Source organism: Trichosurus vulpecula, chromosome 1, assembly GCF_011100635.1.
Source record: "Trichosurus vulpecula isolate mTriVul1 chromosome 1, mTriVul1.pri, whole genome shotgun sequence".
Classification (NCBI taxonomy): domain Eukaryota; kingdom Metazoa; phylum Chordata; class Mammalia; order Diprotodontia; family Phalangeridae; genus Trichosurus; species Trichosurus vulpecula.
Genome location: NC_050573.1, coordinates 383,710,790 through 383,854,968, shown reverse-complemented (window position 1 = coordinate 383,854,968; position 144,179 = coordinate 383,710,790). Strand labels below are relative to the sequence as shown.

Below are 144,179 nucleotides of genomic sequence, written 5' to 3'. Positions count from 1 at the left end.
TCTTGTCCGTATATATATATACTCCCTGATTTTCCCTTCCAGTTTGTGATTCTTGGTCTCCAGGCTCCGCACGTGCTCCAGATAGGAGGTGAGGCAGTCGTTGAGGTCCTGCATGGTTTCCTTCTCCCCCTGGTTCCCCTTCCCCCCAATTCCAACCAGCCCCACCCCTCATCAGGCTCTGGGCCCCCCAGCCCCTGTGGAAGCTGGTGGTGGGTGCCATGGAGATTTGGGTGCCAGAGCCGCCGGTGCTGCTGGCTTGCTGGATCAGGTGGCTGGGTGCCTGGATTGAGCCCAGCGAGTGGTAGTTGGTGGAGAAGATGGTAGAGTGGGTTAGTGAAACTCATGATGTCAGTAGGGGAGAGCTAGATGCAATCGGAATAGTCCTATATTCCTCTATTGCTCTTCGAAATTCCATTGTACCCATCCTGCTTATGTAAACAAAATCTATATAATCTTAAAACTGGTGCTCAGAGCTTATTGACCTATTGGTAAGTGTTCAGTGCAGCCTGTACTTTGACCTTAATAGACTGCAGTTTTTCTCCTATTTCTACATTCTTGATTGACAAATGGCCACAGTATCTAGCCAATGAACTCCTAATTTCGTTACAAGATTTATCTTTCAAATTTTATTTTATTTTCCGTTTCAAATTTTCTCCCTCTCTCCACATCTTTACCCCTTAAGAAGGCAAGCAATATAATGCTATCTAGCCTATATATGTGTGTATGTGTGTGTATCCCTGCAAAACATATTTCTACATTAACCATGTTGCAAAAAGAAAAGAAAGAAAACTAAAGAAAGGAAAGAAAATATTATATTCTTGACTTTTTGTTCCTCCAGATGAATTTTGTTATCATTTTTTTTAAGATCTTTAAAATAATTCTGTGGTAGTTTGATGGGTATGGCACTGAATAAGTAAATTAAGGTAGTATTGTCATTTTTATTGTGCTGACTTGACCTACCAATGAACAATTAATATTTCTCCTGTACCATTGACTTTAGAATAGTGTATAAACTCTTCAGCTTGACAATTGTGGCCCTCTACTTTTCTGGCTTGGGTCCACCTTCCTAGACTTATTTTACTTTATTCCTCTTCCTGCATCTACATTTTGGCACAACTAATCTACCAGCTGCTCCCTCAATCTCAGTATTCCATCTCTGGTGTCTCTAGTCCTTTGTATGAGTGGTCCCCAATACCACAACCCTTTCTCACTTCTACCTTTTGGAGTCCTTATCTTCTCCACTAGGTTTAACTCAGGTACTACCTCCTTTCTGTTCCCTGAAGGTCTTAGTGTTTACTCCCTGCTCAAATTAGCTTTCCTTTATTTATCTGTATAAATGTTATATCCATGCCCCTCTGTAGTGGTAATCAGGGCAGGGCTTTTTGCTGTTCTTTTCTTAAGTGCCTTTAATGATTCTGGCCTTTGTTTGAATGGTGCAGGTAAAATGGGATCTTTTTGTCTTGGAATTTTTCTCAGCACTAAGACAATGTAATGGTAATCAAGGCAGGACTTTTTGTTGTCTTTGCCTTTGGAATGCTGAGGTAATTAAGTACCTTTGAAGAGTCTTGCCTTTCTAATGTAATGGCCAGCAAAATGGGATTTTTCACTGTTCTTTGTTTGAGTGCTTCTCAGCACTGTGAGGTAATCAAGTGTCCCAGGGCCCTGATCAGAGTGTTTGACTTCTGGGGCTCACTCATGGAAGGAATGTTGAAACTCTGGGGAAGCCATTGTAACTGTCCCTTGGCTTTGCTAACCCAGACCCCTTGGTGCTTCTCTTTTTGGAAACTATGTATGTGATGTCTTGATTAGGCAAAGCCTGTCTGTTGAATGTTGTTATTTGATCTGTTGATATTTTCTGTTTGTAATTTCTACTTGTATTTCCTCTGATGTTAAGAGTGCTGGCTTTTCCTCCTGAACTAAGTGAATGATATTTGTATGTTTGATTAAAGTGAGATTGTTAACCCCTTGAAGTTGCTTTCCTTAGGAAAGCAGATAAAAGAATCTGTGCTAGCAGCCCTCTTGTTGTTGGTCTTGTGTTGGTCTTTCACACCCACAACAGCTGCTAGCCAAATTGTTGTTACACCCTCCCTGCCCCGATTGAATGTAAGATTTTTTTTCTCTTGCGCAAGGTAAGGCATTTAGTAAATGATTGTTATTTTAAGTCATTGAAGGCAAACATGTTGTTAATATTATGTTTGTTTGTCCAGTATTTGGAGAGGGTAAGCCAGAAAATTTTATCCAGACAGTCTCATTAACTTTCCCATTGTCTTTGTGCCATCTGATATGTGGGAAGCAGTGTGGGGTATTTCCTGGGAAGTGGAATACTTTGACTGATTCCTTTACCAGATAACAGGGCTCTGATGGGAGACTTAAGGAAATCAAAATGCTGCAGAGCAGAGATATATTTTGGTGGAGCAGGAAGGGGTTCAGGAAAGATTGGAAGCCCAAGGCGTTGCTTGGGGAAGGGAGCTGCTCTGGTATGGAACCCTGAACAGGTTGGGACTATAAAATGGGCAATAAAAAGAGCTGTACAAAAGTGGTAGAATACCAGGTGGAATGTATGATACTCTCTCCATTGTGTTGGCTGTATCAGATAATATTACTTAAGTATTTTTTGGTGAGGGGAGGGGCTGTCATGGGTATTAGACCGTGTACTGGAAACTGTGACAAAAAACAAAAATATCAATAAAACATTAAAAAATTTTTTTTGATTATCAAGATTTTTATCTTTTCCTTCTTTCATTTGCTTCCCTCCACTTCCCAAAAAGAGAAAAACAAAAACTTTGTAACTGTCAACCTCTGAGAGTTTGGTCTAAGAAAGACCAAATCCACCCATGTTTTATTTCTCTCAAAACAGGCAGCATGCATATGCCTGGAGCTGCAATGCTGGAACTGAGCTCCTTTTGGGGTTGGGGTATACAGTTTATATACCAGGGGCTGATATCACCCCATTATCATTTTACCTCCAGACACAGGAAATACTTCTATCAGACTATCCCCCAACCATACCTGACCACTCCTAGCCTTGTGCTGTCTAGACAAAAGAATCTGTCTCCACCCAATCCTGAGCAGAAACACAGTGGAGCTTCCATACCTTTTATTAAATTACTTATGAACCTGGGCTGGGGTTTGGCCAAGATAAGGAGACCCAATGCAATCCCATTGTTAGAAATATTCTTGATGGGGCAGCTAGGTGGCACAGTGAGTAGAGCACTGGCCCTGGAGTCAGTAGGACCTTAGCTCAAATCAGGCCTCAGACACTTCACACATTTACTAGCTATGTGACCTTGGGCAAGTCACTTAACCCCAATTACCCTGCCTTCCCCCTTGCAAAAGAAAAAAAAAGAAATACACTTGACACTGAAATTCAGGTATCAAGGGCAATTTATTATTATTGAGGAATTCAAAGGAATTGGTAAATGTTCCTGGCCAGGAGCAGACTCCACCCTTCTTTAGGAAGGGGGAGTGAGGAATACAGGAGTGAGACCAACTTTATTCTGTTAGACTGACATAGATTGATGCACCATCAGCTCAGTACCTCCCTTCTAGGTCACAATCTTCCCAATATGCCCCCAACATGCAACTCCTTGGCATATTCCCCCCTCCTCAACATACGTCCCATGTTCAAAAATGGCAGAAAGCTCCTCCCTGTGGGTGTGTGAGGTAATATTCAGTTAGCCAATTAAGCATGCCTGGTAGCCATTTGACCCAGTTCTCTCTTCAATCCTGACCGTTAGCTGACCAGTTTAGACCAGTTTTGCCTATATCCTGAAACTGTGGTTTCTGCAAAACCACAAACTCTATTCCCATTGGCTGAGGACTCTTATCCTGGTTAATTTATACTCCTTCTTTGTTCAAGCTGACACTTCATTAATTATTCGGTGGAACTCAATTAACTCTTCTGTGGAAACCTAACTTTCCCTAACTTTTACCCATCTCTCACACTCATTATCAGTAATGTCCTTCTGAAGAAGAAACTAAACTTTGGAAGAAGGGTTTGGGGGAAGTTCTAAGTCTCCAAGATAATGATTACTAAGAAAAATCATTTTTCACATGACAAATAAGAATAGTTAAGGAAAGCAAATTCCCACACTGGGAATGTCCAGAAATGTGCCTCTCCACCATCTCTCTGTCAGGAGTAGACAGCATTCTTCATACTTGGTCCCTTGGAATCATTACTGATCATTGTGTTGATAAGAATACTTAAGCCTTTCAAAATTTTTTATTTTTACAGTGTTGATATTCTGTATAAATTGTTCTTCTGGTTCTTCTCATTTCACTATGTATTAGCCCGTACAAGTCTTCCTAAGTTTCTCTGAAACCAATTCTTCATTTCTTACAGCACAATAATATTCCATCACATTCACGTGCCATATTTATTCAACTTTTCCCCAATTGATGAGCATCCCCTTAGTTTCCATTTCTTTGCAACTACAAAAAGACCTGCCATAAAAATAAACCATTGTTTTAAAAAAATTAGAAATAAAGAATGGCTGAAATTTGAAGTAACAGTTGTTGGTTTGAGAGTAAAGGAAAGTTGGGAAGCTGTTAAAAATAAATTGTGCCCCCTTTATACATTTGCTGCATCCCGGCTTAGAAAGCTAGTGGTATTTGTCATGTTCCTTGACTTCGGTTGTGAAGAGACACCACCATGTATGTTTGTGTAGTATTTGGAAAGGGTAGGTCAGAAAATGCCATCCAGACACAGCACAGTCTCATTAACCTTCTCATTGTCTTTATGCCATCTGACAGCCAGGTGGGAAGCAGTCTGGGCCGTAAATGCTTTTTTGTTCTTGGTACCAAACATTTTTCCTGAACAAACTCATGTTCCATTCTAAACTCTTAGCACTGGTGAATCACAAGTCTCAATTCTTAGTGGGCAGATTAGCCATTTTGTGGATTATTGACAGTGACATTTTAATACCAGGATTCTTTCCAGCAGTCCAAGCAGAGGATGCAAATTCTCTTTAACATTAAATTTACTGTGTTTCTTCCTCTATAAAATGAGGATAATATTAAAATTGACAGGGAGGTGACATAGTACATAGAGGGATGATCTCAGAACCAAGAAGACCAAAGTTTAAGTCTCCCCACTTCCTCCTCACCCCCATACTGACTGTGTGACCCTGGGAAAGTCATTCAACATCTAAGTACCTTAGCCAAATAGCTAAGATCAGCAGTTGCTGATCTGCATTGAGAAGAGATTTCAACAATTAGATCACTGGCCTGGACCTGTCCTGAAGATAGTTAAATTCCACAAACATCTCCAAGCAGCTATTCTATTCAAGGTATTGTGCTAGGCTGGGGATACAGAGATGAAAATGAATCAATCTCTGACCTTGAGGAGCTTATATTCTACTAGAGGGGTGTGTGTGTGTGTGTGTGTGTGTGTGTGTGTGTGTGTGTGTGTGTGTAGGGGTAGTTTGTGGCTAGAGATATGACATATACACCATGAAGTAATATTTAAGTGCTTCAAGGATTCACGATTTGGTTGCAACGGGTACTTTTTCCATGCATAGAAGATCATGTAAGCTTTATAATTTGGTAGAAGGTATTGTCACTTAGAACCATGGAATTTCAGAGAAAGGAGAGGACTTGATGCAAACGTTATCCCACTCATACTTGAAAAAGAAATCTGTTCTACAAGAGTTGCTAGACCTGAATTTCTGGCACATGGTAGGCTCTCAAGAAATGTTTATTGATAGATTGATTTTGATTTTACAGGTATTAAAACTAAGCCTTCTCCTCCAAAATCAACAGGAACAACCACAAAGCTTGCTCCTCATTAAATCTCTGCTAGTTCTTGTTAGGCTCTTTCTCCTTTCAGATTCGTACTGAAGTCAGTTTTCTCTACATGCAGAAGAGGGCCCAGCCCCATTGTAAAGGCTGGTGAATCAAGTGCACGACCACCAATTGAATGGGATGGATAATTGTAAAGACTTCACAGGGTGTGTCTAAGAGAGTAGGAGAGGTTTGAGATTTGGCCTTGTGATTCTGGAAGGTCAGGGCCTGGAGCTGTGGGCATGCCCTTCCCCCTCTCTCTCAGATGTTAGAAGATAATGAACTTCCTGTGAGCTATTTGTTCTCTGCTCCAGGAAGGTCTCTCCTCCCCACCCCCACCCCATTTCTTCTCCTAGACTTTCAGACGCCACCCCGGCAGTTGAGTTCTGATAGGGAAAACTTGACTGGACCGGATCAACCTTGGTCTTCTGCCTAGTTTTCGAGCCTAGACTGTAAGCCCACCTCCCAGCCAATGGTGAGAAGGGATAGAGGTGGGTGGGGATCTTTTTCATTAAGAGTATAAATTAAGGCAGGTTCCCTTTTACCTCACCTCCTCCATTACGGAGGTGTGCCCAAATCTTGCAAGGTTTGTAAAATAAATTTACTTTGTTTCTCCTAAGGATGTCTCTCCTATTATTTAAAAATCCTGTCCCAGACACAATGTGTCTACAAATGAAGAGCTGTGCCTGGTGCCAATGGAGAAAAGGTAAATTAAAGCAAAATCTGTGACCTTTGTTCTCTGCTCTAGTAATTCCCTTCAATTCAGCTCACTTGGAAGCCTTTTTTTTTGTCAACCATTGGTAGAGTTTGTTCTAAGAAAAAAAACAATGAAATTAGGTTGTGTCCATGTTTTTAGTTTCTCTGAAACTGGGGAGATGCATTGCATGAGAGTTACAATCCAGAACTGGGACCTCGAGGGTGCCAGTCTAGAATTGGCTCAATTTTGGGGTTGGGGTGCCCTTTTTCAACAGGGGCTGATATCACCACATCATTGTTTTACCTCTGGACAGAGGAACTCCCTCTTCTATCAGGACCACATCCCAATCATACCAGACCACTCCCAGCCTTGGACTGTCTAGGTAGAAGAATCTGTCTCCATCCAAGCCTGAGGAGAACACAATGGAGCTTCCATACCTTTGATTAAATCAATTCAGACTTGGGTTGGGGTTTGACCAGAATAAGACATAACGCAATCTCATTATCAGTAATGTCCTTCTGAAGAACTTCAGAGAAGTAGGGTGGGGGGTGGGAAGTTCTGAGTCTCCAAGATACTGATTACTAAGAAAAATCATTTTTCACACTTTGCTGAAAGGGTAGAGGCAAAATGAAAGACAAGAAAAACCCCTCATCTTGAGGATGCATACATATACATACATATTTCTGGTGTTTCTAGCTCTCTATTTTCACATAGATATATCCTTTACAGACAAATCATGATAGAATTTACCAGGGAGCTTACCAGGCAGGTGTTCAGATGGTTCTGGGTAACCTCATATCATAAAGGGGCAGGCATGATATTGGGCAGTGAGGTTGTGGTGGGATGACTTTGGGGAGGATCCTGAAGGCTTTAAAAAAAAAAGAAGGCTGCTTATTATCATCTTCATTATTATTCATTATTCAGAGAGCAGTTATTATGTGTGAAATATTATGCTGGAGGTATGGGGACTGGAAAGGGACACTTTATCTACCTTTGACAAGTTTATAATGTACTGGAGGAGACAAGTACACAAACACAGTCACACAGGTAGCATGATTTAGTGAAAAGAGTTTGGAGTCAGAAGACCTGAACTCTTTAATCTCCACTTTTCTATGAACTAACTACTGTGTGATTTTGCTGGTGGTATTCCAGAGCCAGCTCCTGTTGGCTCAGAGAGGCAATTGTTAAATTTTCAGTGTAAGTGTTTATGTCTTAGAAATCAGCAAACTTCACGTCAGGAGTTGTTTGAGTTGATTGTGTAGACTTAAAGCTTTGAAGAAAATGTTAGTAAGAGGAAGAAGGGAATAAGCATTTACATAGTGTCTATTATGTGCCACACATGGTGCTAAGGCTCTTTATAAATATTATCTCATTTGATCCTCACAACAACCCCGAAAAGTAGGTGCTATTTTTATCCCCATTTTACAGTTGACGATACTGAGGCAAACAAAGATTAAGTGATTTGCCCAAGGTCATTTAGCTAGGAAATGTCTGGGGATAGATTTGAACGTGGATCTTCTTGACTACAGGCTCATAATAATGGTATATAGACACATATACATACATGCTTACTGCAGGTTAAACTTTTAAGTGTGTCCTAAGTACTTTTATTTAAGAAACAGTTGTTAAGCATTTGCCAGCACACATCTGGGCCTTTGGAAAATTATTAATCTTTTTGGTCTTCAATTTCTTCATCTCTAAAATAGGGAAATCTCCAAAGTCCTTGGTAGTTCTAAATCAAATGATTCTATGATGATCCTATATGCTAAGTGCAATATGAAAGGTGCAGACAGTGAGTGCTATAGTTCAAATGAGTTGTGGGAGATTATTAGAGGTTTCCTGCAGAAGGTAGGACATGAATTTAGCCTTACAGGAAATGTGTCTGGGGTGTATGAATGTTCAAGGAGGACTAGCACCTCTGGTGTGAGGGCTTGCTGAGCCCTTTTCAGGGCTGCTTATCCATCTTTGGTTTCTACTAGGAACTTCAACTCTCACCTGTGGCTCCAAGAAGCTGTAGCATGTGTAGCAGCCACACCCATTAACCATATTGGGAGATGGGCAAAACCAGGTTGAAAGTAACTGATGTTTGGGAAAGCATATGTCTATATATGCATGTATAACTGTATAAGTGTATGTATATATCTGTATGTGTATGTATATATCAAGAAACATTTCTAAACTGTATTGTAGCTTTCAGTGGTGGGGTGGGGAGAGGGCAAAAAAAGAACAAAGTTAAAAAGTGCACAGCAGAGAACAAAAGAAAACAGAAGGAAGCAAAGAAAAGATGGACAATTTTCAGCACAAGGTGTATTGTTTATCATACAGGCTTTCTTGAAATGAAAATTTATTGTTATATATTTTGAATCCTCTCTTATGTTCTGCTATGCACATGACAGGCTTTTTTTTCTTTCTTACTTTGTATTTAAGTTTCAATATTTAAGTTTATGATATGTTTTTATTTCTTTTCTCTATTCTGTATTTGTATTTGTGTTCTGGTAAAATAAATTAAAAACAGACACACAAAAAAAGAAAGTAACTGATGGGCCTCAAGCTTGTTGGTGAGTTAGGGGAGGTATCTACCCTAAGCATGTGAAGACTTCCCCTGGTAGAACGAGAAAATCACAACAATTTGTTTCAATGGCCATGAAGGCAGCTGAAGCAGGAACTGTGGAGTATATACAGCTTGGTCAGACACAGAAGACACCAAGACCATCCGCTACATCCTGGGCCGTTGCCAATTGTCTTGACTTTTGTCTTTTTACTGGACTTTGATGACTCTGGAAGACAGTGTGAGGCCTCACTTAAATCCCATTCAGGCAAGAGTCAAGACATCACCCTGTGATGTCACTGTTCTTCTTCAAGATAAAGGATGAACAACAAAACAATAGGAAATGTAGGAATTAACCAAGCGTGGGGTAGTAGAAAGAGCCTGACTATCCTTCATTACTTTACCCTCAAAGCTTAGAGATGCCTCCCCTATTTTCTTTCACTTCCATTAAAGACCACACATGAATCATTCCTTTAGTAACTTATCTAAATCCTTCTTGAACCAGTTTCAGTCTGGTGAAGTGAGCACCACAAAAATCCAAGAGTTGCTGGGTAAGTCTACATCTACCTTCTCTATACCCTTTTATGATATCTTAGATTTGAACCCTATTTCACAGGATTAAAAGATTTATTGTTGGAAAGGTAATGTAGCACAGTGTAGAGAATGTTGGATTTTGGAATTCTGGGTTGAAATCCAGGTCTCTCCTTAAGACTCATGGGACCTTGTACAACTCAATTAATCTCCTCTGTTTTCAGTATCATCTGTAAAAGGAGGGGGTTGGAGTAAATGGCTTCTAGGGTCCCTTCCAGTTCTGGATCTATGATTCTATCATGTGTGAACTTTCTTCCAGTTAAATCTAAAGTCCCATGAACATCAGGGAACATCTAGTCTAATCCCCTCACTTTATAGATGAGAAAATTGAGGCAAGAGAGGTTAAATGAACTGTCAAAGATTTTGTGGGTAGAAAGTAGTGAAGCCAGTGAATTGAGGCACATATCACTATCTCTCAGCCACTCTCTCTTACTAAAATGAAAAGATTGCATTAACAAATTGACACTAACAGTGGATTGGGTTAGCCCCCTGAGATGGTAAATTTTCAGATTGTTGCCAGGGCCTCCCGGCAATAATATTCTTGCCAAGGGAGTGGTTTTAATTATGGAAACGTCAGACTAATGCTGAGTAGGAATGATAGGGAAGAAGAGAGGAGGGCACATTTGCTTTGTGTGTAAGACAGATCCTATGGCTCTGTACTCCCCCTGCTTCCCTTTTCACTGCTCCAGAATACCCAGTCAGGATCTGGATATTTTTGGACACACCCAGGATAACTTGGGAAGAAGTTCAGGCATTTTGCTATGCACCCTGAACTTCCTACTGTTCCCCATCACACACATGGAGTCGGCTCCCATGTCCTCTTGGAAAACTGTTGCCCCCAAGTCAGTGTAGGAGCAACACTTTCAATGAACAGAAAGTGATTTCTTCCAAAGTAATCTATCATGACTGAAGTATGACAACTCTATAGGTAATCATGCAGATTAATAGCTAGCTTGCTAGAGACAGTTGATGAGCTCTCATTTATAATCCAACCAAGATTTAACAAGAAGGACCTTGGACTTTTCTTCATCCCAGATTGTATCTTGTTCTCTAATAATGTATACTGTATACGATGTATACTATATACCATATACTATGTACACTGTACACAATTTCTTAAAAAAATGCATGTGTGACTTCCCAAATGGGCTCTAACTTTTACTGCTAAAACAATTTATTAAGTACCTACTATAAGCCAGATGCTATTTTAAATTCTGAATATACAATCAATAGAAAGAAAGACGGTCTCTGCCTTCAAAGAACTTACAATCTAATGGGGGGAGAAAACATACAAAGGGCTGGGGTGGGGGTGGGGAGAAGAGCAGAGGATGGCTTGTTCTGTAGAGTTAAAACCAAACAGAGCAGCAGACGCTGAATGGAGTGAGCTAGAGAAACAGTTTCTGCCCTCTATAAAGGAAGGCATTGGGAGGAGTTTGGTACTCTACCCTCCAGCCAAAGGATAGAAAAGGCTGAGGGAGGTAGTGTCTGTCCATCAAGGCTTGAGTCAGCCCTATGGGGGTGAGGTTAGAGGAGATGAGCTTCACCTGGGAGGAGCATCTTATTCTGTGGATTTGAAACCAGGCAGAGCAGTAGATGCAGAGTAGAGTGACTGTAGGATCTTATAGACGAAAACTTCATTGCCACAGCCATATGTTGAATAAGACAGTAGATTGAGATACCACTTTAGAATTGCATTTAGATATTAGACTTTGGCTTAGTCCTTGCTGAGGGCTCACTGCAGGGGAAGACAGGTGGAGAGCTGATGCATCTTTGGAATGTTAGCAACAAAGCAACAATGGCTGAATAAGGGGATGATCTAAATATTAGCGGTAACGACAACTCATGCTGATAAAACAATTTATGGTTATAAATTTGCCTTATGTTTAGTCTCTCCTTTGATCTTCACACCACCCTGGGAAGGAGGTAAATTATGTATTATTCCTCCTGTTTTCCAGTTGGGTAAACTGAGGTCCAGAAAAAGGGAAATAACTTTCATGCCTAATGGTTTAGTAAGGAGATTCAATTTAATTGAGGTTAATAAGCATTCATTTAACTACCCTGAGTATGTCAATACAGGCTAGGTGCTGGGAATATCAAGACAAATTAAAAAAGCAGTGCCTGCTCTCAAGGAGCTTACTGGAGAATATGACAAATAAAGTTGTGTCTCACTTGTCGTGACCCCATTTGGGGTTTTCTTAGCAAAGATGCTGGAGTGGCTTGCCATTTCCTTCTCCAGCTCATTTTATAGATGAGGAAATTGAGGTAGGGTTAAGTGATTTGCCCAGGGTCACACAGTTAGTAAGTGTCTGAGGCTGGACTTGAACTCAGGGAGATGAGTCTTCCTGATTTCAGGCCCAGCACTCTATCCTTTGCACCACCCAGCTGCACTAGTGACATGTAAACATCTAAGTAAAAATAAGGTAGTTTAAAGAGAGAGAGAACACTAACAAAGGGGATCATGAAAGGCTTGTTTGGGAAGTAGCACCTGAACTGGATCTTGAAACATCGATTTAAATCTAGTGGTGGGTTTGGAAGCCAGACTGCAAAAAGATGAGAAGTAAATGGAGGTGAGGAAGTGCAGATAATGAGTAAGGCTTTTTTTCCCTATGAGTTTGGCTGTTAAAGAGAAAAATAAAAAGATATAGGTGTAGCAACAATTCGGCTAGCAGCTGCTGTAGGGGTGTAAGACCCAACAAGACCAGTAGCAAGAGCTGCCAGCACAGGTTCTTTGACCTGCTTTACTAAGGAAAGCAATGTTAAGGGGTTAACAATCTTACTCTAATCCAACATACAAATATCATTCACTTAGTTCAGGAGGAAAAGCCAGCACCCTGAACTTCAGAGCAAATACAAACAAATTACAAACATATATAATATAAACAGAACAAATCACAATTCATAGGTACCAAGGAAGCATCAACATCTGAGTTCATGAGCTGGGGAACTCTTAACAATGGCCGGCCCAGAGTCACGCACCACTCCTCCAGTGGCTCAGAGCCCCAAGGGAGAACATCAGCCTCTGGGTTTATATATCTTGTTCATGTGACCTAAAAGCATCATAGACTTGCATCTTAAATCCACATCGTCTAGGCTTTTCTTTGAGGCAAGGAGTTCATCAAAGACTCCTAATTTAATCAAAGAAACAAAGGCCAAACTCTTCAAAAGCACTTGATTAAATAAGTGCTAAAAGCCCCCCTTAATTACTGATACACTAGGGCAAAAGCTTGTTGGGATGACAGTCAAAAATGAAGTTTTTAAAGGATGAAGATATTTTGTAGGCAGCAGGGAATAGTAGATAAGGAAAAATTAAAGTTGATAGAGAAAGGGGAGGTTATCAGAGGCAAGCTCTCAGAGAAGATAGAAGGGCACAAGTAGAAGGACTGACCTTATGGGGGGCTATTATACAAAGGGTCACCTCTTCTAAAACATGAACTAATGAAGAGAAGAAGGGGAATGGGGAATTTATGGCATAGAGTAAGGAAAAGAAGAAACTCAGGAGGGAAGTCCTCTCTTTCCTTCTTAAAAGAGGTAACAAGGTCTCCTACTGAGAGGGAGAGGGGGCATGGTGGTGATATCCACAATAGCTTCAATACAAAATGATGCCTAAGTGCATCAGGACGTCCAAATTAAGTGCTACTTGAGCTTTAAAGGTGAAAGGATTATTCCTGACTGTGAGGGGATCAGAGACTGTTCCATAAAGGAGGTAGAATTTGAGCTAAGCCTTCAAGAAAGGGTACTTCAATAGAAAGAGATTGACCTTGATGTAGTGGTGGTGGCAGTGGTGGTGGTAGTAGTGGTGCAATTCTAGATGTAGAGCATAGCATGAGCAAAGGCAGAGAGGCCAAGAGTAGGGGAATGTTTAGAGGATGGTGGGAGGTCAGTTTGGAAGAAGCAGAGTTATCTACAGATGACATGCGGATGAAGCTTGCAGATAGGTGGTGCTAGTGTGACACCATCTTCAGTAGTGTATTCCAAAGACACTAGATACTAATAACAGGACAGAGGGGGATTAAAACATTCACAGAAGCTAGTGACCACCTACTCCAATCTCCTTCTTTTACAGAGGAGGAAACTGAGGCCCAAAGAGGGAAGTTTTATACCCAAAGCCATGAAGATAGGCTATAGGAGAACTGTGTTCTCTGGAGATACTTGGGATGTTTCTGGCAATGACTCTAGTTGAGTTCAAAAGTCAGAACTTCAGAGCTTTTTGAAGGGAATGAGAGGTGATAAAATAGAGTCACTTAGTGTAAGATGACTTTTGAAAAAGTTTCATTGATGTGTTTTGTTCTTACATTACAAACATTTATGTGTTACCCTCCCACCTTGAGAGGTCTCTTGTAACAAAACAAAACAATGAAGCAAAGCAATGTCACCTCATCTGAAAATACATGCAGCATTCCACATCTGTAGCACCCCTCAACCTCTCTATTTTTTTTTAAATTTGTCTTAACAGAAAACTATTTTATCTCCTCCTCAGCCTCCACCCCATTGGGGAAAAAAAGGAGAAAAGAAAAACAAATTCCTTGCAACTAACATGCAAACAAAACAAGTTCACTCATTGGCTGTATACAAACCATTTATGCATGCATATGTGTGTATGTATGTGTGTGTGTATACACATATACATATATATATATATATATATATATATATATATATATATATATACACATATATACATATGCTTTGTATGCAGCCAGTAAGGGAATGTGTATCTGTGTGTATGTGCATGCATGTATGAGTATGTCTTATTCTGAATCTATTGTATCTCTGACATGGATGGAATATTTCATCACCAGTCTTCTGGAATCGTGAATGGTCCTTGTATTGATCATAGTTCTTACAGCTTTCAAATTGTTTGTCCTGTAGTTATTTATCTATAGCTTTGTTATTGTATAAATTGTTCTCCCGGTTATACTTACTTCACTTCGCATCAGTTCATACAAGTCTTTCTTTGTCTCTTTGAAATAACCTATTTCCTCACTTCTCATAGCAGAATAGTATTCTATCACATTCATATACCACAATTTATTTAGCTGTTCCTCAGTTGATTATCAGTCCTTTAGTTTATGGGTTCTTTTGCTACCACAAAATGAATAACTATAAATATTTTTGTATACATAATGTATTCCAAAAGTTTTAATATTCCTTTAAAATTTAATAGCTTAAAATCACATAAAACTTTGAAATAACATGTATACAATCTTTTCCTATTTCTTTGAGATTATCAACTTTTTTTTGCTTCTATATGAATTTTGTTTGTTGGTTTTTCTGATTCTATAACATTTGGTATGACATTGAATAAGTAAATTAATTTAGGTAATATTATCTTTTTTTTTTTAAAGTATTGACTTGTCCTGGCCATGAGCAATAAATGTTTTCCCAATCATTTAGGTCTACATTTATATAGTTCTTTTGTGTATCTTGATAGATAGACTCTCAAGTATTTTACATATTCTGTAGTAATTTTAAATGGAGTTTCTCATTTTATCTGTTCCTACTGTGCATTTTTTCCCCTTACACAGAAATTCTAATGATTGGGGTGGATTTTTTTTAATATCCTGCACATTTATTGAATTTATCAATTTTTAATGAATCTTTGGAGCTCTTCAAGTGCACCATCATATCAATTGCTGAAAGTGATCATTTTGTTCTTTCTTTAGCTGTGCTTATTCCCTCAATTTATTTTTTTTATCTTATTGCTATAGCTAACAATTCTTGTACTATGTCAAATAGAAGTGGTAAGAATGGACATCTTTCTTTCACCTCTAATTTTATTGGGAAGGATTCTAGTTTATCTTCATTACACATAATGGTCTCTCTTGGTTGTAGATATGTTATTTATCATTTTAAGGACAGGTCTACTTATTCTTGATTCACTATTTCAGTGGTTTTTTTCTGCAGAAACTGGTATGATATTTTGTCAGAAGTTCCCCCCCCCCCGAATTTATTGACATAATCATGTGATTTTTGTTGATTTTCTTATTAAAATGATTAAGTTTGTAGTTTTCCTAATATTAAATAAACCCTAGATTCCTGATATAAATCCAACCTGATTATAGAATATAATATAGTGTATAATGTATTAATATCGTGATACATTATTTCAACATTTTAAAAATATTTTACTTGGAATGTTTGCATCTGTGTTCATTAGAGAAATTGATCCATAGTTTTCTTTTTCTGGTTTATGTATCAAGATCATATCTGTGTCATAAAAGGAATTTGGTAAGATCTCTCTTTTGCAATTTTTGCAAATGTTTATATGGCATTGTAATGTTCCTTGAATGTTTGAGAGAATTCACTTGTGAATCCATCCAAATTAATCCAAATCCTGGAGTTTTTTCTTTGGGAGTTAATTTGTGACTTGTTCAGCTTCTTTCTCTGAAATTGGGTTGTTTAAATTCTCTCTTTCTTGCTCTGTTAATTTGAGTATTTTATATTCTTGTAAATATTCATTCATTTTATTTAAATTATTATCTAATTGGCATGTAATTAGGAAAAAGTTTCTAATAATGTCTTTTATTTCTTCATCAGTTTCTCCTTTTTCATCTTTGATATCAGTAATTTTGCTTTCTTTTTTCTAATCAAATTAGCTAATGGTTTGTCTATTTTGTTTGGTTTTTTATACCACTTCCTAGCTTTATATTTCAATTTTGTTAATTTCTTCTTTGGTTTTTAGTATTTCAATTTGGATGTTTAATTGGGATTTTTAAATATCTTGGTTTCCTAGTATTTTAGTTGCATTCCTAATTCATTTCTTATTTTTCTTTTTTTGTGTGTGTGAATAAAAATGTTTAATGATATACATTTCCCACTAAAGGCTGCTTTTCCTTCATTCCACAATTTTTGTGATGTTATTGTTGTCATCATCTTTATGAAATTTCCTATTATTTCTTTGATTTGTTATTTGATTCACTAATTCTTTAGGATTAGGTCCTCTAGTTTCTAGTTGCTTTCTAATACGTTTTCACTGCTCTCTTATTTAATATAATTTTTAATGTATTGTGTTTAATAAAGGATATGTTTTTCTGCATTTGTTCATGAGGTTTTTATGTCCTAAGACAAGATCAGTTTTTGCAAAGATTCCATGCACAACAGAGTTTTGTGTATACTCCTTTCTATTTCCATTCAATAATTGCAAGAGGTTATAGATGACATTTTGATGAAGTGGGGCTGAGAAAGGGAGGAGAGATGTAAGCTATCCGACAATATAGATTCTTGTCACTGGAGAGAGTTCAGGTAGAATCAAAATATGTTTATGTAGGGAATCGTATTGGTTAGAGCTAGGCATGTCTGGAACTTAGCCATACAGTAGATTCTTTTGGTGGTAGATACCAACAGCTTCTGTCCTGTGCCATTCAGGAGGGTGTTAAGGATGTGCTGTTCTCTTCCTCTTGCTTACCCGGGGAGGTCTAGGACAAGGCTATCATAAAGGTGCAGGTGATTCTTGCAGAACAATGTCCATTGAATTCCAGCAGCAGGCCAGGAGGGAGCTAACATCACTGATTATCTGTAGCATATGGTGAGGGAGGTGTACGGGTGCACCGTAGCCTCTCAGATGTTCCAGATACACTGCTCCCAGACTTTCTCTGTTACTTCAGGCAATCCTATATTAGATTTTGGGCAGCTAGATGGCACAGTGGACAGAAGACTGGGCTTGGAATCAGGATGACTCATCTTCATGAGTTCAAATCCAGCCTCAGACGCTTACTAGCTGTGTGACCCTGGGCAAGTCACTTAACCCTGTTTGCGTCAATTTCCTCATCTATAAAATGAGCTGGAGAAGGAAATGGCAAACCACTTCTATATCTTTGCTAACAAATCCCTAAATGGGATCATGGAGAGTCAGACATGACTGAAAATGACTGAACAACATCTTAGGCTTCAGAATAACTTTCAGTTTGGCCTTGTTGAAGATCTGCTTTATGATTGTGCTCTGTTGGACCATACATCCCACCCAGGATAGATGTTTCATACTGCAGGAAGGAAATGGAACCATTCTGGTTTAAAGAGCAGACTCTGTTCCTGGACAAGTATCTGCTGAGGGCTGCAGCCAGATGGGATCTGAACAGACCCAGGCCTCAGCTGTTGGCTCAGTCTACCATCACTCTCCTCTTGAAAGTCCAGTCAGACTTGATAAGTATCTATTAAATGCCTACTTTGTGCCAAGCACTGTGCTAGACTCTGTGGCTACAAAGACGAAGATGAAATAATTCTTCCCCCAAGGAGCTTCCATTCTACTAGGGGAAGATGAAATGTATATAAACAATCAAATATAAAATATGGGGATAAGGCTAAGATATAGACCTTTGATTTTTTAAAAACACAAAACAAATTCAAGATAAACGTTGTGGGGTAAGGCAATTAATAGTTTTGGGCATCAGGAAAGTCTCTATGTAAAAGGTGATGCTTAAACAGAATTTTGAAGGAATCAAGGGGTCTAAGGTGAGGAGGAAATGCATCCCAGGCATAGGGGACAGATTGTACAAAGGCATGGACACAGGAAGTGATGGTGTCACGTGTGAGGAACAACAAAGCCGTCAGTTTACCTGGATGGCAGAGTGCAGTATGGAATAATACATAATAGGGTTGGAAAGGCATGTTGGAGCCAGTTTGTGAAAAACTTATTGAGTAAGGGAGTGACATGGTTGGACCTACACTTTAGGAACCCATTAAAACATGGGAACCCTAGAACACAGTGAGAAATGGGCTACACAGACAAGCTAACTTTCTGGATGAGCAATCAAAATGGTGATATAAGGCCAGTGGAATCAACCCAACCACAGGCAAAATACCATCTACTTTTTATGCCCAAGCATCTCTCAGTTAATCAAGGTCCCTTGTGGCCCATTTTATTGTCCAGCAGGTACTCATCTCACAAGTGGGCATTACTGTGACTGCTAATCCCTGACATTCATGTAGTGATTTATGGTCTTTGATATGTATTCCCATGCCTTATTTTATTCTCACAAGCATCTTAGGAGGTAGGTCAGTGGGGTGAGTACTATAATGTTCCTTTTACAGACAGGACACTAAGACCTGGAGATATGAAGTGGTTTGCCCGAGACTACACAGCAACTTAGAGGAAGAGCTGTGACATCATTAATGATAATGATGGCCAGCATTTATAGAGCACTTTAAGATTTGCAAAGTGCTTCAATCACCCTGAATGGGGGGGGTGTGCTATTGCTATCCCACCTTTGCAGATGAGGAAACCTGGCCAGCAGAGGTTAAAGTGGTCACATAGCTAACAAGTGTCTGAGGCTGGATTCGAACTCAGGTCTTCCCAACTCCAGACCCAGTGCTCTACCCACTACAGTACCTAGCTAGCTTAAACTTTATTCTTGTGTCCTTTCCTTTGTATTTTGTGTTAGCAGGTTCTGGGAAAACATTTGGAAGAGGTATTTAAGCAGGTGGCTAAAACAAAGAATTCATGTCTTCTGTGAATCATTTTTATTGATAAGTTCCTACTTTATCATCAACAAAGCCTGCCTGCTGGACACCTGTGTCTTTGACCGGTTGGGGAGCAAAGAATCACACAGAAATCATTCTGGCTTATGGTTCTGGAGACGGATACCATTGTTCTTGGAGGTTGTTCTTGCTGATCTCCATTTGGGAATGAATTTAGTTTCTACCAATGAAAGTCAATCTTCCCAGTTGGTTCGCTGAGTACTTTGTAAGACAATGTTTAGAAGGCTAAAGCTGTGGGTCAGTTACTGACCATGGGGGTCAGTTAGATTTATTTTGCTCTATGCTCACAAAATATGTCCCCACTCCCATTCACTTATTTCATATGTTTGTGTCATGAGTCATATGAAGGACTGGGATGTTTTCGAATTGTGGTGTGCCTCAGGCAACAGGAAGATCAAATCAGTCAATACTTAAAGAAATTAATTCAGATTATTCACTGGAAGGTCAAATGCTGAAGCTGAAGCTTAAATACTTTAGCTACATGGTGAGAAGATAGAACTCATTGGAAAAGACCCAGATGTTGGGAAAGACTGAAGGCAAAAAGAAGAGGGGGTGGCGGAGGCTGAGGGGGATGGACAGTGTCATAGAAACAACAAATATGAATTGGATGGACATTGAGAGACAGCGGAGGACAGAAGGGCCTTGGAAGGCTTTGGTCCACAGAGTCATGAAGAGCTGGACACGACTGAACGATTAAACAACAGGGAAATGTGGATGATTCAATGAAAATCTGTCTTTACTAACAGAAAAAAAATCCCCACATATCCATCTCAAAGTAAATTCCCTACTATTCAAATATTAAGGAAGATGTGGCCTATCTAGGCCAGTGATCTTAAGTGTCAAAGCCACAACCAGGGACTGTGGGTGACCTCTAAAAATGGCATTCAGTGCCCTTAGTCTGCTTCTAATTGAGGGGAAGCACGATTCAGTGGAAAGGGCATTGGACTTGGTGTCAAGAGACTTGGGTCCTAATACTGGCCCTGAAACTTATTAACTATGTGACTAGATGGCCATATAATGAGGGAACTGACCAAGGGGGAATTGCTGTCCCTAACATGATTCAGACGTTTCCCAGGGGTCTTTCACATACTTTACTCACTGGTTTTATGTATCCTTACTTCCTGTTCCAACCTGGCTTTTCTACAGTGTGCAAGAAGGCAATTGTGTCAAATCCAAATAGAAACTGGGCCGCTACACTGAACCCTGCAGGCTGCATATTGACTTAGTTTTAAAATGCAACGTTATCTATGTTTCATTACATATTTGTTTATTTTGGTAAATGTTTCCCAGTTACATTTGAATCTGGTTCTGGTCACACTGGGGAGTGTTGTGGGCCACAGGGGCCACATGTCTGACACCTCGGCTATATTGAGCTGGTCTTAGAATCAGGATGACCTAGGTTCAAGTTCTACCTGTGACAAATACTGATTATGTGACCCTGGGTCACTCAGGTAGATAATGATAAGCCCAGAAGAGAAGTGTCGTGGTTTAGGATAGAGAAGTGGTTGGTCCAGTCCTCACTCTCTCTGCCTTTCTGTGCTTCTCCCATCCCATCCAGGGGAAGTTTTTCTTCCAGTTGATAAGACAGGACTTTCAAGATGTTGCGAGAATAAGTTTTAGTACCTTAATAAGAAAATAAGTAATAAGTTTGTCAGGTGAGTATAACTAACTCCATTTTGTCTCAACCCTCCATTTTGTGATTGGTTTTATTTTGGGTAAGTTGTTTTTCTAAAAGTCGCTTTAAAAAAAAAGATAAGCACTTGGATGGTTTGTTGTTGTTCAGTCATTTCTGCTGTGTCTGGCTCTTCATCACCCCATTTGGAGTCTTGGGAAAAATACTGTAGTGATTTGCCATTTCCTTCTCTAGCTTATTTCATAGATAATGAAACTGAGTCAAATAGGGTTAAGTGACTTGCCCAGGGTCACATAATTAGTAAGTGTCTGAGGCCTGATTTGAACTCAGGTCTTCCTGACTCTAGGCCTGGTGTTCTATTCACTGTGCCACCTAGCTGCCTTTCACTTGGATGATATAATAAATGTGTGTGTATTCTTAAACAAGTAATTAACACATAGAGCCTCTGATTAGGCAGACTACCAATAGAAAAATATTATAAACAGCTTTACCTACTTTATTTACTACTGTTTATCTATTTATAGATAAGTATACATAGACTTATCTATTATATTATATATCTATATACTTATCTATTTATCTACTTTATTTACTACCGTTCAGGTTATTAACTACCAATAAAATGATGTGGTAAGCCACTTAACAATAACCATGGCTGAAAGTATAAAAACCCTGCTGGAGGTCCCAGCCATCAACCTGTTCCCAAACACCAACTAGAGCTGGCTTCTATGATCCCTATACTTGAGACTTGTGCAAATTGTCAAGGGCTGCGCTGATTGGTGGGCAGATAACCATGTCAGAAGGAGACAAAGGGTCTCTGGCTGGGCAGAGAGGAAACCCCGTCATTAGTCTAGCATGAAAAAAAGCTTATCCAGGGCTCTAAGAATCAAGTTGGTGATTTGTTCTTATGCAAAAGTATTGTTTGTACATTTTAATTAATAAAGCTTGATGACATACCTTAAGACACATAAGTCTAATCAGTATTTCCATCACACTACTTAGTAAAAGTAATGGTAAGTTGCCTGCATGCATGCACCATACCTTAAAGCTATCAACTCCCATTTCCTGAGCCTCTTCCATTTCCAAAAACCTGTGACATTTCTTTGGCCTAGGAGGTAAGTACAAGTCCAAAGTCCCAGAAATCTATGCAGGTCCCCATAACTTCTCCCACCATGGGGGACATGGGATGTGATTTCATTTTGGGAGAAGGGAGTATTTCTCATAGGATTCTCATCTATGAACTGCCTCCTGATCAGGCCCTAAATTATCCCTCTATTGGTTTGCTCACTTTGGTTCCTGGGCCTTTATTGCTCTCTTTGCTCCCCTTTTTTGTCTTTTGACTCATTCTTTAAAATTCAATTCAAATGCAATCTCCATCTGGAAGCCTTCCCTGATCTCACCGGTGAGGCATAACTTTCAGATCTCAAATAGCACTTTAAAAATTCAAATACATTTATTATGTGTTTTATATTACAGTGGTCTGCAGTGGTTTGTTATCCCTCCTACCCCACACTAGATTATTAGTTCTATCAGGGCAAGGACCCTATGGTGTATTAACTTCGTATCTTTCCCAGGGTCTAGGACATTGGTATGTATTTAATAGGTGCTTGTTTCTTGGTTATCTTGTTTGGTTTAGTCTGGTTCAGTCTGCTACTCCTCCTAGTGCAGAGGAAACAGGAACAATTCCTTAACTCTAAAGAATAAGTGGTGTAGTTTCAGGTTGTCATCCTGAGAGGGGAAGGCGGCTTTTTGGGGGGAGGTGCAGGGATGCATACGTGTGTATGGGGGGATTTTCCTATAGGACCAACCGTGGTCATGAAGCTTGGGGGCAGAAGAATGTCTTAAGGGCTGTAATCATGCTGGGCCATTGCCCATTGGAGGACACCTGGGCTGTAAGTGGAAGTCTTTCCTCTTGCTGCCTTCCAATTACTTCTCATGTGGAAAGGAAGCCACTGAGCAGAAGTATGAGGATTCACAGTCTTGTCTCTAGTGGAGGAGTAAATCCACTACATACTCAGATGGTTGCCCAAGACATCTTCCTTGTGTTAAGTTACCACAGTGTAGATGAAAGGAAGTATATCCAGAATCCTTTAGGATTGGCATGATAACAATGCTAAGTTGGCATCAGCCTAGTTAAAACTAATCTCTTGTGGGCCTGATGCTTGATTGACAGCTCAGTCAGTCAGACATTGTAAAGATGAACAGGGTATAATCTTCCCTACATGAAATGTTTGTAACAATTTCCAGAGCTGAAATTTGGGCAAGAAGACTGGAACTTTGCTGCAGGGTGAGAAATTTAGAGGAGGCCCTGATGGTACTTTCAGATCATCAATAGCATAGAGACAACTGGGTTTATTCCCTAGATAGCAAGAAAAATTCATTAAAATGGGAAGCTGTAGATGACTATTTTCTACCCCTGGTCTTTGGATCCCAAATGTGTTCTCTTTTCCCAACGCATTCCTATCTATATTCCACTGATGGCCTCTTCCCTGGGGGACTTCTCCAGCCTAGCAGGGGTCTTGAGGCCTTTGCCAATATTGCCTCCCTCTCAAAATGAAAATATGTTTTATGCCACTTGCCCCAGGCACAAAAATGTCTAGTTATGGATTTGACAGTTCCTGCAATCAGCCCTGACTTGAGATCAATAGTATGAAAACTCAGGAGGAATCAACTGATTTTGCTACCATCTTCCTGGCTATAGATCTCTATGGAAATTTATCACCACTTAGGTGCTGCCATCATTTGTGGCTTGTGAGTTCTATATAGTTATGGTTCAGATTGTTGGCAAACACATCTCTTCATCATGTTTAATAACATTTAATAGATTTTTTTTAACATGGGTAGTAATAACAGTTACTCTGGTACAACAGTGATATATGAACCACAGGGTCAAGAACAGCAGCTTTTTCCTTTACCAAAAAAAAATGATATCCTCCTACCCCCTTCTCCTCCACACAGGACAAGATGGCACAGCGAGGGGTGGATAGTCTTTTCTTCAACAGTTTCTATTTACACATTCTCCATTAAAAACATTTTGGTCAGCTTGAATAATTCATTTTTTTAAATATAAGCCTATAATGTGTTGTTTGTTTCCACATACAAATGATCATTAGCAGGTTAATCATTTAAGGTGCTCAGAGGTATAGGTGAACCCCAAGGCTACTTTCAAATCCTAGGGTTTAATCATCTGTTTATATGCTTTCTAGCTTTCCCCTAAAAGCTTTCACTAGTAGGGGAAGAGGCTGGAATGCTAACTGCCAGCTGGTTGGACAACAGGGCTGCCACTATAGTCTGTGGATGGGGGCAGGTTGAGGGCCAAGGTAAGGCAAGGACCTGTATCCTCATAGGGTCATAAGATCTGACACAAACCCACACATCAGTAAGGTGTGTGTATATGTGTGTGCTCTCACACATACATATGTATCTAGGTAGAAGGTATCTGGTGCACAGATACTCAAGCAAAATTGTAAAAGGAGACAAGTTTCTCTTTGGGTATCTCTATACCAGTGTCCACTGGATGCCGAGGGTCCCAGTTGTGTTGTCTCTCCTGGGCAGTGCCCCCTTGCTTCATACCTCTCCCAACCCACTATCCGGAGAGGTGCTTGTCCTACATCTTACCCCATTCAAGATCTTGGCCTCTGCTCAACTAGTCCCACGCACTAATTCAGGCTGCGGTGTTAATGGACGATAATGGCTTACTGTGTTACCTTTCTTGGTAACAAGTTTGCATTTCAAAAGGAAGTCTTCAAACCAAAGGAATAACTATTACAGTGGGTATCAGGCCCACTTTGGGCCAGAGGGAGAGAGACTTAGGGGTGGGGCAAGAGGCTTTTGACACATCTTATTGCTCATATCACATCCCATAGTTGCCTGTCTCTTCCACTTATGCATAGGAATGAGTGTGTGTGTGTGTGTGTGTGTGTGTGTGTGTGTGTGTGTGTGTAAAGACTGCAGAATCTGGCCTTAGGAACATCCATCAATGACCATACTTTAGGTTCAATAGCCACTCAAGAATAACTCAGTGGCTTCTACCTGGTTCCTTGTCTTGTGGACTATTTCACCACTAAATAAGCCACTTCTCAATGAGAGGAAATAGAGGTCAGGAGATTGTAATTTTTTTAACCCGGTGACCTCCAGGTTGCCTGGGTCTGAAGCTCAGGAGGCTTCAGTATCTGGTCCAAGAGGGCCAATGAAAACACCTGTGTATTAGAAGGACTGTAGGCTATGACTGTTCTTACTTATTAAGGAGAGACCTCCCACTTCTCATCCATGGAGGAAGAAATCTCTTGGACTTTGGCTTCCCTTAGATTCTGAAGAGAAAGCATTTCCATGACCAAGGAGATGGCATGAAGGGCAAGTCTGGGAGCCAGGCAGCCTGAGGTCTGCCACTGCTCTGCCACTAACCCTGAGTCCCTTGGAAAGTCATCTTCCCTCTGTGGACCTCAGTTTCCCCATCTGTCAAAGGAAGGGATTGGTCTAGATAATTTCAAATGTCCCTTTGGGCTCTGATATTCTTTGAGTTTGTGGACTGCATCCCTTAGGAACCAGGCAGGGTCTGCTTCTCTTTGGGAGGCTTCCTTCTTCCCATGGCTTCTCTTTTCCCCCTCCCATCTTCCTTCTCCCAAAGCCCTCACCCCCAAGAATGTGTTCATAAACTTATTAGCCCAGTGTTCTGTACAAAAGGCTTATTACCCTAGACTTATATTCAAAACAGATTCCAGAGGTTAAAAGGCGCAATCATTAAGGCAGTTTAATAGATTCAATATTTCACTTGTGTTTCCTGATTCCCTTAAGGGTCCTGTGAACCCTAAGGCATCAGAAAGGAGGCTGGGGGCTGTTTGTCTTTGATTAAAAAGTATGGGGTAGGTTATCCACCCTCTGTTGCAAAGGACTGACATGCCAAGAACAAGGGTGACCCATTGTTTCCCTTTGGCCTGGGTCTGCAATGCCACAGGGCTGTGGCCCAGCAAGCTGAGGAGAAGGGTGAAGTTCATGAATAGCAAACCCTTCAGCTTCACCACCTCTCCTTCGGATAGGGTTCAGTCTGTACGATGTCACTGGGGTGCTCTGAGATACATGCCCCATTGATCTCGCTGAGTTTGTTATCTGGCAGGTCCTCAGGCTTGGTGCAGAGTTTCAGGGCCCTGGAAATGAAGACATCCAAGTCGAATTGGGGGTCAGCCCCATGGTTCCCCTCCTTGGGGTCCTTGCGGTGCTGGGGTGAGGAGGGCAGGCTCCGTTCCTGGATCTCCGGGAGTGGGCTGGGGCACTCAAGGCCACTCTGAGTGCTCTTTACCCATTGTGCAATCTCTAGGAAGAGGTTGGATGGCTCCTCCTCTAGGGAGAGCTCAGTGGCTGGAGCGATGGCTGTCTTCTTCCAATGGGACAGGTCTAAGATGAGCTTCGGCTCAGAGTAGTGATGGGGCTTGTTGTCCCTCCACAGTAACTTATCCAGGTAGGATGGTGATCCCACCTTGTAGTCACAGGACCGCCCGCAGTCAGAGTCAAACACCCGGTCCATGGACGAGTGAGACTGCTCCAGGAATCGTTCCGAGCTACTCTGGGAGTATTTTCGTGGGTCCACCTGGACCTCTTCTACTATTGACTCGGAGCCTGCACGGGGATCACGCTGCACCTCACTTGTTTCAAGGTATCTGTCCTGCCTCCATTCCAGATCAGAGGACAGACTGACTTGATACCTAAGAGAAGACAGACAAAGAAGATGAAATGAGAAGCTGAGGGTCAGGTGGGATTGTTGCTAGAGAAAAAAACTCCATTAAGTGTCGCTGAGCTCTTCCTTCTAACCCAGTTACGGGCCATCTACACCATACCATTACATTTATTCATAAACACACAGCTTTGTATGATTCTTTGATACTGTCTTCCAAAATCAAAATTGCAGGATGTTGGGGCTGGAAGGGACCTGACCTCTTCATTTTACAGACAGGGAAACAGGCCCAGAGGGAGGAATGTTCACAGGTTCATAGATTTAGAGTTGGAAGGGACCATATAGGTCATCAAGTCCAACCCCCTCATCTTACAGATGAAGAGACTGGGGTCCAGGAGAATGTGAGTAATTTGCCAAGGGTCCTGTAAGCATCTGAGGCAGGATTTGAACTCAGATCTTTTGGAGTCTAGGTCTAACATTCAGCCTGCTACGCCCTGCTGCTTCTCAATGTGCCATACCCAAGGTCACACAAATAACTAGTGACACAACCAAGACCACAACATGAGTCTCCTGACTTCTAGTCCAGTGAATAGTCTCCTTCCCCACCTTGCATTTCTCCTGCCCCAGAAGTCAAGGTGAAGTCCAACCAAGTTGCAAACTCGTTGAAGGCAGAATTGAGGGGTTTAGGCTTCTCTTCTGTCCCCCTCCCTACTCCCCATTCCCAACATACACACACACTGTACCTAGAACATGGCTGGGCACAGAACAGGTGCTTGATACATCTTTTCTGATTGCTTACATCTTTGGGAGATGCTGAAGGACCTTAGGTCCCTAGCAGTTTTCATGGTTTCTTTAAAGTCCAGGAAAGATGGGACTGCTGAATGGGAGGAAGAACCAGGCAGACAGAACCAACTGAGTTCCTGTGTGTACACACTCCTTGGAGGAGTATGATGGAGACAGCTGGTAAGTGAACAGGAAAGGGAATGTGTCTGAAAAATATATAAGGAGTAGGTGGAACATGCTATTGTCTTTGTGAGGTGATGAGAAACACTAAGAAGGCCCCATATTTCCTCTACCTTACCATTAACCAGTGTTTCCTTTGGGTAAATTAGTGCTCCCAACCAGGGAAATGTACCAGGCAATGCATTCAATCCAAGCCCCACAGCAGGCATGAGTTTCTTAAAGACATAAAACATGGAGCAACAGGAGAGCCCAAGGAACCTAGATGGTACTGAAAGGGGAGAAAGGGTACCGGAAGGGAAGAGGGGGTCACAATTCAATAAATATTTATTTAATACTTACTATGTGAAAGGCTCATTGATAGAGATTGGGGATAAAAAAAAAAAGAATGTTTCTGCCCTCAAGGAGCTTACATGCTTTTTTTAAAAAAAGATACTATCTTTTTTTCTTTTCACATTAGTTGTATAGAAGAATTAGAACGAATGGGAGGAAGCATGAGAAAGAAAAAAAAAACCAAACAAAAAAGAAAATAGTTTGCTTCACTCCGCATTCAGCCTCTATAGTTCTTTCTCTGGAGTTTACATACTACTGGAGTGACTGGAGTACACTATGCACACAGATAAGTATAAGACAAAGTAAATTGCAGGAGCACTAAATTGGAAGATCTTCATGGAATCTTTAAAGAAATGAATACAATTCAACATACATTTATAAAGCACTTAATAATACCAGGCACTGTCGGAGGTGCTGGGATTCTGAGGGGTGGAGATGAGAAAGAGGGAGTATATTCCAGGCATGTGAGGCAATGTGGAGGGGAGAGATAGCAAGTCATAGTTGAGGAAGGGGGGCAAACTTCATGGACTTAATTGTTTTGTCTGAGGCCAGCCCTGAAGACCCACAAAAGCATGGCAGAAACAGCCTGGAGTAGGATTAGGATGTAGGGGTCTAGTCTAGGTTCTTCCATTTGCTTGGGCACTACTCTCCTGCTCTGAATTTCAGAGGATTGGACTAGATCATCTCTAATGAGCCTTCCAGATGTTGGATGGAGCTGTTGCTCCACTCTCTGCCTCTGAATGCTCGTCATGTTGTATAGAAGAGTTAGAACGAATGGGAGGAACCATGGGAAAGAAAACAAAACAAAACAAAACAAAAAAAGAAAATAGTTTGCTTCACTCTGCATTCAGACTCTATAGTTCTTTCTCTGGATGTGGATGGCATTTTCCATCATGAGTCTTTTGGAACTGTTTTAGGTCCTTGCATTGCTGAGAAGGGCTGAGTCTATCAAAGTCAGTCATCACACAGTATGGCTGTTACTGGTTCTCTAGCACCCACTTTTGGGTCACCTCCTAACTGCCGAGAGAGTTCACTGTATCTAGCCAGGCCCTCACCCACCATACTACACTCTAGCCATCTTCTCCCCCATCCCCCACCTCTTTCCATCTCTGGCTCTGGAAAGAGTAATCAAATAGATAATATGATTCCTGGAAAGGCCACCTAAATTGATTGCCCTGCGCCTCCACTCACCATCCCTATAAATTCCCTGACCAAATCATTGTTCTTCCCCTTTTGTAGGAATGTTAAGAGTATAAGTTCTTTGAGAGGAGGAACAGTCTTGCTTTTGTATTTGTATGCTTGGCACTTAGAATTGTACTTGGCACATAGTAAGTGCTTGGTAAACACCTTTTGACTTATTGATGTATGATTCTAAGAGTCTGTCTCAGAGCTATGTGTCTGTTGGTGCTGTGGAGGTCACAGACCAGAAGGTGAAGAACAGGGTGCAGCTGGAGGCAGAGTTTCTTAATTAATCTAAGCTTTCCACATGATTTATAAATCGCTCAGTCCCAGAAGAATTGCTCTGATGCACATGAAGGGGCTTCAAAAGCAACACCAAACTCTCTCTCCAAACATAATCTGTTTAACAAAGAGAGATTGTCCCAGTCTTCCCTTCGAAACCCCCCTACCCTGTACCCATAATCTATCAAATGATTCAAAAGGACAATTTAATTGTCTTTCACTTACGTAACCAGTTGTTCGTTCCCCAAATGTAGCAGGACACCCACTTAGGTCCTTTCTCCTCACTTCCTTGTGTAGTTCTATAGCTGTTAGTATGATGTCTGCTTCTATTTTTAATCCCTGAGCAGCCAGAAGTCCCTGACCCTTTCCCCTCCCAGGATTTAGCAGACAAGCACTTATAAAATCAGAAATGACAGAGACAAAAAGCACCCTAGAGATGATTAAATCCAAATCCCTCATTTTACAGAGAAGGAAACTGAGGCACAGAAAGTAACATTACTTCCTCAGGGTCATGCAGCTAGTTAGTGGCTGAGCTGGGACTAAAACCCAGGTCCCCTGACTCCCAGGCTCCACTACCCCATACTATCTCTCAAGGTTGGACAACCTCAGGCGCGTTTCCAAAGAAGGCTCGATTTCATTCTGGCATATGTCATGACTCTCATTTCCCTTCCTCATTGGAAATCACACAGGAGTTCCTATGGGAATCTTATTATCCTCAGCTCACAAGACCAAGGCCAAAATAGGACAGTTTTTCTAGCCTCGGACTTTGAAGGACAGAGCTTGGACAGACCCAGGGAACAAAAGAATGTCTAAAGAAAAAACTATCTACCTAGAGATTCAAGTTTGCTTAACCTTAGAAACAATACTGTCATAACTGATGGGATTTCTCTAGAGTACGGAGAAGTTGACAACCTAGGAGGAGAAATGTGCCAAGTAGCTGTCTCCTGTTATTCTGATGGGTGAGGGGTGTGTGTGTGTGTGTGTGTGTGTGTGTGTGTGTGTGTGTCTTTATTCAGAGCCTGCAGTAGCCAATGGGCCTAAGGAAAGTTTCTTTGCTCAAAAATCTCTTTTCTCTAATACTGGATGATTAGAGAAATGAAATGAAATGAACAGGCTTCTCTTAACACTGAAACCACTTGAGAGAAGATTAAAGCCTCATAGATTAAGACCTCATAGACGGTGATTGCAAAGATCATGTGGTCCAACTCCCTCATTTTACAGATGAAAAAACTGGGACCAAAGAATATTGTGACTTAGCTGAGTTCACCTAGGAGTAGGGTTTGAACCCAGTAGGCAAGGTTTGAACCCAGGTCCTCTGCCCCCAGAGCTCATTCCACTCCACCACACTGATTAAAGGGTATTTGCCATTTCGCCTGATGTAGCAGTATAAGATCGACAAGGCACTTTTACAAGTTCATTATTTGATTTGGTCCTCACAACAACCCTGTGAGGGAGGCAGCCCAAGCTTTATTGGCCCTATCTTATATATAAAAAAACTAAGACCCGGGGAGATGAAGCCCAGTTAATATCAGAACTGTGTGTCTGCATTCCAGATCTAGGACTCAACATCACACGGTGTCCTCTCAATCAATCATGTCCACCTCAGCGTGAGTACATTTTAATCAGATAATCAAAGTGAGATCTGTTCTGCTAAATAGAGTAGCTGCGTTCATTAGGAGAATGGGGAGAAAGACATTCTCTTCTAACAATGGACCCTTCAGGAGAGGACCTGCTTGGGGGAAGGAGAAGCAGATGTCGCAGTAAAGGGATTTGGGCATGAAGACAGGAGCATGAGGGTACAAGGCACCTCTTAAGCCAGCAAGTTAGGATGTAGGCAGTGAGTGCATAAACTGTGGTAGGAAGGTACCAAAGATGAACATTGCCTCCTTTCAAATTTTGTAGCTATTTGGTCCTGGTCACTGGCAACCTCCCCTACTGCTTTTGGCGTATGGACAATTGAGGAAAAACAACAGATGGCTAGGATTAAGGAGCACCTGGTCTTTGAAGAGATCAAAACACCCACTTTCATCATAGGGGTGGAGAAGACAGATATTATTCTTATTGCCTTTTTCATATGGAGAAACTGAGGTTCAGAGAGATTAAGTGGCTCAAGGTCACTCAGCAAGTTAGTGTCAGAGTCAGATCTAGAATTTGGGTCTTTTGCTTGCAGCCTGGGGGGTAGTGGTGTCTGTGTTGTGTCCTTTACCAGACTGACTCTTTTCATGTGGATCAAATGTCTCTAACATCTAACATCTAGGAGGAAAAGTTCAGAAACACTAATGTAAGCATTGCCATTGGTAGCTGTATAGATACCCAAAGACAAGCTACAGCATCTTTCTTTCTGAGCTCAGCTATGAGCAAGTAGCTGAACTACATCATGGCGACTAAACATGAGAGTGAATAACCCCATTTTCATTTTTCTCTCACAGCCACTAGGGAGCCAAGCCTCCAAGTCTATAGGAGTCATGAGTACCCCTGAGTGATTTTGGAAGAATTCACAATAGTAGTCCATACTTGCTAAAACTCTCTTTATTTTAATCAATAGGTTGTTCCATGGAACAATTGCTACTGGGTAAAATTTGGCACCTTCTCATCTTTTTCAAAGTTCCTTTCTTGTTTCACTGCACAGTGGGCTCTGTTCCCAGGCACACATCTTACTTTTAGCTAGCTATCATCAATCTTAGAGAAAGGTACTGAAGGCATGTTCTCCTTCCCTCTCTCAAAAGGGGACCTTGTGCAATGGTCCTCAGGTCACTAAGAATTTACTACTTTACCTGTGGGTAAAGCCAATTCTTTGAATGAGTAATAGCTTCATTCTGTCTCATTACCCACTATCAAGGATAGATTTAGCTAGAATCAGGTTAGAGGGCAGTTCTGAGAATACTCAAATCTTCGCACTGGAAGGATCCTCAAAAGTAATCTAGACAACCATACTGATAACATGAAAACTGTTCATTAAAATATGTAAAGGCAGTAGTCTAGCCTGAGAAACTCACTGCTTACTGAACTCCTCCAGGAGTAGAGATGATTCTGGCCTGAGCCACCTGCCCTCTCTCATCCAGTTTCCCTTGGGGCTGATGGTATGAATTTGTACTGTGATCGACTAGAATCGAGGTGTCAGTTGTGGTCATTGAACAGAACTTAGCTGACTGCTTCATCAGCAGATTTAATCGGCAGCCTTGGTAGCATTAGCATGGTGGTCTAGCTTATTAGGCTAACCATTGATGCATTCTGTTAGATCCTATGTCAGTTCCCTTGAAGGTAACACTTAGCAAAGCTAATCCTTAGGTCCAGTATCTCCTAATACAGGCAACTCCTGAGGTTACTCAATTAGAGGTGGAAAACCATGCATAATCAAAAGCAAAGGACTTTCCTGTGCTTAGCAGAGCTGCAAATTCAAATTAGCTCATGTTTGTATAGTGCTTCAGGTTCTACAAAACACTTTCCTTACAAGAGCCCTGCAAGGTAGGTAATAGTTTTTTTTTATCCCTATGAGCCTCTGGGACTCAGAAGGTTAGATGACTTGTTCAGGGTCATGCCAATTAGCAGCCATCTGAGCCAGGATTTAATTCAGGCCTCTTGACTTCAAGCCATGTGCAACCACCCATGCCCTCCTGAATATAAAACCAAAGGGAAAGGCCTGCCTTAGAGATCAGGTACCTCTGTGCAGATTGTCCTTCCCCTGAAAAGCTTTCCCCCCTCTCTCTCTGCCAGTTCCACTGCACGTGGGTTTCAAAACCCAAACCCAGCTCAAGTCCTGCTTTTCTGAGAAGTCTTTCCTGACCCTCTCAGCCCACTGTGTTCTCCTCCTCCTAATACCAGCACTGGTCATCTGCACACTCATGTAATACTTTTCATGTGCAACCACCAATGTGCTGGGAAATATTTAACAGCCAGATACACGTGGTAAATTTTTATATTTAATCTGCATTACTGACAATTCCTTTATCACTTTATTATGGCTAGACAATCAACAAGATAACAGATCAAACCCCAGTTTTCCAGCATTTACCAATTTCTGAGGTTCTTAGCCAGAGGCAGCTAGGTGGCACAGTGGATAGAGTGTCAGAGCCAGAAATACTCATTTTCATGAATTCAAATCTGGCCTCAGATACTATGTGACCCTGGCACAAGTCCCTTAACACTGTTTGCCTCAGTTCCTCATCTGTAAAAATGAGCTGGAGAAGGAAATGGCAATCTACTCTAATATCTTTGCTAGGAAAATTCCTTGGGAACACAGAGAGTTACACACAATTTTAAAATAACTTAACAAAATGCTCACACTGAAAATTTAACAACTGGCTTTCAGAGCTAGACCCAGCTAGATCCAGCACGCCACTGCATACAAGCTCATGACATCTACCACAAGGGAGAGCAAGGGTTGTGTCTTACTCCTATCTGTGTCCCCCGGAATGCTTAAAAGTGAATGTTAGAGGTGTTCAGGAAAGACTTGTTGGTGATTGATTTCTTATACTACTCTTCTGCATTATTATCAGCTGGATGGTGGACTTTCTAAGTAGGGGAGGGGAATGTCTCATGCCTCTTTACATCCTCCCAGTGCTTGGTACAGTGCCTTAAAAACAAGAGCTTGCATTGGTGTGGTGTTTTCATAGTTTTCATTCATCACCTCATTGGATCCTGATAAAAATTCTATGAGGTAGGCAGGGCAAATAGTATGATCCCCATTCAACACAGAAGGAACTGAAGCTCAGAGAGGTTAATCAATTCACCCAAGGTCACACAGCTAGTGCTAGAACTAGGGCTTCCACCTCCTAGTCCAGGGCATTTTTCACTCTAGATATGCTAGAGATATTGGTTCAATGTTGTTGGACAGTCCATTCACTCTAGCACAGACAGTTAGATGGAGAGGACAGTAATGAAAGTTGGTAGTGGCTACCTAGTTCAGTCTTGAGAAAGGTCACCTGTCCATTTGCTCATAGCAAGGAATCACATGCTGGGAGAGCAGGAAGAACCATGGACTTTGTCCACTTGATTGTGAGAGTCTGGTGGAAAGGCAGAGAAGATGAGCCTGGCTAAGGGTGGGGGAGGAGATGTATGTACTCTAAGGTGACCTTCCAAAGGCTACTGGAATGTGTGACCACTGAAAAGGAAGGTCTCTAGCGGCCTGGAGTTAGATTGGGAAGGTAAAGTGGATGGGTGGACAGGGCATGTAGAATCAGGTGGGACAGTTGTTCTTGATAACAGCATCAGAAGTCAACAATACTGCACCTGTCCCAGGTGGAGAGCTGGCTCTGGTTGGCTGCCATCAACAAGATGTCATCAATCTCATCCTCAATTCGGAAGGGCTGCTGGGAAGTAGGCTCATCCTCTGGGCATGAGTATGGGCTCATGTAGGGGTGCTGCAGGCCCATCTCTGCTGTTAATCGGTCCATGGGGTTGAAGGTCAGGATCTTCTCCAGAAAGTCAACAGCTATGGGAAGCAAAGCAGAGCAGGATATAGAAGTCATTGACCGCTCCCTACTAGGGTGAGCAAAGAAGATTGTGAACATATAGGGTCTATGGGACTTTCCTTTAGGAGAAGTGGCTGACAAGAATGAATCGGGAGTGAGTCTCCACTAAAGACAGACCTTGCCTGGAAATAGCAGGGATGGGGAATGGATGGAGAGATGCTGGATAGAAAGGCTGCAAAAAGTTGAGAGATCCTGAATGAAGTCAGCACTCCTAAAGTTCCATTTTCCTTCCTACCTCCAAATTATTACTATTCCCTCCCCCCTTCCATTTCTCCTTCAATTTTGGTCTTTGTATAGTAGAAAAACGACCACCCTGGTAGTCAGAAGACCAGTCATTTGGCTTTGTCATGTGCTAGCTGTGTGACCATGGGCAAATCAGCCTTCCTCCCTACTAAGCTGCCACATTTGTGGGCGCACTGATGATGATGACAGCTAGCACTTACGAGGTGCCCCGCACTGTGCTAAGCACTTTACAGTTATCTCATTTTATCTTCACAACAACCCAGTGAGGTAAATGCCATTATTAACCCTATTTTACAGATGCGGAAATTGAGGCTGAGAGAGGTAAGAGAGGTAAGCCCAGGATCACACAGCTAGTCAGCGTCTGAGGCTGGATATGAACTCAGGTCTTCCTGACTCTAAGCCTGGATTGTGTCCTCTAATCCATTGTGCCACCTAGCTGCCCCAGGTCCCATGCACAGGTGGGTAAGCGCAGGGAGTATGGCTGGGACGGACTTTGACACTTCACAGTTTTGTATAGGATAGGGCTGACACTGGTGTTAGGGCCATCAGTTTCCTTAGCTGTAAAATGAGGCATTTGGACTGGATATCTCTAAAGTCTTTTTTTGACTTTAATGTTCTCCAGTTCTTTCTGCCTTGAATCTGGGTCTCACTTTTTCAGTCTTCCTGCTTCCACCCAAAAGTACTCTTCCAGTAGTTTGCCAAGGTACCTGAAACTATACCACTAGAGATTTTCACCAATTCCCTTAGGTTAAGGCATTTTATCTTTAGGAAACCTCTATTAAAAATGGAAATTCTCTTGGGAGGTACGGCACATTAGGCTATCGGCCATTAACACATTTCGGGGGTTTGTCAGCAGATGTTAAAAATGCACAAAGCAAAAGTCTGCAGGAATGGAAAAAGGACGAGTAAGTTTTGGAGGTGTGGGAGCGAGGAGTGAAGAGGAAAAAGGTCTTAGCATGAGGTCCTTCTTCAGGGAGTCCAGGCCTGGGCTTGTTCTCTCAGTGAAGGCCTTTGGATATCCAGGGGTCAGTTTGAGGACCCTGAGTGAGCATTTGGAGTAAGTGATGCACTAAAAATGAAAAGAAGCTTAGGACAAAATTGCCCACTCCACACTTTTACTGAGGGTGGGTCAGCCTGCTAAGCTCCCCTTCTTCTTCCCCTTTCTCTTCTCCTTGTGCAGAAAACACCAATGGTACCTAGATACTTAGTCTGATGCCTCTGGCATGATGGGACTTGCCCTAGATTGTGCTGGAGTGTGCTCTGCAGGCCAGTCCAGGGCCAAATCTGATGCCCAGGCAATAACGTCTCTGTACTTGTTACTTCCCACCTCGCTTCTTTGTGAAAAGGCCACTTAGAGCATCATACGGCTAATCACATTGCAACGCAAGAGGAAAGGCCCAGGTTTGTCCTCCAGAGCCTTTGAGGAGGCAGCAAATCTGAGAATGGGCGTCTCAGCCTGGAACCATTAACCTGCCACTCACCGCTGTCGGAGGATCACTTTGCTGAGGGTATTCATCAATGATTCAGGGAATCAATGGATTCAGAAAACTGCTGGCCTTCTCCAGAGGCTTCAGTGCCACTCTGTAACCCAAGACTCTGGGACTGAAGGACACGTAGCGGCATTTCAGTCAGGGGGTCATGAGGGGACTACAAACCAGGCATCTCCAGGTCCCAGGGCTACACAGCTTCAATGAAAACACCTTACATTTCTACACAACTAGAAGGTACTTTCATATCCATTATCTCATTTGATTCTCGCAATAGCTCCTAGACACACACAGGACAGGAAGGATCATTTCTGTTGTGCAGAAATGGGAATTGAGGGTTGGAGAGATGAGATGACTTGGCAAAGTCATACAATACACAGGGATCAGGATGAATGCACCGGAATGGGAGTGAGGATGGAGGCTCCTGGCCCAGTGTTGCCTCTCACACACGATGACCTTGGGCAAAGTATTTAACTGCTATGGGCCTTTAGTCTCTTCGTCTTCAAATGGGGATAATAATGCCTATATCACCTTATTCTTTTTTTTTCTTTTTGCGTTGTTTCAGGCCCGTCGACTCTCTGTTACCCCATTTGGGATTTTCTTGGCAAAGATATTGGAGTGATTTGCCATTTCCTTCTCCGGCTCACTTTATAGACAAGGAACTGAGGTAAACGGTTAAGTGACTTGCACTGAGTCACACAGCTAGAAAGTGTCTGAGGCTGGATTTGAACTCAGATCCTCCTGACTCCAGGCCAGGAGTTCTAACCACGGCAGCACCTAGCTGCCCCCAAGATAATAGGGCAAGAGGATATAAGATTCTAGATTTAGAGCTGGAAAGGACCTGAGAAGTGATTCAATCCAACCTTCTCATTTTATAGATGAGGAAAATGAGGCACAGAAAGGTCAAGTGACCAAAGGTCACATAGTATCTGAGATGAGATTTGAACTCAGGTCCTCCTGACTTTTGGGCTGGTGCAATACCCACTGCACCACTTAACTCTGTACAGATATAATGAAATTTTCTTTTTGGACTGGATGTCAAGCTGAGGAAACTCCGCTACTGGTACAGATTCATACCTTCTCTGCAACCTTAGTGAATTGGGTGCCTGGGGCACTGAGAAGCTAGTAACTTGCCTAGGGTCACACTGCCAATATGGGTCAAAGGTGGGACTCAGATGCTCCTGACTAAAAAGAATGCGTTCTTAACTTTTAATGCCCCCAGGCAACTCTCTAAGACAACCATTAAGAGGCTACAGAGAAGGTGCAAAGCTTCGGTGGTAGACGAGGGTTCTTTACTGGGAGTTCCCTATGCTATAGTCCAGTCAAAAAAAAAAACTATCTCATTTTATCCTTTTATTTATAGTAAATGAAGATTATAAATGTACGATTACTTTACAAAATGAAAAGTGTAATACTAACATAAAGCCCTATGATTATCATTAGCAGCAGCACCATCACCACCACCAACGGAAGCCCAGAGCTGGGCTAGGATCTCTAGCCTAACTCCTACCCAATGCTGGAATACTATCTACAAATCTTTCTGTGACAGCTGGTCAGTCAGCCTGTATTTGAACTTAAGGGGAGCCTACCGAACAGCATTAAATATTAGAATTTCTCCCTTAGATTGAGCGCCAAATTTTCTCCCTTTAACTTCTACCCACCCCCCAGTTCTGCCCACCGGAAATGCAGAGATCAATCCTTTGTCCTCTTCCACACAAGAGCCTTCAAATGTTTCAGAGATCTGGCTCTGCCCTTCCCCCAGCTCTTTTCTTGCAGTAAACATCCCTTGTTCCTTCAATCAGCTCTCATTTGCCATGGTTTCCAGATCTCCCCACTGCTGTGGACATGCTCCAGTTTAATTTTCTTAATGCCCCTTTATCCCAAGGCATTGAAGCAGATTGGGGTCATTTTTCAAACTCTGAGGCAGCCAGGGGATTTTCACTAGAGGCAGTACTGCTATTTCTGGGAATATGAGGTGTGAGCCCGGTTAGCTTTAATAAGCATCTGCCAGCTAAGGCAGATTAACAACAGGTGGCAACCCATGCAAAAGGGCCTCTTCTAACAGTAATAAAAGCAATAATAATTCCCTTTGTGGTTGTTCAGTCATGTCTGACCCTTTGTGACCCCATTTGGGGTTTTATTGGCGAAGATACTGGAGTGGTTTGCCATTTCCTTTTGTAGCTCATTTCACAGATGAGGAAACTGAGGTAAACAGGGTTAAGCAACTTGCCTAGGGACATACAGCTAGTATGCACCTGAAGATAGATTTAAACTCAGGACTTCCTAACTCCAGGCCTGGAGCCTACAGCACCACCTGGCTGATCCAATTCACCTTTGACGTTTGCAAAATGTTTTCTTTACACAAGTGCTGGGAATAAGTAGTGCAATCATTATTATCCCTTTTTTGAAGATTAGTAAGTGAAGGCTCAGAGTTAAGTGACTTGCCTAAGGTCACACAACTAGTAATATCACACTGGAATTCAAACTCAGGCCTTCTCATTCCAAGCCCAGTGTTCTTTCTACTATGTCATGCAGTGTCTAGTCATTATCATGATGTCATTTGTAATACAAAATGGAGGCTGGGGGGGGGTCTTCAGACCTGAAGGGTCCTGGGGCAATTACTCCTTTGCATCCGGGGCCATCCCTAGTAGTCCTTGCCACAGGACTCCGATGACTCTGGAGGAGAGAATGAGGCTAATGACTTGGCACAGCCTTCCTTCACTTAAATCCAATTTACTTGCAAGTCAAGACATCTCCCTCCTGAAATCATTGGTCTTCTTCCAGCAAGGAGGAAGAACTACAAGAAGCAACAACACTCCTTTGATTATTATGTTAATCTTCCTCTGGCATCAGGATTGAGTTCATTCCTCTCCACAGAGCATTCAAAAGCCATCTACAACCTCGTAACTACTTTTAAAACGTTATTTTCTTTTTCTCCCATGAACCACCTGATCTGGTAGACTGGCTTATTATTCCCTGAACATGCCACATGTATTTCCAGCTCTGGGCTTGGCTCACACTATTCCCTTGACTTGGAATGCTTGGTCCTTCTTCTCCACTTGTGCAAATCCTGTCCAAGGTTACTAACTCGTCTGGGAAATCTTCCCCAATATCTCTTCAGTGATTGGAAAGAAGAAAGAATGAATGAGTGAAGGAAGGAAGGAAAGATGGACGGAAGAAAGGAAGGAAGGAAAGTGCTAAGCACTTTACAAATATTATTTCATTTTGATTCTTACAACAACCTTGGGAGGTGGGTGCTACTATCCCCATTTTACAGCTGAGGAAACTGAGGCAGATGGAAGTTAAGTCACTTGCCCAGAATCACATGGCCAGTAAATGTTTGAGGCCAGATTTGAACTCAGGTTTTCCTGCTTCAAGTCCCAGTGCCCTAGCCACTGTGGTTACCTGGTTGGCCTCCTCCAGCACAAATTACCTGTCACTCACTTGGGGTTTAGCCTGTGCCATCTCTTTAATTATTCATCTTTTCATGTACTTGTTCTACCTCCCCAACTAGGGTAAAAGGCTCCTGAGATCAGAGACTGTACAGGGTGTTCCTAAAGTCTGGACACATAGGCAAAAAAGCATATTTTCAAGAAACGAAATGAATGAAATTTTCAACAACATTTAATTGGAATATTAACAAATAACATCTTCAATATGATTTCCATCATTTGTGATGCAAAGGTTGATATGCTTTGCAAGATTCATGTGAACTTGATGCAATAACTCCACATTGCCTATGTGTCCAGACTTTAGACACCTTGTATTATGCAAGTAGGGCCTACTCCTCTAGTTTCTAACACAGCATTCTACACAAAAGTACTCAATATGCAATATGATAACGCAAAAACAACTTGCATTTATTGATCCATTTTAAGGTTTGCACAACACTTTCCTCATAACACTCTGTGAAGTCAGGTTATTATTATTCTTTGTTGTTGCTGTCATTTTGCATATAAAAAAGACTTTAGAGGGATTAGGTGACTTGCCCCTTGGTCACAGGGAAGGTAAATTGAAGAGCCAGGTCTGCTGACTCTACATCTCTGAAGATAGTGAGATGATGGTGATGGTGTTTTGCCTGGCACTAACACTGATTTTCCAGGTATGGCTTTGGGGACTCTCAGACTTTGGGGGTCTAAGTGAGCTGCAGCATCCCTATGGGTTTTGGGATCAACAATTCTCTCTCTCTACAATGGAATCACAAGCAGCAAGAAGAATTCTTTGTCCTATACCTATATTTCTTGCTCTGTTTCTTTACAGGGTGATAAAATAAATACAAACGTAGAACTATGACACCATGGAAGATAAACATCTTTACCTGGCACCCTCATTAGCAGTGGCTCCCATAGGTTTCATTTGAGAAATGGGAAATCTGAAGTAGAAAAATGCTTAAGACCCACCAGTGAGTTCCTGAACTGGAATGATGAACAAAAACTTTTTCAGTTCTAGATCATGGATTCCGGAACCACTTGTCCCAGAAGGCAAGAGCAGGGAGTCTTCAAGGTGGAAAAGACCTTAATGGTCATAAAGGTTTATATATGACCTTCCTAAGGTCACCCTGTTGATGTGTGGCAGAGCTGGGTCTCACAGTCAACTCTACTGACTTCACGTGGGTGCAGCCCTGGCCATGGTACTGAAGATAGTAGTAAGGAGCGGCTGGGGCCTGAGTTCCTCGAAAGTCTACCTTGGAGAATGGAGTGGAGGTGGTTGTCAAAAAAATGATTCCTTGAGAAAACTAAATGCTAAACATAGAATACCTCATTGATTACTCCAGGGAATTTCCCAGCTCAATGAAGTGCCAATGAAAACATTCCTAAACAATTATTTCGCTTGGGAAGACTTACATGAACAGGCAAATGTGAGTGTGCACCAGGATCACATACAAAGGCAGGACCAAAGGAACAATTAAACAACCACATAATAATGTAAAGGAAAACAACACTGAAAGACAGCAAAATTCTGATCAGTGACTAATTGTGTTCAGAGAACTCATGGTAAAATAAAGAGATGATAGCCCATAGGTGGGAAATGAAGCATACATTGTCAAGCACTGATTCATTCTGCTTATCTGTATTTCTTTGGTTCTAGGGTGTGTGTGTGTGTGTGTGTGTGTGTGTGTGTGTGTATGCATGTGTGTTCATTAGAAAGTGACAGTGGTATAAAAAAAGAGTATGATAAAACTGGAATCCTCATCTTATTTTTAAAAATAAAATTAATTTTTAAAAGAAAACAAACTTAATTTGGATGAAAAACCTCTCCAAATCCTTACATACTTCTCCAGTCTTTAAAATGGGGAACTGAACATAATTTTACCCTTTCTTCAACACTTCAGCTCATTATTATCAAGATCCATTATTATTTATTAACATCCAACACAACCTGAGTCAGGTACCATACTGAGTTGTAATACAGTGATGTCCTTAGGAGCTATTAAGGTGTATGAGGCTGCTTACTTTTGCACAAATATGTTTTCTTGAGTTCCCATGTCTGCTTTTTACGGTGATTCTCTCTCCTTACTCACCACCAGACCATCTGTTCTTACTTTTGGCTGCATTTGGGGTGCCCTACCTCTAAAGTTACCATCAAATACCAGGGGGCCAGTCAGTGGCTCACAGGTGGCTAACCTCTGAGCTAGGTCATCTAGTCAGTTTTGAAAATTGTAAGCAGTTAGGAAGGCTGACCTAGCAAGGGAAGGATCTTGGGCACGAGAGCCACCGATTGCCCCGTGGCAGGATAGCTGCCTCCATATGGTCATTCCAGAGGGACCAATTACCCAGACCTCCAAGAGATAAGAAAATCTCTCATGAAGCTCAACTACCTTCACTGTTGACTTCTGGGAGCAGCTTTCTCAGTGGCTTTTTCACTTCCCAGGTGCTGTTGATGAAGGAGGGCATCACTCTGAGCAGCTCATCTTTGTCTTCCTCCCGGATTACAGGAATTGTCTCCAGGATGAGCTGCATCTGTTCCAATTCATGACTCCCTGAGGAAGAAAACATCAGAGGAGTTATATCTGCCCCAAAAAGCCCTGGGGCCAAAGATGAAGTTTTGGGTTCCCTAGGAATGGCAGCTTGGTACAGTGGAGAATCCTGGACCTGGAAGTCAGGAGACTTGGGTTCTAATCCTAGCTTTGCTCCCAACTAGCTGTGTCACCTTGGGCAAATCATATTTCCTCTCTGAATCTATATTTTATTAAATGAAGGAAGTGGACCAGTTAATCCCCCAAAAGCTCCCTTTCACCTCCATTCTATGCTTGGCACAGTAGAAAGAATGCTTGATTTTGAGTTAGAGGACATTGGGCTCAAATCCAGGCCTCTTCCCTTCTACCTCTGAGACCTTATGAGAGCCACTTAAGCTCTGAGTTCTAGATATAAAGTGAGAGAATCTGACTAAATGGCTTTCTAAGGCCCCTTCTAGCTCTAAATCTATGATTCTATTATTCTAAGTTAGAGGCCCAACTTTGGCTCTGCCAAAGACAGTGTCCCAAGAGCCCCAGATTGACTTTCCAAGTGTTTAGCCTCATATGTCTTTCTGTCTTCTTAGTGCCAAGATGAAGAAGGTGCTAATTATAAGACCAAATGTGACCCTGATATTTCATGGTCCAATTAGGTGCTTTTTATCTGTGAAACTCTTCTCTGGAATAAAATCAGGAAAGAGTCCATTCAGTGATTAAGATGCACTTCAGCAACCTGAACTAACATCACTTTAAAAAAACATTTATTATCCAAATGTTTGGTGTCACACAGATATTGTCTTTGAATTAATGCTTCACTGTGTCCTGGGAGAGGGGCTTGGTGACAAAAAAGGCCAAGTCTTCAGACAGGTGGTAAGGATCAGAAAAAATGCAAACACAGAGGGGCACAATCCCTCATCACCTTATCTTATTTTATCTTATCTCATCTTATCTTGTTATCTTATTTTCTCCTAAGTTTGGAAAATGCAGGTGCTAGTCCAGCTAGTCTTCTTCCAATTCCAAATTTTCCACCATTCCTGATTCTGTTCTTCCTACCTGGAAGAACCTCTATACTTCTCTATAGTTGAAAGCATCTCCTCTATGAAGCCTTGGTGGCTTAGCCCAGTCTCATAAGCCTTCCTCCCTTCACTGAACTGCTACACTGTGCACCGAGATGCACATATTTAGTGACATCTCCACTCCAAATATTCATATGAACTATTTGTGCCGACTTGTGGTAGAGCCTTTTGAGTTTGCATTGGTCTGATCAGCCACAGTTGGACACAGTATACCTTGACTCTGACACAGTGATGACATTTTGGTCCTCTTCGATCATGAAGGTCAATAACCACAGTGTGTACCAATCCAATCTAGCACCTGACCATGCAAGGTTTTATATTATACTCAAATCCTTTTGGATACTGTGTCATTTTGAAAAATTAGTGTGGATGGCTTATTATAGGCACAGTTATTCTAGGCAAGCCAAGATCAAAAGCCAGAAGGATTTGGGATCTTTAAAAAAATAAAAGGGAAGATGAGTGACTCTCTTCCCATCCACAGCCCCTTCTAGCAGTGCCCCACTTTTGCCCTTCTAGTGCCTACTGATAGGGGATATAAGTTACATTGCAGTGGTAAGAATCAGAGGATTGAGGAGGAAGAGTCCCTTAGAGGGTAGGGACTTCATGGAGGCACTCAAAGGTCTCTATAAGTGGTACCCCAGGGAGCCCAGTAAGGAGCCTGATGCTTCCAGAGGGAGGTAGCAATGACCATTGCTATGGGAGCCTCAATGGTATCTTGACTCAGGGAACCAGACCCCAGGCCCATCTGCCTCACCCATCAGACCTCTCAGGCTGAAGGCACTGGTATCTCCCATCTCATTTCCCTTTGAGGTAAGTTCCAAAAACCTAGGGACTATCTGAATCTCCTCCTCAAGTGGAAGGAGACTTTGCCTAACAGTCAGTTGGTTCCAGTTCTACCTCTGACCCTAAACCTCTGTGACCCTTCACTTCTTTCTTTGGAAAATAAAGGGCTTCTGCTAGGGTTTGAACTAGGGGAGCTCTAACAGCCTCTAAACTCTGAGACTTCAGAAGGCTATGGTTCATTCCTTAGATGATCCTGAAAATTTTTTCTAGTCTCAACATTCTATTATTATTATAGTCTCAGTTAACTCCACGATGAAAACAAATTAGGTGTTTATTTCAAAGTTACAAAAATTGGAGTGTAACTTAAATTACGTTTCTTGTATCAAATTACCTTACAGAAGTAAAACCTAAATGCATAAAAAGCTTAGGAAACATGACAAAGGTTATGAGGAAAATGGGAAACTGATTGTGGAAGTGCCAATGTTATTAAGCAAATAAATGGGAAAACAAGGCAGTGCTTCCTACTTGGTCATTACAAGTTAAATAACAAATCTAAAAAATTACTTAAAACTATCCGTACTTAGGATTCTTTATGTAGTATGTGCTTCATTTAAATATGGATGAACAAATTTTCACTCCATTTAGAACTCATGTTTTGATGTACACAAAAACTGCTTAAGTTAAAACATCCGATAGAGTCTAAGATTAGCTGTGTGGATTTGTGCAAGTCACTTAACCTCGAATGTTCATTTCCTCAGCTGTTAACTAGGGATAAAAATCCTTGCTGAAAATTGTATACGGCAGTGCTATGGCAGTATGTATACGGAATGTATATGGAAGTGCTATGGTTCTAGGACCGTAAGGGATTATTATTTTGTCCAGGGCAATAGCCCTGATCCAGCTTGGACATGCCCCACTCCTTCTCCTTGCCAAGACCCTTAATATATTCCTTTGGTCCTTGCCTTCTCTTCTATACAAATGTAAACTTTGTTTTCCATCAGGCAAATAAGTGAGTCGAAGTGGACTCCCCTTGAGCCAAGTTCCCCCCACAGAGCTTTCACAGGCTACTTACAAAGGGGCTGTGTTTCCCAAACATTAAGATAAGGCATCATTTGACCTTCGCTGCTTGCCATGCTGGGTTTCATCAGTGCACCCGAGCCCAGACAGCAGCTCTGGTATGCCCTGCTGGAGATGGATTGGATCCTGTGCAAACAAACTTATCTCTGCCATCCCTGAGGGCCTCCACTCTGTCACCAAGTGGGGCCATTTCCCATGGTGAGAGCTGGGCAGCCTTCCTGAAGTCAGCCCGCTGCTGGGAGGCCCTGGGTATCACAAACATCTTCCACATCACTAACTGACTCTGTACCTGTTTAAGTGGAAGACACCAAGTCTCAGAGTTGGGGCTTGAAGGACAATTATCCAGACACAGCCCCTTTCAACCCTCACTCCCCTATGAGAATTCTATTTCACTGACCCCCTTAACCTATCTTTGTGCATTCTCTTTCCAGTCTTGGTTTTCTTGGCCCAGAATGTTGTTCCCTTTCTTCCTGTAGGTCTAAGAACAACGACTCCTTCAAGTTCCAGTTGAAATCTGGCCTCCTCCAAGAAGTTTTCCCTGAGCCCTCCCCCACCCCCATCTCTCTTTCATTTGAACTCTAATGACACCTACTTGTGACTCCTCATGGCACCTAGAACAGGCCAACTTGAGTAATAGGATTTTAGAGCTAGAAGGGACCTTAAACATCAATAGTTCAACTCACTTTAGACAGCAGGTAATTGGGGCCCAGAGAGTCCCTTACCCAAGGTCACACACATAGTAAACATCAGATGGAGGATTCCAATGGAAATCTCCTGACTCCAGAGCCCGTGCTCTTTCTAGCATACTAGGCCATCTCCCTCATATTATTGTTTATCTTTCTATGTACGTGTCTTGTCTCTTCAACTAGACTATAAGCAGCTGTAGGGGAATATTTTGGCCTTTTTAAGTGACCTTGGCCAAGAGGGTAGGGAGTGACAGCATACCACCCATCAGCTCCTACCCCTAAGTCTATTCTATTTTTCTCTCTAGAAAACAGCAACTAATAGGCTTATGTGCCTATTAACAGGCACCTGTATTCAGTTGTATCAGCTATCAGAATTAAAGGCAGAGAGGCCAGGAAAAAATAGTAATCCCAAGGTACTTTGAGGTTGACAAAGCACCGAATGTACACAATCCCATTGGATCCCATTAGATGGGCACATAGTCATTACTCTGCCTTAGAGGCAATGCCATGTGGTAGATATACAACTGGCCTTGAACTGAAATACTGGGGTTCAGGCCCCACCTCTGATGCATACTACCTAAATTCACATTTGGCCCTGGGCAAGCCACTTAATCTTTCAGCGGTCTATTGTCAACTCTCCAAGACAATAAGCTGCAGAGAATATGTCAAGCTGCATTGGTAGAGGGAATTTCCTCAGCTGGGAGTTCCTTATATCAATGAAACCACAGGTCTAGTTCCTATCCCTATCCCCATTTAACAGATGAAGATACTAAGTCTCAAAGAGGTTAAATGACGTGGTCCTAATCACGAAGCCAGGAAGTGTCAAAGGCAAAATTTGAACCTAGGTTTTTCCTGATTCCAAATCCAGCACTCTCTTATACTACACTGCCTGGTTCAGCTCCTATAGGGCTGAATATCCAAATGTGGCAAACATCTCACCTTCCCTGATTCTCTGGTTAGCAACACTCTTTCCTCATGGACCTACCTCTCTGTATTGCAACCATCTGCCATACAGTATTTTACTTATTGATGCTTGTGCCTTATCTCCTCAACTAGATTATGAGCTCCATGAGGACAGGGAGAATGTCTTATTTAAACTTAGTATGTTCCTAGCATCTAGCATGGTTCCCTGTACACAGCAAGCACTTAATAGATATTGACTGAGTAAATAAACATATGAATACTTGGGTTGAGCATATTCTGTGGTAGTAAAAGGACATAGTCTTAAAGACCCTATCTATAGGACCTTTTTATCCCATTCCACTGTAGGGGTAGCTATTTTTGACCTAGAACTCTGCAGTATGATAGGCAACTGCCAAGTGTCAGGGTTCACCGACCAACAGGGTCTTACTCTCAGGTGCATATATAGGATGTGCTGAATGCTCCCAGGTACACTCTAGTGTTCTCTCCCAAAACTGATTTTTGTGTCTCATTTTTAAAGTTTGTATTGTTAATAAAAGTTAATTTATTAATTTTAGAAAAATTAAATTTAGTTACGGTTTAGTTTGATAAAAATAATGTCTTTTACAATTTGATTATTCAATGAGCATTGCCCTTAAAATTAAATGTAAATTAGCTGACTGTCTGCCCTGAAGGAATGTGTGGCACATGTTGGTCCCACCATGGTGGAGGAGTGGGTATTCTCTGGGACGCAGCATCTGAAACCTTGGACAGGTCTTGACTATAGTCCTTTCTGCCAAGGGCAGGTCCCAGGTGGTGGGAGCATAGACACATTAGAATTTCCCTTTTACCATTTCCAAAGACAACACAGTCCATAGGTCTCGAAAAAAAGGATAAATGTGCTTTTGAGACATACTCCCATCTATCTGAATCACTAGCCTACCAACAAGTCTTCCCTGGTATTTTTACCCACTCAAGTCCTAATTCTGCCACACAAAGACAAGACTTGCTATGAGTTCTTTGGACTATTATATTGGCCTTCTAAGTGGCATGCCTGCCTCTATTCTCCCCCTTTCTTCCTCTTATCAAGCCCTTATACTACTTCTACACTCATCTTTCTTATACACAGATCTGGTCACGTAGTTTTTCTGCTTAAAAATCTTCTGTGGCTCCCTATTACCTATTAAGCAACCTATTTGAACTCCTTTGCCTGGTGTTTAAGGCTCTCTGCAAACTAGCCACTTTCCCTATCCAATCTTAGTGCTTATTCTTTTCCTCCGTGAACTTTCTATCTCAGCCAAAGTAGAGTGCTTTCTTCTCTCAAATATACACTGACCTTTCTAATCTCCAAGTCGTTTCTCTCACTATTTCCTATAAATGGAATGCCTCCTTTTCTCCTCAGCCTGATGAATTCCTGTCCATCTCTTAGGACCCAACTCAAGACTCTCCTCTTGCATGAAGACTTCCCGTCCCATGTCCCTGCCTTCCCATCTTTCTGTTGGACTTCACATTGTACTATACCACATGTATACCATACGTTATTTTTATGTGTGGTATATCTATCTATATATATCAGATATAAACCTTCTATTTGTATGTGCATACGTATATATGATTCATGTATACATATAACATATAGACTATACATGATATATCTATATTATTTGTTTGTGTATATATGCATAGATGAGTTTATATATATATACATAATGTTTTTTATATATACATATTATATAAAACAGAATAGAGGATAAATCTCACATTTAAATATTACACACACACACACACACACACACACAAACATATCATGCACACACACATAGTCTATATATTTCTTGAGTGTGGGCCCAGGCCTGTGGTGCAGAAAGAACATTATTCTGAAGTGAGTAGGTGTGCACTTAAACTATGCTCTGACACTTATGAGATATAGGACCATGGCTTACCTTTCTGAGCCTCAGTTTCCTCATTTAGAAAAAAAAGAAATGATGTTTTTGCTTCCTATCCCTCACAGATGGTGGTGAGAAATTTATTTTGCAAACTTTAAAGCATGATATAAATGTGAATTATTAATTGTTACTGATTTATTGTTCTCAGCTAATCTGTGTCCTGGGTAGTCAAACTTCAGCCACAGATAAGTCAAATGAGGGTGGTATAAGCCCCCATTTCCATTCAATTATCCCATTTTATAAAATGATATGTTGTAAGGAAAGGAAAAAAGGAAAGGGAGGAACCCACCAGCAAACAGCATCTTCCCTGTGAGCATTTCAGCCAAGATGCAGCCAGCTGCCCACATGTCTATGGCCTTGGTATAGTTGTTGGGAGAGAGAAGCAAGCGTGGAGATCGATACCATTTTGTGACCAGCCCTTCTGAAAGATAACCCTAGAAGAGAAAAGACAAAAACACCAGACCAACAGATAAGTACTGGCTCCTGAGACACTCTTCTTCCCAAACTTCTAACGGTCCAGGCTCACTGAGGAGACATGGGAGTGAAATAAAGAACTAGTCCTTTCTGTCTCTCCCTGGTTATGTTGACAGAAAGCTGGAGGCATTTGGTGGATCACAGCTCAGATCTGTTGTAAGTCACAGTACTGGGTGGAGCCAAGTATAGCGTCTTGGCCTGGTACATTGATCATTAGAAGTGTTTGAATCTGAGAGCAAGTGAAAGTCTCTGAGCCCAGGGAAAACAGCAGTCACAAAGGACATGCATTTCACTCTTCTCAAACACAGAATGTATTTAACTTAATTTTAACACATAGCACCTGATGATCTGGTTGGCAAACTTCAGTTATAGCTAAAGTTTCAACTAGAGAATTCAAAGATGTCAGGTTAGAAGAGTTGATGGTAGGAGTTCATTTCCCTAAAGGATTTTAAAGAAATTATAAAAGAGAGCAGAAATAGCCACAAGGGAAAAAACTGAAGAATTATCAACCAGATTTGGCAGTGAGGCATAGTGAAGGATTGAACTTGCAGTCAGGGTTAGCAGAATGAGCCAATTTGGAGGGGAAGCAGGTAATGGAGTACTGAATTAGCTGTGCACAAAACTGGAGAAGAGACATAAAAGTAAAGGCTGTTCTAGGACACCCTGGCTCAAAAATATCCCTACTGAATGGGGACCCCTGGTTAAATATAAATTTCAAAGGAAGAATAACACATTAACCCACCATCAACCACCAATGCTTACAAATTAGATTATTGGGAACTATAGGTTTCAAGGGCAGCTAGGTGGCACAGTCTGGATAGAGTGCTGGCCCTGGAGTCAGGACGACTTATCTTCATGAGTTCAAATCTGGCTTCAGACACTTACTAGCTATGTGACTCAAGGCAAGTCACTTAACCCTGTTTACCTCAGTTTCCTCAACTGTAAAATGAGCTAGAGAAGGAAATGGCAAACCACTCCAGTAGTTTCACAAAAAAATTGGGTCATGAAGAGTCTGAAACAACTGAACAACAACAACAAATGGGTTTCATAGCATTTAGAGCTAAAATCAGAGACCATCCTGTCCCATTCTGCTTTATAGAGGAAGGAACAGAGGCTCAGAGAAAAGACTTCACTTATAGTCACTAATATACGAAGTAGCCGGGATTCAACCCCACATTGTCAAACCTCAAATCTAATTCTTTGTCTACCACACCATCCTTTAGTAAACCAGTCACCTGAGGGTGGGAAATGAAACAGAAACAGCTTTTGATGGAGTGTTAGGAAAGGTCCAAGCCAATTTCATTCAATGAATGTTTATTAAATATGAACTGTGTGCAAATATTTATTAAGCACCTAATGTGTACAAGACATAACACGGGCCAGTCTTTAGGGATGTGTAGGGTAGTACTCTGAGTAGCAAGAGAGCAACCCAGGGATCCCAAGAGGAGGGCACTGAAAGGGGAGGAAGGGGAGAGATAGAAGCTCCATGAGCAAATGCCACTTTTCTAGGTTTGTCTTCCACTACTCTCTTACATATATCCCTCCAAAACCAAAGTGTCCTATTGGTTGTTCCCCAAACACACTCTGTACTTTCTTATCTCCATGTCTTTGCTCATACTATTCTGTCTCCACTGGAAATGCTCTCTCTTCCTCCTTTTTCTCCCCTCCTACTTGTTAAAATCCTACTTGCCTTACTTCTCTATTTCTGTAACTGGAACCCACTTTACCACCAGTCACCTGATCTCTAAGGTTTGAAACTCCAGGCTACTTTGGACTCTTCCCTCTCCCTCACCTCTCACATCTAGTCAGTTAATGAGTATACCTCTGCAACATTGCTCACACTCATCCTCTTCTCTCCATTCCCACTGCCACCACCCACAACAGGCTGTCTTTACCACTCATCTGTGTTATTATAATAATCTCCTACTGGGTATTTCTATCTCTCTTCTCTCTGGTTCCTTCAAGCTAGCCTTCATATGTCTGCCAGAAGAATCTTCCTTCTGCATAGTAATAAAACAACAATAATGATGGTGATGAGAACAAACTTTTCTGTAGCTTCTTTAGAAATGTTTGTGCTTATAAGATAATATACTATGTAAGTGTATCATATATGCAAATATATAATATAATAATGAGAGTAGGCATTCACATGGCAGTGATAGAAATACAAGATCATATAATATAGTAATTATAACATTATATATAAATGTATAATATGTAAAGGCAATGTTATGTAACATATTGCATAATATATAAAATTATAATATAATAAAATGAGAGCTAACACATATTTTTATATAACTTCCATATAAATGTTAGCTATTGTTATTATGCAGAAAGAAGATATCCTAGATTATAGCATGTTCAGGTTTGCGAAGACTTTACATACATGACGTCATTTGTTAGATCTGGTCATGTTACTCCTCTGCTCGAACTTTTTAAAAGTTCATTCTGATGCTCAAAACCTGGTCCCTTTATCTAAGTTCACATGCATTTACCTGGTATTCAAGGCCTTCTATAATTTGGCACTACTGCACCTTCAGTCAACCAATCAACATTTATTAAGCCTTACCTCAAATTACTTCCCTTCATGTTTTTGTTGCTCAGTCATTTTAGTTGTGTCTGACTCTTTGCGACCCCATTTGGGGTTTTCTTGGCAAAGACACTGGACTGGTTTGCCATTTCCTTTTCCAGCTCACTTGACAGATGAGGAACTGAGGGTTAAATGACTTGTCCAGGGTCATACATGTCTGAGGCCAGATTTGAACTCATAAAGGTAGTCTTCCAGACTCCAGGCCCAGCACTCTATGCACTATGGTGCCACCTAGCTGCCTTGCATTTCCCTCCAGACATGTTCTGTACTCTCTCTTCTGGGCCTTGGCTCATGCTTCCATGCCCACCCTATCATCTTCACCTGTTGAGTTTCTACCCATTCTTGAGCCCAATTCAAATGCCACCTCCCTCATGAAGTTTTTCCTGATTCTCCGTATTGGTTAGAACCTTTCAATTGAGACTTCACATAGAATTTCATTTTGTCCTTCTCTAAATACTTCTTGGGCAGCTAGGTGATGTGGTGGAGCTTGGAACTAGGAAGACTCATCTTATTCAAATCTGGCCTCAGACACTTCCTAGCTGTGTGACGCTCAGAAAGTCATTTAAACGTCTTTGCCTCAGTTTCGTCATCTATCAAATGAGCTGGAGAAGGAAACGGTAAATGACTCCAGTAACTGTGCCAACAAAACCCCAGATCCCGGGGTCATGAAGATTTTAATGCGACTGAAAACAACTCAATACCAACAATAAATAATTCTTCTTGTTAAGTAATATAGTTATCAGTGTTTGTGGCTGCCCTTCCTGCTGGGTTAAACACCATGAGGGCAGAAGCTGAGTCTTATCCAAGGGGCTCTTTACAGAGCAGGTCCTTAAAAATGTTTGTTGAATGAATAAATGAATACATAATTCTTTAATGTCTAGCTCAAAATCACTGCTGAATTTTCTTGATTCCCATAGTCAGAAGTGATCTCTCCTACCTCTGAATTCCCACAGTACTTTGTACTCTCATTATGGTCCTTATCATTGATACTCTGGTATAATTATTTATTTAGATATATGCATATAAGCTCCTCGAGGGCAGGGAAAATATCTGAAAATGGTACCTGACATTTATATGAACTTGACCAAACATTCTACCCAGATGATCTCATTTGAGCCTCACAACATCCTCACCAGGCAGAGAGTGCAAGAATCATTCTCATTCTCATTTTTAGAGGAGGAACCTGGAACCTGGAAAGTGAAGTGACTTCTCCAGGGTCACATGGAAATAATGAGAAGAACTGGGATTTCAACCTGGGTCCCTCTAACTCCAGCTCTTTTTGCTAAGCTGTGTTCCCCTTTTAGTGATCCTAGTAAGCAGTTTCAGTAGAGTGGTATGGCTGGAGTGCAAGGGCATGAAGAAGGAATAGGTAGACTAGAAATAGAACCAGTGGGCATATCAGTCTATGACAGGATAAGTGGGAGGGAGGTAATGAATCCATGAACTTGTCCAAAGCCATAGACCATAAGGTAGAAACTGGGGCCTTTCTAAATAATGGTCAGTAATCATCACTCTTTTTAAAAAAAATTAAACATTTTATTAGAAATGTAACATAAACATCAATAAAAACAATTAATAGACATTTAAATTAATTAATTTTGATAACTTTGGTAGGGAAAATGAGGAGATAAAACAGTACAAGATAAAGGCAGTGGCACGGAATTCTCTTTTTCAAAGGAAGTAAGGCTGATATATGTTTAAGGCTGGTATATGTTTGAAGGCTGAGGGGACACGGCCCATGAAGGGGGAGACAGTGAAGATGCTGGAGAGAGAAGTATGATCCCATGGGGGCCCATGAGGGATGAGGTCAAGGTCAGAGGTTGCCTTTGGAAATAATGAGAGATGTGTCTTCCTCTGAAGGTAAGGTTGATAGGATAAATGGGGATTTCCAGGGAGAAAGAATCTAAGGTCTTGTCCAAAGCCATAAACCCTGGGGTGGGGGCCTGGAGCCTTCCAAATGATGCTCAACAAGCGTTCTTTTAAAAAGAGTGTTATTAGAAACCCAATATTAAACAAATAAATATGACACACATATATATATCTAAATTCACTAATTTTAATGCATAATAATAACATTTTTTTAGACAATCCCTCTAAAAAAGGAACATTCCTGAATTAGACTAGAGGCAGGCTCGTATGTCTTATTTGGAGAGCAAATCATCTTAGGGAAGTTTTTACTTTGTTTTGATAATCAAATTATCACATAGCTGGTGCCGGTCTAATAAGACAAGGCCTATGAAAACACTTTTGAAAAAGCATGAAACACTGAACAAATCCAAGAAAATATTAATTCTTAGGTCAAAATTACTTGGATTCTGTATGTACAATGTGCCCAAGAGAACATCTGGTTTTAGATAGCCACAGATATATAACAAATGGGAAATGTGTGAGGGAACCATGTAAAGACAAATATGCCATTAATAATGGGGAGCAAATCTAGCCCTTTCTCCTGGATTAAAGATTAAATTAATCTTTAAAATACTAGCTCAGAGGAAGACACCCAAAACTGTTAGGAAGACTTACAGATGGCTATAGGCAGGGATTCAGAGATCACTCTCCAGCAAGCCATCTACCTGAGTCTGGAGCATAACGGGTATTCCAGCTTCATCTGGATTAGAGGTAACATCTTACTTAAGGATCCAATGCATTCAGATGTTTTGTGGGAAGGAAGTAGTCCTTTCCCACCCCCAATCTGAACAGGGGGCCCCATAGGCCAGCACTGCTCCCAAGCTGGTGGCGCCAGGGCCCTGGCTCATCCATCAAGCATAAACAGGGGATACAAGCTGGGCATTGTCTGAATGTAGGGCATGAGAGGACAGGCAGAGGCAAGCTCCAAGTATACTGGGTATGGGCACTGTTCTGAGAGGACCACAAAGCCGCTTACCTCAGCAGATGACCCAAACATCCGTAGTCACTGAAAATGAAGTGAAGGAAAGGGGGGAGGGAGGGGCTGGGAACCTCTCTCCCATTATTCTACCTCTTCATTCAGTCCTGTCTTGACGTCACTCCTGGCAGAGAAAGAGCTCCAGGTCTGAGTAGGGAGCCTGGAAAAGTTGGGCATGGTTTCTCTTCTGAAGATCCCATTCATTGAGGCTTCTAGGCCTCTCTTATTTGTCAAGATTCAGGTACATGCATGGGGTCGGTCTTTTAGTCATTGAGGAGCAAAAAGGGATGGGGGTATAAAACATGATTGGGAAACAAGTTAGCAAAGGCTGTCTTAGGAAAGCTAGGATTAGTTACATAGAATGAATTGAAAGGAAAACTATGGTTAAAGCTATTTTGGTTTTGATGGAGGGAGTAGCCTCTTATTACAGAATTCTGAATGCTTTGGGAGAAATCTTTCTGGAATAAATGGGCTTCCTTGAACTTCCTAACTTCCTTCCTTCCCTCCCTCCCCTTCTTTTCCTTACCTTCTTCCCTCCCTCCCTTCCTCCCTTCCTTCCTTCCTTCCTTCCTTCCTTCTTTCCTTCCTTCCTTCCTTCCTTCCTTCCTTCCTCTCTCTCTTCATCCCTCCCTCAGTTAAACTGAGGGAAGCTTGTTGAAGTAGACAGAATGATGGATTTGGAATTACAGGACCTGAGTTTTGCTACTCGTGGGACCTTGGGCAAGTCACTTCAGTTTCCCCAGCTGTGATCTTTTATTTCCTTGGACATATATACCCTCAGGTTGCCCCTCTCCTCAATACTGCCTTTAAACCTGACATGATCTATAAATACATGTTGGGGGCAAGAGATGGTCGGTGCAGTATTATTTGGTCCACATGTTCCTCTCCCTCTCTCCCAGGGGCTTTGACCATGTTTCAGGCTAGAGCTGCTCAGGATTTTACAGTCAGGGGTAGAATCTTATCTTAATCAAGCAGTAGTCTAGAATCTAGCTTATTCTTTGGCTCTGCTGAGATTCAGCTACACAACCTTGAGCAAAATAGCTGGTTTTTGCTGCATGCTGGTTCTTCTACCAGAGAGAAGTAGAAAGAACAGTAAGTTCAGTGTGGGCAGATCCAGGTTTGAATGCTAATCCTGGCAAGTCACTCCCTTTCTCTGGTGTTCAGTTTTCCAATCTGTAAAATGGGAAGGTTGGCCTATATGGCCTCTAAGAACCCTTCTGGCTCTAAATCTTGTAATGCCTCTCAGGGTAGAATTCTTATCTGTGCAAATAAAAGCAGCTCAAGGAAAGATCAAAGCAGAGCAAATAAAACAACAAATCACTCTACTTTCTTCTTTCTGATTCAACAGGCACAGAATTAAACTCATTTCCATGACGATATTTAAGAGGGAAGCTGACATAAGAACATGATTTGCCCAGCCTCCCCCTTTATTCCTCTGTTAGTCACTCCCCACACAGTCTTATTTATGTTACTTAAATTAACACGGACCATAAAACAGTAAAGATGGTGAAATCAGCTTGTCACAGAGTTTTCATAAACTCCCCAGGCTAACAAAGTCCTGATTAGCCAGAAAAATCTTGTCCTCCCCTCCCACCTTCCCCCCCAATTTTTGATGGAAGAAAAATTCCTGGAAAGGGACTTTTGGTTGATGAGCTTGGTCACTGATTGGATTAGGAAAGGCCTCTTTTCCAACCACATTCAATCCATGTTTGGGAAGATGGAACATATACCTGTCCCCTTAGAGACAGAATAAAGGTAGGCATCATGGTATATAGGGACAAAAACACAGACTTTGGATCAAGCAGTTTAAAGAAATACTTAATGGCCAAGGAAAAGGGAAGGGTAAATCTGAAACGTTACTATTGTAGAATACAAACAAGTTTCTGAATTATCATTCGTTTTAGCATTTACTTAGTCTTCCTTGATCTTTCCAGCTATTAGTGCCTCTCCCTCCATCTAACATGCATTTATTTTGCATATACTTTTTTATGTGTGTGTAAAATTAAGCTTCTTGTGGGCAGTAACTGTTTTATTTTTGTCTTTGTACCTCTAGAGCCTAGTACAGAACCTGGCACATAGTAGGTATTTAATAAACAATTGTTGAAAAGATGTTTGGTTAAGATGGTGATATAAAGGACTCCTCCTAGAGGAGCCCAACTCATCCATAAAAACCCCAGCAAAAATCAAAAAGGCATCAGATGGAACAACGATCAAGCAAAATTCCCTCCTACCTCTGCAGTCCTCTTGCATCTTTTTTTATCCCCATAGACTCTGTGATCCAATAAAAATGGCTTCCTTGATGTTCCTCCAACACGGGTTGTCCCCTCTGCCTAGAATTCTCTCCCTCCTCATCTCTACCGCTTGACTTTCTGGGCTATCTCAAAGTGCCAGCTAAAATCCCACCTTCTATATGAAACCCTTCCTGATCCCCCTTAATCTGAATGCCTTTCTTCTGTTGATTATCTCTAACTTAAAATATGTGTATGCATATGCGTATATCTACATCTGTATCTATACTATGTATCCTGTGTGTACAAAGTTATTTGCTTATTATCTTCCCCAACAGACTGTGAGCTGTTCGAGAGCAGGGACTGGTTTGTCGTTGTTTGTTTTGCGGTTTGTTTGGTTTTTTGCCTTTCTTTATATTAGCACTTTGCACAGGACGTGGCACACAGTAGGTGGTTAAGAAATGCTTGTTTATTAACTGACAAGACCAAAGAGAAAAACTAACACATTTCCATCTTGTCCAGCTCTACACAAGAAAATGTCCAGAAGCCCGCAGGAACTCTGAGAGTGAATGTCAAAAGACTGAAAAATTAAAGGTATCTATTATGAAAAAACAACTGACTTTGAAAACAGGTTGAAGAGAAATAATGTTAGAATCATCTAACTCCCTGAAAACCATGACGACACAAAACACTTAAATACCATACTGCATGAAATCATTAAAAAAAACCCCAAAGACCAAAAAAACAAAACAAAACAAAACAAAACCACAAAATGACACAGGTCTATCAGAACCAGAGGACAAGGTGAAAAATAGAAAGAATCCACTGGTTACTTCCTAAAAGAAATCCCAAATTGAAAACACTCAGGAATATCATAGCCAAAATCCTGGTCAAATTGCAAGTAGAAAGGAAAAAGGAGTTTAAATACCATGAAACCACAGTCAGGATCACTTCCCTTCTGTATAAGTTTTGGTTTCCCTATCTGCAAAATGCAGTAAGTAATAATACTTGCGTTGCTTACCCTAAAGGGCTATTGTGAATTAGGTGTGTATTTTGTAGTCATTATCTAGAAATATAGAAATACTAGAGGTGGTGCAGTGTGGATAGAGCACTGGGTCTGGGGTCAGGAGGTCTTGGTTCAAATGTGACCTTAGACATTTACTAGCTGTGTGATTTTGGGCGAGTCACTTTATCTCTGCTTCCTCACCTGTAAAATGGGGATAATAATACCACCCACCTTGCAAGCCTGCTGTGAAGATCAAATGAGATGATGTCTGTAAAGTGTTCAGCACAGTACCTGGTATACAGTCGGCACCCTATAAATGCTAACTATTATTATTATTATTGCTGCTGTTTATTTTTATCATTGTTGTTAATACTCTTACGGTTCTCATTTTTATTGTTCTTATAGTTTCTTCCTCTAAAATCGGAGGGTGTTGGAAGAGATGTTCTCTGAGGTCTTTCCCAGCTCTGACAGTCTCTGATTCTGTATCACAGATATCATCCAACATTTACTGAGAAGTAGAATTCACTAATGGCCATATCTGGGAAGCAAATGGCTTGTTCCCTTTGGGAAAAAAAGCCATTAACTTTGTTTTGGGGGTTCCCTCCAGGAGGTGACTCGTGGATTCTTTTTATTTTTTATTTGTCCTTTGAATCTAAGAGGTCTGAGCAGTTTTCGTTCATCATTTCTTGAAATTTGGCACACGGCATTCTTTTTCTAGTTGCGTTTTTCAGGGAGGCTGGTGATGCTTCAGTTCTTGCTCCTTGACCTGTTTTCAAGATGAGTTGTTTTTCACAGAAGATAATTTACAGTTTGTTTGTTTTTTTTTTTGTTGTTGTTGTCAGTCGTTTCGATTATGTCCAACTCTTCATGACCCCATTTGGGGTTTTCTTGGCAAAGATACTGGAGTGGTTTGCCATTTCTGTCTCCAATCCAGTGGATCCATTTTGTCAGGCAATTAGAGGTTAAGTGACTTGCCCAGGTTCACACAGCTAGAACATATCTGGGGCTGGATCTGCACTCAGGTCTTTCTGACTCCAGGCCCATTGCTCTATCCACTGAGCTACAGGCTGCCTCTACAGTCTCTTCTACAGGGTGTTCCTAAAGTTTGGACACATAGGCAAAAATGAATATTTTCAAGAAATGAAATGATTGAATTTTTCAACAATATTTTATTTAATTGGAATATTAACAAATAACATCTTCAATATGATTTCCATCATTTGTGATGCAAAGGTTAACAAGCTTTGCAAGATTCACCTGAACTTGATACAATAACTTGATAACTCCACACTGCCATCAATTTTAGCACATTCACTCTTGGAATATGAATATGAAATCATATGATGTTATTTGAAGTTGAAGATGTTATTTGTTAACATTCCAATTAAATAAAATATTGTTGAAAATTTCAATCATTTCATTTCTTGAAAATATGCATTTTTGCCTATGTGTCCAGACTTTAGGAACACCCTGTATTTTGTTCTAATATTTGTTATTGTCTCATAGAGTCGAGGAGTCATTGATTTCCATTTCTATTTGGTCCATCCTAATTTTCAAGAAGGTTATTATCTATTTGGAAGGGACTGCAGAATGCATCTAATCACCCTTCCTTTAAGGCTGTAACATCCTTGATAAGTAGTTATCCAACCTCTTCTTGAAGTAATAGGGAATGCACTACCCCAGAGACATCCTCCTCAATTTTTGAATGCATTGTTAGGAAGGCTTCCTCCCAGTTGCTTCTAGTCATTGCTCCTAGTTCTACCCTCTGTAATCACATCAAACAAGTCTGACCCTCTTACATATAGCAAGCCTTCTAATATTTGAAGACATTTATCATTCTTCCTGTGTACCCCTCCCCCCTTTTACAGGATAAAAGCTCCCAGGTTCTCCAACCAATCGTAGGAGGGAAGGGCTACAAGACTCCTCAACATTCTAGTCATCTTCCTTTGGACATAATATGGCTTGTCAATGATCTTTCTAAAATATGGCTCCAGAACTGAATAGGCTCTTAGCCTCGAGAGCAGGGCTTGACCACAGTACAATTATCTCCCCTTTTTTGGACATTATACTCCTATTAACTCAGCCTAAGATGGCATTATCTGTTTTGGCTGACACATCATCTCACTGAGCTTGGAGAGTACTAAATCCTCTAAGAATTTTTCTATATCACTCCTTTCTAATCATCTCTCTCCTATCCTGTATTGTTCAATTTTGCTTTTTCCAAATCAAGTCCAGGATTTTTCAGTCATTCCTATCACACTGTAGCTTCAGCCCACTGTTCTACATTGACAAGATCTCTTTGGAACCTAATTTGCTCATTTAGCGTACCCACTACCCTTCCTATGCCATACACACACACAAGCACACACACACACACACACCCCCACACACACTTGTGTGTGTGTGTATGCATATATGTGTGTATATGTGTGTGTATATGTACGTCTATATATGTATAATTCCTGGTACATAATAGGTGCTTAAGAAATGTTTGTGGATTGACAGTTAAACATATCATTTTATTAATAAATAATGAATAAATAATTAAATTAATAATTAATAAAGATGCTGAATAGAACGGAGCTCTGACACTCTACTAGACACCTCCCTCCAGGTTCTGTCTCCTTTTTCCCCCTCCCCTAAATGAATTCAGAAATGTTCTTTTGAATTGGGAAGGGGGAAAAGGCGCTTATAATTGGGATACAAGTTTGCATTATCAATATTTAAAGGAATGAAATGACAAGGCATCAGTAATCATAAACCAAAACCCAAGTCGATTGAGAATTTTTTTTCTTCCAAAATTAAAAAGGCTTAACAGCTTTTCAGCTCAATTCTCCATCCAAATACCAGCAGTCAGATAGGTATCTGACTACAGAGGGAGAAAGTGCCTACTCTTTGAGAATTTTGCTCTCCTCTACTGCCCATAGGGATGTGGAATGGCACCCACTGGAGCTGAGAGAGGGAAACATAAGTGGGATAAGTCACTCTGCTGTGGTAAGGAGCTAAACTGCTTGCATTTTCAGAGTAAATTAACTCTTTGAAAATGCTAGGCCAACATTCCCCTACCACTGGCTCTTGGTCCCAACCACAGAATTTTACCACTAAAGGATTCTTAATTCTTAAAAAAGTGTGAACTTGAAAAATTAACTTCTCCCTGTGCCCTGATCCTCATACCCCAGAGTTCCCTCCTTCTCCCTGGTTCCCAGTCCCACCACCTGAGCTACTGAGGGAGCTACACAGAGAATGAGGAGAGCAAAGCTCTCTGTGGCAGAAAATTTAGCTTTTTAATTAAAACGTTGCTATTACTTTATTTTCCCTGGAAGAGAACTGAACTCCTTTTACAATCTTCATCCTCTGTGACCTCTCCTGTCTTCTGACAACGACAACCCTTTCCTTCTGGATATTCTATTCTTTGCTTTTCATCTTAGATCTCTAACTTGTTTTTTTTTCCTCCTATTCCCTTTGGCTGGTGGCTTTTGCTTTTTCTGCCCTCTGAATGTAGGCAGTACCCTAAGGATTTTTTTTTTTACCCTAAGGATTTGACCTTGGCCTTCTTCTCTTCTTTCTCTGCTCCTTTCCTAATTTCATTTACTCTCACCTCATCATTTCTATGCAAATGACTTCCAGATCTCCACGTCCATCCTTGGAATTCAGAATTCAGACTTTGATTTCCAATTGTCCATCGGACATCTTCCCTGGGATGTTCCATCGCTACTTCAGGTTCAACATGTCCCAAACTGAACTCTTTGGCTTTTCTCCCCAAAGTCCCCTGGTTCTCTTCATCACTTCACATCACATCACATCACATCACAACAGTGCCACCCTTCTCTCAATCATTCACGCTGACAGTCACCCAGACTTCGTTTTTGACTTTTGCCTCTCCCTTGTCCCTTGTCAATTAAGTAGTCACAAAGTCCTACTGTCTCTACTGTCAGATTGATCTTTCTCATAAGTAGGTCTAATTACATCACTATATTCCTTAAAACTTTGCATGGCTGTCCTTGCCTACAAGGTAAATTTGAAATTCTTGGTAGCCAGAGCCTTCCACAATACTACTAGCATATTTATTGGTGTACATGTTTTCTTATTCCTCCAAGAACGTAATAACCACTTTACAATTATCTCGCTTGATCATCATAACAACACTCTAGACAGGTGTTTTTATTACCTCTCATTTTACAGATGAAAAAGCCAAGAATAAATGACTTGCCCAGGGCCCCATGGCTAGTAAGTGTCTGAGGCTGGATTGGAACTCAGGTTTTCCTGACTTTAAGCTCAATCTGCTGTCCTCTCTATCACCTAGCTGCCAAAATTTCTATTTGAATATACAGTATAGCTAACATTTACACAGCATTCAAAAGGTTTGATTTCCATATGTTAACTCATTTGATCCCCACTATAACTCTGTGAGATAGGTGCTATCATTTCCATTTTACAGAGAAGGAAACTGAGTGACCTGACCAAAGTCACATAGCTAGTGAGATGAATGAAAAACCCGGAGAGACAGAGTTTCTGGGTGATTAATAATCAATTTATTAATTAGGCTAGATGGCAATCAATATATTGTTGGTCAGTGGATTCTCTTGGTAACCATAGACACAAAGGGTGGCTCTCAATCACCTTAAATCTCTTCTGAAAGGGAACCCGCCTGACAAGTGAAACTCAACGCTGCTTGGTGGACATTTAATGAGAAAGTGGGCTAAAAGTCTTCAGCTCCTCCTGCTGAGAATGTGGCTGGATCATGAGACTCAGCAGCCTCCGCAATCTGGATAGGAGAATCCATCTCCATCCAGACCACTCTGGTTGGTTTTCTCCTTCATGAGCTGGGACACCCTGAACTCTAATAGAGGGGTACAAGGACAGGGGCTCTTTTCCCTAGGGCAAGCACCTGCCAAGACTGGATTCTGTTTTTACTCTAAACAGAAGTTAGGTCTCCTAGTTGGGTAGCGTCCAGCCCAAGATTGAAGAGCATGTTCCATGGGGACTAGGGGTAATCTCAATCAGTCATATCCTTCAGAGACTGGCTTTTTATAGGAGCTGGGTCTTAATGAGGAAATTGAAGAGAAAAGCCTGGATCCCAATTTAATAATTGGTTATTAATTAATAACAAAATAATGTCTCTCACTAGTTAAGTTTTCAAAGCAGGATTGGAACACAAGTCTTCCTGCCTCCAACTCCAATGTTCTATCTACTTTGTCAATATAGCTGCCTATAAGCTCTATGAGATAGGGACAAAGTCTTACTTTTTTTTTAACCTTTCCCAGCTTCTACCAAATTGTGGGTTGTATTGGGAAGGGTTAACAATGCTTCTATTCTTGAGGAGCATTTCTCATGCAGCTGCAGACAAGGATAAAGCCCCAAAGCTCCCCTGAAGTTATCCTAAGGGGACGATATTGGCCCTAGACACATCACTCAACCAAGTCAGCAAGAGCAGTGGGACCCAGATGTGAACCTGAGGATGGGAAGCACCTGCAGGAAAGCTCATTTCTTCCTAATGTGAGGACAGGGACTATACTAGTATAAGTTAATGGCCACATTAGGAAGCAAGTAATAATAAAAGGAGGTCTTTCCAGTGTTAGGGAAATGTGACAGCTAAAAGCAGGTGCCTATGTATATTAGGAGAGGAGGGCAAGGCTTCCAATGGGTCCTGGATTGACCAGGGGAAGAATGGAGTCAGCTGTTTGCCAGAACTATGCAGAGCCAATGAATGCTTTAAACGTACACAGGGTCTCTGGATCATAGATCTAATGGGGCAACTAGATGGCACAGTAGATAGAGTGCAAGGCCTGGAATCAGGAGGACCCGAGTTCAAATCCAGTCTTAGACACTTACTAGCTGTGTGACCATGGGCAAGTCACTTGACCCTGTTTGCCTCAGTTCCTCATCTATAAAATGATCTGGAGAAGGAAATGACAAACCACTCCAGTATTTTTTTTTTGCCAAGAAAACCCCAAGTGCGGTCACAAAGAGTCAGAGACAACTAACTGACTAAACAAAAACTTTGAGATCAAACTGAGAGCTGGAAGGGAACTTAAGAGTTAATGTGGAATCCAAACTTTATCTGATTCAGAAATATCCTTCTGCATTTAATGAGAGGCTTAGAAGGTCAAAAGTTTATCTGGAGGCCAACCAAACATGCCAGTGGTGATGAAGCTGGAGATCATTTATTCTGTTCTGTGGTTTTGACAGACATTGGATCCCACTGACTCTTCCAGGTTCTAGGCCAACCTCTGCCAGTGCCAGTGGGTTCAGATAAATCACTCTCTCGCTCCAGACCTGGAGCTCCCATAGATAATTAAAGAATCCCCTTGGAGATCATTATATTAATTCCATAACACCTTGGATGAATTCAAGGAAGGTCTCAGCAACCTGAAGCTCCCTGAAGAAATGAGCTCTAGGAAATGCTTCATTATCCCAGGAGGGAAGGGAAGGATAGGTGGGCTGGGGAGAGCCGTAGCTAAGTGTAGGCACCAGATAATTCAGGGCTGTCTAAAGGTTCCAGAGAAAAACTGGTCACTCTGGATCAAGCTGTGTTGCTCAGACTTTTTAGTTGGTTTGTTCTAAGCAATATTTCCATGGCAGGACTTGAACTTCATTTCAAATGGATTAAGGAGGCAAAAGAAGCCACAACTGTATTTGAGTGTGGGTCAGGGCCCAAGATAAATGTTTTCCACTGTGATTAGCTTCCCCAACTTGTTCCCTTGGTAGATGTAATAACATGATTAGTCCTCATTTAGCCTCTTAGCCCCTGACCCTGGAGCAGACCAGTTATTTAGTCCCGTCTTCTCATTTTACAGAGAAGTGATACACTTTGTCAAGGTCACACAACTGATCTGGGCAGAACCAGGAGCAGGAGTTTCGTGTCCTGACTCTTAGTATCCTAATCAGGGCCTTCTCCCCTCCTTTGGGGTTGAGCACTAACTCAGAGGGCTCTGGGCATACCTAAGAGTGGGGCTGCCCCTCTCCGTCTGCCTCTCATCTGTCCCAATACTGGCACCCGGTGCTGGTACACACTGCCTTCTACCATCTGGGGCTCTGTGTAAAATGACTCTAATTAAGCAGGTCCTCACATATAATTCATGTAAACAAGATACACTGCTAAAAAGGACTATTATGGAGACTGATTTCTCAAGCTATAATTATAGGCAACAGGCTCAATATAGGGGAACTAGCACCAGTCATTCTCTAGAAGCCAGACAATGAGAGTATTTTCCCTTTCTACAAGTGACATCGGATGGCAACACCACATTTCTTTGATGTAAACGGCTTCCTAAGGGTCAACTTTGTTCTTGAGGGTAATGGTTTGTTCCTAGGCTCCTAACTGGCTTTTCCTTCTTCTCTAGAGCTTTCCCCCAATTAATTAAGGACTGCATTCATTGCTTCATTCTCTGAACACCTACAAAGCTCATAGATCTCCCATGTAACACTCGGCTTTAAGTCAGCCTCTCGCTGTCTCTCCTCAGGCACATCTTATTCCCCACCTGGAGGTGGGAGCTGGCACATCCCTGACAGCCCTGAGCATTGTCCTGGCCTCTCATGTTACAGAGAAGTCACCCACCTTCTCGAAAGTCACACAGAAGAATGGGGCAGAACAAAGGATTGTACTCTAAATATACAGACTTAGAGGAGAAAGGCCCTTAGAGTCCAACCACCTCATTGTACAGCTGAGGAAGCAGAGGCCCTTTTGTTGTTGTTGCTTTGCTGTTACTGTTCAATTGTGTCTGACTCCTCAGGACCCTGCAGACCACACTGTTCAAGGGGTTTTCTTGGTTTTCCAGTGGATTAAGACAAACAGAGGTTAAGTGACTTGCTCAGGGTCACATAGCTACTAAGATTTGAACTCTGGTCTTCCTGACTACAGGCCCATTGCTCTATGTAGTACTGAGGCATCTAGCTGCCTCCTAGGCAAATGAGGTTAAGTGACTTGCTCAAGGTCACATAACTAGTAAGTGTCTGAGGCCATATTTGAACTCAGGTCTTCCTGACTCCAGGCCCAGTGCTATATCCACTGAGCCACCTAGCTGCATAAACGGTTTGCTTACCCTCACATGAGTAGAGAGGTTACACAGGTGGTAAGCAGTAGAACTGGGATTTGAACCCAGGTCCTCTGACTGTAAAGTCACACCACCACCACCTAGTAAGGAAGTACCCAGTGTCTCTTCCTGACTTTTTCCTACCTGGTTTTCCTGCAGTCTTTCCCCCTCTCCCTCTTTGCCTCCTTTTTTCTTTTTCTCCCTCTTTCTCTCTCTCTTACCCTTCTTCTTTCTCTTTTTCCCCTCCTTTGTCTTCTCCTCCTTCCCTCTCAGCCCTCCTTCTCTCCTCCTCCATTTTGCAAATCACTACACACAGAACCTTCCTAAAGCAATGCTTTCACATCCACTGTAGATTCCTAGATTTAGAGTGGTAAGGGATCTTGATGGTCATTTAGTTCAATCCCCTCTTTTGACAGATGGGGAAATTGAGGCCCAAAGAAATTAGGTCATACAGGTGATTTTAGCAGAGCCAGGATTTGAACCTAGTCCTCTGCCTGCAAATCCAGCACACTGTACCTTATTCCCTCTGTACCCACAGACAAACAGAAATACCTGTGCAGTACTGTGAAATGCACAGTCCTATCTACCAGGGCTAAAAAAAATAAATTCAACTCTGTAAGAACCATAAAGAAGAGGTATGTCTAGGTGAAAAAGACCTAGGGGGTTTATGGGATTGAATCTTGGACAGGCTCTTCAAATGGACCAAGACCTGGGCCCCTAAATAAATAGGACAGGCGACCTGGCTGGATTATATCTGGCAGATTGTGAAATACTTTCACTGACCCCATACTGCTCCCTGCCACAAATGGTCATCAAACCAACACCAAAACTCGCCTGCTAATGCCGTATGGCTGGGAATAACTCTTAGACCAAACACCCTGATGTCTAAAGAATAACAATTCATGTAACCCAAATCTCGGGCTGCATTAGGAGAGCAGCGGTGTCCAGGATGAGGGAAGTGACAGTTCTGACTTCAAGCATTTAAGGCCCGACATGTGGAAGAGGGAACAGATTCATTCTGCTTGGCCCTGAGGGCAGAAGTAGAAGCAATGGCAAGAAGTTTTGGGGAGGCAGATTTTGGCTTGATGTAAGGAAAATTTCCCAATAATTAATCAACATTGTACCAAAGGGCTACCTGCCTCAAAGGGCTGCCTCAGCGGGTAACAGGGCCCCTGTCATAGGGAGTTTTTCCAGCAGAAGCTAATTGACCACTTTGAATGAATAATAATAATAATTTTGTTTAGTTGTTTTTTTCAGTCGTGTCTGACTCTATATGAGTCTCTTTGAGGTTTTCTTGACAAAGATACTGGAGTGGTTTACTATTTTCTTCTCTAGCTCATTTTACAGATAAAGAGATTATAATGACTTACCCAGGGTCCCACAGCCAGTAAGTGCCCGAGGCCAGATTTGAACTCAGGAAGAGGAGTGTTCCTGCCGCCAGGCCTGGTGCTCTATCCACTGTGCCACCCAGCTGCCCCATGTGAGTTGGACTAGATGACCGTTAAATAAAATTCCCTTCCAACTCTGATTCTGTTATTAGGATGATGCTTTTGTTGTGATGTGATGGGGTTGATCTGAATATGGTTGGGCTTTGCTTTATGGGGTATGTGCTTTACGTGATAAGCATTACTGAAAAATTAGGCCTTCTACTTTTCTAAATAGAGTCTGACTTTCAATGTCCTGGGAAACTTACAACTTAAAGAAAACTTGAAATGTATCTTTCTGCAAAATGAAGGATCTCTCCATATTCCATATGATCAATTCATCCCGCAAAAATGAAAGGATTTTGGTTGGTCTCTTTAAAATCTCATTTAGCTTTAATCAGACATGATTTTAGGCAGTGAGGCGGTGCAGTGGATAAAGCACCAGGCCTGGAGTCAGGAAGACTCATTTTCCCTGAGTTCAAATCTGGTTTCAGACACTGCTGAACCGTGTGACCCTGGGCAAGTCACTTAACTCTGTTTGCCTCAGTTTCCTCATCTGTAAAATGAACTAAAGAAGAAAATGGCAAACCACTCCAGTATATTTGCCAAGAAAACTCTAAGTGGGGTCACAGAGAGTCAGACATGACTGAAAAACAACTGAATGATAACAAAAACAAAAAAAATATGATTTTTTGGCAGCCAAGATTTCCTGGCTGTTTGAAAGTTGAGTTTGGTTCTAAGTAATGAAGGTTTTAGTACATATATAATGGCCTCTATAACCCTGAAGCACATTCCATCTGGAAGACTCGTGCCCTGGGGTGAGAGTACTGACATGTTAGTTTTCCCCAGCAGTATGCATTGTTAAGGCAGCAAAGTACTATGGAAATCATAGTGATTTCCCCAGAAAAATGAGTAAGCTTTTATTATCATTATTCTGTACTCGCTGACAGGAAGATGATAGTCTTTAAATCGGGTTTCTTCTCCCAGATACAGAGCAAAGTCTTGCTGACATCAAGGGAACAAAAACAAAAGGGAGCCATCTTTGGGATGAGCAAAGCCAGGTGGGTGCTAGAATGTGCCTACCCCACCTCCCGCTTCCCCCAGCAAGCTGGTGCCAGGTCTCCTCCTTAGACCAATCCAATTCAAACTGTTTTATTGAGTGACTCCTATGTGTGGGGTAGTAGATAGTGCCTGCAGTCAGGAAGATCTGGATTCAAGTACTGCCTCTGACATGTGGGCAGTGTGATCTTGCCCATAACACATAATGTCTCATTGTGCAGCTGCTGCCCATCTATATTGACAAAAGGAGTTTCTTCATCAGAAATTTCTCTGCACCACTGAAAGCACAGGTCCAGAGTAGTGGAAAGATAGCTCATACCTTCAAGAAACTTACAATCTCCTGGGAGTGTGAGGTGGGGGGGAATTATGCCACATAAACAGGTAAGAATATACATGATATACAATAACATATACAATTGCTATGTTGTTTCAAGATTGACTTTGAGCAAATAAGTTATTTTGACTATTATATATACCCAAATTAATTATAAAGGACATATGAAGAAAGATACTATCTGTATCTAGAGAAAGAACCAATAAATTGAAGTATGTAGAGAATAATTTTGCTTATATATACCTATTTGTGTCAGACAGTAGCCATCTCCAGGGCCAGGGGTGGGAGGGAGGGAAGAAAAAAAAAGAATTCACATGATAATTTTGTTGTATATTTGAAAGGAAGAACAAGTTATGTATAATAGATCTGCAGTTTCTTTTTTATTGTACTATGTTATGGAAATGCTTGTTTTATTCTATAAATTAAAAATAAATATAGAATATATATGACTATTTGAGAAGGGAAAGAACATTAATGAATAGGAGGATTGAGAGAAGTCTCTCATAGGAGGTGGTACATAAACCAAGGCATGAAGGAAGCGAGGATTTCTAAGAGGGAGGTAATGAAAGAATATATTACAGGCGTGGGTGGGTGGGTAGGGAGACATGGCCTGGGCAAAAACATGGAGGTAGGAAATAAAATGCTGTGTTCAGGGATTCAGCCCTGAGTGCCTCTGGTCAGATTAAGAAGTACCTAGAGGGGATGGGAGGAATTGTGAAACATAAGATTTAGGCAAGGAAGAAAAAAGAACAGGAGAGGAAAACAAGAAAAAGAGGAAGAAAAGGAGACAAAAAATAAGAGAAGAAAAGGGGAGGATAGGAGAGCTGACACAGGACCCCTGAAAATAGTCTCAAGTGACTAGGCCACAGGTGCCTGTACTTTTATCAACCTTTCTGAAAATATGATCCTGCAGTCATGACCAGTGGGGTACCCTTCCCCATGTTTTACTGTCCCAAATTAAGACTATGCTTCTTTTCGCTCTCAATTTCTTAACCAGTCAAGGTTGGCACCAGGATTTGATATAAACCAGGGCTACGTTTCAGTTGGATCAGTTCAGTTTGATCATCTAGGGTCTTTCCCCAACTGAATGGGGCCCAAAATGAGGGGTAGATTGGCTTTGGAAAGCCTTTCCAAAAGTCATTTGTTTGTCTAGAATGAATGAGTCTATGTAGCCCAGAGCATTTACATGGGGCCCTTCTATATGGGCCAATTCAACCACCTCTGCTTTCCTTGTCTTGCTTCTTTCCCCCACCCCAACCCCAACCATCCCAAGGTTGGCCAAGGATCTCCCAACTCCCTTTCTCCTCCTTGGCAACTGATTAAGTGCTTTTCAGCATAGAGCCCTAAACAGAGCCAAGTGGACCAAAAAGATGTGATCCCAAAGCTCAGGAACTTATTCTCCAGGTTCCATGGCACTGAGGTTGTTGTACACAAGGGACATGCTGACAGCCGATTAAGCACTGCATGAGACTGTGAGATTAATGACACGTTAATATTGTACCCATGCCACCACTGCTCAAATAAACTTGCTATTAAATTGCTCTGATCATGTTACTCTCCCATAAAAAAATTTTCAGTGCCTAGGGAATAAAGTATGAACTCCTGATGCTGGCATTCAAAATCCTACACATTCTGGCTTCTACTTTCTTTCCAGACTCATCTCATACTTTACATTTCATCCAAATTGGACGACTCTCTGCTCCGTATTTGTGATCCACCATTTCTCACCTCTGGGCCTTTTCTCACACTGTCCCCCATGCCCGGTATGCACTCTCCCTCACCCCCAAAACTGCTGAAGTCCTTGCTTATCTTCAAGATTCAATTCAGGAGCTCCCTTCTCTCTTAAGTCTCTCTCAGTCCTTTTCACTCATGAAAATGATTTTTTTCTTCTATAATATCTCATACTTCTTTTGGACCTTTCTTTTGTACTTGTAGTGTAGTTGTATCACTCCCCTTTATCTCAGTTATCTGTAACATGTCTTTTTCATGTATCCAACTATAACCTTTTTGAAAGCAGGGTTTATGGTATACTTTTTTTCTGGATTTTTTTAGCTTTTCTTTGTATAGGGCATAGGGCTCTGAACATAAAAATCACTTAATAAATGCATTTGGAAGGAAGAAAAGAAGGAAATAGGAAGGAAGGGGAAAGAGAAAAAGGAGAGAGAAGAGAGAAAGTGAGGAAAGGAGGAAGAAAAAAAGGAAGGAGAGATAGTAGAAGAGATGGGAGAGAGATCACGTGAAGAGGAGGGGAAGGAAGGAGGGCAAGAGGAAGGGACAGAGAAAGGGCAGATGCAGGGAGATGGAAGGCAGGAAGAAAGCATATAATATATGGCAATAAATTAAGAATATTGGGAAAAAATCAGTCAACAAGCATTTATGAAGCTCCTACTGTTTGACAGGCACTGTCCTAAGCACCAGGAATATAAAGGCAAAAACCAGTCCCTGTTGTCAGGGAGCTCACGGTCTCATGGGAGAGATGATATGCAAATAGCTATGTAGAAACAAGAGCTATACAGGGTAAGTTAGAGGTAATGATCAGAGAGAAGACTCTAGAATTAAGGGGGATAGGAACAGGCTTCTTGCAGAAGGTGGGACTTTAGCTAAGACCTAAAGAAAAGCTTAGGAGGAGATAAGGAGTGAGAGCATTCCAGGCATGGGGGACAGCCAGCGAAGATGCTCAGAGCTGGGAGATGGAGTGTTATGTGTGAAGAATAGCAAAGACTCCTGTTCAGGGAGGTAAAATAGAAGAAGACTGGAAAGGCAGAAAGGGGCCAGGTTATGGAGGCTTCAAAAGCCAAAAAGAGGATGTTATACCACTATAGTTGATTGAATGGAGGGGAAGAGTGTGACATGGTGAGACCTGTGCTATAGGAAGATCAGCTGAGTGGAAGGTAATCTGGAGTGGGGAGATACTTGTGTCAGGGAGACTGAAGAGCAAGCTACCTCAATAGTCCGAATGTAAGGTGATTAAGGGGTATGAAAGGCAGTGTCAGAGCAGGAAAGGAGGGGAGAGCTGTGATAAAGGTAAAATTGACAGGCCTTAGCAACACTGGTGTTTTTTGGGGGGGAGGTGGTTAGGGAGAGTGATGAATAGAGGTTGACAACTAAGTTACAACCCTGGGTGATTGGGAGGATGCTGGTGCCCTTGCCAGTAATTGGGGAGTTTGAAAGAGGGGAAAAGAAGATTGAGGGAGGAAGAAATGTGTTTAAGATGAAAGCTATTTTGTTACCTATAGAGCAGGCAATCTAGAGAGCACAGTAGAATGGGGTGGATACCTTTAGAGTGGGATGTTGGTGGGGTTCAGTTAAGGGCAATGGAAATAAGGAAGTAGTTAACAGAGGACTGGGAATAATATGGCAGCCTAGAGTTCATTATCTTTGGGATGGGGAGAGAAAGTCGGGGTGAGAATATGTTAATCATTGAGTTCAGGTAGGCTGTCATTGTTCACAAAGGTTCAGCCTGGGGATAGAGTTGTCCCAGAGCATCAGGCAGCAATGTATAGTTGGAAGGGTAGGGACAAGGCAATTACTGTAGGATTTAGGTGGCCAGAGAGAGTACCTAAAGTGTAAGTGAATGGCTGCTCGGGAAGCCCACCTAGGTTGGCATCGGCTAGGTGACTGCTTTCAAGTTTGGGTGGTTGGAGAGAGGGAAAGGTAGGTTTTAGAAAGAATAAGGCAAGAGAAATAATGGTCACCTCTCTTCCAATAGTCAGAGGAGGCTTCTTGGAGAAGGTGGGAATGAATAGGTGGAGACAAAGTGCTGAAGCAGGTTGAAGTAGTTTAGATGAAGGGAGTTTGGGGCAAATTACTCTGAAAGGAGTAGAGCTAAGGCCAGGAGAGAACTTCATAGAACTAATTTCCATTTATCCAGGACCCAAGCCATCAAAAAGCTCAAATAACTTCACTTTTGTCTTTGAACTCTATTTTCATAAGAAGCAGTGTAGAGGACAGAATATGGGAACCAACACCAAAGTCCTAGCTTGGACTCCGCCAGTAATACTCTCTGTGACCTTGGGAAGAATCCCTTCTCCTCTTATCTCTCCTTTCTTTGGTATCTTGAGAATCAGAGGCTGTGAGCTCATTGGGAACAGGAATTTTTTTTGCCTTTCTATGTATCGTTAGCTCTTAGCCCAGTGACTGGCACATAGTAGGCATTTAATAAATGCCCATTGACTGACCTTCCTAATAATCAGAGTTGTCCCAAAATGGAGTGGGCTGCCTCAGGATGTCATTAAGTTCCTCCTTCCTGGAGGACTCTAAGTGATGGAGTGCTTGTGCTTGGACTCTAATTCTAACATCACATTTCCCCTTAGCCTTTGCCTGGGTGCCTGTGCCTGTGGCAGAATTCCAATTTCAGAATACCTCTAGTTCTCAAACATATTCTTTCCCAGGCAGCCTCTCTCTAGCTAAAGGGCAGCATGCCCCAAAATTATCTCTGCTTCTTTCTCAGTAAGCAGCTATGCCCAACTATAGATTGATTCAGGATGCTTATAACTGACTATACACTGAGTCTAACATGTATCCTAGACATAGTCAAATGTATACTCCCTTATGTTAATCTTGTCTAACAAGACATGTGATGGAATCCACCTGGATATTCCCAGTCAGCCGTGAACTTTTTGTGACTTAGTGACATTTCACAGGCAAAACCACACCCCCAGGTAGCCCCACTGTGGGCTATTTCCCAGTGAACTCTGAGTAAGATACCTGCTCAGTAGATACAAAAAGTACATGTTCCTTTAAGAACCGACCACTCCTAAACCACTCCCTAATCCCACCCCGACACAGCTAATTGACAGGCTTCATCCCTAAATCTTGTACTTAAAACTTTCCCTGTAGCCCTGTATGGTTGCAGGTTCCCTAAGAACTCTTGCCCGCTTTATTGACATAAAGCGTAATAAATCTTTGCCTCCCTGACTTAAAGAATGCTTGGGTCCACGAATTCATTCCAGGAAGCCTTGCCTTGGGAATTTTGGTTTGGGATTTCTACATCCCTGGATTCATTTCTCCCTCAACATAAGCAGAGAGGGGGGATGGCCACTTGCAGGGTAGCTTAGAGTAGAGATCCCTTTTGGGTGTGGATTGGACTAGTTGGCTACTAGGTCACCTTTTCTGTGATTCTAGAAAAAACATGCCATCAAAGAAAGATGTGGTTCTGCTGAATTTAGCTTTAGAACTCAATATATTCTTATTCTTTGAAATTGGCAATCCGTGTTGATTAACTTTTTAACTATAGTCTTCAATTAATCAGACCACCCCACTTTCCCAAATTTCTGGATAAATAGGAGGCTATGGTAATTAGAAGACAGTTTGAAACAGCAGTTCCCCCATTAAGGGATATAGACTTGCTCATGTGGGGAGTTCAGGAGTTTAAAAGGCAAATCTAAATTAATCATTCCGCCGCAGGATACTCACTATATGGGCTAGAAACCAGCCTGAGGTGTTTTTCCTATTCACTGATACTGAGGGAGTGGGGGGTAGGTGGGCTGGTGCATACTCTGGGTCTTTCAGTGGGCTCTGTGTTCCTACGGAGAGAGCAGCATGCATCACTGAGCTCCTAATGAGAAGAAGAGGGGGAAGGAAGCCCAGTGGGAAGGCTGCAGGGATAGTGGAGTGGGTGCTGGCTACCTCCCAGTGGCACAGTGGCTGACTCCGTGGGGAACAATACCAGCAGAGAAAGGGGGCACAATTCAATGCATTTAGCTTGAGGACTCAGGGGTCAGAGTTTCCAGTCTGTCTCTTATGATGTGGCCTGGCACAGGTCAAAAAGCTTTTACAGTTAATTGGTTCTCTCATCTGTAAAGCAGTCACAATTGTTCTTAGTTTCACATCTCTCAGGTCATTCTATATACACATGTGACTTCAAGGTTTAAAAACCTTCAATGGCTCCCCACTGCCCTATAGAACAAAGGAGTCCAAGCTCCTTAGCTTGGTATTGAACAATCTGCCTCCAAACTTCCTTTCCAGCCTTATTTTTCCATTTCTGTTCCACATGAACGGTCTGCTCCAGGTTTACTATCTCCTGAAAATATCATTTTTATTTTCATCTGTCTACTTTTGTTCATAGCATCCTCCTCTATAATATGCCCTCCCTTCCATTTCCTCAGCCCAATATTTACTATATGTCAAGTTCTAACTCCTCTGACCACCTTTCCTGCCCACCCCAGTCCCCTTCCTCTGCATATATTCTATAGCCTGTCTGCCATTAGCCATTTGGTTCTGATTACATATCGGCTTATGTTGTTAGTTGGGCAGGGGATTGGACTAAGTGACCTGGCTGAGATGACCTCTTGCTATTTCCTCCAGGTTGCCAATCTAAGGGAACCAGGCAGGTGGGTCACCCAGTATCACCCAGCACACTCCATGGTGGGATCTCTCTTGCTAAAAACTCTGTGGTCATGACCTCATAATCAAAAGGTAGGCATTTATGGAAGGGGCTTGTAGAGTGCGATCTCTGAAGTGGGAAACATTTTCCTCCTAGAAGACTAGAGACACAGGTCCTGGGAATCAAGGGTTCTTCTAACAGCTCGTATTTACATAGCAATGTAGGGATTATAAAGACTTTTCATCAGGACAATCTCTTGAGAGTTAGGGCATTTACTTATTATCGTCCCTATTTTATAGCTGAGGCAACCAGACAGCCATCAAGTCAATGAGCATTTATTAAGCACCTACTATGGACCAGATACTGCGCTAAGCTCTGGGGATACAAAGAAAGCAATAGGGAGGGAGGTGGCGGTGGCACAGAAATCCAGTCTGATGGGGGAGCCAACGTACAAACTATGTGTAAACAAGATATATAGGTATGTGTGTGTGTGTGTGTATACACACATGTATGCATATATGTGTATAATGTACGCACACACATTTGCATGTGTGTACACACACATGTGCATACACACAGGCACATACATAAATGTATACATACACATATGTGTATATATGCATATGCATACACATACGTGTGTATATGTATGTAGATATATATGTAATTCCAGTAGTAAATGGAAAATAATTCCAGAGGGAAGACAGTAACATTACAAAGAAATCAAACAACCCGTTCATGACTATAAAGCTATTAGAGGAGGGGACAGAGGCTAGACTTACAATTTCACTGGTGTTGATCAGTGGTGTCAAACACAAATAGAAACAGGGGCCACTCATCCATACATAAGGATCCCCACGGCAGCACACTGATTTAGTTTAAAATGTAATATTATCTATGTTTTACTGTATTTTTACTTATTTTGTTAAATATTTTCCAATTACAATGAACGACTGAACAACAAAAAACAATTTCATCTGGTTCAGGCCCCACTTGGGAATGTTGTGGGTAGCTGGCATCTTTGATGCATGTACAAAGAGGTGCTTCCCCTATCAGTGCAGGTCAGCATCCTCTCTGCAGCTTAGAGCATGAGGGCAGAGGTCCTTAACCTGAGCCCACAGACCCCGAGGTAGTCCATGGAGGGAATCTGTGAATTTGGATAGGAAAAAAAAATCTATCTTCATTTTCACTAACCTTGAAGTGAAATTTACTATTTCCTTTAATTACTTAAAAACATTATTCTACAAAGGGGTCTGTAGACTTTGCCAGCCTGCTAAAGGGGTCCCTGATACAAAATAGCACCCCAGTCTTAGGGAGGCGTCTGGAGCATTGACATGTGAAGTGATTTGCCCAGCATCCCTAAGTCAGTACATGTCCCAGGCAAAATGGGAACTTGGGTATCCCAGATTCCAAGGCCAGCTTTCTATCTGTTACGCTACATTGTCTCTCTCCTTTATACAGCCAATATTCAATTCAGCAAGTGTTTATTATGCACCTACTATATGCAAGGAACAGATGGGTTTCAATCTACATGCTTAGTGGGGACCCTCAATCAATGAGATAATAGATCTATTTGAGTGTAAGGCACTATGCTGAGGATACAAAGTAAAAAATAAGATAGTCTGGATCCTCAGGGAGCTTATAATCTACTGGGCAAAACCATATGTGCACGTCAGTACACAGAAAAAAATATATATATATATTTATGTATATAAAGTAATTACAAGGTAATTTTTTGGAAGGGAGGAGGCACTAACAGCAGTGAGGAGGAAGGAAAGCACTTATGGAAGAGCTGGTGATTGAGTTAAGCTTTGAAAGAAACTCATTCAGTTGTTTTCACTCCTTTTTGACTCTTCGTGACCCCATTTGGGGTTTTCTTGGCAATGATACTGGAGGGGTTTGCCATTTCCTTCTCCAGCTCATTTTACAGGTAAGGAAACTGAGGCCAGCAGGGTTAAATGACTTGCCCAGGGTCACACAGCTAGTAAGTGTCTGAGGCCAGATTTGAACTCAGGAAGATGAGTCTTCCAGACTCCAGGTCTGGCACTCTGCCATCTGTGCCACCTAGCTGCCCCTTTGAAAGAAACTAAGGGTAATAATAATTAATAGTAGTATAGTCTGTGTGTATGTATACATAAAACACAATGTGCCAGGCTCGGGGCTAAGCACTTAACAAATATGATTTCATTTGATCCTCACAACAACCACATGAAGTTGGTGCTATTTATTAACCCCATTTTGCAGATGAGGAAACTGAGGCAGGCAGATTAGGTGATTTGTCCCGGATCACACAGCTAGCAAGTATCTGAAGCTAGATTTAAACTCAGGACTTCCTGACTCCAGATATGGAGTTTTATCCACTGTGACACCTACCTTTTAAGAAGCAGAGGTGAGGAGGGTGTGCATTTTAGGCACAGAGGCCAGTCTGCACAAAGGCACAGTGTCAGAAAACATTTATTAAGTGCCTACTGTATGCCAGGCACTATGCTAAAAACTGGAGATACAAAGAAAGGTAAAAGCCAGTCTCTGTCCTCAAAGGGGAGAGAGACAACAAGCAAACACACATGTATAAACAAGCTATATATGCGTTAGGCAGGAGATGGAAGGTAGTGTGAGAGGAAGCAATTGGGAAGGCCGGTTTGGCTGACCTACTGTGTGCATGAAGGGCTCCTTTCTACTATACAAAACTCACTGCCCCTCCCTTATTTGTGTGTGTGTGTGTGTGTGTGTGTCTGTGTCTGTGTCTGTGTCTATGTCTGTGTTTTTTTTCCTATTCTGGGGTATATGAATGTGAGAGCCTTCAGTGAATCCAACACAGGATGAATCCAGGACACCGAGCCTCATAGAAACCTGACACTCCAAGCCCCTGAAACTTGGGATATATTCCCCAAAACTGAAGATGAGCATGAAGAAGGGATTATGAGTATGTTTGAATAGGTTAGAAGAGGCACGTTCTTCTCTCCCTGTGGGGCCTCCCCATCATAACAAGATGTTGTCATGGATGTGATTGACAGCATAGAACAAGAATGATATCATGGGAGAAGGGAGAAGGAAGCTGGAACGTGAGCCATCTGGGATCCTGTGGGTGCCAAGAGGCTGACACTCTAAATTTACAGTGCTCCAGTCATAGCATACTGTGTACCTTTCAGCCTGAGCCTTTCCTAACTGAATATGAAAGCTGATCTAAAGTGTTTCTGGGAAGGAATGTCCCTGTGCCTAGTACATAGTAAGCGCTTAATAAATGTTTATTAATTGATTCTTTCAAACAGGCACCAGGATCTTAATCCCACAGGTACTCTATCACTGTATCATTTTCAGATGCTTTTTCTAACCCTTGCCAAAGTCCCTAACACTCTCTGGCTCAAGATCCAATAAGTTGCTTCTTTATGGGAAGACATCTGTAACTAACTAGACTGCAAACACCATGAAAACAGGGACAATCTGAAACATAATTAGGAATTTTTGGACCTAGGGCAAGTACAGTGAAAGATGTCCTGGGTTATTAAAGAGGGGAGGGGAAAATGAGACCCCAAGACATCAAAGCCCATGGAAGGGGACTCTGGGACACCACAAGGTTGTAGCTGTAGCTGCTGTGAGGACACCACGGGGAGAGCTGTCAGGTAGTTTTTTACTTTAATTATTCTTGATAACTATGTGTCATCAAGTTGTTTCTTCACGTTTGGCACCCAACATGCCTGATTCCTGGGAATGGAGTAGGGAGGGTGGGCACGGGGTGGGGGGTTGAGTGATGGCTCCTACGGCAAACAAAAAAGTTTATGGGCTGGGGGTGGGGATTGAAAGAGGAAGTGAAGCCAAGTTCCTTGAGTTTTTAAAGCATCATGGTGGAACATTGGAGCAAACCTGTACCTCAGGGGTTATCTGCTCCAGTGGGGTCAAACTCAAATAGAAATGGGGCTACTACTTGGTACAAAAGGATCCCTGCAGATCTCATATGGACTTAGTTTTAAAGTATACTATTATCTATGTTTTATTGTATTTTTATTTTGTTAAATATTTTCCAGTGACATTTAAATCTGTTTTAGCTACACTAGACAACATGTTTGACACCTCTGTAATCATTTCAAATAGGAGGAAAATGAATCCTCAGAAGAGGGAAGTGACTTATTCAAGGTCATTGAAAGAAGCTCATTTCATGACTTTGCTGTTTTTTTTTTTAAACCAGACCTGAGATTTTGTGGGTGTGGCTGTCCACCAATTTCAGTTAGGCACCTTCTCAGCAATTTATATTGTTAGAGAATTGCTTGAGGGCAATGAGTCAAATAGTCAATAACTATTCTAATAAATGAGCCTAAGCCTATGCTGAGTGCAGGGGATACCAAGAAAGGGGATACGTAACTGAGGAGCCAATATATGAAGAACCATGTCCAAACAAGGGATACACAGGATAGATTGGAGGTGATCAACAAAGGGAAGGCACTGGCCTTCTGGAGGGTGGAAAAAGGCTTCCTGTAGGAGGTGGGATTTTAGCTGGGACTGGAAGAAACCAGGAAAGTTTTAGTGACTCACCCAGGGTCACACAGCCAATATATATCAGAGAATGGACTTGAACTCAGGCTTTCCCTGATGCCAATGTCAGATTTCTAGACACTGTCATGCTATTTCTCATGGCTCATTTAATGCTTGTTGAAATTGAGGCTGAGCTGAGGCAGGAGACAAAGGGAGCCCAGATCTCATAGACTCACAGACTGTTAGAGTTGGATGTTGTTAGAGTTTAGATATGTCCAGCTCTCTTATTTTACAGAAGCGGAAACTGAGGCAGGAACTAGAACAGCCCAGCTCTTCTGACTCTAGGTCTGATGCTTTTTCTAGCAGGTGTGTTTAAACTTGACTTTCTGACATATGGGGGCACTGACCCTTCCCAGACCTAAAGTCTTAGGATTCAGGATGAGCAGCCTTTGATATTGTCCTAGTGTTCTCTGACCCCAAGCCCACCCACTCCAGGGAGGACAGTCTGCAGGGGAAGCCAGATCTGCATCTGTCCCAGCCTTCATGAAGAAGGATAGGGGACGGGGCGGGGGATGGGTGGGGAGAGGCTCTGAGGGAGAGTACGTACACACCTCACCCTCATCTCCCCTCTCCCAATTTATGGCTTGCCATAAATTGTTTATTTACGGTTTATGATGTACCATTGCTAACACTGAGGGGCCCAGGTTGAGAGGGCTGAGGTCAGGGCTCAGCTCTTCTCCCTACTCCTAGGCCTAAGCCAGGGCAAACCAAAGGTCCTGGCAGCTGGGGCCTTCACCCTCCCTCCCAACAGAACCTGGGGAAGACCACAAGACTGAATCAGAGCTGAACCCTACACCTGCTGTCACCCTCCTGATTCTTCCACTCTCTTTTTCAGGTTCCTCCAAAATGACACAGGTCTTCTTCACTTTATGTAATAAGTCATATTCCCAGAAAACTTGTCTGTAAATCAAACTTTTAGCAAGTTGGATCCTATTTTGAATGGACAGGGAGAGGTTCCTATTTAAAGAAGTTGCAGTAGACCTTTGGAAAAACAAAAATTCCCCCTCTAGTATACAGAACCAGAACACTGGCTTTGGGAATTGGAAAGACCTAGGTCCAAATCCTGCCTCAAACACTAGCCGTGTAATATGGGCAACTCGCTAAGCCTGTTTGCCTCAGTTGTTGTAAGGGTTAAATAATATAGTTCAGTGGATGAAGAGCTATGCTGAAAAGCAGTTGGAAGGCAGTAATAGAATGCTGAGTGAGGAAAACGAGTTGGATGAAGAATCGGTACCCTGAGTCCTGAATTCCCCTCACTTGCTGGACACTGACTCTTCAGGAGGCCATAAATGGAAAAGCGGCTGGAGGAAGCCTGCCAGATTCTGGTGGGAGTTACTAAAGGGGAGGTTTGTGTAAAAGCACCGGCGTTCTGGGAATTTCTGAGTTTGGGGCATTCTTATAGACTGGTTTTGGGCTACCTAAGTTTGAGAGGCGCCATGGGCATGACATTTGTGTAAGAGTTGTTTTTAATAAATTTCATTATTCTTTTGCAAAGAGCTATATATAGTCAAAACGAGCTTATATCATTAGCTCCTCTGTTTGGTATTTAAAACCCTTCACACTCTAGCTCCAGCCTCTTTTTCTAGGCCAATAACATATTATTCTCCCTCACATATTCTATGCTGTAGCCAAACCAGCATACTTACTGGTCTCTGAACATAACATTTCATCTCCTGCCTGCATGCCTTTGCACATACTATACCCCCATGCCTAGAATTCCCTCCCTCTTCCCCTGTGCCTTGTAGAATCTCTATCTCCTTCAAGACTCCGCTCAGGTGCCTCTTTCTTCAAGAGACTTTTCCTGATTCCCTTGGCGGGTAGTGCCCTTCCCTCTGCTCACTGTGTGTTTATTCTGTATACATCCTGTATTTATTCATCTGTGAACGTGTTGTATCCCTCTAGTAGAACGTAAGCTTCTTGAGCTCGACTGTTTTCACCTCTGGATTTGCTTCCCCAACTTGGCCCAGAGTAGATCTTAATGAATGCTGCTGATTGAGTGATGGGATTAAGGTCCATTGAACCACAGCAGGAAAGGAGAAGGACTGCGTTTTCTGGTGACTAGGGGCTAAGCCAAGTGTTTAAGTGGATAAACCCCTATAGATAATCTCCGACTTAACAAGACAGACACTGTCACCCACAAACAGTTTGCATCTGATCTAAGGTCCTTTCAGGTCTAAAAGCCTATGAAGAGAGGAAATAAGATTAGTTTGGCATGATTTGTTCTTGGTTAAACCATGCTGGCTTTTTAAAATTGATGCTTTTCTGGGTAGGCAACCTCTGACCTGGTCAACATTGTCCCTGGTGGTTAAAATGGATAAAGGCCAGATAAGTGGTCTAGACAACAAGGAATTCAAGGGAGAGAGCCATTTATACTGAAGCATTAACTGCTGATGCAGTGGATAGAGTGCCAGGTCTGGAGTCAGGAAGACTCACCCTCATGAGTTCAAATCTGGCCTCAGACAATTCTATCTGTGTGACCCTGGGCAAGTCATTTAACTCTGCCTCAGTTGCTCATTTATAAAATGAGCTACATAAGAAAATGGCAAGTCACTGCATTATTTTTGCCAAAACCAAATAGGTTCAAACACAACTGAAAGGAATGAACAACAACAAAGAAATTAACTGAATTAGAGCAGGAAATACAGTCACAAGCAAATAGAATATACAAAAGGGTTAGGTCTTGATTGGAAGAAGAAAGGAGAAATGTCACCCAGGAAGGACAGATCTAGTTGTGCCTTTATGTCAAGGAAGTGAAGGAGCCCAGAAAGTTGGGATGCACATGATGGCTTTGGAGGGGTGGGAGGAAAGGGGACCTGATTGAAAGGGGCAAAGGGAACACTGAGAGCAAGACTAAGGGGTGCCAAAGCCAAGCTCCACGCATCTGTCTGGTGCCAGATGACTGAGCTTTGACAATCTGTGGATAGTATACACGGCCTCCTGACTCTCTTTGTTAGATCCTTCATTGCATACCTCCATCCCCCATCTTGACTCTCCTATCCCCAGAAGGGATATTTCATGGCCTTTTTAATAAATCTTTTTGGCTTCAGTGGTTGGGAATAACGCACTCAGAGGTTTTAAACTCAACCTTGCTGGCTTTGCCCTTATCAGACCATTCTTCCCCAGTTTAATTTCTGATGAAATCCCACTTTCTCCATGGGTTGGGTTGGGTGCTTTTTGTATTGCCATCAGCACTGCTCTTTAAATACTGTTCTGTTAGGTTTCAATGGCTGGCAAGCCTCTCCCTGCATGTTAGCTTCATCTTCTACCTATAAAACAATGTTTATGATCATACAGTTAGAGCTGGAAGGGGCCTCAAAAGACATCTAGGCAAACCCTCTTTTACAGATGGAGAAACTGAGGCCGAGACATTAAGTAGTAGAATCAGGATTTGAACCCTGGTGGTTGGACTTTGAATCCAAAGCCTTTTCTACGGTGCTGTCTCTGACGATGCGATGATCCTTTGTATGCCCAGACAGCAGAACAGATGGAAACAGTCTTAATACCACGATGAAAACTTAATTTCAGTCACGAAGATGACCATGTGTCCATGTGTTCAGGGCCCGAAAGTCACTAAAAGGAATGCTTGTGTTCCTTCTTATCCCCTTTCATTTTCATGGGGAGACACAAGAGGGGCTCGACCTGGGATTTCACTGGTCTAGGGAACTATCAGGTATAGAGTCTCCCTCTGTCTCTGCAGCTGATACTCTAAGAGCTGCCTACACCACTGAGACGTTACTCACAGGGTCACAAAGCTGGGATGAGTCAGAGGTTAAGACTTAAACCCAGGGCTTCCTGGCTTTGAGGCCAGAGCGCTCTCTCTCTCTCTCTCTCTTTTTCTCTCTCTTTATGTATGTATATATATATGTATATATATATATATACACACACACATATATATATATATACACACACACACACACACACATATATATATATATATATATATATCATGCTGCCTCCTTATTTTTCACATTCATGAGAGTATATGTTTTTCTTGTTGCTGTAGCTGAGTCGTTCCAGTCTTGTCTGACTCTTCGTGACCCCATTTGGGTTTTCCCAGGAAAGATACTGGAGGGGTTTGCCATTTCCCTCTCCAGCTCATTTTATAGATGAGGTAACTGAGGGAAATGGGGTTAAATGACTTGCCCAGGGTCACACAGCTAGTAAGCATCTGAGGCTGGATTTTAACTCAGGTCCTCCTGACTCCAGGCCTGGTGCTCTATCCACTTCATCACCTAGCTGCCCTTCATAAGAGTATGTACAATTCTCAGTGTTTTACCCCTAGACAAATGTTTGCTCACTCGACCTTTAGGCAGGCCCTCCTATAGTCCTGAGCCAAAATGTGAACCCTCCTGTTGAAACCTGATAGAACAGCACTTAGATAGCTGTGCTGATGGCAGTACGAAAAGCCCCCAGCCCAACCTGTGGAGCAAGTGGGAGTTCATCAGAAATTAAACTGGGGAAGGATGGTCTGATAAGGGCGACGCTGGCAAGGTTGATTTTGAAACCCCCAAGTGTGTTATTCCAAACCACTGAAGCCAAAGAGATTTTTTAAAAAGGAATCCCTAGCTCCCTTCAAGGCTCTTTTTCAGGTGCCCTCATGCACAGTAGGTATTTAATAGATGTAAGTTTAAATGAATTGACCTAGTGATATGGAGAGCCCTGAAAGGCAGAGGTATGGGACAGGCCAGGCCCATAGAGGCCAAATAACCATTAGAGAGACTGGGTTCAGATTTTGGCTCAGGACAATAGGTAAATAAAAAGTGTATTGTAGTGAAATAGGAGGCAGCTAGATGGCTCAGGGCCAGCCCTAGTAGTCAAGAAGACATGAGTTCAAATCCAGCCTCAGACACTTACTAGCTGTATGACCCTGGGCAAGTCACTTAACCTCTGTTTGTCTTAATCCATTGGAGAAGGAAATGGCAAACCACTCCAGTATCTTTGCCAAGAAAACTCCATAGACAGCATGATCTACGGGGTCACAAAGAGCTGGATACAAGTGAGTAACAAGAATAGTACAGTAGAAAGAGCATTGGAAGGGAAATCCAGAGAGCTGGATGCTAACTCCGGCTCTTTTAGTAACTGCATGTGGGATGTTGGGCTAGTTACCACGTTGTTCCCCTCTCTGGCCCCCATCTTCTTCATCTGTAAAATCAGAGGGTTTGGGAGAAATAACCAAGAAGGACTGAGAGCCTGATTAGCTCTGGCATTTCTTAAGCCTAATTTCCCCAAAGGAAAGATCCACTCTTAAGCACCCAGCTAGTAAATATGATTCACAGAGCTGTAACAGGTTAGAGAGAAACAAGTCAGAGCAAAGACCGGACTTCTCATCCCCAAGGAGAGAGGGAGGGGCCAACGTGATGTCTGCAAGGGCAGGTCCAGCGGTGGTTCTAAAACTTTTTGGTCTCAGGATCCTTCGACACTCTTAAAAATCACTGAGGACCCTAAAGAGCTTTTGTTTAGGTGGGCTATTTCTATCAATATTTACTGAATTAGAAATTACAACTGACCGACTAAAAACCCATTTAATTAATTTAAAAGCAACAATAATAAGCCCATTATATGTGAACATAACATTTTTATGAGAAATAACTATATTTTCCAAAACTAAAAAAACCCAGCAAGAATAGCATTTTAACTTTTTTTTTTTTTTTTTTGGTAAATCTCTTCAATGTCTGGTTTAATAGAAGGCAGTTGGACTCTTATATCTGCTTCTGCATTCAATCTATTATGATGTTGTTTTGGTCAAAGTATATGAAGAAAATCTGACCTCACACAGATAATGTAGTTGGAAAAGGGAGGATCATTTTGATGAGCAAATAACGGATAAGTATTATTATGAAAATAGTTTTGCCCTTGGTAACATCATGAAAGGATGTCAGGGACCCCCAGGTGCCCTTGAACCACACTTTGAGAATCAGTAATGTAGGATTACCTGAAGCCCAGGGGAGGAGGAGTTGGTCTTTGTACTCCTGACCATGGGGACTGGACAAAATTCTTTATAGCTCCAATGCACAAGTTGCTTATGGGTTTATTAGGGGAAGCTTTTTCTATCCACTACAACCCTGTTAAATTTCCCCTTCTTCTCAACTCTGACACATAATTTAAGGATTTATGAGTTATAAGATCACAGAACTTATAACTGGAAAGAGAGCTTGGAGATCAGTTAGTCCAATTCTAGCCTATATGGGACTAGGAGACTGAGGACAGAAAACTGGGTTACCGCAGGAAACCAATGGGCAGGGTTCATCCCCAGTAAAACTGAAGTGGACAAAGTTTGGCTTCCATGTTCCTATACTTTCTTTTTCACTTTCCTTCTCTTCCACATAGCTTCTCATCTCTCCGCCCCCCACTCCCCATCCCTCTCCACCAAATGGAACAGCTATTTATTTTCTCTACACAAAAGAAATGCTTAACACAAAAGACTCACAAGCTTTCAGTAATAGATGTAACAATCACAGTAGCTACTGTAATATTTCCTATTACTTTCTCTCATCTCCCATTCTGAGGTACTCAGGGTTCTCCTGATCACTGTCTCTCTCTCCTCCCTCTCTATGAAAACCTGATTTCAATTAATTATCTCTGGTGCATCTGCGTGGAGTGAATCTGATAAATTCATGAATTCATTTATCCTAATGTTCTCCTTTCCAGGGGGTTTGCATTTTAATAGAGGATGCTGCCTTAACCGAAAGGAATGGCTTTCTAATGGTGAAACCATTGAATCACAGACTCTTAGAGCTCGATGTTAGGACTCCTCCAGGCCAGCTCTCTTCCTGGTCAATGAATCCCTTCTATAGCAATCCCAACAGTGACCACCCAGCACAGGTTAAGTGAACCTTCAATAACAAGGATTAATTAGACACAGCAAAACGTAATAGAAAGAAGCACTGGGTCAGAAGTCAGGCTACCTGGACACTAATCCTAAAACTTAAACTAAATCCTAATTTACTGTCTGACCCTGGAGGCAAATTACATTAGGAAACATTTCTGAGCTTCAGTTTTCTCACCAGTAAAATGAAGATATTGGATTGGATATCTCCACTGCCATGGCCGTTTTCCCTCTCCATCACCATCACCAAATGCCACTAATAAGCAGGTAAGCCCAAGCCCTGGGTCACACCAGCAATCCTGCTTCAATCCTAGCCACCCCGGCCCCCAGCCATCACCCCGGGAAGCAAAACCCGAGGAGATGCAACTGGGCAACTGGTCCTGTCATCTTGTAGCCACAGCTCCTGAAGACCCGGAACGTTTTTAGTTCTTGCCACCAATGTTCTTGGCATTGTAAGATGGTTCAACATTAGTAAATGGTATGATTTTAAAGCCACCCTAAGAACCATGGGACTTTTCCAAATGACTTGAGGTGAAACCACTGAAGTGCTGTTTCTTCCATTAGAATGTGAGCTCCTGGGGCAGCTTGGTGGCGCAGAGAGCAGAACACCAGCCCCAGAGTCAGTAGGACCTGAGTTCAAATCCAGCCTCAGACACTCCACACACACACACACACACACACACACACACACACACACACACACACAAGCTGTGTGACTTTGGGCAAGTCACTTAACCCCAATTGCCCTGCCTTCCCTCCTCCAAAAAAAAAAAAAGGAATGTGAACTCCTGAGGGCAAGAAGTCTTACTTTTTAATTCCTATCCCCCACATTTAGCACACTTAGTGCTTTGCTTTGCATACAGTAAGTGCTTAATAAAGGGGCAGCTAGGTAGTACACAGGAGACAGCACTGGGCCCAGAGCCAGGAAGATTAGAGTTCAAATCCAGCCTCAGGGACTCACTAGCTGTGTGACCCTAGCGAGTCACTTAACCCCTGTTTGCCCCATTCATCATCTGTAAAATGGCCAGTATCTCTGCCAAGAAAATGTAGAGTTGGACATGAATGAACAACAAGAAATGCTTAATAAATGCTTTTTCATTCCTTCATTCATAGGCTCTAAGATTCTAGAGATTACCTGGGGATAAAAGGGTCTACATTATCTGCTGCCCCCTAAATCATCAGCCACAGGTGGTCACCTAGTTCAGGTGAACCTATGCCTGGCCCTCCCAGGGGACGTGGGAGCCCCAAAGGACAGATAGCTGCCTTTGTGGCTTGTTCTCCAAACCCACACAGAGAAAACCTGGGGTCATGAGATGACTTCAGCGGCATCAAGTGTTTACAGGTGGATTTCAGAGGCACCTCCAGAGCCTGCATTCTGCACATTCCTTCTGCATTTTCTTCTTTCATCTGGATAAATGATGTGGTTCAAGAGAGGGCAGGCTGTGCCGCGCTCCTCTGTGGCAGGAGACACGGTGCCCCTGAGTTTGAGCTCTTTGTAAGAGGATGTTTTCCTGGCTAAGATTTAAAGTGCTTTCTTCTTTTTTGGGGGGAGGCGGAGAGGGGGTGGATTGCTACAGACTTATCCTCAGAAGTAGCACTGCTTGATCTGGTCCTCACAAGTTCTTTAAGAAAAAAACAACAAACCCATAATCAAAAAAACCAGCCACTACCCCGAGGCACAGGCAGGTAGCCTTGAGCACAGTGCCAGGCATGCTGGAGACAGTCGATGATGATGGATAACAGTCTCCACAGAGGTATGGGGGTGCTCTCAATCACTACTGACTAGGCATGGGAACCTTGTGTGTAAGGAGAGCCCAGCAACAGGCACTGTGGGAATTCAGTGGACTTGAACAAACACTTAATGGTGCAGCAGGAAGAGTTGAGTCAAAGGACTGGATTTGAGTTCTAGCTCTTCTGTTTTTTCCCAGTATGCTCTTGGACAACTCATTTTCATACAATACAAGCTGGATCAAGCCAAACACTTGCAAGAGGTACAAAAACGTAGAGAAATTCAGAGTTGTATGGGTAGTGTGAACTCCCATCCAGTTGTGGGGATCAGGAAGGGTTCCTGGAAGAGGTTGGCCATGGGTTGGGCCAAGAATGAAAGGAAGGATTTCAAAGGCAGGAAAATGGAAGGGATTGGGGAATAAACCCATTCCAAGGATAACAAGAATATACAGAGGTAGGAGAGAACAGGACTGACTGGGAATGGTGGGAAGTCCAGTTTGACCGGACAGCATCAGAGAATATTGCGAGATATAGCTAGAAAAGTAAGTTGAAGCCAGATTGCAGAGGGTCTTGAATGCCAGACAAAAAGGCAATACTTCATTCTAGATCATTAATTTAGAACTGGAAGGAACCTTCAAGGTCACCTAGTGCAATTCCCTTTTACAGATGAAGAAATGGGGACCTGGAAAGATTAAGTCACTTGCCCATAGGTAGGAGGAGTTTGTGGACAGTGACTCAAGCAAATGGCCCAGTTCTTTGAGCTAAAGGTTCAGTGATACTGGGTGAGGGGCTGACTGTAGGTTCTCTGTTTCAGAGAAGTATGTACAGTTAACTGAGCATTTAACATGCTGCTCAGGCACTTTGGAGCTGTCTCAGGGAGGTTTCTGATACGTCTTGAAATTTACACAGCGCTCAGCAAAGCCTTAAGTGACACAGGTTTCTGGTTTCTTTTCTTTCTTCCTTTTTTTTTTTTTTTTTTAAAGATTTACTTGCTAATAAGACAAATTCAAATGTGAAATGCTCTGATCCTTTGGATGCCTCTTCTGGGCTACAAAGCCGAGGCAATCTGTTAGAGCATTTGCTAGGGCAGAAAGCAATGCGTAGTAGGAGCAGAGTCCTATGTGGGGCAAGGAAAGGACCATGAGAGCAGCGAGTCATCTTGGCTGATTCCAAACATCCTCATATCCATCCCCAACTTAAATTCCCGACTTGGAAGACAAGTCTCTAAGTGAATTCTACATTAAAGCCGAGAGGCAATTTCTGAATTTGGAAGAGCAATGAGGAGCAACCCTGACTGATGATCACAGTTAGGACTTCACATAGTAGGTTCTAAATCAACATGTGTTGAATTAAATATAATTGTATCCCTTCAGATCCACATAACACTCTGTTTTCACATCCATTATTTTATTTGATCCTCACAACCACTTAATAAAGTAGATGAAGCAAGAAATGAAGGAATGAACGAAAAAAATGTTCACTCAGTTGCTACTACGTGCCAGGCAATGTGTCTGGGAGTATTATCTGCATTTAAGACATGAGAAAATTCATGTAGCCCATGTGCTGGATGGACCAGAACCCCAGCATTGCCCAGGGAGTCAGAAGACCTGGGTTCTAGGCTAAGTTGTGCCATATATTAACTGTATGACCTATGGAAAATCACTTCTATCCATGCCTCAGTGTTCTCATATGCAAAAGGAGGATAGAATCATCTCGTGAATCCTCTATAGCTTTAAAATCCTATGACTCTGATTTGCCCAAGGTCACACGTTGACCTTGGGGACAGCTAAGAGGCACAGGAGGTAGAGTGTTGGGCCTGGAGTCAGGAAGACTCACCTTCCTGAGTTCAAATCTGGACTCAGATGCTTTCTGGCTGTGTGATCCTGTGTAAGTCACTTAACCCTGTTTGCCTCAGTTTCCTCATCTGTAAAAAGAACTGGAGAAGGAAATGGCAAAACCACTCCCATATCTCTGCCAAGAAAACCACAAAAGGGGTCACGAAGAGTCAGCCATGACTGAAATGACTGAACAACAACACCGACGACACGTTGACTAGTGGGTGACAGAATCAGGACTAGGCCTCTTGATTCCTAGCTTGACAGGCTTCCTGTTCTACTGCTGTCTCTCATACACTGTCTTTTAGTTTTACACCGACAAGGCCGACGCCTGGGGTAAAAGAGAAACCACAGGGACACATAACTTCCAACAAAACCAATGCTGAAGCCAAACCCAAGGAATAAATGACCGGGCAGCCAAGGATCAAAGGGAGCAGTGTGAGTTTTAATTTCAGGGCTCCCCGACCAAGCTCACTTTGCATCATCTAACCTTGTCTTGAATTATCCCACCATCTCCCGGATACTCCTCTGCCTCAGGTCTCCCCTTTGGGCAGAGCCCTGTGGGAGCTGTTCGGCCGGAGGTTTCCAGTTAGAGAAGATTTAACACCTTTTCTAAAACAGAGGCTCCCACAAGTACCAGGGGAAGATAAGAAAGGTACAGACTGTTCAGGCCTCCACATTCTGCTGCCACTTGAAGCATCCATATTAATAACCCAGATCTACCCTCTGGGACACATCAGCCCAGAAAGCAAGAGGCATGTGGTGGACTAGTTAGTAAGCTTGGTAATTCGGGGGATCTATCATGATCATAAATCTCTAAAGCGACATGGCGCAGAATAATAAACATCACACTTCAAGGTTTATAAAACACTTGGTGTACATTCTCACACTGAAATCTCTCAACCACCTTGCAAGGTATTGTTATTCCCCATTTTACAGATGAAGAAACTGAGGCAGAGATGAAATCACTTGCCCAGGGACACATAAACAGTAAGTGTGTGAATCTTCCAGATTCCAAGTCCAGTGTTCTTTCCACTATGCCATGTGAGCAAACTGACCTCCTCACTGCCACCATATTGATGATTGATTTTTCTGAAGATACCGGCTTCCTCTGCCTCCCTTTCCCCTTCAGACTCAAGCAAAACCCACAATTCCATGGAGACAGCATGGCACATTGTCATGAGCCCCCCAGGCATCCTGTATCTCTGGGCTGAGATCTCACTGAGACCAATAATGTGCCGAGGGAGCTGGGGCCAAGGACCTGATGTTCTTTCAAGAATGAGTACAGGAAGACCAGCCTCACCGTGGGGAAGTTCTGAGCCCCTGGGGTGTTGGGGTCACACAAAGCCTCTTCTTCTAAGAGCAGATGCACACAATTACATCCCCACTCATCCACTGGGTGAGGAATACAGAAGCCTTAAAGAAAAACAAAACCCTTCTCAGAGAGGCACACAGGGAGTTGAAATTTCCCAACCCTGCTATGCCAATCTTTCCTTAAGTTGCCATGTGGAGTCAAGAACAGCCAGTCAGAGGATCTGGGTCTTAGGCACTAGCTCTGCTAATTAGACAAGTCATTCTTTCTAGGCCTCAGTTTTTCATCTGTAAAATGGGACAACACTATCTGTCTCAGAGGTTCAATATGGGATGTGAAATATAAATTAAATAAAATAAATTAAAATAAATTTTTAAAAAAGTAATTAATTAATTAATTGAAGTATCACATATAAGGTGCTATTTGTTATTATTGTTGCTTTGATGGGACCACGGAGGAGGCAGAAGCTGAGGGCTCCAGACCAAGAATTAGGCAGTCAGAACACCTCCTGGCCGTGTCCCTGGCTCCCCTCTCCTTCTTGGCAAAGCCAATTTTATCCAAGAAAATAAGTGAGAAATAAGCTACAAGAATCGTGTAGCTGTCTAAACCTTCACAGCCTGAAGGAAAAAAAAAATTCCTTGTTAGAGACTGAAGGGGAAAAAAAAGCTCTTGTTAAAGAATTCTAAAAGGATGGCCTGCACCTGAGCAATCCAAATAACCCCTGACACAACAATGCAGGGTGTCCCAAAAATTTAAGTGAGGTTTTAAGCTTTGATAGCTTCAAGAAAGGGTTATCAAGGAGGGATCTGGAGATTTTCATCTTCAAGAGCTTAAAGCTGCAGCAAAGACGTTTGTAATGCTCTGTATAGTTTCCTTTTGTTCATTTTTAAGGCATTTATTTTCTCTTCCTCCCACATCCTCCTCATAGGAGGGATGAGGAGAGGAAAGGGAAACAAAACCTTTATAACAAATAGGCAGCAGGGAGGCTCAGTGGACAGAGCACTGGTCCTGGAGACAGAAGGACCTGAGTTCAAGTGTGACCACAGATATTTACCAGCTGTATGACCCTGAGCAGATCAGGTAACCCTCTGTCTGCCTCACCTGGAAAATGGGGATAATGCTAACGCCTAACTCCTAGGGTCATTGTGAGGATCCAGTGAGAGAGTAGTTATAAAGAGCTTAGCCCAGTCCATGGCACATGGTGGGTATTACATAAATGTTGACTATTGTTGTTATTAATAGAAACAAGCAAAACAAACTCCCATATCTGCCGTGGCTGAGAGCACACACCTTAATTTGCCTTTTTTCTGTCGCCTTTCTGTCAGGAGACTACACCGTTTTCTAAAGAAAGCTTCCCATCCATGATCATATTTGGTTCTCAGAACAATCTGATGAGATAGTAGGTCGGGGGTTATGATTCTCCTCTGACAAGCCCAAGCTGCACTGCTTGTTGAGTGGTGAAACTAGGCTGAGAACCTACATCTCCTGAACCCTGGGCCCGGCTGGGGCTACTGCTCCAGTGCCACCCTGTCCCTCTATTGCCATGGCTTATTTTGATCAGACCCGAGGTACGATGAGCTAGTGCATGACAGAGACGAGTGGCAGAAACGCCTTGGGCCTGTGTGCTTGGGGCAAGCTTATCTGGGACTCTTAAGACTCTAGGGCCGATGCTCTGGAGGTGGTGTCCCCAGGACATGAGAGAGGAGAGAGAGCGATAAAAGTCAGCAAGAGGAAGCAGGGGTGTGTGTGTGTGTGTGTGTGTGTGTGTGTGTGTGTGTGTTGGCATTTTGATAATATTCCTGCAGAGTATGCTACCAGTTTGGACAGATGACCTGGCCCCATAGGAAGAGAGTTAAAAAGGACTCAGGTACAGTTAAGGAAGTTACAAGAGTGATGGAATCTTAAGATCTGAAGTTGTTTAGATTGGTGTAGGAGCCTAGGCCTTTTCAGGGATGGGGCTTGGTTCTTAGACAAGCGTAACCACTGGCTAGGCAGGGGAAGAGGGGATGGCCTCCCATCCAATATGAACTTTATCAATCAAATTTCCATTTTAGAGAACTAGGAGGACTCTGGGTTCCTGAAATCCTCCAAATAAAGGGGATTAGGGGATTCAAATGTCTTGAGTATTGGGAGACTGGGTGAGAATGGGGGCAGGGGAAGGGAAAGGCTAGCCTTTGGTAAAGAACCCTGGGAAGTAAACAGCACACAGCCCAACAGGAAGAGAACTGAGTGAAGAGTCAGGAGTCCTGGGTCCCAATCCCAGTTCTGCTCCTAACTGCCCTATCTCTATCCCTCTCTGGGCTTCAGTCATCCAGAATAATCTCTAAGGTCCCTTCCAGTTCTGACACTCTACCTAAGGAATCCTGAAAGTTATCTTACCATCCCTCAGCGGCTGAGCATTCAGCTTGAGAATGGGTCTGCACCCAACTTTTTACTTCCTCTCCATTCCCTTCTCATCACCTGGCCATGAGGTTGAGCCTCATTTTGGGAGGGTAGGTCCAGGAGCAGGAAGAGTTCATTCAATTGCAACAAGACCCTGAGCTCAGAGGACAGGGAGTATACTACTTTTAATCTTCGTATTCCAAGGGCAGTGCACATAGTAGGTGCTTTAAAACACCCTGTCGAGCTGAATTGATTGCCTTTCTGAAAAGGTCTGTCTGTTTAACACAAGGTTATGGGGGATTACCTGTGGGTTTCATTCTATAGATTCATAGAAAGTTGGAACTGGAAGAGACCTTGGAAATCATCTCATCCAGGGCTTATATATTTTGATAACTGTTTCACTTTGTAATCCTACCTATTTTATTCTAAGCATTTAAAAACATTATTCTAATAAGAGGTCCATAGGCTTCATTAAACTGTCATGACACACCAAAAGGTCAAGAAGCTCTGGTCTTATCTAATCCCTTCACTTTACAGATGAGAAAACTGATACCCAGGAACTGACTTGTCCAAGGTCATACTTGAATCCTTGTCCACTGACTCCAAGTCCAAGGCCTTCTAATTATCCAGCCTTCTAAGACCAAAGTTAAGAACACAGAGCCATCTGTCTTATATTGTTCAGATATCTACCTGCCTGAAAATCAGGCTGCCTGGACCAATGATCTCTTGAGATCCCCTTTAGTTAAAAACAGCCTGCTCTCTTGGTATGATTTCAGAGGCTTCATGAGTTAAGGCTCTCTGATGCTCTGGGATGAAAGAGATAAGCATCACAATTTTAGCATCATAGCATGTCAGAATCAGAGAGGAGCTCAGAAATCATCTCATCCAAATCCTCCTTTGACAAAGAGAGAAAGTGACTTGCCTGAAGTCACACAATGAGCCATTAGTGGAGCAAGAACTGGAACCCAGGTCCCTCGCCTTTGAAGTCCAGTGTTCTCTTCTAACAAAGGCCAAATCCAATCTCCCCCAATCCCCTAAAGAGTCAAGAGTTGGCTGAGTGAGTGGCATGGATATGAAGTGCTCAAGAAATCCTCCTTAGCACCTCTGAATGGCACCATGCCAAGCCCCACCCTGCCCCCTAGATCCTCTCCCACAACCCCAGCAGCAACCCCAGCCAGAGGTACCTTGTGAGAATAATGCTGATCCACAATCCTCGCCAAGCCGAAGTCACCAATCTTCAGCACGAGATCTTCTGTGCTGATGAAGATGTTGGCTGGTTTCAGGTCCCTGTGTAACACATTGGCAGAGTGGATGTACTTGAGCCCACGAAGCAACTGGTACATGAACAGCTTGGCATGTTCCTCGGCCAGTGTGCCCTGCTCCAGTAAGCGAGCTAAGTCTGTCTCCATGTACTCCTGGACAATGTAGGCCATGTTGAACTTAAAAAGCTCCCCCTGAAGGTCAGCACCCTTGGGTCCGAGGACCTCATACACCTTTACAATGTTGTCATGGTCCAGGCGGCGGATGATCTTAATTTCCCGTAGAGCATGCTTCATGCTCTGGGCATCACTCATGGCAATCTTCTTCACTGCCACCTTCCGACAAGCCTGGCTGTCTGTGGCCGAAAGCACTAGGCCATTGACACCAAATCCCAGGGGTCGGAAGTCAATGAAGCGCCCGCCAAGGTCATAGCCATACATGTTGGCAATGCAGTCACCCTTCTCAGCCATCATCAGCTCAGTGCTGTGGGACTACCTGTGTGAGAGAGGAGGGAGGGAGAGAGACAAAGCCCACATCAGTTTCTCCACTAACACTGTTCATCCCCTTAAGTCAAGCATCTGGAGGAAGGTTCTGTCCCGGTGACTTGTTGACCTCCCAATGCCCAGACACAATGGGTATGTGTATGCTAGTCACTGGGGCCAGGGAAGATAGTTTCAAATAAGGTCAAGGAGAAGGCTTTTCCTCACTCTCAGAGATCTCTGTGTCTAAGTGGTTCAAAATCCTTTGAAATGGAGCATCTTAGTGGAAAGTACCAATGTATTTGTAAAGATGAACACCTCTCCAGAAAACTTACCATCATTTAGCTGGGGTCTCTTTCCTGTCCTTGAAGTAAGAGATTCAGAAGGAGTCTCCTTTTAAATCTTTTGTTAAATACAAAATAAGAGTTCCAGTGGAGAGGGTCCTCTGCTCTGCAATTCAGGGACTGTTTTGGTGATGCCTTAGGACTTTAGGTTTTCAAAAGCTTAGTGGTAATTCAGCTTTCAGCTACTCAGCGGCTTCTTCCCATGCCCCCAAAATTCAAGGCATTGACTGGCACAAAAAACTCTTGGGGCTTCCATGCAAGTGTCTAAACTCAAAGCAGGCAGGATAGCATCGGTGGAGAATGCTGGAGAAAGCTAAGCTGTAGCTCACACTGGCACTCATGAACTAAATGCTGGGCAGATCCTGGGATATTCAGCTTCCTTTCAACAGCTTTGGATGAGAGCAGCTTGGGCAGCACCTTCTCTCACCTCTTCATACTCACTGCTCTCTGCTTGGTTCCCCATTCCATTTCCATTTAGATCCAAGACTCCCCTACTTGCAGCATCTTTCAGACTGAGCTTCCCCAGAGTAGCAACCTTGGGTAAATTTCCACACTCTGGCTTCTGACACCTTCCCACTCGCATGTCTTTTGTTAATCAGCCCAAATGTTATTTGATCCGTGGAGCAGGTTCAAACACTGCCCACTAGTGGGCTTTCTGGTACAGAGCAGGGAGTCTGGCTAACTCAGATCTCTGTTCACAGCTCTTCTCCTGGAAGAGAGGAAAGATTGATTGGTTTGATAAGACCATCAGATGGTAAGCCTTTTATGTAAATTCCTGTTCTCTGAAGGTTAACATGAGCAGAGCTGTAGGTGGGAACCATCAGCCCTGACCTTTTGGAAATTCATTAGTTATGCTCTTCAAACATACACACACACACATATCAGCATTACTCCTCAGAAAGGGAGTAAAAAGTAACCCACTGCAGACAGAAGTCAAAGGAGCTACATCTCAGCTTTTCTCCTACACTTTTTCCCACCTCCCTTCTTTTGCAAACATTTGAATACCTGAAAAAATTATTTCCTCTAGACTTATGTTTTTTTTAACCAGATTTCTATTTAGATAGTATAAATACATTTGCCAGATTATTATTATTAATAGTAGCATTGGCATAATATTTTAAGGTTTGCAAAGTACATTACAAATATTATCTCATTGTATCCTCATAACAACCCTAGGAGGTAGGTGCCATTCTCTCTATTGAACAGAGGAAGAAACTGAGGCAGGTGGAGCTTGGGTGACCTGCCCAAGGTCAGTCAGCTAGTAAGTTTATGAGGCTGTATTTAAATTCAGGGTTTTGTTGTTGTTGTTTTTTTTTTCCTCACTCCAGACCGAGGGTTTTACCCACCAAGTAGAGAAAAATTCTCTTGCAATTACAACAAACAAGACTTTCTCTGTTCAGCAATCCAGAACAAAGACCTCTCCATGATACACTTGGGCTGAGTACACTGAGCATTCTTTGCTTCTGCAGTAAGTTCCAGTGTCTTTGGCTGTTAACTACACCTAAAGGGAAAACAGTTGTTCAGACCATCATGAAGTCACCATTATCATCCCCCTGGTGGCAACTTGCTCAAATGACAGATGCAAAAGCCAGAAGTGAAAAGCCTGTGGAAGGCTACCTGGACAAACCTAGATCTATAAAATAACAGCAAAGGTCATAGCTTCTAAAACATGAGCAGCTGTCTTGGGGCCAATAAACCCCATGGGATTAGGGAGAAAGCACATACACCAGGCACCAGGAAGGAGCGACTATGTATTCAGGACAAAGGAAGGAAACAGGACAAAGCAGCATTTTATTGGATAACCACCGCTGTTCACGTTGCACGGATCTATTAAAATAAATACTGATAGATGGGCAGAAGTTGCATAGGGATCATCTTTGATGAGTTCTTTTACCTTTAACTTCGTCAGCCTACTCCCACTCAAATGGAACGAGCAGCAGTATCATTATGAGAAATGCAACCAAGAGAAATGATCAAGCAAAACTATAGCCAGCTCTTAATTCTCTGAGATTAAGGGTAGGGAATGAGGAGCATGGGAAGTTACAAAAGGCAAATAATTTTCAAAAATCATTTCTGTTTAAATTTCAAATTCACTTCCATGTGAATACTGGATAAATATATTCTAGAGTTTCTTCACAAAATAACAATATGAGGAAGAACAAAGATCTTTACTATAGTGACAGAAGCATAAGGTAAAAGTCATCAGCTGTGCCTTTCCCCCTCAAGCGTCACTTTGACTGAGACGTTGAAATTTTAAGGCAATTTACACGGACCATGTGGATAACTGACAGGGGCGTGATGGAAGGTGTAAGAAACTCACTGACATAACCCAGTGAGGGGGTTATGAGTCAATAAAAAGGAAAGATCTTGACAGCCATGATAGGTCTTAACAAGCCTTGAGAGGTCTTGACAACTGCGTGAGTGAGTCTTTTCTGTCAGTCAGGTGTGGTGTGGCCTTCCTAACAAAAGAGCTGAAAAGGTATTGATAAGCACACAAGCATACTGGCCTAGGCAAATCCCAAGACGGGGGTAGCAATCTCTCACCGTCCCACCCAGAGAGGAAGCAACAACATCAGCGGCCAATGAGAGCTCTAACGGATGACTCTGGCAGAGAAGTAGCAAGCGGATTCAGATGCAGATGGAAGAGGATGAAGCTTCGGCAGATGATGGCTCCGAAGGCAGAGGAAAGCGGCAATGGCAAGGGACCCTCTGGGACCGCGCCATGGGAGCCATACCTGGGAGAGCCAAAGAGCAGTAAGACCCAGCAGGTTTCTGGGACACAGAGATTTCAGAAGTGTCACAGCCACAACACAATCTCACTGGAGACCATCCAGGGAGTTTTAACTTCCCTTTACCAGCATGAGAGTCTGCGAAAGACTGCTCCTCTATGCATAGAGAACTGAGGATGAGTCTGTTGCTCAATTATCCATTATTTACTTGTTTTTTTGTCCCATTTAATCTGTTAGATCTGTTAGAAGAGAATTACTGGATGAGGGCTTGAACTATATTTTCATTAGCTATGATTATCCAATATACAGGCAGATAGGTGGTGCCATAGTGCGCAGAGTGCTGGGCTTGGGGTCAGGAAGACTAAACTTCCTGAGTTCAAATCTGGCCTCAGATACTAACTGTGTGACCCTGGGCAAGTCACTTAACCCTGTTGGCTTCAGTTTCCTCATCTGTAAAATGAACTGGAGAAGGAATGGCAAACTGCCCCAGTATCTTTGTCAAGAAAACCCACAATGGGGTCACAAAGAGTTGGATGTGACTAAAAACATCTCAACAACGACAACAATCTAATATACCCCATCCCAAGCTTGGGGTAATGAGGGGTTCCAGAGTCAGATGGGACCCATGCTACAGAGCTAGAAACAACTTTAGACATGAGCTAGTTCAATCCTCACAATTTATAGTTCAAGAAACGGGTCCAAAGAAGGGAAGGAATTTGCAAAGGACCATGATCCCATGAAAACCTGATCCCATGACTCCAGTACAGCTCTTTCTCCTAGGCCATACTGATTCCCATTTACATATTCATATAATCCCACTAGTCAGGAACCTTTCATGGCTCTCCATTGTCTGCAAAATAAAATAAAAACCGACGATCCTAGCTTTGAAAGTCCTTCATAGGTTGACTCCATTCCAGCCTTCTGCATTATCAATCTTCAGTGTTCTACACTGAGGTAAAACTGGACTATGTACCCCAGTATTGTTTTTCTCTCTCCTATCTTATGCTACATCTCATGCCTAGAATGGACCAGTCCCCATTGATCCCAATATCTCCAGCCCCCTAGACACACACACACACACACAGACACACACTCTCACACACACACACACACACACACACACACACACACACACACACGCAAATTCACACACTCTCTCTCTCTCACACACACACACACACACACACACACAAACACAATACCCCCTTAGATATCCTCTTTTTTCAAGACTCAACTTGAGTGACACTTCCTCCATATAGCCTTCCTTGATTCAAACCTACTGCTCTACCCTCCTACCCTCCCCATCCCAGTGAATAACCGGTTGATCACAGATTTAGAGGTAGAAGGGACTGTTAGATTCAACCCCCTTAATTGACAGATGAGAAAACTCAGGCCCAAGGGAGGTGGAGTCTTGCCCAAGGGCATGCTGGTAGTGAGCATCAGGTATAGGTTCTGAACCCAAGTCCTCAAACTCAAAGAGCCAACCATCTCTTCTTCCTTAGATATCTCATAGCATTTTGTCTGAGTGTCTCCTTTCTCTCCCTTGTACCGTGGAGATGTGTACATCTCTACTCCCATTAGAGAGTAAGCTCCATGAGGGCAGGCCTATGTTGTATCTATCTTTGCATCCCTGGTACCTATTTCTGCACTTTCTTTACACATGGTAGGCACTTAATAAATAAGAGTCTTACAGTTCTTTAAAACAACCCTTTCAGGTATGTAATTCAAGTATTATCAGTCCATTTAATGGATGAGGAAACTGAGACTCTAAGATATAAAATATGCGCCTGGTTAGCACACATCAAAGCTGTGCCAAGGAGAGCCTTTGATTCCAAGTCCAGGTTTCATTTCATTACAACGCATTCCGTCTTCAACAATTTTACTAAACATTTATTAAACTAGACCCAATAATAAAAGAATTAAGAAAATCAGAATGAGAGAGTTGGGAAAGACCTTTGAGATCATCTGATCCAACCCCCTCATTTGACAGGTGAGTGGACTGAGGCTGAGTGGGGTGAAGCCTTTGCCTAAACAAAGCAGTAGCTAGCAACAGCTAATTATTGAGAGAGTCAGGCCTAGAACCTCCACCCCCTGGCTGACAGCTCCGTGCCCTTTCTGCTCTAACCTGTTAATAAAGTCACACTGGGAAGGCCCTGAATCAGGAGAAGCTAGGAAGCTGCTGTGCTTTCCCATCCGCTTCTGTCTTGGGAATGGGAATCACTAGCCTAACCAGAGCTGACTTAATTCTTTAAGCATTGTTCTTGGCAGGGAAGGTAATTAAGTGTTTCAATTCCTGCTGATTCTGCCTCTCAACTGAGAAAAGCCATAATTCAGGCCTTCCTCATGTTCCTAATTGGTTTCTCTGTCTCTCACAGCTCCCCTTCTCTAATCACCTTCCTCATAACAGAAACAATTATATTTCTAAGGCCTAGGTCTGACCTGTCACTCCCCTACTCAAAAACTTTCTATGGCTCCCCATTACCTACTGGATAAAATACAGACTCCTTATCCTGGCATTTGAGGCCCTTCACAATTTGACTTCCTTTCCATTTCTGTATCACTCTACTACCTTTTATACATTCTGTTTTCCAGACTCACACTGTTCTGCTTCACACACTCTGCTTACTTTTTAGGAGACAGAGCTGTGAGAGGTGTCCCAGACACACACACAGAGGACTACCAGCTGTTCCCCAATCTTGTCTTCCTCTTTTCCGTGGTCGTGTACTCACGAGTGATACTCTCTGCCTAGAACATTCTTCTTTCTCGGCCTGTTGAAATCCTTTCAGGGGCCTAACTCAAGGCCAACTCCTCCAGAAAGTTTTCCCTAATTTCTTACCTTACTCTTCCTCCAGATAAGAGTAATTTCTTCCTTTGAAGATTTTCCTGGAGCCCTTTGTCTCAATTTCTTTTTTTATCCCAGTCACATTTCATCTTGTATCACACTAATTTTGCATATATCTTACACCCCACCCCGCCCCCCCAATGAATTGTAAGGTCCTTGTTTGCAGAGACTGGTGGTTTTTTTTTTTAAATCTATGTATCCTCAGAGACAATGAGCCCAGCACCTTGTATGTACCAGGAAATGAGAAAGAAATGTTTTTCGAATTGTTGAATTTTGCTGACTCAGTTCAAAAGGAGAGAAACTTAAAACCTTCTTCACTCCCCACTCCCTCCTGCTTGGCTGTAAACAGAGGCCGGGAAATTATTGAAATCAAAGCTACAGAAAAGGGAGATGCCTCAGAGATGCCATCAGTAACAGATAACCCAGGAAAGTAACAGTGTCACAAGCCAGTCCAAAGCCACACACCCAGCCGATAGAATAAAGGGGCAGATCACTGGTCTGCATACAACTGAAAGTCAATATTATACACTAAAAAAAAACCCAACCAAACAAAACCCAGAGACTCCTTCCTCCCTCTCCTTGGGATAAAATATCTGCTTCTTTGTGGAAGTGTGATGGTATGTTCCTCATTTGATTGTTAGCACTTCTTGGGCGGAGACCACAGACTCTTATCCTGGGTTTCCTTCAAGTCTCAGCCAAAGCCCACCTTCTACAAGACGCCCTTCCCAGAACTCCTCAATCTTAGTGCTTTCTCTCTGAGATTATCCCCACTTTATCCTGTACATATCTCATTGTTCATGTATGTTAGAATGTTATCTCCTCCATTACACTGTGAGCTCTCTGGAAGGAAGGATTGTTGTTTTTTTTTTTTCTTTTGCTTTTCTTTGTATCTCGAGTGCTTAGCACAGTGCCTGGCACACAGTAGGTGTTTAATAAATGCTAGCTGACTGTCCACTGAACACATTTCATACACTCTCATATCTGTACCATTGACAATACTACTGCCTTCCCTGGAATGCCCTCCCACCTCCTGGCTTAACCCAAGAACCACCTAATCCATGATTCCTACACCCCCCCCCCCCACATGATTTATCTGATACCTAGAATCACAGAATCTCAGGATGTGAAGGAAACTCAGAGGCCTTCCAGTCCAGACCCTAACCAGTCTGTTTAAAGGCCTTCAGTGGAAGGGGAAACACCCCCTACCCATTTAGCCCCTTTGACTTTAGGACAGCTCTAACTATCAGGAAGCATTTCCTTACGCCAAGCCTAGATCTGCCTCTTTGTACCTCCCACCAGTTGCTCTTAATGCAACCAACTGGGGCCAACAACAGAGAGTCCAGTTCCTCTCCCTGACAGCCCTTCAAATATTTGGACAGCTCTCATGTTTTCCATTGGTCATCTCTTCTCCAGGCTAAACACTCCCATCCTTGTACGACACATTCTCCAGTCCCCTCCCTGTACTATTTGCTTTCTTCCAAATATGCTCCAATGTCCTTCCTTAAATTCTGTGCCAAGAACTGGACTCAATACTCCAGATGCGGTCTGTCCAGGGTGGAGCACAGGAGGACTGTCCCCTCCTTCAATCTCAACAGGATGCTTCTATAAATGCTAACTTATCTTACCTTGGGCTGTGAGTTGGTCTTTTCTTTTCATATGTGTTCATCACGTATCTCCAACTAAACTCCAAGCTTATGGAGATCAGGCTCCACGTCTTATTCTTTGCAGCTTTTATAGCTCAGTGCCTTGTACACACTGATCTGTGAGAAATATGGAGCTCAGCTGCCTGCTCTCTGCTCCCTGGGGCTCTCCCTTGTAGTCAGGGGCTTAGGGAAGCACACACTCCCTAAGGCTGATAGGGAATCACTTGCCATAGTGCTTGATAAAATAAATTGCATACAACCTCATGGGATCAGGACATAGGGGTCCCTACCTGTACTACTGCAGGACTACAGTTGACTCTTACCATTTCTCTGTTCCCACCTAGATTTGCTTTGACATTTTGAATCTCCAAACTGGAGATTATCTAATTCAACATCCACCCATGAATCTTATATTTAACATCCTTGATGAGTGGTAGTCCAATTTCTACTTGGAGATTTCCAGGGATGAAGAATTCATTACCTAACCAAGGCAGCCCATTTCCCCCTTTTGGGCAGCTCTAATCGTTAGGAAATTTTATCCTATGTTGACTCACAGGAGCCCCAGAATGTATCCAACTTTCACAAACAGTGCTATTCCCCCATCCCTTTTATTGGCTCCCACCGTCCCTTATCTCTTCGTAGAGCCCCTGCCCTCAGGCTCCTCCCTTTATTCCCTATAGAGGGGTCCATGCTGAGCCCTTCGCCACTCTCTATAGCTTACAACTTGAATAGAGGTAAAATCTTCTGGCTGATAACCAATCAACAAAAGTGTGCCAGGCACTGTCCTAGGTACTAAGCCTGCAAAGACAAAAATGAGTGTGCCTGCCCTAAAGGTGCTTGACTAATGTGTACCTCTGGCTCTCCAGTGACCCACTGTCAGGAAGCCATCTCTGTGGGCTGTGTCCCTTGGCAGGGACCATATTGTCTAGTTCCATGATTCTACAGAGGAGGGACTGAGGCCCAGAGAGGCTGTAACTTGCCCAAGGTCAAGTAGTAAGTAGCATAATTTGAACCCAGGTCCTTTAACTCCAAATACAACCTTCTTTCCACTATACCACACTCCCTCCTTTCTCTCTGAAACTAGCAAACCTAGTGTTCCAGCAGGAGGATGGCAGAAGGTGGCACCATTCTGAGGCACAGTTTTCTATTTCCAACTTGAGATTTTTTATTCACCAGCCCAGAAGAGGAAAGGGTTCTGAGTTCAGCTGGATATGTATCTTGATCAGAAAGGAGAATGGGTACAAAGTTCCCAGAGGACTTCCCGAATTCCTTAGTTTCTTGCTCAGAATTGCCTCTAATTAAACCATCAACAGAAAAATCCAGGCCCTAAAGCCAGCCCAATGCTTGTACTCCATTCCTGAGTCTGGTTTTTCATGACATTTCCAGCAAGACTGTACCAGCTCACTCACTGGGAATGCCAATCCCACTTTTTCACAGGCCCTCCCTCTCTTCTCCCACATGGCAGCCGATCAAGGAGACTAGATGGTATGAACTGTTTTCTTTCCGGGATCTCTGTGGGTCTATTTCATTCCCCTGTGTTGAGGCATCTAAATTTCAGACCTTTTCCTCTGACCTTCCAGACATCCCCACCTCATCCTGCTGTTTACTTTCATCAGAAGTGACATCTCCCTCTGAGGCAATGACATTTCACAGGCATCTTCCAGGCAGCTTCCTCCTGAAGAATCTTGAGAACTTACAGACCTGTTCTCAGGACTCTTGAGCCATTTGTCTCATGGCTTAAAATCATGTGCAGTCTTAGCTGTGGAGAGAACCTTTAAGGTCATCTAGTCTAGCCCATACAAGGCCACATTCAGGGCCTGCCCCTGGCTGGCTCCTTAAGCAAACCAAGTGGGTTTCAGAGCAGCTCTTTCCCCTTCTCCTGCCCGTGCCCTGTTAAGCCACATCTTCTGCTTCCTTGTTGACAGCCTCATGCCTCACCCCAGACTTTGCATTATGCAGCCCAGGTACCCAGAAGCATTTCCTGCTCAGGACTTTTCCCTCCTCCGTCTCTCTTCACTAAGTACCCCTTGATCCCTTCTCTCAGGGCTCTCAGCTCTCTGCTTTCCAAGTTGATAACTTGGTCAATGTACCATAGTGGGTTAATGTGTTACATCTTCTGGGGGAACAGCTCCATTTTAACAAGGGTCCCTCTGGAAGGAACAATGCATTAAACTAAAGTAGCTTAGAGGCCCTGAGAGGCTCAGGCTGCGCTTGCTGCCTGCCCTACCTTGGAAAGTACAGAAAGTACAGGCTTTTTTGTAACCAAATCCACCTACTCCATGAAGTTTGGAACAGTTCATGGCTTCTTTATTAACACTGTCTAAATTTAGGTGTTGGCTTATTTTGTTTTTCTGTCCCTCAGTTTCTACTTTTGTAAAATGAGTAGGACTGAGGCATTGTTGGAGACTGGTGAGGATGGAGGGATGGGCCTTTGTAGGACCTTATACAGTGGGACCATGTGACCTCCTTTCATGTCTTCCCTATGCACTTCAGCACTAAAACGGTAGGAGCTTCTTGGGCAGGATCCACACCCACGTCACCAACCTTAGTCTTCAACAGCTCTCATTTTTCAAAAGTAGAAACTTAGGGACAGAAATATGAAACAGGATGACATCACCATTTAGAAATCATCAACAGAGAAGCAATAATCTCAGCTCCCCAGGCTATTCTTCTCGCCAAATATAAATGGATTTAGGAGAGCTGGAAGAGATTTTAGAGATCTTCTAATACAACTGCTTATTTTACAGGTGAGGAAACTGAGGCCTAGAGAGATGAAGTGACGGCTCAGCATCACAAAGACTGTAAGTGGCAGAGTCAGAATTTGAACTCAAGTCCTTTAACTCCAAATCTATCACCCTGCTTTTTCAATATGTCTCTGTGGTCCCCTTTCCTTCAGCCTTAAGCCTCAGCTAGATTAGTATTAGCAGTATACAGAGAAGGCCCATCTCAGAAGCAACTATGTCCAGGGCCAGGGAAACTCTGCTAAAATGTGATGTGCAGAGAGTCCAGGAAGGCTTCTTGGAAGGAGTGGGGCTGCAGCTAGGGTGCAAAGTAGATAGAGCACTGGGCCAGAGTCAGGAAGTCTGGAGTTCAAATCCAGGCACGGATGCGCACTCGGGCAAGTCACATGACCTATGTTTGCCTCAGTTCCCTCATCTATAAAAAGGGGACAATAAAAGCACCTACCTCCTAGAGCTGTTGTGAAGATCCAATGAGATAAGAATTGTAAAGCACTTAACACAGTGCCTGGAACACTGTCACTGCTATACATACACTAGTTGTTATGAGGATGATGATGATGGTGATTATCCCTTGTAGCTGCCAAGAAGGAAAGGAAGCTGCTGAGGCCTGAGCTCCGGGACATCCTACCTCAAGTCTGGCTGAGTATCTCGGGGATGTGCCTCGATGGAGACACTGGGGCTATGTGCTCAGTAACATTCTCAAGGGGAGAGAGCTTTAGCTAAATTTTTGGATGACTTGAAGGTATCTGTATGAGCCATGCAGACACAAAAGGGTCCTAAAATCACTTGTTGGGGAGGGAAGGGGCATTTTATGTCTGATAGGAATAAATGATAGGAAATCAAGCCCCTTTTACTTGTATCTGATAAGGTCCTAGGCCACTGAGCATGCTGTGGGGGCCATTTTCTATTCCTTGCCCTTCCACTGGTTTCAGTGCCCTCCTCTGGGGGTGGGAGGGAGAGGAGGGGAGCAAGCCTTTGCTCTGGAGGAGATAAAACCAACCCTCTCATTCTAGTACTTTTCTCTCCACCCCCAATCCAGAAGGAGAGCAGGGCTTGTGGATAAAAGCAAATGGGATGTAAAAGCCAAAGAAAAGACTCTCAGCATCCCAAGTCAAGAATCAGTCTATTTAGGGTGTGCTGGAGATCTTAAGTGCGAATTCTGACCAAGTAGGGGAGGGGAAATGGGAAAAGAAGAAGTGGGCTTTTTGTTGTTAGAGATCAAGGGAAGATCCTTTCTGACATTTTTGCTTTGGCAACTAAAATTTAAACTTACACCGCGAGTTAGTTTCTAAATGGCTTGGATCTGTCCATGTTACAGAGAGCCTTTTTCCTTCCAGAAATCCAGGGCTTTGGTGGACAGATCCCAGGCTCTAAAGCTGAAGGAATAATAGTTGACTATTTTATATAGTTTTGAAGATTTGCAAAGCACTTGCCTCACAATAACCCCATGAGCTGGGTAGTTCAGGTAATATTATTCCCTTTTGATAGAGAGGGAAAGCAAGATTTAGAAGTGAAGTGACTCAGTTTACAGGCTAATAAGTTGTTATAGCTGGGTCATCAACCCAGGGCTTCTGGCTCTTTCCATTGCACTATACGTTCTGAAATGCCAACTCTATGAAGCAGCTGCTCTCTTGAACATAAGACCAAAGAGCTAGAGCTGGAAGGGATATTAGAGGTCATCTGGTCCAACCTTCCCTCTCTGCTTTTTCTGATGAGGAAACTGAGGCCCACAGACAAGAAAAATATCAATAGCTATAGCCCACATAAAGGCAGCTCATGGTGCATTGGATAGAGCACTGGGTTTGGTAGTCAGGAAGATCTGAGTCCAAATGTGACCTCAGACACTTACTAGCTGTGTGACCCTGGGCAAGTCATTTAACCTCTATTTGCCTCAATTTCTCTTCTGTAAAATGGAAATACACTGGAGAAGGAAATGGCAAACCACTGCAGTATCTTTGCCAAGTCTGACATGATTGTACAACTGGACGACGACAACAAATAACCTACAGAAACAAAGGCTCTTTTGGGGTCTTCAATAACTTTTAAGAATATGAAGGGATAGCTGTTATTAGCAACACGATCCAAGAGAACTCTGAAGGACTTATGAAGAAAAATGCTATCCATCCCCAGAGAAAGAACTGATGCTGTCTGAATACAGATTGAAGCATACTTTTTTACTTTATTTTCCTTGAGGGTTTTTTGGTCTATGTTTTCTTTTGCAACATGACTAATGTGGAAATGTTAAAAGAAAGAATATAAAGGGATTCTGGGACCAAAAATGTTTGAGAATGGGCTGTTCTAAGTAATAATACATTATTTTTCCCTCTGTACTCCCAGATCCTTCTCTTCTTCCCAAAGATATTGGGACTGAGACCCTCTTGTAATAAATTTTCCCTAGATCCAAGCCACTTAAGCACTAACTCACAATGTAAGTTTAAATTTTAGTTGCCAAGACAATAATGTGAGAAAGGGTCTTCCCTTGACCTCTAACTACCAGCAAAAAGTCCATTTCTTCTCTTCTCCATTTCCCCTCCCCTACTTGGCTAGAATTCACACTTACACTACCCAGCACACCCTCAATAGACTGATTCTAGGCTTGGGATGCTAGGATTCTTTTCCTTGGCTTTTACATTCCAAAATGACTTCAACCAGCAGTGTTACACACACACACACACACACACACACACACACACACACACACACACACACCCGGCCACTCTGAATCAACTGCTCTGTCCCCAATGGCTCATTTTTCTTTATAAACCACTATATTAGCCCTGAGCTTGCTGGAGAAGCTGCTGTCATTGATAATACGAGGTACCATCTGAGCAGGGGATTCCCTGAAGCTGCCACGGAGCAGCTACCTCTGTGTGTGCAGCTCCAAACAGGGGCAGCATGAGTCCTGAAAGAAAGAAGAAAGAACAGAAGAAAAAGAGCCTCGGGCCTGAGGAATGAAAGCCACCTTAGAATCAACTCTGAGCACTTCAGCCTTTGCATAGCTTTATGTCATTAAATTATGTAACCAGCCGGGGAGAACAAAGACTACAAGCCTCCCAACATTACCGAAATAGCACAGTAAGCATTTCTCAGTTCCCTGCTCAGAGTGCCGTTCTCCTATCAGAGCTGAGCTAGGAAGGGGCAGCCAGGTCCCACCTGTACACGTACTGTCAAAGTTCCAAGCCCCAAAGAGCACATTCTGAGCTGGACAGACACATCCTCCAGCCTGGGGTCTTATTTTCAGGCAAGAGGTTTTGAGGTGGGCTGGTCTATGTGGGGATATCTTAATGTCTCCCCTCTTTCATTTTAAGGAGATTGCTGTAACATCTTATATTTTCTGGCTCAGGGTGGATTTGGGAGGGGAGTATCTGTTCTCATTCTGTCTGTGTCTATGGGTCTCTGTCTCTCTGTCACTATCTCTGTCTCTCTCTGATTTTATCTGTCTCTGTCTCTCCACTCTGACCCACTGCCCTTTGGGAGATGAAGGGAGAAAGTCTAACGAAGGAGTGCTGAGGGGAAGGAACCGTTTTCTGTTTTGTCTTTGTATTAGAGCTCACCAGCTTTGATGGAGTTATGGCCTTTACGAGAAAAAGAGGTTTGGGGAAAAAATATACTCTGTTCCTAGAGTGCAATAAATCAATTCGATCCAATAAACAAACGTTTAAGTGTTCACAATGGACAAGATGCCAATTCTCTTCCCAAGAAAGAGACAGAGGAACAGAAAACTTTGTACAATTGACATTCAATAAATATTTGTTGGAAGGAAAAAAGGAGAGAAGGGCAGGCAAGAGGCATTTAGGAATCTCAGGCACATAAGGACCCTCATGGGGGCAGCTAGATGGCACAGTGGGTGGAGCACTGAGTCTGTATTCAGGAGGTCCTGAGTTCAAATCTGGCCCCAGACACTTCTACCTGTGTGACCCTGGTGGGCAAGTCTTAATTCTGTTTACCTCAGTTTCCTCACTGTCAAATGAGCTGGAGAAGTAAATGGCAAACCACCCCAGTATCTTTGCCAAGAAAACCCTAAATTAGGCTAGGAAGAGCCGGACACAACTGAATAACGAGGGTCCTCAGGGACAATCTAGTTCAATCTCAATAGATGTCCCCTCCGTAGCATCCTTGTCAAAGGGAGTGATAGGGAGGAAGGGGAGAGGAGGAGCAAGAATAATATATAGAGAGCCAGTCTGTACTCTCAAGAAGCTTAAAGTCCAGCAGGTGAGAGAGCTCAGTATTCTATATCCCTCCTGAGTGTCCATGCCCTGGCTGTTCCCTCTTCCTGGAATGCAATCTCTCTCCTTACCCTTGCTCTGAGAATCCTTAGCTTCTTGCCAGGCTCAAGTGAGGCATCACTTCCTGCAGAAAGCCTTTTTTTGATCCCCTATCCAAATCATCACGCATGCTCTTGTGGATTTACATGTGTGGTAGGAAGTGTGGTGGGCTCAGAGTCAGAAGATCTGAATTCAGATTCTGACTTTGTTACTTTTACCTGTATGACCATGGGTTGAGTCTCTTGCTTGATCTACAGTAGCTATTATCAGCAGTCTAAGTAGAGAGGTTAAGAATTCAGGGGTGGGAAACCTGCAGCCTCCAGGCCACATGTGGCCTTCTCCATCCTATATCCCCTCTACAGAATGCAGATTCCTTAAGGACAGACTATTTTCACTTCAACTTTGTATCCTCAGCATCAAGCACAATGTCCTGAATATGGTAGGTGGCTAATAAATGCTTATTCGAATGAATAAATTAATAACAAGATATTTAGCAAAACTCATAATCAGACAGGTGAGATGTCAGAAGACCCATATTAGAACCTAATTATATTCTGTCTGGTTCTTAATGTCGAAAATACTTGGGAGTCTACCTCCCAAGATATACGCAAAAATCATATAAACACAACTATAAACTACTATTTACGAAATAAAGAAAGAACTAAGTAATTGGAAAAATATTAATTGCTCATGGGTAGGATGAGTCAACTCAATAAAAATGCCACTACTACTGAAATCAATTTACTTATTCAATTCCATCCCAAACTACCAAAGGATTGCTCTGTAGAACTAGAAAATAGTAATTATGGAATTCATATGAAGGCAAAAAAGGTAAGAATCTCAAGGGAAATAAAGAAAAAAAAAGTTGGAATGAAGGAGACCTAGCAGCACCAGATCTCAGACTGTACTGCAAAGCAATGATTCTCAAAAGAATTTGGTACTGATTAAAATAGAGATCAGTTAGTGGAGCAGATTAAGTACACAATATATAAAAGCAAATGAATCTAGTAGCCTAGTATTTGATAAACACAAAGACCCCAGCTACTGGGATAAGGACTGCCTATTTGATAAAAACTGCTGGGGAAAATGGACAAGCAGTATGGAAGACATCAGATGTCCCCTCACAACTTATACCAAGATAAGTTCCAAACAGGTACATGACCTAGATATAAAAAGGTTGCATCATAAACAAATTAAAGAAAGACAGAAAAAAATTACCTATGAGGTCTATGGATAAGAAGAAAGTTTATTACCAAATAAGGTTTGAAGAAGATCACAGAAGATCAAATGGATAATTGTGATTGCATAAAATTAAAAAGCTTTGCATGAACAGTACTGGGGAAAAACCTTTGCAGCAAGTTTCTATGATAAAGGTCTAACTTCCAAGATATATTAGGAACTGATTAAAATGTTTAAGAATAAAAGCCATTCTCCAATTGATAAATTGCCTAAGGGATATGAACAGGCAATTCTCAAGGGAAGTACTCCAGGCTATCCATAGCCATATTATGCTATAGGTATCTCACTCTCTACCACTATTAGTTAGAGAAATGCAAATTTAAAACAATTGTGAATAACTACCTCATACTATCAGACTGGCAAAGATGACAAAAAAGGGGAAGTGATAAATGCTGGATAGAATGTGGGAAAACAGGCACTCTGATGTAGCATCGGTGGCCCAGTGAATGGAAAGCAATTTGGAATTATAAATAAAAAGTTACTGAATAGTGTATGCCATTTGGCTCAACTACACCACTGCTAGACTTATACACAGAGGAGATGAAAAGAAGGAGGAAAAGTTCCTTTATGTACAAAGATATTTATAGCAAATTCTTTTGTGGTGGTAAAATATAAAAAAAAAAACCCTGGAAACTAAGGAATGCCATCAATTAAGGAATGTTTTACTAAACTGCGGCATGTGAATATTATGGGATACTACTATGCTTTTAAGAAATGAAGAAATAGACGCCTTCAGAGAGACAGGGAAAGACTTACATGAACTGATGCAAAGTGAAATAAGCAGGACCAGAACAAGTTATACCATAACATCAAGGCCATAAAAATGAACAATTTTGATTACTTTTATAAACTGATCGAGAATGAAATGAGCAGAAGCAGGTGAACAGTTTATACAACAGCAAGAACACTGTAAGGACAAACAACTTGGAAAGGTGTAAGGTCTATGATCCATATAGTGACCATCCATGCTGAGGATCAGTGATAAAACCTACTATCCACCTTCTAATGGAGACGTTAATAGATTCAGGATAAAGAATGACATCATATTTTCTTTATGCAGCCAATGAGGGAATTTGTCTTTCTTGACTATGCATATTTGTTTTTCTTTTCTTTTTTTCCAATGGAGTTGGGGAGGAGGGAGAAAAATTTGATTTCTGTTTATTAACACTTTAAAAATGGGTGGATCCTTCAGATGTGGAGTGTTGCATCCTCTTTCAGATGAGGTCACTATATTGTGAATTTTGCTTAACTCTCTTATTTTGTTACAAGAGAGCAGTCACGGAAAGGTGATAATCTGGAAATGTTTGTAATATTGTAAAAAATGTCAATAAAACTTTTAAAAAAGAAAACAGACGTGTCAATTTAAAAAGAAGAAGAAAGATAGCGTGGCACAGCAGAAAGAGCACCAGATGTGTTCAGCAGACCTGGATCTAAGACCCACCTCTGCTTATCCCTTGGGGCTGACCTTGGGCATTTCAATTTACCACTCTAGGCCTTTCTTTCCTTATCTGTAGAATGAGGGTCATAAGGCCAGCACCCCCTACCTTGAAGAGTTGTTCTGAGGAAGGCAATTTCTAAAAGAAAATGTATAAAATGTTCTTTGTATTCCCAGGACTCGGACCAGTGCCTGGCACATAGTAGGCACTTAATAAATGTTTATTGATTCTACTTATTGACTAAACCAATACAATCCAATAAACATTTATTAAGCACCTATTACATGTCAGGCACTGGGGTAAGCACCGGGGATATGATTAATAAAAAGAATGACAATGCCTGCCTGTAAGGAGCTTACAATGTATTGGGGGGAGACTACACAGAAAAGGAAGGAAAATGGGAGTGAGGGAGAATAGAGAGTACCTGAGGAGGGGGCATCTTGTTCTGTAGAGTTGAAACCAGGCAGAGCAGCAGGGACAGAGTGGAGTGAGTCAAGAAGTCCAGTTTCTGACGTCTGTAAAGGAGGGCATTGGGGGGCATTTGATACTCTACCCTCCAGCCCTCCAAGTAGAGGGGAGAGGAAGCTGAGGGAAGTGATACTAGCCAAGGGTTGAGTTAGCAGCCTGGCGATAAGGTTAGAGTTAAGAGGTAAGATTAGTGTTGAGTCAGAGGTAAGATGAGGTCAATCTTCAAGGGCCATCTTGTTCTTCAGAGTTGGTGCCAAGGCAGAGCAGCAGAGTGAAGCATCAATGAGAGCTCGAAGTATGTTTTGATATAGGGTTTACCTGAATTTGTGGAATCATAAGCTGCATTATAAAAATATTCTATCAGAGCTTCACAAAGCTCAAAGACACAGTGTGATGGAGAGGAAGGGGTGAGAGAAATTCCATGTACAAAGAAAGGCTCAGAGGCAGGTCCAATGGACAGAGGATGCAAATGGGGCTGCTTAGCTGAAGTAGGTGGCCACCATATGGTTTCCCCCTACTGTTTTACCCACAGTAGGGGGAAACACTGACTCTGAGCCCTTTCAGTTCTTGTTTGATTTAAACCCTGATAGAAAGCCCTTTGACTGAATTCAATAAGTATTTAATAATGCACCTACTATGTGCAGAACACCAATGGATGGGCACCAAAGGAAATACAACATTTATATAAGACACAGTTCCTGCTCTCATGGAGATTACTGTCTAATAGGGAGAGAAAGTTTACACATAGGCAAGCATAAAATATACAATATTATTTGGAAGTGCACAAAGAAGAGCAGAATCAAGTGCTATAGGATAGGGGAAAAGGTGAGGGGGAGGTCATTATAGACAGGAAACACTGAAACATTTCACATAATATTGGACTTCCTCTCATTGATCTGATTCTCACCAAGTCACAATGGCTCATTCTCAGCCAATGGAAATGCATGGCTAGCTCCCATTATTCCCAGGGAGGTCAATCATTCACAGGGTTTGTGCACAGTGGGTAGGAGAGAATTCTTTTCAGTACAGGAAGAAACAAAAAGCCCCTTCTTTCTGGCTGTTAGATTTTTTGTTTTCCAATGGTGAGAGAATGGTATTATGATCCAGTGACAGCTTAACTGTAGGGGTGGCGATGCCCAGGGGACTCAGAGAGTCTATCACCTAAGGCTGCCTGAACCCTTAGACTGGAAGACCGGCTAGAAAAAGTGATGGACAAGGAGTCAGGAGACCTGGGCTCTCTTTCCAGCTCTGCTCCAAACCAGCTGGGTGACCTGGGGCAAATCATGTCATCTCTGTAAAATGGGGCTAATCATGCTTGCCCTATTAACTCATAGGAATGTTACAATAATCATAGGAGATCACGTATGTGAAGGCACTTTGAAGCTTTAAGTGTTAGAAGGTAACTTGGGATGGTGGATGGAGTGCTAGACTTGGAGTCAGGAAAATGAATACCCATCCCGCCTCAGACGCTGACTGGCAGTGAATGGGCCATTTGTCCTCTCTAGGCCTCAGTTTCCTCATCTGCAAATTGGGGTGGGTTGGTAAGTTTATATTCAATGACCTTTGCGGTCTCTTCTAGCTTTAAATCTATGAGATTCTCTAAGTGAGCGTGAGAATAACTAATTATCACTAAATAATGATAACCTTATTAGTAGTAGATTTTTTTTGTTAGTAGATATGGCTTTGTTAGAAGAATTTTGTTTTTCTTTTCTTTTTTTTTTCAAAGGGAGAGGTAGGAAGGAGAGGAAAAATGTGAAAGAAATTAAAAAAAAAGATTTTCAAGGAACTTTGAATCCATTATCTCCTTTGATCCTCGAAATCAATTCACAAATATTTATTATGCACTTACTTACTATGTGTCAGGTACTGTGGGAGGCACTAAGTATACAGTACAAAGAATCAAACAATCTTCATATCTAACCAGCTAAATGGTCTTGTTGCATCTCCCTTTATCAAATGAGGAAACAGGGAATCAGAAAAGTTAAATGACTTATCCAAAGTCATGCAGCTGGTAAATGACGCTCCCGAGCCATGAACCCACAACCTCTGATTCCATGTCTAATGTTTTTTTCCACTGTATATCCACTTCTCCATTATGCTGAGATCACAATAAATCTGCCTTCTTTTTAATGGGAAGCACCTTGTAATAAAGCCGGCCTGGGCACAGATTGTCCACCTGGCTCCTGTTGTGATAGACATAAGACAGAGGTGAGAAAGAGCCAGTTAGTTCAGGGAAACTGTGGCCTCTTGTAGGGCCTGGTCCTAGGTGAGGTGAGGGCTTTCTGCTGGGGCCAGCTGTGTCAATGTGGAGGGAGCGCACCTCTGGGGCAGGGCTAGGTGGCTGCTGAGTCATGGGCTGTGGGGTTGGGGTTGTCTTGAGAGGAGGAGTATCCCGCAGAGAGGCTATGAGGGCCAGGAAGTTACAGTGCATGATACAGAGAGGAAAGAAATATTTCTCTGTGCCTCAAGGAAGCAATACACTGGGGACATTGTGGTATGGTTGAAAGAGCACTGATGTGGTGTGAGAGGAGCTACCTACTACTTGTGTGACATTTCCTTTCTCTGGGCCTCAGTTTCCCTATATGTAAAGTGAGGGGATTAGACCCTTATAATGCATCCTATGTTACTTTTGACTGATAACAGAATTTATGGTTGCAAAGTGTGTTGGTGGAACATATTTTCTTCATTAATTACTGCTGTTACTATAGTGATAATAAAATCCCATGCAATTTTAGAGGAAATAGGCCACAGGAAAGGAATGTTCTGTACCATTTTCCCAGACATTTGTAGGTCAAGCCTACCTTGGCCAACAAGGCTGGGCACAGTCCCATTTTGGGGCTTTAAGTAGACTTTCTAGCCAGGGATACTCCTTCTTCCTACTTCTTTAAATGCAGAAAGTTCAAATTACTCCACAGGCCAGTGAGAAAATTCCTGGTTGTCTTCTGGGGGAATCCAACCCTGATTCTTGGTCCAAACACATGCCCTTGTCTGTACATTCCACATTGACCAATGTCTGGGCAGCTGGGTTGGCTCAGTGAATAGAGTGCCAGACATAGAGTCAGGAAGATCTGAGTTCAAATATGACCTCAGACACTAACTGTGTGACCCTGGACAAGTCATTTACTCTCTGCCTCAGTTTCCCCATTTTAAAATGGGCATAATAAAAGCACCTACTTCTCAGGATTGTCGTGAGTACCAAATGAGAACTTTTGTAAAGCATTTGCAAACCTTTCAGTGCTATATTAATGCTAGTTGTTGCTATTATTAAATGAGCATATCAGATAATTACCATCAGGTGAAGAGGGGTAGCCTAGGATTGCGCCTGCCTGGGGCAAGCTATCCAGCAAACATTCACTTAATGCAAAATACTATTCTAGGTCCTTAAGGAGAGAAAAAGTTTATGTAAGGCATGTTCTCTGTCCTTGTGAAGCTTAGATTTTAGGTGGAGGATAAAAAAAGCTTCCTCCTCTCTACCCAGCATTCAATCTTCTTGATAACCAATTCACAAGTATGTACTGAACATCTGCTATGTACTCAACACAGTGCTAGGCACTGTGGGGGATACATAGAAGTATGGTTCTGGAGCTGGACAATGCTTTAGTGGTCATCATTTTAAAGATGAAGAAACTGAGGTACAGAAGGGTTAAGTAAGGGAGTAAGAGTAAGAGACAGAAGCTGGAATCATACCCAGATCTGCTGGTTCCAAAGCCAGAAACCTTTCCACTGTATGGATCTGCCTCAAAAATTTTAAGACAGATGCCTGCCTTCAAGAAACTGATCATGTCACTGAGGAATCAAAGCCGACCCATAAACACAATTGTTCTTCAGTCATGTTCCACTCTTCATGACCCTATATGGGGTTTGCTTGGCAAGGACACTGGAGTGGTTTGCCATTTCATTCTCCAGCTCATTTTACAGATGAAAAAGTTGAGGCAAAGCAGGTTAAGTGACTTGCCCAAGGTCACACAGCTAGTATGAGTCTGAGGTCAAATCTGAACTCAAGTCTTCCTGACTCCAGGCCTGGCACTCTATCCACCATACCACCTAGCTGCAATAAACACAATTAAAGAATAATAAAATATTTAAAAACAATTAAGTAATAGAGTTTAGAGAATCAAAATCTAGATATCATAAGTGCTATAGGACTGGATAGAAGATGAATAGTATGGGCTGGAGGAATTGAGAAATTCATGGAAGAGGTGGGTTCCCCTCCATACTGGCCCACTTGTATACCTCACCCTCAATGCTCCAGTTCTTATCCTCACACCCTGGCCCTTCTGCCCAGGCCCTAGAATGCTATTCCTCCTCACCTCTATCTCTTGGGATTCCAGGTTTTCTTTAAGACTCAGCTCAAGCAGCCCTTATTGTAAGAAACCTGTCCTGGTCCTCCCAGCTGCACTACTTTGTACATGTCTTGGAGATAGATAGATAGATAGAGAGAGAGAGAGAGAGAGAAGTAGTATTTATGTAATGTCTTGTGTGTACACATATATACATACATAGATGCCTTATATATGTATATGCATGTGTATATATACACGCATATATGTGCATACATATGGATCACATACACAAAGATAGACACACACAGAGATCAGCATGTGCGCATGCCTCTGCCATTAGAATGCAAATGCCTTGTGTAGCCAGAATGGACTTTGTTTTCTTTGAATGACTCAGCTTGCCTCGTTGAGCTTCCCTGGACGCTGGGGCTTGCTCTTCCGGGGCAGGACCAGAGCTTCCTGTGTGATGAGTCGTGGCGCTGGCTGAGGGGAGGTGTGTTAACGTGGTCTACGCTGGGGGAGGGGCCAAGTCAAGAACCAATCGGCCCTGGTCGTTCAGGCGGCGCTTGATGATGTCAAAAACTCTATAAGAGGGGAGAGGACAGCTTGAAGATCCTCCTTTCCTTTTCCGGTTGGAGCCAGAGACGCCTATGGCCGAAGCTGAGCTGCCGGTAGCAGAGCTGACTAGAGGCTAGTGGGTAATCTTCTTACCGTAGAGGGGAAGCATGTATACGATTTTGCCTTATACCATCTCGCTTCTCTGTGGCCTCCTAGGTTACCCTTGTGAGGCGGACTTATTGGGCCTGGAAGCTTTTGATGAAAATATCAAAATGGGACGCTGGTTTGTGGGATTGTTATTGTGGAGTGTAAATACATGCTCTAGTTCTCCTGCCTTCTGCCTAGAGAATTCCTTATATCCTGCAGTTCCGGACCTTTTAGGCACATATGAGATTCTCTTTGAAATCATAAATTCTGCCTTCCTAATATACCTTGAAAGTAGGGAATGTTTGTCTTTTGTCATCAGCGATTAGCACTGTCAGACACACAGTAATAATAATAATAAAATATCAATATAATAATAAATATGAATAATTATTGATAACAATGATTAATAAATGCTTATTGATTGATTGGTGCTCGAAGTATGGGTGGCATGGGAAAATGCAGAGAGGAACTGAGAAAGTTTCAAGTAGGAGAAAAGTGGGAGAAAAGTTTCGATATATATTTTAGGTAGGACTAGATCATACGGACTTTCTCTTTGGACAAGAGTCTTTAGGTGTTCATTTTCTTCACGGACATTGAACTTTGGTTTCATGATATAGACGTCATAAAAAAATCCAAAACTATTCCCTCTAACCGAGGAGATCTTAACTTTTTTGTGTCCTGAATCCCTTTGGCTATCTGGTGCAACCTATAAAACCCTTCTCAGAATAATGTTTTTAAGTAAATACATAAGATAAAAAACATAAAAGAAAGCATATAGGATTACAAAGGAAGCCAACTATACTAAAATGAAGATGTAATTTTTCCCTTAAGTTCACATACCCCCTGAAATCTATCCATACACAACTGGTTAAGAACCCCTGCCACAAGATACATGCTGCTCCTCCCAGGGACACATGAGTTGGGGGCGATAAGGCTTTATTTTTAAACTTCTGGCAAAATGAATGAAATTTGATAAATCCAGGCATTAGGACGGCACCCCCCCCCCCACAACTGACCTCATCAATTAGACCCATGAGAAGGGTTTCATGGTAGGGGTAGACTTTCCAGAAAGGGAAGTGGAGGATAGGAAAAGTACAGATGGCACGGGATGGTAAAGGCTGAAGGGAAGATTGTCAGAAGGTTAGGCCAAAGGAAGAGAGCTGGCACTCTGGCCCTCCATAATCTGGCCCTGCCTACTTAGCTAACCTACCTTTCACTCCTCCATTTTAGATCCTTTGTGCTTTAGAAAGGTGTAATAGCAATTCAGATTTGACAATTATCATCTATGTTGTGATTATTGCCTTGTTGATACACAAGCTCAGTCTCCTAATTGCTCCCTTCCTTTCTCCCCCTTGCGATGCTCTTATCCTTCTCCTACTTCTTTCCACAATCTTCTAATAATAATCTTATATTGAATTTGACATGACTGACATGGAATCACAGCATCTCAAAGAAGGAATGGGTCTTGGAGGCCACAAAGTTCAACCCATAACTGAACAGCAGTCCCTCTACCACATTCCTGACAGGTGGCCCTGTTCCCTGCCTTTGAAATCCTGAAATGATGGGGAAGCTGTTGCCTCCTGAAGCAGCTCCTTTCACATTTGGACAGCTCTGATAAGTTTTCTCTTAGAATTGGCTTTGTTATGTAGGTTTCGTTTTTCTTTCTTTTCAATGAGGAGAGATAGGAGAGAAAATAGATTTTTGTTACATGAAAAATTTAAAAAAATATTCATTAATTGAAAATTTAAGTTAAAATTAAATTTTTTTTCAAATTAAGTTTTTTTTTACATCTTTTCTACATGCTAGCTATCACATCTCTCTTATTCATCTTTTTCCAGGTTAAATATCTCTAGTTCCTTCACCTGATCTTTATGTAGCACAGTTCCCAGGCCATACTGGCTGCTGTCCTCTGAATAGGCTTACCATTGATAGGTTATGCTTTTTCTGTTGTTTCTCTAGTGGAGGAGATGGTTTTGTGCTAAGCCATATCCACATTTTTACTCTGTTTCCACTCTATTGATGAACAGAACCCAAGTATAGGATAACTGGGGATGCAGCCTGTGGCTGCGGGAACAAACCAAGCTAATAGTCCATCCTAAGTAATCATGCCCATGGCCTTGACCTCTTAAAAGTCAGTCTCTAACTCACTGAGCCTGACACTGAGCCAGACACCAAAGACTAGGGATCAATGAAAAGTCATACAAGGACCAGTAAAAGTCCATGTGCCCACTGTGCCTCAGAAAAAGAACAATTACTCAATTACCAGAGGCACAATGGTGGGTCAGGAATTCAAATGGTCAGTCTCCAGCTGTCCTTGCATGCTCACCTGCCAGAGGGCTGTTGGGAGGAAAGTCCTTTGTAAACCTTAAATCGCTATAAAAATAAGAGCTGTTATCATTAATTGAGTCAAAGCCTGAACAAGAAGTTACAGACCTTCCTGTCTCTTAGCATGTCATTTCCACCTTGGAAATCACATAGTTTAACTCCATATCACAGATGAGGGAACTAGGGCACAGAAAACAGAAATGGCACCCAAAGTCACATAGTTCTTCCAATTCAAAACAGGAATTCTTAACCTAGAGGTCTTTGAACTTGGTTTAAAAAAACTGACTACTGCATTTCAACATAATTGATTTTCTCTGTAATCCTTTGTATTTTATTTATGTATTTGAAAACATTATTCTGAGAAAGGTCTGGAGGCCTTACCAAAAGAGTCCACAACACAAAAAGGTTAGGAACCATTTCTTCAGATAATTTTTTTGCTTTGAGTAGGTCACTTTCAAATCCTCAGAAAGGCTTTCTCTCTCATTTTTTTCCTTTTCTCTTTCAAACAGAAGAGCTGATCCTGGCTCATCCACAAATACCCTTTCATAGATAGGACTAATCAGCAGCTCCTCCTCATCAAATAATAAAGAAATTATTCTTTGTTATGAAAGAATCCCCACGCCTCTGCAGCTGTCTGCATTCAAAGTCAGAGCCTTCTTCCTAATTGGATAGCGGCGCTATAGACAGGTGAGCCTCCATCTGGCCATTTATTATCTGTTAGCCACTCTCCCCAGGCCCTCCCAGAAGCCTGACATCTGCATTATGAATGCACAGGTGGTGGCACCCTGCAGGGACCCAATCAATATTAACTGTGTTGAATGAGGAAATCTCTATTTTCAGCTAAACCTCTGTGGAGCTGGGAATCCTGCAATTCTGGAACCCAAAGGTGCTGCCTCCCCCTCCTCCTTAGAAGAGGTCAATGAATCAGTCATATAGATGTGAATACTGCTATCTATGGGCTCTGCTACATTACCTTCCCCAGCAGCTTTATTGAAATAGGCTGGGGGCATTCTGAGGGGTTGAAGAGAAGAGAGGAGGGAGAAAAAGAGAAAAAAGAAATAGACAAGAGACTGGAAAGAAGACTGAAAAGAGAAAGAGGAGGTAGAAAAGGACAAAAAGAGATATGAGGGAAAGGAGCAGCAGGAATTAAGTAGAGAAAGGGAGGTGAAAGGAAGGATAAAAGGAAGGTAGAAGAGAGAAAAGAAGGGAAAGATTGAAGAGAGAAAAGAGATGTAGAAGAGAACAGAAGGGATATGGCAGGGAGAAAGGAGAGAGAGGAAGAGAGGAGAGGAAGGAGAAAGAAGATGAGGTGGTGTAGGGGGCACTGGAGAAGGGTTGGGAAGGAGAATATGGGGGAGAAAGAGAGAAGGAGAAATTGTATGGAATGAAGAGGTAAAGAGGAAATAAAAAAGAGATTGTGCATAAGGGGAGAGTTGGAGGAAAGAGGGAAGAAGAGAGGAGAAGAGAGGTAGATAGACAGAAATAAAGAGATGAAGGAGGGTAGAAGAAATCTGTTCTTATTCAGGCTTAGCATAACTGGTGCCCAGGTGCCTGCGTGTGTGTGTGTGTGTGTGTGTGTGTGTGTGTGTGTGTGTGTGTGTTTGTCCGTACACACCAATAAAGTCCATAATGCAGATAATGCCGGAACTGTAATAGCAGCAGCACTGTGAACAAAACACTCCATTTCCTTAGCCCTATAAATGAAATCCTAGCAGCAGCCAAGACCTCACTAGTCCTCCCAGGTAGAGCAAATCCGGAGACCGGAACCAGACTCCCCATCTGTCTATTAGTGTCATCAGTGACAACCCTGGTCTGGTGTTTTCAAACTCATACTGGAATTTAGTTTGGAGAGGGACTCAGAGGCTGCAAGCTGTTCATATTTAGTAGAGAAAAGGGGTGGAACATATATGCAGTCACACACGTTTACATTTTCTTTCTTTTCTAACCTCTTTTCTTTCTTTTCTAACTCTCGGCCTTAGCCCTTCATCAGGATTTAGTTCAGCTATGAAAACCAGCACAAACTAGGCTCTGTCTCCTTGTAATGACCTAGACATTTTAATGCTCTGTAGCAATTGGAAAATCACCAGGACTTGGGGGAAGGCTGACCGCTGCAGAAATAGATGGCCCCAGGGTGCTTTGGGGCTCTCATCCAGTGGCCTGTAAGGTAACTTGCTCATTATAGAGGTCTGGGGATAACAATGGAGTAGTAGAAGATTTCTGCTGGGCACTATCTTCAACCCCGGCCTCCGGAAGCCTCACCTCCCAGAAGGTTTTGCTCTGTGGTTTGTCAAGGCGTTAGGAGAATGATCTCTTGTCTAGCAATCAGTAGATCCAAACTGTAGTCCTACACTCTCTAGCTGTATGACCTCAGGCGAGTCATTTATCTCTCTACCAGGAGCGTTGAACCTGCGGTCTTGCAGCCTCATGTGATCTTCTAGGTCCTCAAGTATGGCCCTTTGACTGAATTCAAACTTCACAGAACAAATTTGTTTGGATTCAGTCAAAGGGCTGCACTTGAGGACCTCAAGAGCCACATGTGGCCTTGAAGCCTAAGGATCCCCAACCCTGCTAGACTTTAGTTTCCTATACAGTGTCAGTTCCTTGAGGGCAGGGCAACTTCACATTTGTCTTTATATCTTCAGTGCTTGACACATAATAGGTATTTAATTAATATTTCTTGAATGTTTGAATCTGTAGAATGGGGAAATTGCCAAATATTCTATGCTTCAATGTCTGTGAGAATATTCTTGGCCAGCTGATGCCCTACCCTAATTAACCTCTCTGACTCTCACTCAGAACTAAGTGGAGTACACTCTACATAGCACTGGAGAGGATCTGAAGACATCATTGACTCATAAAATTCTATAGCTGAAAGGGAATACCTAGCCCAACTCCATCATTTTGTACTTAAGGAAATTGACACCCAGGGAGGCGATGATTGGCTCATGGTCACATAGCTAGGAAGCTGAAGAATCTGAGCTATATCTCAGTACAGTTAATTCAATATTTCTTCCATTATATCATGCTACCAAGGAGTGAAGCAAGAAAGGGAGAAAAGATTGAAACACCAGGGCTGTTTCAGGTCAGCATAAGCCTCTCTGGGCTCCTTGGCATTTTCTTATTTCGACTAAGACATAAACAAAGAGGTCCTGTGTGGGAAGAAAAGAGTCAATGCGGGAAGGTTTCCAGAAGGGCCTCAGAGAAAAGTGCTCTTCAGGGAAGGAATAGGAGAGAATGGGTCCTCTTTGCTTGGTGGTGAAAGCCATGACTGCAAGGAATGGGTCAGAATCCTTAACAATTCCCCTGCTAGGGGAAAACCACTTTGGGGAGATTCAGCATGGAATGGATGGATGAGAAGGAACACAAAGACACCCAATGTTAGCTGAGGATAAAGTTGTGATGCTCTGGATAAGGAGCTTTGTGCTGCCAGTTCCGAAATCTTTCCTTTTCCTTTTTTTCCCCCTCATGGAACAGTACAAATTATTTTTAGTTGTGAATCTGTTGCAATTGAAGAAATTGCAAAATTAACATCCCCAGTGTTAGCAAAAATGGATTCTTTAAACAACCCACCACTTTTGCCTGGCCTCAGTAAGCTTGGAGCATAAGACAATGGAAGTCTTATTTATAAAGGATATACCAAAGTTCTGATCAATCAGAACTAGAATGGAAAATCTGCAGCTTAAGTGTTAGATTTGGCATACTGTTAACTTCATCAAGCCCATAGCAAATATTTCTAAAAAAATATAGGTGAATGACAATGTTTACTTTTGACCTTCAGAACCACCTCATTCTGCTTTCCTTAGGCAAGATACAAAATAGAGCAAAGTAGCAACTGTTTCCTTATGATTAACAACTCTTTTTTCTTCCCTGTGAGTAATATCCTTTCTACATGTGTGTTGGGAAGCAGTTGACCATGCTATAGAAAAAGCAGGGCTATGAAGACTGAACGACTGAACTGAATTTAGTGGCATGTTCGTTAATAAGTTCGTTAACCTGACACATTATGTACCCATATGCACATGTGTATATGTATGTGTGTATACACACACACACACACACACACACACACACACACACACACACATTTTTAATCAGAGAGGGAATGTGGAAAGAATATTAGATTTAAAGTCAGGAGAATTTAAATTCGAATCCTACCTTACCATGAGTTGAGCCAGGAAAGTCATCTTTTCTACTGACCGTATAGGAATCTGTGAGAAATTGTGTCCTTTAGTGTATGGGGGGATTTCTGCCTTGTAATTAATTATTATTCCCACTGTAATCTGGCTTCTGACCTTATCATTCACCTGAAAACTGTTCTCTTCGAAGTTACAAATGACTTCTCAGTTGCCAAATCTATTGGTCTTTTCTCAGTCCTCATACTTCTGGATTTATCTGCTGCATCTGACACTGTTGATCACCCCCTCCTTTTCGATATTATCTCCTCTCTGGGTTTTCACGACACTGCTTTCCTGGTTCTCCTTCTGCCTGTCTGACAGCTCCTTCTCAGTCTCCTTTGCTGGCTCATTGTCCATTTCACATCCCCTAACTGTGGATGTTCTTCAAAGTTCTATCCTATTCTTCCCCTAAATTCTCTCTCCATAGTCTCATCAGTCCCTATAGATTGAACTATCATCTTTGCAGATGACCCACTGCTCTAAATGTCTATCACAGGACTCTCTCCTGAGCTTCAGTCTCATAACTCCACCTGCCTATTGGACATTTCCAATTAGATGTCCCATTAACATGTCCAAAACATGTCCCCCCAAATCCTCTCTTCCAAACTTCTCTCTAACCTCAACATGATTTTTACCTTCACAGTATTTCTCTTATCCAAACCCTTTATTCTACCAGCACAGATACCACCTTAGATATCACCCCTTCTTACCTGTCTCCTAACTACTCTCCTTTCTTCAAGTATCTCTCTACTCCACTGTCTTATACAATGATCACAAGGTAATTTCCTCAAACACAAATCCAACCATGTGAATCCCTTATTCAATCAACCCTATGGCTTCCTATTGCCTCTAGACTATCTAAACCCCTCTGTTTAGTTTTTAAAACCCCTACACCAGTGATATCAAATCAATAGAAACAAGGGCCTCTAAACCATAAATAAGATTCCCTGTGGGCACATATTGACTTAGAAAATCACATGTTAACTTTATCTATGTTTTGTTGTATTTTTATTTATTTTGTTAAAGGTTTCCCAATTACGCTTTAATCCGGTTTGAGCTTCACTTGGTTCTGTGGGCTGCTTGTTTGATACCTCTGCCCTATACAACTTGGTCTCAACCTCTCTTTCCAGCCGTAATGGGATATCAGTCCTCTTCCCACACCCTATGACTCAATTAAACTAGCCCCTTCTCTGGCTCTTATATAGGACATCCCATCTCCTGTCTCTGTGTCCCTGCATGGGCCATCCCAAATGCCTGGAATGCATTCTCTCCTAATCCCCACTTCGTAGAGTCCTTCTCTACCTTGAAAATGCAAGTCAAACACTATTTTCTGCATGAAGCCTTTCTTGACTCTCATTCCTCTCTACCCTCAACTTCCAGTGCCCTCCCTTCCAAACTACCTTGTATTGAACTACTTTTATAACTGTGTATTTATTTTCTCTGTAGAGATGGTCTCTTCTGAAAATACTCTCCAAACCTCTCATTCTTGCTACAATGCAGACATAAAATGCTATGGGAGGTATAAAAGTTAAGACACTACCCCTTTTCTCATGGGGTTTACAATCTATCTGAGGAGACAAAACACAAAAAGAAAATTGTTCAAATGACAGAGAAGCTGCTGTTTTCAGTGTGGTTTGGACACTTAGAGGTGAGAACTCAGGTGAGGGAGAGGTCAATGAGAACTACAGAGATCAGGGAAGGATAAGGGAGAGGTCTTGAAAAGGGTGTAAACTTTATGAAAAATTACCATAGGATCACATATGTAGAGCTAGAAGGGATCTTAGAGAGGATTTAGTCCAACTCCTTCATTTTACACATGAGGACACTAAGGCTCTGAGAGGTTACATGAAAAGTCACCAGTCATAATAGCAAAGGCAGGACTCAAATCCATTCTCTTTGATTCCAAATTCACTGCACCAATTATTTTTTTAATAAACCCTGACTACAGGCAATTTACTGCTAGCTCTGGACATGAGCTCAGCCTCATGTATCACACCAATAATGGACAGAACCTCTACCACAGATTCGCTTCGGTAACAAAACAAGTCTAGGTGGCTGTGAGCTATTCCCCAAAGTGTTTACTTCTTTCTTCCGGGCCTCTCAGATCAACACACTGTCAAGTACAAGATGCTAATTTCAGGTTGTTTACCAAGCCTAGGTAAATGCTACACCCCCAGGCTGACTTCTCTTTCTCAATTTAAGAACAGAAACATTACAATGTAGAAAGTAGCTGAAAAGTTCTGATTGCAACTCTGCGTTATCCCACTCATTCACCCCCTCGGTTCCACTCCTACTCCTACTGAGGGCTGGTGTAAAAGAATTTTAACTGGTCTTCCTCTCTTCTCTCTCTGAACTATCCTTTATACCTACTACCCACACTAATCTTCTTATAGCACTCCAACCCTATCCACCAGAAAACAAACAAACAAAAAAGAATCTTCAGTACATCCCCATTCTTTTTGGAATTGAAGCTTTCAATATTGTCCACAATCAGGTTCCAAACCACCTTTCTGTCATTACTTCTTATTATTTTTATTCACGAACTCTATATTTAAATTAATCTGGGCCAATTGCTAAGCAGCCTCCTTCCTACCTTACATTTTCTCACCTCAAAGTCTTTGTTCACATTGTCTGGAACTATCTCTCTCCTTCACATTAAACCATCCAGGGCCTGTGTGTTGAAATCCTTCCATGTTAATTAAGATCCAGATAAAAGGCCACCTCTTTCCTGAAACCTTCCTTGATCCTCCTTATAGCACTGTTTAAACCTCTTAGATGCAGCTATCATATTATAACTTGTTATGTAATTATTTGAGTTATAGTTACAGTTGTGTGAGATAACTAGGGGAGGGAGAGAGCTGACCTTGAAACCAGAAAGACACGAGTTCAAGTCTTTCCTCTGACACATAAAGGCTGTGTGACCCTGGATAGGGATGTGTGAGTGGGAGGAGGGGCAGTAGAGATGGGGGGAGGGATCAGGAAAGGCAATTGTCTTAGTCTGTAGGTTGCAGTTAAGGTGCCCACCTGCATTGGTAGAGGGATTTTCCTCCATCAGGAAAACCCCATACTAATGAGATCATAGGTTCAGTCCTTATCCCTTAAGTTATCTGTACATATGTTTTCTTTTCCTACTAGACTATAAGCACCTTGAAGACAGGGGTTATATCATGTTTCCTCTTTAGATCCCCTAATACTATGTACCACAGATACTAGATACTTAATAAGTGTTGGTTGATAAGCTCAAATAGGACTTAACCCAGACTGCTTTTCCCAAATCTTCCAGAAGGTTCTGACGATGTTCCCTTGCCTTATTAATTCATTCAATGAATATTTATCAAATGCCACATGTATAACATTGTATAAAATAGCCATACGTGTAATATTGCATTCGCTCACAGTGAACAGTGAGTGCTGGGCATTGGGATAGATGGAAAGATAAATAAGACAAGAGTATCCTGCCCTCAAGGAACTTAAAATCTAGCAGGGGGAATTTGAGAAGCACAAAGTACTACCAGAGCAGATGGAGATGTAGAGCGCATGAGCCAGATACTGACAATCCTTAGGTTTCCCTGGATGAGGGGAAGTGCAAGAGAAAGGATGTAACAGTTCTTCCCAAACTGTATCTAGGTTGATCCAATTCACTTGGGTTACATTCTGACTTAAATGAACCCTATAATTAGCTTCATTTTACACTGCGTATCTGTATCTATATTTATATTTACATCTCTATGTTATCGTTGAGTTGTTTCAGTTGTGTCCATGACCCCATTTGGGGTTTTCTTGTCAAAGATACTGGAGTGATTTGCCATTTCCTTCTCCAGCTCAGATGAGGAAACTGAGGCAAACAGGGTTAAGTGACTTGCCTAGGGTCATATACCTAGGAAATGTCTGAGGTCACATTTGAATTCAGGTCCTCCTGACTCCAAGTCTGGTGCTCTATCCACTGTGCCACCTAGTTTCCTCCATTCATCTCTCTCTCTCTCTCTGTCTCCCTCCCTCTCTCTGTCTCTTTAAAAAATCATTTTTGAGGCATGGCCTATGTTTGAATCAAAATACTTTACCCTCATTTTACAAAGGATGAAACTGAGGTTAAGTGCTAAGTTATTTAGCTAGTATGTACACTCAGATCAGGTCACCTACTCTTTCCCCCAAGTCCTGAGTCCTTTTTATTACATCATGGTGCCTCTGCATCACATCAATTGCCATTCCCTGTGGTGGCTGGTGCCTGAACTGTCTATGGGCAGCGTGATACAAAACAGCACAAAAGCGATATGACTGAGTCCTCTGGTACTTACCTATGTTGGTCCCTTCAGCGAGTCATTTGATATCTTTGGGATTCAGTTTCCTCAGCAGCGAAATGGGCATCAAAGGATCCATCATCTTTGCTCAGCCTTCTGTTAGGAATAACCAGGGTAGGTCCTTTTGCTAGTATCAAGTGCCTATATATAGTGCCTAATAATCACACCGAATGGCATAATCCTGCTAGTATTTCTACATGCTACTTCTTTCCTCTGATGCAGTCAATGTGTTGCTGCCAAGTTGGGAAGTTTGTGGTGCCCTGCCAACTTCCAAGGCCATTTGGGATGACACATTCAAGTTCTTCCCTCATCTCAGCTCCCACATCTTTAATTGCTCAGCAGAAAATTCCCCACACATCAGAGGCTTCCTGCTCACTTCATCTGCTCTGTCAATCCCACTCCTTCTCATCCTGAGTCTCTCTCCCTCCTTCCTTTCTCCTCTTCTTTCCTGGTCTCATTTTCACTCACTTTGTACCTCTGCATGCTCCTTCTTGCTTGGCACTATCACTGCTCTCTTTTTATCTTTCCCTTTGACCATTCACCAACCCTACCTTTGTTCACCCCAGCCTCAACCCTGAAAACTACCCCTTGTCTCCCCGCCACCTAAACATCTGCCACTTTGTGCTTAGTGAATAAGAGAAGGGAAGGGCTGGGGAGGGGATGTTAGCTGTGGAGAAGGCAAAAGATGTAGAAGGCTCTCTTCTATACTTGAAGGCCAGAGGCAAAAAGAGATAGAGAAGGTACAAGTAGCCTCTTCTAGTTGGGGTGGGAAACAGGATTAAAGTCACCAAATGAAAAAAGACTAGAGCAGGGGTAGGGAACCTGTGGCCTTCCAGGTCCTTGGGTGTGGCCTTTTGACTAAGTCCAAATTTTACAGAACAAATCCTTTCATTCTCTGAAGTTTAGATTTAGTCAAAGGGCTTCCCTTGAGGACCTAAAGGGCCACATGTGCCTGGAGGCCACAGGTTCCCCACCCCTGGACTAGAGGACCTTCCTATCCTGCCACATACCCTCCTCCCTATCCTTTCTCATCTGTTTTTCTCCCTTCCTCCATTCTCTAAGCTGCTCTTGAGCTACCTGTGCAGACCTTACTAGAGGAAGGAACAGGGGAGGGGAATTTGTGGGCATGCCACCTGCCAGTGATAGGCATCACCACTGTCACATCCCACACATATTTGTCTCTTTGGCTGCTCCATGTCACTCGGTGACTCCAATTCAGGGTTCATTTCCCCCTTCCCTCCCTTCCCATTTAAATCTCTTTCCAGAACCATATGTCAGCTTCCTCTCCATCTCTTTCCCCCTGCCTTCTATTTCCCCCAATAAGGTTTTCCCTCTCTTTGCAAGGGGAAGTGGTTGCCATGGCAACCAAGTACCAAAATTAGTTTAAACTACCATATTTTTTTAAGTTAACTTAAAAAATGTCTCCTATCCTTTCTAAGACAGTGATCCTATTTTCCCAGACAAGAAAAAATTCCTAAGATAAATGAATCAAGATGACCGGACTTGTGGGGCTCTCTTTCCACCCCAGCCACACAGATGTTATAGAATATTTGAGCTGGAAGGGACCCTAAGCTATCATCTTATCCAGTCCCCTCATTTTACAGAAGAAGAAACCGAGGCCCAGAGAGGTGAAGAAATTGAAGCAAAGTCACACAAGAAGTTAGCAGCAGAACCAGAAAGTGACCCTAGATCTCCTGGACAAGGACCAGAGCTCATTCAAAATATGCCCACTGCTGACTCTCCCAACATTTCTGGTGCCTGGACAAGAATGCATAGAGACCTTTGTTGAGAGAGAAGGAAGTGGCTCAGCTATTATTAAAAATAACCTAAGGCTCATATGTACACACAAACAGACCATAACAACCTGTCTTAAAACCTTTTCACAACTGCCTTTCTTTAATGTTTGTTTCACTCTAATTACACTCTTATACAATTACTACAAGGCAGGAACAGCACATAGTGCAAACTACCTTGAGATCTACACCCTGACCCTTCCCCTAACTCACTCTGGATCCTGCATCGTTCTAGACCTCTGGGTGCCATATTTTCCAGAATGTAAGCACAATTCCCTTTGTCCAGCAAAGACCACTGCAAAACCATCTAGGCACCAGTTGCCTAGAGACAGAATATCTGTGCAATTTACTCATCTATCTAAGAGGACTAGTACCACCTTAGGCTGTGGTAAAGGCAACAATCAGAAATACTTATTTAGTGCTAACTTCATATAGAACCCTGGGGGTAAAAGAAGTTGGAGGCAGGGTGGGGGTGTGATCTGAAGTTAAGACACAGCTCCCAGTCCTTTAACATCTATGTCCCCGGAGATACATTTCCCTATCTGACATTGTTGTTGTTTTTCAGTGGGAAGGATACTAGAGTAGTTGTGTCATTTCCTTCTCCAGCTCATTTTACAGATGAGAAAACTGAGCCAAACAGGGTTAAGTGACTTTTCCAAGGTCACACAGTAAGTATCTGAGGCTGGATTTGAACTCAGGAAGGTGAGTCTTCCTGACTCTAGGCCTGGAACTCTATCCGCTACTCACCTAACTGGCTCAACCTCCTATCATTCCACCTCCCCCAAAACCCCACCCCTCCTAAACCTATTCCTCTCACTGAAACCTCCAGTTCCTCCATTCCTCAGTACCTTCTGAGGCCATTACTCCTACTCTGACTTCACTTTCCCTCAATCTCAACACAACTTCTATCGTACACTATGCTCTGCTCTCAAATCTCTTGTGCCCTTGTCCTACTACCATGCATCTGTTACCAAATCTCAGTTCTGGATAACTCTCCTCCCACCTGTGTTCCTACCCATGAGCCACTGAATGTAGGAGGAAGAAGTCTCACAACCATGCTGACTGGGTACATTACAAAATCATGTTATCTAATCTCAGCTGGGTCCTCACAGCAGCGAGGCAGTTCTTTTATTCTGCCCCACCTGATTCCTTATTTCATTCCTTGTGGGAGCTATTCTACAACTTTTCTTTCCTCCTCATGCTGTCCCCACCTCCCAGCCCAAGAAGAGGCCCTAGTCTCTTACATTACTGAGAAGATTGAGGCCGTTCTTTTCCCATTCACTTCATTTCAAAACCCCTTTATATCATCTCGCACGCCTTCCTCCTTTCTCCCAGTCTTTGACAAAAAACTGGCCCTTCTCCTCCTTGGTAAGTCCAATCCCTCAACACGTGCGCTTTTTCCTATCTCCTCACATTTTTTTCCAGCAGATTGCATCCTCAATCATACCTTCTCTTTCGAATCTTCCTCCCCTCACTATCATCTTTCTTAATGCCTTCAAATAGGCCTGTCTCTCCCATCCTTTAAAAAAAAAACTTTCCCTAGACACTGCCATCTCCTCAAGCTTTTGTTTTAATCTGCTCTCTGCTTTTTCATCCAAATTCCTTGAAAATATTGCCTACTCTGGTCACCCCCACTTCTCCAATGATCTCCTCAACCTTTTGCAATCTTTCAGATGTACCTGCTCAACTGAGAATGCTATGCCCAACAAGCTCTTAATTACCATATCTGATGATCTTTCCTCAGTTCTCATCTTTTTCAACCTAACTGCCACATTTGACTATATGGACTGTAGTCTCTTCCTAGATACTTTCTCCTCCCTGATTTTCTCTCCTGAGACGCATTCTCAATCTTTTTTGCTGGCCCATGATCCATATCATGCATTCTAATTGTAGGTGTTCTCCAAGGTTCTGTCCTGGGCCCTCTTCCCTTCTCCCTCTACAGCATTCTCTCTTTCCATAATCTCATTAGTGAACATGGGTTGAACTATCTGTTTTTATGTAGATGACTCACAGATCTTAATTGGTGACCCAGTCTCTCCCCTGAACTTCAGCCCTGCTTCATCAACTGCCTATTGAACATTTTAAACTGGACATCCTGGAGAAATCTCAAACTCAATATGTCCAAAACTGAACTCACTTTCTCTCCCCTCCCCAACCTTCCCTCTTTCAAAATTCCCTATTTTTTTCCATAGGAACCAGCATCTTTACAATGTCTCAGGTTTGCAACCTTAGCATCATCCTGGCCTCTTCACTTTCTTTCACCCTATGTATACATTCAGTTGTCAAATCTTGCTGTTTCTACCTTCACATCATCTTTCATAGTCAACTCTTCTCCACTTACATAACTACCTTTAGTTCAGGCCCTCATCACCTCTCAGACAGATTACTGCTCTAACCTGACTGGTCTCTCTGTCTCACATCTCTCCCCAGTCTACTCCATCCTACACACTGCTGCCAAAGGAATTTTCCTTAAACATAGATCTGATCATGTCAATCAGCTCCACTGGCATCCAACTGCCTTTAGATTGCAAGACAAATTTTTCTTTTAGAGTCTTTTACAACCTGGTCCTAAGTAATCTTTGAAGTGTTACTATACATCATTCCCTTTCATATACTATATGGTCCAACCAAATAGTCTTCTCTCTATGCCTTGGGCATGGCACACTATCTCTTGTCTTCCTATTTTGGACTAGTTGTTCCCTATGTCTGAAATGCAATCCTTCCTCAAATCTTTGCTTTCAAGATTCGGCTCAAGCACCATCTTCTTACATCAGTGGTATCAAACTCAAATAGAAAAGGTCAGGGGGTGCACACTGATTTAGAAACCACATATTGAACACTGTTCATTGGGAAATATTTAGCAAAATATAATAAAACATAGACGATGTTTAGACCAAAATATTTATTCTACTTGCAATCTCATATATATATGTTTTCTCTCCTGTGGAATATAAGCTCCTTGTAGGCAGAGATTGTTTAATATTTTTGTTTCTTATCCCCAGAACCTAATACATAGTAGGTACTTAACAAATGCTTATTGATGGACAGATATCAGGGTTTTAAAAAAAAACAACTTCAAATCCTGCTATCTTTTACACTGCAAAAGGCTGGGGTGGAAGACTGGCAATTCAGTGCCCAGCCTGGCAGAGATGAAATGTCTAGCAGGGAAAAGGGAGAGGAAATGACAAGAAGTAGAAAGATCTCAAAGCCCTGCAGGTCCAAAGGCCCAAGTTACCTTGGTCACATTTGTTCCCTACATGCACAGCTTATTACCAGTATACTCTTAAGTTTGTGCTCACTCTTCTCACAGACTTTGGATATATTTGTGGGAGAGTGCGCCCCAGGTTTATGGCGAGAAGGTTTTATCGCTAACCTTCTTATTATATACCATTTTAGTAAATACTGTTGGTTTAAAATAATTCTGTCAGCTGTTAATGAGAACTACACTGGTGGGGGCTGGTGAGCGACTATCTTAGAGGTGAGCAGCCACCTTCTGAGGACCTCAGCCTATAAGTGTGAGTGCAAGTAGGGGGAGCAAGCCAGAAGCAGGGTGACTACAGCATTATTCCCTATAACTACATAAAAGTTTCCAACTTGACTATAATTTCTCTAACTGAGGTGCCTTGGAAATCATATCTCAGAGATTTCCCAGTATAGACAGTTTAGGACTAAAGGGCCATTTTTTACAGTTATCCTTCAGATATCTCTGATTGTTTTATTAAAGAAGATAAATAAATGGAGGAAGACCAAACACATAAACAAGCAAATTCTCCCCCTCCCCCCATTCTGAATCTGTAGTCAGTACTAAATAATTAAATTTAGAATGCTCAATTGAGGAGTCACCCCAAATCTATTTACTAGAAACCCTTGGGATATCATTCCTTCTCTCTGGTACATTGACTAGAAATGACCTGAAGTCTTATCATCTCATTCATCTTCAAACAACACAGTATTCAAGTAAATATCTCTATAAATACACTCCAGTGTAGTGCCAGTGTAATGGGAAATTAGAATCAAGAGGCCAGTGTCTGAACGTTGACTCTGCTTTGGAACCTCAAGGAACTCATTTAACCTCTCTGGGCTTCAGTTTTCTCACTCTGTAAAATGAGGGGATCAGGATATTTGATCTTGGAAGCCCCTTCCATTGCTAACATTCTATGGTTTTCCTGTGGGTCAAAGTCAAGTAATACATGAAATAGCTTAACATTAAATCAATACAAAACCCTGCTTTCAGTGGAAGACCAAACTGTGACCAACCAGCAGTAGAAAATAATTATTAGATTGTTTGTTAATTAGGATCATAGGATTACAGATCTGGAGCTGGAAGGGATCTCAGAGGTCATCTCATGCCTCATTTAACATACAAGGAAATCAAGTCTTAAAGATAAGGAAAGGACATTCCCCAGTCACCCAATGAGGAAAATGGCCAAGCAAGAATTCAAACGTAAGTCTTCTGACTCCAAACCCACCATTTTTTTATTATGCAATTAAAAGTTATTCAATTTTAATAGTATCTGTGGATGTTAAAGCTATGAGGGGGTGCTGAGTGATGGCTGTGCATTTGAATTTCTCACAGCCACCTAACTGTGGAAATCTAAAGGTGTATCTTAGAAATCACCTAGTTTAGAACACTCTTTTGACTGAGGAGGCCCAATCAGGTTAAGTGATTTGCTCCAAATTACACAGTTAATTTCAACTCTCCAAGAAGTTTGGGGTGGGGGGAGAGGGGGAGAGAGAGGGAGAGGGAGAGAGGGGGAGAGAGAGAGAGAGAGAGAGAGAGAGAGAGAGAGAGAGAGAGAGAGACAGACAGAGGGAGAGACAGAGGGAGAGAGACACAGAGAGAGGGAGACAGAGAGACAGAGGGAGAGAGACACAGAGACAGAGAGACACAGAGACAGAGACAGAGAGAGACTTCCTTGTCTCCAGTCAGAGGTGAGATACTTCTTTTTCTGAATCACAATGCTGCTGCTGATGGAAGAGAACTTGAGGGCAATAGAGATAGATGAATGGTCGCCCCATGAGATTAAGAAACTATTTGAAAATCAGCCATGAATTCACTCAGCAGTCTAGTGAGATAAGAAAAAGTTTCAACTCCTATTTTCCACAGAAGGAACATCTTACAAGAGGCTTTAATAGATTGACTTCCCAAAGGACAGGGCTAGGAATAGCATTCTGATTTTGCCTGTCATGATTGGGACCCTACTTCAGACAACAATTTTCTTGTACTTGTCCAATAACCAGTTCATTTGGTTAATTAGGATCCCAAGGGATAAGACTTACTCTGCTTAGCTCCAGAAAGCAGATTTCCTTTTCCAATACATGGAAGTTACAGGGAAACAGGTTTCCTCTCACTTGAAAAAGGAAGAACTTCCTAACAATTAAGGCTCTCTGAAAATGAGAAGGGTTGTCCCATTAGGGAGTAAGTTTCCTGGCCTTTAGGATGTTCAAGCACAGACTGGATCAATCAATCAATAAACATTTATTAAGCACCTACTTTAATCAAGGTACTGAACTAAGCACTGGGGAGGCAAAAGACATTCCCTGCACTCAAACAGCTTATCATCTATGGATGACTACTCACTGAGAACACCATGGAGAGGGCTCACACTTGAGGGAGGAATTGGATTAGATGACCTCTCTCCATTGACCTTCAGCTCTAAGATTTTATGATCTCTCCTCAGCTAACTAGTGGTCATGTTTTCCAATGCCAATATACAAGGAATTCTGATTCACAGTTTTGCACATTGTTCTTTAACTCCTCCAGGCCATTAGTTAGGTTTACTATGTCATGATGTCCATCACCACTTGGGTAGCTCAATGGCTATAGCCATGGGCCTTTGTTTCCTCATCTGTAGAACGAGGGTCATATATATGTCATGTCCTATAATTACATATATCCATGTGCATGTCTGGATATACCTATAATATGCAAAAAATCAATGCTACACTGCTCTTTGAAAACCAAGCCAGGGGGCAGTGAGGTGGCACAGTGAGTAGAGCACCAGCCCTGGAGTCAGGAGGACCTGAGTTCAAATGCAGCCTCAGACACCTGACACATGTACTAGCTGTGTGACCTTGGGAAAGTCACTTAACCCCAACTGCCCTGCCAAAAAAACTAAAAAAAAACCCCAAAACCAAGCCAGAAGAATTGCATAAGTCTCCCCTAAAAGGGATCCTCTCTTCCCATTTTTCACCCTTGGAGTGGGAGGTTTGTCACACTTTCAAACTCTATATAGTATCAAGACAAAAGACTATATGGAAGCTATAGATACACAGCGCAGGCATCAAATCAGGCTCTTCCTTATCTGATGTTGGAGATAATTATTATTAACACAAAAACTGTATATTAAGAGTTCAAATTCTCATAAAGAAGTCCCTTCTCTGCTGTTTTGTGGTACTATGACCCCAGATACTATGGGCCCAAGCTAGTAAAAGGGCATTCACTTGTACAGCAAAACCAAGGGCTTCCTTGATAGCTTTGTCCTGGACAGCTGAAACTCACTGGTCATACCAGTTACACAAGGATTACATTAGTTATCCTGTATTTGGTTGTGTGTGACAGTACTGGTAATGTGTATCACTGAGGGGATATTTCCTAGGATTCCTTCTGAATTGGGTTGGGGCAGGGGAAGAAAAAGGGGAAGGCTCTGATTTACTTTTCAACACTGGGTAGAGAGCAGTGATTTTTGAACTTAATGGACATATCAGCTCCCAAATTCAAAATTACAGAATATTAGTTCAACCTCCTCATTTTTAGAAGAGGAAACAGTCATTCCAACTAAAACACCTTCTCTCTTCCTATCTAAATCCTACCTTTCATTTTAAGGCCAAAAGAAAGTCCCACCTGCTCCAAGGAGCCGCCCATGACTCCTTTAGTCTAGAATGATTTCTCTCTTCCTTCTATTGTGAGCTCCTTGAGGGCAGGGACTGTGTTTTGTATCCCCAGGGATTAGTATAGTGCCTGGCACATAGCAGACATTTAATAAATATTTCTTGACTGACTACCTTACAACACTGATGGTCCTTACCACACTTTAGTACTTATCGAATATCACTTTTAACACTTGATTTAGTCTTGTTTGCCCAACTGGACTGTAAGTTCTTAAATTTGAAAAATTTTTAATCTAGGGACTAAAACAAGCATTTCCATAGCATAGTACAATAAAAAAGATGATTGCATTTGAAACTCCAAATCTGCTATGCACAACTTGCTATTCCTTTCAAATCTACAACAAAATTATGATGTAAATTTCTTTTTTTTCTTCCCAGCCTCTGATCTAGAAATGGCTACCATTAGACACAAATACACACGCATACATATATATGGATATACACACATTCTATATATATCTACATATACTTATAAAATTATTTTATACATACTTCTATTTGTCAGTTCTTTCTCTGGATGCAGATATTGTTGTCCTTATATGTCCTCTATAGTTAATTTGGGTACTTACAATGGTCAAAATAACTTTCACTCAAAGTCTTTCTTAAAACAGTCTTGCTGTTCCTGTATACAATGTTCTCTTGGTTCTGCTCATTTCACTCTTCATTGTTTCATGCAAATCTTTCATGTTTTTCTAAAATCATTGAGCTTATTATTTTTATAGCACAGTAGTATTTCATCACAATCATGTACCACAACTTGTTCAGCCATTCCCCCTTTGATGAGCATCACTTCAATTTCCAGTTCTTTGCCACCACAAAAAGAGCTGCTATAAACATTTTCCCCAATTATCTTCAGAAATAGACCAAGTAGTGGTATTGCTGGGTCAAAGTGTATAGGTAGTTTAATAACTCTTTGGGAATAATTCCAGATTGCTCTCCAAAATGGTTGGATCAGTTCACAATTCCACCAACAATGAATTAGTTTTTTTTTCACATCCCCCAACATTTGTCACTTTCCCCTTCTATCATATTAGCCAATATGGTAGGTGTAGAATAATATCTCAAGGTTGTTTTAAGTTGCATTTCTCTAATCAATATAATGATTTAGAGCATTTTTTCATATGATTATAAATTGTTTTGACTGTATGCTTCTTAAGGGCTGGATGATGTCTTTCCTTTATATCCCATTACAATGCTTAGCAAACAATATGTGGGCAGTAAATACTTGACTAAAACACCTACTTCAGAAGGGCAAAGAATCCTAGAGAAGACCTTCTAATCCACTTATTACATTCACTGTAGGTATAAGTGACTCACCTGAATGCATTGGGAAGAGAATAGCTCAGCATAGTGCCTTTCACACAACAGATTTAATAAATATTTGTTGAACTGAATTTATGCAAAACACTAATCAGGTTATGTCTCTCAATATCTTAACTGATTATAAAACTGTAAATTCCTTGGGGGAAGAGACCATTTTACTTTTTGTCTGCATCCCCAGCATTTAGTACAGTTCCTAATGTTTAGTAGGGGCTTAATGAATACCTGTTGAATGAGTAAATGGAGGTTAGGAATGATATTACCTCTAATTTTTGACATGAGCTACAAACTACCAAGACTTAGCATGCATGAGAAGAGGGTAGAACCTGTAACAAAGTGAATTTAACACGAATGTCATCTTATGGAAAGTCATTCTTGTACTGCATGGGAACTAGAAAAACCTGCACCTACTTTAGAGCTTAGTCTGGCCATCAAGTGGTGAATCCCCTCAGTCTGGTGGGGGCCTCCAGTAAGAAGGAAGGAACCAGGGCTACTTCTCCACCCTCTCTTTTCCTTGATCTGTTAGAATGGGCTGTGCTGTTACATAAGAGAAGGGACTTTTATGCAAAAATCTCTCTTTTATAACTCCCAGAAATTCTACAAATTAGAGATTCATTTGGTGTGAGTTCATATTTATATAATATCTGAAGTGTTCTTCTCACAAATATCCTTTGAAGGAACACTCCTATCCATTTTACATTTATTTTCAGTTTATACTGTATATATCTGGTTTGTACAAAGCCGTTTGTGTGCTGTCTCTTCCATTAGACTGTGAGCTCCTTGAGAGCCGGGACTGACTTTTATCTTTCTCTGTATCCCCAGAACTTAGCACAGTGCCTGGCACATAGTAGGTGCTTAATAAATCCTTGTTGACTGATAGATTACAGATGAGGAAACTTGGACTCGGTGAACTTAAGTGATTTGCCCAGAGACATACAACTAATAAGTATCAGAGAGAGTATTTGAACCAAGATGTGTCCGGCCTAAAAGTCCAATGTTTTTTCCACTATGTTCTACAGCCTTTGGTGAACAAGCACCCACCCACTCCCTGCCCTGGGAGAGTTAAGTCAAAGGGTCTCTCAGATGTTGATACCCCTACATGGATTAATTCAATTCCAGCGCTTTCCTAACATTAAAAGGAAAGAGAATTTTGATTCAGGCGGAGATTGTGAGTTGATTTCAAAGTACTGAGGAAGGCAGGGCTGATAGAGGCACCAAAGCGGGGTCTTTGAATCAAAGCAATGGTAAGCATTATGGCATAATTCAATTCAAGGCTTACTATATGTATATACTATGTGTATATGCTATGTATATATTATATATTCACAGTCTAACAGAAAAGACAACATACAAACAACTATGTACAAACAAGATATATACAGGATACATTGAAGATTCAGGTAAAATGAATATAAGCACTCCTTCAAAGGATATTTGTGAGAAAAGCACTACAAGTAAGGAGGGAGAACAGCGTAGGCACGGGGAGGATAACATTGATGGGATTTGAGGCAATATATTTGGAAGAAGAGGGAATTCATGACAGATATCTTCAGTTTAAAAAATAAAGTATGATCCTCCGCTGAGAGGGAAGAATTAAATAGATACAAGGGAAGGTTCTGAACAAACTCTGTGAGAAGTACAATAGAAAGTCAATCAAGGACAATTTTTTTTAAAGGGTTGCTTTGTAGTAGTCAGAGCCTACCAAGATAAGGGGACAAACTTGAAATGGATGGTCAGTACCATGGTGAGTTCCTCCAGGGAGCCCAACAGGAAGAAAGTAGAAGAGAAGGAGACGGATGGTAGGAGTAATCCAGGGCCGGATTTTGGAAAGTGGTAGGTGAAGGGGGCAATTAAAAGAATTAAAAGGACGGTGCAAAATTGAACTAGTTAATTCCAGGGTCACAATGTCAAAGGGAGAAAATCAAGGCCAGGATAGGGTAAAAGAAGCAGCCTGCCTTGGAGGTCTGGTAGTGGTTAGGAGGAAGAAGAAAATAGAAAGAAAGGCGGGAGGGCACCCAAACAAACATCATAGCTTTGCCTAGGGCCAACTTGGCCCCTTCACTTCTTTCCAGAAGCCAAATTCAGCTGTCTTTTAACTTCTTTGGTCCCAGGTCCTCTCTATTCCCTGCCCTACTGTCTTGGCATGGATAGACCTAGGCAGAAGGGATACCATAAGGTGAAGGTAGAAGCCAACCAACTACGGTGCTCTGGCTTCATTGTAACACCTATGAAGAGAAAGTCAAGGATAAGCTGAGTACAAAAAATAGCCATGTGTGCATATATTTTATGCTCTGTCTTGCTATGTGTGTTGTGTTCAGTTTTGTCTGACTCTATGTGATCCCATTTAGGAGTTTCCTGGTGAAGGTATTGGAATGGTTTGCCATTTCCTTCTCCAGATCATTTTCCAGATGAGGGAACTGAGGCAAACTGGGTTAAGTGACTTGCCCAGGGTCGCACAGCTAGTGTCTGAGGCTAGATTTGAACTCATGAACTTGAGTCTTCCTGACTCCAGGGCCAGTGCTCTACCCAGTGCACCCCCTAGCTGTTGCTGGCTATGTGTGCATATACACAAAGGCATAGCTATTATTATCAGCACTGCTATGACAAGAGTCATAGGATGATTTTGGTGGTCCAGAAACTATACTTCTCAGAACCACCAGGTTGCAATTGTAAGCCAGGGTTCCTCATTTTTCTCTTTAAATTATGAACTTCACAATCATCAGTAAACACAAATTTCAATATATGAAGAAAAAGAGAAAAAGATTATATAAGAAATTGTGAACCTCTGTTACACAGTTTGGTTTTAAAAATACACCTATACACCCACCCACATACACCCACATACACATACACACACGTTTGCATTTAATAAGACAGTAACATGTTTTTGTATCCCCCTTCTATATTTGTTTTTGCTTTCTTTGGTATATTTGTAATGTTTTGTTGATACTTATTTTTTCATCTCTATCACTATCCACTAACATACTATCCATATACCCCACCCCACCTCCAAAGAGAAGCTATCCCTTGTGAAGAACAAAGCAACGTATTTTCATTCTTTACCTCTAATCCGTCACTTCTCTGCCAAGAGGTGGTAGGCATGCCTCATCATCAGTCTCCTAAAAGCATGCTTGGTCACCTCTCTTTTACTCAAATTCTGAAGCCCTTCAAAGCCTTTACCTTTTACCACCTCCTATCAGTTCAACACACTGAAAACACAAAGCCCTGAACTCAACAAGCTCCTTTGTTCCTCTCCTCCAGGCTCAATCTTGCTCAAATGTGACGAAGTTTTTCTGATTGACTGCATGTGTCCTCCCTGGTAATTATTCTCTAAAGCCTTCTCATAGTACCAAGGTGATCCCTAGATTTTCCCAGGCCTAGGCCATGAAACATAAGCTCAGGAGGATTCCACTGAACAGAAAGGCTTGGAGTAGGGACCTGGGGGTGGATGTTGAGTTCCTCTGGAAGCATATTAAAACCTTTTTCTTTTTTAAGTTCAATGGAAAACATAAGGAAATAATATTTCTCTGGCCTACAAAACCTTTCTAGGACTGTTTCTATTTGAAAATGTGCAAAAGATAAAGAACAAAGGCAGAGGTCTCAGCAAATGGACCAAAAGGTTAAAACCAAACAAAATCTTTGTTTTAGATCAGCATTTCTTAAACTGTGGGTCGGGACCCCAAATGGAGTGGAGACCCACAGTTTAAGAAGTTCTGATGGGGTTGTGAGTGGAAAAAGTTTAGGAAGCCCTGTTTTAGATCATTGCCTTCCCCATCTCCAGAAGCAACTTGCTAGTGATCTCCCCAAGGAATGGAAGCACCTTCTTCTGTTATTCAGAAAGGCTCCAGCTGCTTCTCCGTGGGGAAGGTCCCTATCGATGACTCCTGACTCCGGGAGAACACCTGAGGGGAGTGGTCAGGGAGAGAAATTGGGTAGTCATCATAGTTCAGTATTTTAACATATTATAAACTATTTTTTTCAAAATTCCTATGTCTCTCATATCCTGTCAGGGTCAAGCTGTGGGGTTGGTGGGATGGGGAAGGAAGGAAGGAATTATGCTAGTTTGGATCTCTCTCTAGGCTAAAAATGTTTGGATATTAAAGTTAAATTAATAACATCATTTCTGGCACACTTGTGCCTAAACCGCACAGTACAGCATTACTATATTTTCTTTGACATTCCATTAGGAGCAGGATTGCTTCACTTTTGGTGTTGTATCCTTAGCACTTGACACAGTGCCTGGCACATAAATGAAATTTAATACATGTTTCCTGGTTGATTGATTGCCCCAATGTTGATTGACTGGCTTACTGTCGAATTCAAGGACCAGAGAGTTCAAAGGGTACATCTTAGATTGACTCCCCTTCTTGATACCAGGTCCTAATTCTTGGTCTAACAGTCTTGCTTATTAGATCATTGTATTTCTCCCCTCAGAGCAGAGGCTTCTCTTGTCTACATCCCAGGTTCTCTCATTTCAGTCTCAAATTGAAAATATCCTTTTCATACTGCCTGACCCACTGACTTGGCCAGTAACCTTTGGACTCAGGCCTTAGAAATTTCTCGTTAGCTGTTTCTTAGTTCTGGACACTCAATTTTGCCCTAAGCCAAACATTTTCCCTCACTTGGCACATACTAGATTCCCATCTGAGCGCTCTCTCTCTCTCTCTCTCTCTCTCTCTCTCTCTCTCTCTCTCTCTCCCTCCCCCCTCCCTCTTTCTCTGTCCCTCTTTTTTCCCTAAAAATTTTTTCCCAAAAATCTTCCAAGAGTCTTCTTTCTAGGCTTTCGAGAGTCCATTTGTCTAACAAGTCTCCTCCCTCAATGTCTCAAAGCTGCCATTCTCCTACCTTCTATCTACCTTTTTTCAGGGCATGTAGCTCATATCTATATTAGCCAGTTAAAACATCTTAATTTAGATCATCAACCAGGAATTAAGAGAGACCGCATCATGAGGCAGACAGAGTTCTGGCCTTGCAGTTAGGAAGATGTGGGTCCAAGGTCCACCCCTGACACATAATAGCTGGCTGGGTGAGCCTGGGCAACTCTCTAAGACCAGAAGTTGCAGAGAAACGTGCTAGTCTGCATTGGCAGAGGAAACTAATCACTAGAAGCTCCTCACACTGATGAAATCACACATTCAGTCTCCCCCTCCTTCAACCACATGATTATAGTTTAAAACCCCTGACTCCAGTCAGGCTGATCACCTC

General features: G+C 42.2%; 1 protein-coding gene and 1 pseudogene across 1 annotated transcript; both read right to left on the bottom strand.

Moving 5' to 3' along the window:
- LOC118838848 overlaps positions 1-424 on the bottom strand; it is a 3,282-nt pseudogene extending 2,858 nt beyond the window's left edge.
- Positions 425-25,105: 24,681 nt separating this feature from the next.
- On the bottom strand, positions 25,106-129,050 carry MAPK4 (mitogen-activated protein kinase 4). The gene is made up of 7 exons (XM_036742101.1): positions 128,968-129,050; positions 95,816-96,533; positions 94,926-95,496; positions 49,058-49,202; positions 42,166-42,327; positions 34,376-34,577; positions 25,106-26,423 (listed from the first exon to the last, which is right to left on the bottom strand). Exons 3-7 carry the CDS (start codon positions 95,472-95,474, stop codon positions 25,739-25,741), a joined length of 1,743 nt encoding a protein of 580 aa, XP_036597996.1. The 5' UTR covers positions 95,475-95,496; positions 95,816-96,533; positions 128,968-129,050; the 3' UTR covers positions 25,106-25,738.
- Positions 129,051-144,179: the final 15,129 nt, after the last annotated feature.

Excerpts from the sequence above, each read along its gene's own strand:
- MAPK4 (XM_036742101.1), bottom strand. The coding sequence starts at position 95,474 with ATGATGGCTGAGAAGGGTGACTGCATTGCCAACATGTATGGCTATGAC. Across the intron at positions 49,203-94,925 it reads ATCAGCATTATTCTCACAAG|GGTTATCTTTCAGAAGGGCT; the intron begins GTACCTCTGGCT and ends TTTCTCTTCTAG. Across the intron at positions 26,424-34,375 it reads CAGCTCTCCACCTGGGACAG|GTATCAAGTCAGTCTGTCCT; the intron begins GTGCAGTATTGT and ends GTCTTCTCTTAG.